This window comes from Cyprinus carpio, chromosome A5 (assembly GCF_018340385.1).
Source record: "Cyprinus carpio isolate SPL01 chromosome A5, ASM1834038v1, whole genome shotgun sequence".
In the NCBI taxonomy this organism is placed as follows: domain Eukaryota; kingdom Metazoa; phylum Chordata; class Actinopteri; order Cypriniformes; family Cyprinidae; genus Cyprinus; species Cyprinus carpio.
In genome coordinates, this window is record NC_056576.1 from 12,023,739 (window position 1) to 12,167,917 (window position 144,179).

Consider the following 144,179-nt stretch of genomic DNA (forward strand, 5'->3'; position numbering starts at 1 on the left):
GGCCCCTGGTCACTGCAGGTCCTGGGTTAAAGGCAGGTCTCCTGCATTGGACACAGGCGTGACATTGCCAGTATCCAGGTCACAGTCAGACGTCGAAGGGGGACTGTTAGTGGAGTGTACCCAATGCCTTCCCAGGTTAAAAGCTGTTGTCATCCTTCATCTCCTCCACGATTTCCTGTAATCAAAAGAGGAGAAATGTGTTAAATAGCAGCCTAAAACAAACCATCCGTGGCTTTCATAATTTTTATATTAGTGGATTATGATATAGTTAATGCTGCCCTTGCCAGGCGAAGAGTCCATACTACTTGCGGTCCAGTGGCGTCCCACCTCTGAATTCACCGTCAGTGTGAAACTGTGTAGAAGTCGCATGTGCTGCTTGGCAGGATGTGAGGTGAGGGAGCTGTTTGTCAGGTCAGGGAACAGTGGTGGAGAGGGGGTGTCTGTCGTGAGCGGGAGCGCCAGGGGAGGCTGGAGCCAAGCGAGACTGATTCTGGAAGCTGCAGTTGAAAGTGCTGATGCATAGGGAGGCACGTTAGGCAAAGCGTGGACCACTGGTTGGGTGGGGGGCTGCCCCTGAGCCGTTATTGGGAGAGAGTCGTTCCCTGGTGGACAGCTGAGGCAGGTTGTCCTGACCAGTATCAATAGACTTTTGTCTGCAGCTCTCTGGTCTGTCTGTAATGAGTTTGTGTAATGCATCGGGGGAAATACAAGTACCAAAAAACAGGACAATATTTAATAGTTTAACTTATTTAACTTAGATTTTCTACATTTACTTTTCTGCTCTCGTTTCTGTACTGCTTCAGCTTACTCTTTGCATAGAGGTACCATGAGCATGTGTTGGTTTCTTGTATCTATCCACATATATATATGCGCTAAGGTCCTCCAGAATGGATTGATTCGGACTAAGGTAAGAATGAAAATGGTCTCTTCTTCACTTCTTTTCACTGTTGTGATCATTTGACTTTTTCCCCTGAAAACACTGAAAAGAATTGTTTTATACAGACCTGTAAACTGTCCAAGTTCTGTGAATATGAGGCACGCGATTGGACTTGTCTGTTGCTAAGTGATATAGCGGTAACATTCTACCACTGCTCTATTTCACACTGTACAAGGTTTGCACCGCAATGCGGGGTTAACACAGCAAAGTGGTGCTAACCCTGTGTGAAATGGTGCCTTTAGACCCGGGTTTAAATTAAAAGCAGGATTAGAATGACAATAACCTGTTTTAGGCGCAGGTGTGACAAGCCCCTATGTGATGGGCAACACGTTAGTCAATTTTAGAAAGCATACGCGTTTTCATTTCCCATGTGTCTTCCCTAGTAACAAGGTACATGGTTGCTGCACGAGTTTGCTTTGTCTCTGAGAAGACTTGTAGCCAGCCTTAAATGTAGAGAAATTTTTACTGTGTGCTGTGATGGCTAGACTGTTGTCAGAACAAAATTCATAAGATGTTCCTCAATCAAAGATAATCGTCAAAGCACTCGGATAATAGCCCCAAAGATTGAAGACCTGGATTCGCATTGTGCTTCGACGGATGGCTAGGGAGATCTTTGCGTGCTTTGCCCATGTTTTTGCATCTCTCCGCGTCCATTTTGTCAAGCTCTTTGCCGGCTACCTTGATGAGATTAACATACACAGAGACAGTCCCTCTCCTGTTTAGTAACGCACTCATCTGTTGTGTACTGCTCACCTTCTCAAAAAGCACTTGTTCAAGGGACAGGTGTGCTGGCGTACAGGAATTTCTTCCCATCCATCAGTTGCTGTCTGGGAGCACAGTAATCAACAATATATATACGACATTTATTTGATTCCATGGGTGTCGGCTAAGCCATCTGTGCACCAGCCTTAATTTTACATAAAATCCTCAACGGAAATAAGGGAAGGCTCTTTCAAGAAAGAGAGAAAGCGTTAAATCTCACTAACAGGAAGGCTGCCTGTTTTGCTGTTCTTCAAAGCCACTGGCAATCAGACAGCTGGAATAGATGATATCCAACATAGTCACAACTTGAGATAAAGAAAATCTTGTTCCCCTTCCAGAGAATTATAATGTTTTAGAGGCTGCCACAGTAATCTTTATTTCACCTGTAGGAGTAGATGGGTTTAGGGAACAGTCTTGGGGCTGCAAGTCCCTGGTTCATGAGCAGTAATACGGTGTTGAGGGGAAACAGACTATGGGCTGTTTGTAGTTTGCCATATGTCCACTGGGAGAACACTAAAAAATATATAGCACAGAAGTGGTAGTTTTCAAAAATATTATATTATATTCCTGTTCTGGACAGTCTTTACAAATCATTTCCAACTACTGAACCAACCTGTTGGTTTGCCTGAGTGAAAGTGAGCACTTGCTGTGGGGCGGTCTGGTACACTGATGGGCGGCACATGAAAAGCCCAGGGGAAAACTGAGGCCTCTACAAGAAACAAACAGCAATAAATCTATAAACACAAGATTCTTTTAGCTCTATACAAATGGTCATTCAAATCTGAATTGGGGATTTTATATGTAATATTAATTTGTTCAAAATCTGAATCATCACTCTCGAATCATCGCCACTCACGCTACTGATGGCCAGAGGGCTGTGCTTGCATTTCCCTCTGGTAGATGAATCACAGATCCTGCTCCTCCTGCGACCGTCATGGCTATTCAGCTGAACTGAAAGTTTTAAAAAGTTTTTTTTTTTTATAAGAAACCAAAAGTTCGAATTGGTTTTTAAATAGGGATTTAGTCCACTACTGTTAAGGCACAGCTTTCTAATAAAGTACTTCTTTGAAACAGAACGTGGTCCAAGAAAAGTTCTAATAGGTTGGTATGTTGGCTCACATGAATTCAGATTTTTTTGTTTAGATATATTTGTATTTCTTTAATTTATTTTTAATCCCATCTATTCTAATTATACTCAGGTCATAAATCTCCTGACCTGTCTGCCGCTCCAGCAGGCTGTTCTGGGCAAGAATCTGGTGGGAAATCGGGCCGTTCCAGATCTGATCTGCTGCAGTTCGGGGGGGACCATCCACTGAGGTAAGCCAGGACAGGAGGACTGGAAGAGCACCAGGCCAGCTCATCCTTTTAGTGATGCAGCGCGTCAGTAGTCAGGATGCTGCAAAAAATTCCTATGTATTTTTTGTGAAAAAAAAGAAAGAATAACTTTAGCCATGAGGGTGAATAATTGCTTATATTACATTTGTATAATTTTTGGCCTACACAAACTAATACTATTCCTTTCCCACAAATCTAATACCTATTCCTTTCGCAGGTTTTCTTTATAACTAGCTAAAAGGGATGAGGAAAAGTCCTTGGGTAAATCTATTGTTTGGGATAGAAACAGAAATACTACTCTGACCCTGTGATCTAAGCCAAGTGCAGGCCGTTAGTTACTCAACCATTTATCTCTGCATGCCTTTGACAATATTTTAATCTTTATCTCTGCATGCCTTTGACAATATTAACGACACAATGGTTCCCCGCCATTGACAAGTTATTCCACTAATCTGTGTTTTCATTGTTATACTGTAGAGGACAATGTTACAGAACTAAACATAGTACACCATCTTTAGATCCAAAGACATGCAAAGAAGACCTGTGTAACCAAAAGGAGTGGATAGAAGTTGTTTACACATAAGTAAGCTCAAAACCCTCTTTTCTGCAAAACTACTTCCTTATCACAGCAGTACCGATATACAGCTGTATTGCACTGCTATGAGTGTGATATTGCATTTTTATACCATGGTCTGTCTGATTCTGATTGACAGGTTATGTATTAAAACCGTTTAATGCACAGGTAGTTCCTAGTCAGTTTAATCACCCTTCTACATTAATGCGCTGCTCTAACTGATGCACACAAATGCGGAATGTCGTTTTAAATATGTGGTTTGTTAATAAAAATAACGTCTATTTAAAAATTTGCTTCAATGTTTTTGGAGATATTGCTCGTGTGTGTGTGTGTGTGTGTGTGTGTGTGTGTGTGTGTGTGTGTGTGTGTGTGTTTTGTTTAAAAACAGGCTCTCTTATTTAGTTTAATATATTTACTGTTTAAATGAATTCATGAAAGATTGTTGAATATAATCAAAAACGCTGCCTCTGGCTGGCAACTAAAAAAAATACTCTGGCAGGAAAACAGCAAGCTCGTAATTTCTTGCTCAGATACCTAAACAACTGGATAAAGTTTCCTTTTAACATAGTTTAATTCCATAATTTCAGTCCGATTTCAGGGCATTTATGATGCTATCACAAAATAAAATTGGTTAAGAATGAATTGATTATATATAGTTTTTAAGGGCAGAGAAAATACTACCAGCAACAATATTATTTAATAATATTAAGCTGTAGACATCAGTAGTAAGATACATTTTCAGGCACAATTCTCTGTCATGAATGCAAATTCACAGTCTAATTTTGAATAACATTGTTCAAGAAGAATCATTGGTAATACTTTATAATAATTTTCATTAATAAATAATTAACAAACATCACATAATGCTTAATGGATCATTAGTTAATATATATTCAAATAGTTAGAAATGTGAGATAATGTGATTGTTAATATTTGCTAATAAACTTATTAAACAATAGATAATGTTCAAACAAATGATTATTTCATGTAAGTTAAAATGCTTACGAATCTCATTAAACTTTCATTTCCATATGATCAGGCACTTATTGAAAATCTACAAATGATTTTAACAGATGTTATAAAATGATTAAAAGCTTGTGTTAATGCACAACACTTTTTATGCTCTTGATGCGATTCGAGTAAGGTTAGGGACAGGTTTGGTGGTTTGGGTAAATTTAAGGGTTGTTAAAGGGTTAAAGGGTTTACACAGGGGTCAATTTGATTGTAAGGGGACACGGTTTAATCAGTTTATACTATATTGTTTTGATAAATTAACAAGTATTTTCTTTTTTAAAAAGGATGGAAACACTTTAGAATAGGGAACACATGTTCACTATTAACTAAGAGTTTTCCTTGAACAAACTCTAAATTTACTGCTTCTTAATGGTTGGTAAGGTAGTTGTTAAGTTTAGGTATGGGGTGGATTAAGGGAGCTAAAATATGGTCATGCAGAATAAGGCATTAATATGTGCTTTATAAATACTAATAAACAGCCAATATGCTAGTAATATGCATGCTAATAAGCAACTAATTAATAGCTCAAATTTGGTCCTTAAAATAAAGTGTTAACAAAATTTTCCTTGTTTATTTATGATTCAAGGAATATCCTGTTTAATGATACAATGAAGAGTAGTAAGCTAATGTTGAGACTTTTTTTTTTTTTTTTTTGCACCACAATTACAATCTGTTATGTCTTTAGCAAGCATTTAGCTAAACTTAACCAGCCACCCTTTACACAAATCTTGTTACATTAGCTAAAATTCCAGTGCCCCATGAAGATACTAAATGATTAATCGTTTATAAACATTTACAAATGATGAATAGTTTCAACTTTGGCTACTGCAAAAACATGAACACATGATTAATAAATGATTAGTAAAGATGTGTGAATAGGGTAAACTTAGGTCTTTCTGGACACTTTTTGCCATCGAGATGACTGCTCATAAAGGTATTAATAATTAGTAAACATTTATAAACATTTGCAAATGATGAATAGTTTCCACTTTAGATTGTGTACTGCAATAACATGTACAAATAATTAATAGATTATCTGTAAATTTAAGCAAATAAATTTACAAAAAAAAAACAAATACCAACAAATAAATAATTTTAAGTAGTATATTAATAATTGCCACAAAAAACTCCTTCATGTTGTGGTGTTACATAATTATTATATATATATTAATATACACAATTAATTGCTAACATATATATTTACTAAATATTGTAGAAAATATTTTTTTATAATGTATGTGAATATTATACGGCGTGTAAAATCACACTTAAATATAACATCCCTTCACACAAAGCCTGAGAACTTTGGATCTCAAACTGGGACTTTGACATGACTATAACCGACAATTACTGTGTTAAGCAAAGAAGAGCACCCACTCTGTCTTTGCAGACAATGGCTGCACGGTAATGTCATAAGCACATTAAATATTTTACTTTTAGAACGCTGTCTTACACAGCAGGTCCTGAGATTGATGCCCAGATATAGATAATGGAACAGCGAATAATGATAGTATTCAAGTATAGTAGACTGACTTTAAAAACTATGCTTCAGTAATTGGGAGGATAGGGGGCTTTATTTCGGAAAGAATTCATAACATGCCACATAAACTCAAATTTAGGATTCGGCACGAAAACATCCTTGTACTTATTAGCATTTCTGAAATTGTTTTTGAAGGTGTTGAATGAATAGTAATTGTAACGCTAAGTGTAAAACCCCAGCCGTGTATTGTACAGTTATGGTCATTAGGGGTGCAGTATATACAAGTGGAAGAAGAAAATTAGTTTATTTGCTCATTGATGCAAACACTTCCGCGTGTCCCACAGAAAGGGGGAGGCGGGCTATATCACAGTCACGTGATTAAGCACAAAGCGCAAGTCAGCCATCGCTTTACATTCCCATTTGGGAGCCACGTCTCCCAGTACCCATGGGGTCCTCCCGCCTAAGGTCCTCAACCTCCTGCGGTAAATCGACAGAGCTGGCGTGTAAACAGAGCTTATGCTTCTTGACAGATCCATTTCAGAGCAAAGATGATGTATTCTTTCGCTCCTTTTCTTTTTCACAAACCCCAATTCCCTGCCTCTCAAAACACACCTTTATTTTACAGAATAGGGAAGGAGGAGATTGTATTAAGATTAGCAGTGGCTCCTTCTTCTTCTTCCGAAATTATCTTTTTTACTCTAATCTGCTCAAGGTTCAAAAGCATTGGGTTCAGCTATCAAAGGAAATCACCCCCTACCTGTAGTCTTAGCAAGTGAGATGTGGTGATTCTTGTACAGGGTTTTCAAGGAATTCCGACATCCTGGTTGTAATTCCACTTTCAATCATCTTCTGGCAGATAAAATGCAAGTAAATGAACAATGCAAAGTAGAGGATAAAGGGAATTTTAGAAAATGTGCAGTTGGTCCTGAGAAAGTGCAACATATTACATAGTAAAAAATAAGTGACTTTTCCCAAAAAAAAATAAAAAATAAAAAAATTAATTAAATTAAAATAAACATCTGACAATGAAAGCAGCATATGGCCACGCGAAAACACATTAATTTGCAAATATTAATAAATTCAGGAAATCACCAATGCAAACTTAAGACATAACTAAGTGAGCTAGAAAATAGGTAAGATAAAAATGTAATTACATTGTAATTACATTTTTACAGTGTCGATGTGGATATTTGCTTTGTTGACAAAACTTCGAGAGATCATCATCAGACGCCATCAGTCACCGTTAGCTGTCAGGCTGCTCGCGCGGTCTCAATAATATTAATATATAGCTACGTCATACTGAATTTAACAGAAAACGTTAAGTATTTCTTAAAAAAAGACGAGAAACTTTTTTCAGTTGTCTTCAAAGCACCAGCTAATAAATAAAGTCATATATTTATGTCACACATCATTGTTCATGCCGTATTAGGGTATATGTCAGCCCGAAACAGGTGCGCATTTAAAAATAACAATAATACAAATATGAAACCTTACCTGTTAATGCTGAAGTTGTTCTGAGGTATAGAAATTCTTGGATTTACGACTGGAGGAAAGCTCTACTCGTTGATCGGGGCACTTGTTGTCCCGCAAGGGCAAAAGAAACCGTTTTAAATTTCCCCGTCCGTGAGGTTCGCTTCTTGACGGTCATGCGCACTATGTGCACACGCAGCGCGAGCCGTGTAGAGGGGAGGGGGGTTCTGCGCTCTGACTGACAGCTGCTGCCTTCCACAATCACGTGAATTATCTGTCAGTGCATATCACCTACCGAGTCCCAATGTTTTTTTAATTAGTAATTAATACTTTTTTCTGCACTTATGCGTTTTTCTTCTCTCCGTGTTTTCTTTGTGCAGTAGCCCACAGGTGCGCTTTCTTTACAGGTCCGGTACAGCTTCTTTCCCACCAAAAAATAGAAAATGAAAAAACTGAGAGTCTCAGACTAAATCCCTCTGGTTCTGCTGGAAGCAAACGCCCATACACAGAGGATTCCTATAAACTCGGGAAAAACCGAAAATAAACTTCTATAAACCCGGAGACGTGTGACAAGTTGAGCAGTGATTTCATGTTCCCCTGTAGCCATAGGCAACACAAAATAACACAAATAACAGATCCTACTGTTGTTCACTTATTTCTGGCATGCAGGTCTAAAGAAAGACGCATCCTCCGCGCGGGTCTGTGAGATATTCTGTCCCAATAAGAGCTGTAGTTCAGTGTACTGCTCTTGATTTAACTGCCTTGAAGCCGCGTCGTCTGGTTACACCGCGTAGTGGGAAAATGCGCTGAGTGGCGCGCTGCTCTTGACAGATATCTCACAGATGTGACAGGCTCGGCTCGGGGTTTGAAATGTAAGAGCACGCAATGACTTAAAGACTCTCCTTTGAAATAAATATGAAAGACTGCAAATAAAGATATTGACATTACACAAAGTGTATTTGTTTTACAAACTGTTAACAGTCATTTATTTGGACACTTGAACTACGTGGACATATCTAACGTTAATTATGCAACTACAGGTACTATAATTAATAATAGTAAGATTGACGTTTAATATTTGGATAGTGAATAGCGGAGAAACGACACCAGAATAAGTGCACAGCAACTACCAGAAAAGGGCACTTCCACAGTTCTTCATAATTTGATGATTTTCTGTTTGTCTTTAAACGAAACTTTTTGAATATTGAAACATAGGTTTCAAATCCTGTGGGAAGTGATCCGCCAGTGACGTTAATTGACTTGAACCACATGGGACACCACAGATGGTAGCTCGCGAAGTCACACAATGGTCACAATCAATGCAAGCGTTGCAACGGACAAAAAGACGCTCCTACAGAAGATGCTGGTCCTAAAGCCCGCGTGCGCTTCCCCAGGCTCAGCCGCTGGACTGCATGCACTATTTGCAAAGTTTGTAACGTTATGGGAAAACATATTGTAAAACATAGACTACTGTCAGAAAAACCTGTCAGTTGGATTGCTACCTTGTCATACAAAATAAATTTAGATTAAAATATATGTTCCTGTAGACGTAGACTATCACACTTTAATTATTTATTTATTTTTCTTATTGTTTTTCGTTATGTATTAGTGTGTTTTTTTTTTTTTTGTTGTTGTTGTTGTTGTTGTTACTAGTCAAGTTGTTTAGTTAATGTTTATAGCATAATGTTTTAGTGTGTATTATTTCACACTTTTTGTCTATTTGTTCATTGGACATGGCTTAAAGAAAGGACATCACTTTGAGAGTCATTATGTGGCATTCATTTTATGTGTGTTTATTTTAAGCAAAGTAGATTTAGTGACTGAAATAGATTATATTATCATTATTAAGCTTAAACAATATTTTTCTACTTTTTAACTAGGCTGATATGTACATGCAACTTGACTTATGATTTGTATATTATATTATAATATATATATTATTTATATTAACTTTCTCAGTTTTTAGGTTTAGAAGATTTTGCTTACATTGTTAATCAAAAACTGTCATCTTGCATTTCCCCCTGAAGCTTATTACCAGTTTTAGGATTGTCTTTAGACCCCTATACCCCCTATACACAGCCAAACAGTCACAACACACTTTTCACACTTCAGATCGAAGTTCATTTTTATATTGTTTTGAACCAAATCATTTGTAGAGTGAGGTCATTCTGTTCTCTGTTGGTTCTTCTGTTTCAACTAATGAGAGACCCTGAGCGGACCTTCTCTGGACCACTGCCCTCAGACTAAACCCAGGACAACTCTGGACCCAGCACAGAAGCTTTGTCTCAAGATCTGTCTTTGATGGGTCAGAGGGTTCATTAGGAAATCTTAAAGAAGGTTTAGTGATCACATGGTCAACAGTGTCCATTGATAAATGACTAGCAACGATGTTGGTTCTCCTGAGACAAATATGGCTTTGTAAGAAGAAAGATTTATCATCTGAAAAATGTTAGCAAAAGGTTTTGCACCCAAAAATATGGCAGCGGCTTATCTCCAGTCTCAGCTGTTCCAGCATCCATTTTTTCCAGCATCCATTTTTCTTTTTTGGAAGGATTGTATACAAAATCTAAATCTAAAATAAAAACGGCATTTGTATTTTTAGGTGAGTATCATATTTGATAAATTATTCTTTTTGATACATTATAGAGCTCATACTCAAGGAGAACATTTTAGATACTCTCAGAATGAAATGCAAATCAACACTGTAAAAAATTTCCTGTAGAAATTACAGTAACTTACTGGCAGCAGTTTGCCAGTAACTTACTGTAAATTAAACTTACAGTAAAAATACTGTATTCATATTTACAGTACCATTTAACTTGCTGTAAATTTATTTACAATATAATATATTTTTTACTGTAAAACACAATGTTGTTCTTTTCTCCATTGATATATTTTAATACAATAAAAATATTACTTTACACTGAAATTTACTGTAATTTGTTGTCCACTTTTACTATTTATTGTAAAACTGGACAAATTATTGTATTACAACAGGTCTCAGTAGTAAAAACTATAAAAAGAATCAAAAGACTGTTTAACTTCTTTTATTGATTTAATTGTACAATTGTAATACTTGAAATAACATTTTAATATTCTTGCAGATTGTACTTTCAGTTTTCCAAAAACTTGAAAACATTTCATTTATACATAAAAGTTTCATATTAAGAGCATTTAAAAATAACAGACATGAACAGATTCAGTCATAAGAACAATCTTAAAAACGTACAAATTCAGAAAACTCCTGTGTAGAATCTATTTGCTCTTAGTAGGCTTAATATTTGCAGCTGAAATAAACCAGAAACTCTAATGAAGGAGGATACATGAGGGTCAAGCCAGAGTTCTTACTTTGCACCATCTTCCATCTTTGCTGACCTGGAACTTGAGGAACATCTTGCTGTGGTCAGGGTAATCCTACAATGAACCTACTAACAGAAACAAATTGTAGTCATTGATGCGTAAAAATGTTAACAACACACCAACTACTCACAAACAAACCAAATAAGAAAGGCGCTGCAAACGGCACCAGAACACAACGGAAATATTCCAGGGGACACAAAAGTGACGACCGGATGGGGCATGCTTAGTTCTCAAGGTTCTAGGTCTTTTTTTGCAAAACATACAGAGATGAACAGTTATGAACATACAACCACTGATCTAATATTGCTGAGATCGTCATCACGTTCTAAACTGACAGCAGGCAGTGAAGCCACCGGAAGTGTGCGCGATCCGCCCTTCTACTAATCCTACTGCAAGAGCCCCATTTGAGTGCACATCAAACCGCAGACCTAAAGATCACCCGATTTCAAGCAAAACTGGGGCTCGTAAACGTGCGGACTAGTTTGTGATGTTAATGTGTATGTATACTTATGTTTACTTCAGATGTTACCTGCAGTTTTTACGGTCTTTTGGGGCAGGTATAAGCGATATATTTAAACCTTTAGGGGGTGGTCTGCTCGCGCACTGATGAGACAAGGTAACAATACCGACACAAAATATAGCCTATTTCTTTATGAACATAAATTATTCCGGAAGGATTTGAATATTATACAAAGATAATACAATATGTTGTCATGGCTCTTAAGAAATGAAAAAGCTTCAACCTACTATTCTGGAAATAAAGGTTTGAGTCTTTAAATCTGTACTGTTATAGTCAGTTATTTTTCTGCATAAATGTCGATTTCAGAATGAGCACTTTGTCGTTGTATTAGTATGTGAGGTCGTGGCCGTCTGATGATTATTCATGTCTAGGATGTTCGCGTCCCTGGTAATTAACGGAGCTTTTGAATACGTAGGGGGGAAATTCCCGGACATTTAAATAATGACCGTTTACACATGCCTAGGGTGTGTTGCATGTAATAATGTACAGAAAAGACTTCAGATTAAACCGGTGTCGTTAGGCATGTTTTTCCATACAATCATACAATTTCCTATTCATTCAATAGACGTTACGCACACTAGGGATTACCAATAGGCGCGCGGCGGTTCACTTCATGACGTATGAGCGTATTCCAAGTGTCTATATGAATAGATCGTGCATACAACTTTGTATAAAATACCAAATGTAAAAAGAACATGAGGGTAAGATATTATCTATAAACAGTAAAACATTGTAAAAAAAAAAAATTGTAATGTTACTTAAACTAAGTTTCATAGGTAAGAACTGTAAGGTAAGGTAGGGTCCAAGGATGAACAGAAATTTTAAAGTTGAGAAACTCACACCAGCTAAAATAAAGCATATTATGAAAACTGTTTTTGTATAAAATGTATTATTGAAAACCCAGTTATGTTAACAGCCATAATAAGATTAGATGACAGGGTTTTTCCTGAGTCAAAACTGGTCTTCGGTGGTGGCTGACCGACATGGTAATCCAAACACAGCAAAGAGTACCCCTCTACCCACTTATCCGCAAGCCAATATGCACAATAAATGTTAATTTAAACTAAATACAAAGAATCCAGTTTGTGATTTTTTTTCGTATTATTTTCATGAAAAAACACGATATCACTGTCAAGGCTAGATGTACAAATTAAAGCGATTAAAAATTATTGTTACATGTAAACATCATCGCTACAAAGTATATTTGAAATGTCAAAGGTATCACAATTTATCTATTTTAAAAATTATGCAATTACAGGACACAGATATTATCCTGTCACTCTTGCATGTCATCCTTTCTTGCAATCTTTGCAAAAAAAACGCTGTGATTTGTCCAAGACTGGCTTTCTAGTTTGAAAGAAAAAACCATTTTTGGACAGACCTGACTAATTATTTAGTATAACATATCCTAAAAAGTAGCATTAAAAAAATGTAGCGTTTAAAAAGGTTAATAGTGTAGATTTTTTACCATATTACAATTTAATACAAATTAGCAGCTAGATAGCAACAGATTGCTTGTGCTGATCTAGTTTCATCTCACTCCAGTCGAACTTTAAATTAAATGATTTTATAGGTAATTACACTACACATTGTCATAGGCCTATCATTACTGTGATATGAAAGGCTACAATTTTACTAACCACTCTGGCTAAATGGGGTAAGCACACTACTTTCTCAGTTCAGATGTGTATGTTTTCTAAGAAGAATAGGATTTGTATATACTGATCTCAGGACATGACCCGGGCAGACCAGCGGACTTTAACCATTCATTATAATGAATCGGCTCAAAGGAGTCATTTGGTCGCGAATCGGACTCTTAGGCGGAAGGTGTTGTGTGGGAATCCTGGTGTGTAGGACCATCGCGAAAATATTTGTACCACACCCACATCCACACACACACACACACACCACAACACTTCATAACTGGGAATATATATTTTTTTGCGCGTTATTGAAAGGTTGTCAGCGCATGTGCGGAATGCTTGTCAAAAGTTGTAAGAGAAGATAAGCGCGACTTTTTTGACTGCAATTCACACCCAGCGGTAATTCAGCAAACAAGATTCTGCGAATGCACCAAGTGAAACATGGATTCGGTATCCGACCTTTAGGATCAGGATTGTGACGCGAGTGAGCGAGCAAAGACAGAACTGAAGACGCGAGAGGGCGCGCAGCGGGGAGGGGCGCTGTGTCGTTCTCTCCGGCACGCCGTCTGTGCTGCTTCACCACAAAAAAAAAGCAATTACAGATCAAATAGGCTTTGGCGGGACAAAAAATCGTTTGGCGGCCGGCAAAAAAAATTTCAAGTAGGAAAAACCCTGAGATCGTCACAACGACTGGCGAATTTGGTCGACACGAATGTACAGCTTGCAACACGCTCTAGAATTCAGATCGCTGCTGTTCTGATCTGTTCGGGTTTTTTTGCGGGCCTGTTCGTGTTTGCGGTAAAATGTGAGATGAAGGGCGGAGAGGCTTTGGAAAGTGGCATGGAGCATTGAGGAACTGCACATCTGAAAACCTGAAGTGTCGCCGTGGTTTTATGCCCTTTGGCATATTTAAGTAAAGGCGTATAAGTCTCCACAGAGACGCCCACACAAAAAAAAAGAAGGACAAAAAAACCGAATGGTTTGCCACCGCACTAGCCACGAAAAGGGAATGCGGGTGTACCGCTAGGGGGGGTTACGTCTAGCACGATATGCATGACGGGGGGGTGTCATTGATATAGGGGGAACGCAGTGTAAACGGCAAGCGATATAAGCGTGAAAAAACAAACCGACTGAATTTAAACTAAAATCCACAAAAGCGCTTTGTTGTTCGAAACACCAAGCGTTACCTGAAAAACACTCACCACACTTCTGACGTGGTCAAAACCAAGCGCAGAGACCAGGGCTTAAATGGTTCCATATGTGTTGACGGGTGACTACCGTTTTCGCAGGAAAAGGGAAAGTTATAATGAAATGAAACTTCTGGAATGCACATTTTGCAGTGTCATCTCATCAACTCTCTCTAGGCTCGCATTCCACAGACATAAATGGGAGGTGACTGCGCGGCCGTTAAGTGGCAGCGGTATTTTTTTAAATTCGTTTTTTTAGTTAAACCAAAGATATAAATATATGTAAAGTACAAAAGTGAGCAATAGTTGTACATGCACGACCGTTTTGCATAGGACTGGTTTCTTCTGGCATCTGTGTGTCTTCCGATTTCTGCTTCTCCAAGCGGGACATAAGAAGCTTTTCTTGTGATTGGTCAGGTTTGACGCGATGCATTGGTGTATTTCTTTTATGTGTTTTGTTTTTACTGTATTTAGAGTTACAGTAATTACAAAAACTGTATTTGAGTGCAACAATGGGGAATTTCCCAAGATGCAACTTTTTAAAATACAGTAAACATGCTGTATAACTGTCCTACGTAACAGACAGTTCATTTACAGTAAAACTGTAAATTTACAGACATTTCTAACAGTGAAGATGATCTTTAAATTGAGGCAGTTGTGGCCTATATGGTTAGAGAGTCGGACTTGTAACCCAAAGGTCATGGGTTTGAGTTTCAGTACTGCAGGAATTGTAGGTGGGGGGAGTGAACGACCAGTGCTCTCTTCCACCCTCAATACAACGACTGAGGTGTGAACCCCTAACTGCTCTCTGGATGCCGCAGCACATGGCTACCAACTGCTCCAGATGTGTGTGTGTGTGTGTGTGTGTGTGTGTGTGTGTGTGTGTGTGTGTTCACAAATGCAGAGAACAAATTCTGAGTATGGGTTGTAAATACGAATACAGGGCTGACCACCTGAATGGGCGGGAGGTGAGGAAAGACCCCAAACCACTTTAGGTACCTTATAACAATGTTGTAAAATTCAATATGTTTGCTTGTGGTAAACATGTGATCAAGCTTTACAACCTAATTAATACAACTTAATCTGTATGGCCAACATCACTGACTAACAAAAATGCATTAGATTCAAGATTTTTATTTGTCACATGGTTATATGGAGAGCATATGACCAGCAGTGAAATCTAAGCTGTAGTCCGCCTCCATGGACAGTGCAATTAAGTGAAATAGAGTGCCTTGGCCTCTCAAATCAATTGACTAAGCGCCCTTGCGTTAGTGGTCACCTCCTATTATTCTGTTTCTTTTCTGACCTTCAAAGTGCCAGTTCAAACACCACGTCTTGGGGGTCACCAATCAGGTCACCTCTTGACACTTGGCCTTGACCTTTGGCCATATCAGGAGGTCATGGCTCTGATCTAAAACTCTGACAAGGGAAGCGAAATGAAAGCTTTCGTCTCTCTGGCTATTCATTCAACCCTTCAAAACAACTTGGTGTTGGTCACCAATGGCTTTGTCAAAATGGTTTGTCCTTTTGGTTGATGTGTTCGAAGATTGCCTTTGTGTAACCTGTGTGAAGTATTTTAGGAACGCTCCCATGGCACGTGGAGAGTATCTATAATTGAAAACTACGAGTAATCTGGAACTTTGATTGTATATTCATTAGTTCCCCAAACGAGCAAATGAAAATCAAACCCAATGAATAAAACCAAGTTATGAAAACTATTGTTTATTGAATCAATTTTTTTGCTACATTTATTGGTTTTTTTCTAGCTCTTACTTGCTCATCAAGAATCCCACAGTAAAGAAGCGATGAAACATAGCTACTACGGAGTAAATAGCACATGAAAATAGAGAGCTAGGTAGGATTTTGGTGGAACGCGGCAAAGCTGGTGTTATATACACCCTTTTCTCAGCTTGGAATCTTCTAATGGGAAAATCAAGTTGCCGTGACTCCGGTATAATATATGATGTGCCGGGTTCTCCGTGCTGCATCAGGGCCAGTGGGCAGCACAAAGCCTGTTAAGGCTGGACAGAGCATTACGAGAAAGGGGGGTGTGAGCAGAACAGGCCCTATGGTGGAAGTGGGTGAAGGGTAGCCTTGACAACAGAGGTTGTGATTGGTACAACTTTCAATTATGACTGTGGATAGATGTGTGTAAGTCCTACCTTTACAGTGCAATGGACTAGCTTGTTTGCAAATAGACACAGGACTATAAGGCCCATTTAATGAGTGCAACCATTATTTTGAACAAGTTTAAAGTAATATTCTGTGTTCCGTACAAGTTTACTTTATAGTTCACACCCTTCTGCGGAAGCACAAAAGGGAAGATACGTTTGAAGAATGATGGGTGACCAAACAGTTTTGGTGACAAATTGATTTCCATTCTTTGGAAAAAAATACTTCAAAATTATCAAATAATCTTCAGAATATGACTCAAAAATATCTTGTTTTTTTATGTTCCACAGAAGAAAAAAAAGTCAGTCCATATAGTTTTGGGAACAAACATGAGGGTGAGTAAATGATAACAGAATTTCCATTTTATATGAAACTATCCTGTTAAATGAGTTGAGTCAAACAGCATTTGTGGGCATAAATGACTGATTACCAAAAAAAAAAAAAAAAAAAAAAATCTCCACTTATACCTTTTTTACTTTAAAAAGGCATAAATCTGGATTATAGTGAGGCACTTACTTTGAAATTGAATGGGTCTGATGCATTTTTGTTAATATACTCACTGTTTCAATAGTAGAGACATAAACAACAGGCATATTAACATGATTTTAGTGTGAAAAAATTCACATGTAATTTTTTTTGTGTAAAGTTATATCCCATTTTACCAATTATGTTGTGCCATGACAACAGAATGCCAAATAAACCCTAAACAATGTTCTAAACAGCTTAATAAATCAAATACTGGCACAACTTTTTGACATAATTATTATTGTAAACATTTATATAAAATTAGAAGCGTCGCATTTCAACCTTTAAATTCTAAACAAATTTGGCCCATTCACTTCCTTCCATTGTAAATGCATCAACTTGTTACTTGTCTTTATTTATTTTTCATCCCTTAATTAATTCATCCCATTTTTCATTAAAAGAGGGATAAGTTGCTAATGATTGAGCTTATCTGTATTGAAAGGTGATATTTATTTAGTAAGGGTTAAATTTCTTAACCTGTTCATAATAGATAGTAAAAGCCTGATAAAAAGTTCAAGTGCACTCCAGTGGAAACCTGGCCTCACATGTCACTTTTAATTTGCAAGAGTGACAATAAACATCACATGCCTGTCAAGCTTGACACAGTATATCTCACACACTTGGATTCAAAGGCAAGTGCTGTAAGAAAACTCAATCTTTTCTGCTGGATTATTGGGGTCATTATTGGAGCGAAAACCTCTTTGAGACACCAGTCAGTCGTCTCAAGCATGAGTTTTTTCCAGATAACAAGACAAAGGGAAAATAAGGCTGGGCTTCGTAGTCATCACGTCTAAAACCTCTTTCCAGTCCTAGGCCCTCCAAGAACCAATGTGTAGTAATCGTTCTAGGCCTGGCTAAATTTCAGGACAAGCTGTGAATTAGAATGGCTAACATTCTGGTTGGTGCCTGAGCAAGCTGGCTTCAAGTGGCCAAGAGCACGGAGGGAGTGGCCGTCTGCTCTGATGACAACTTTATTGTATCTCTCTCTAACTCACTGTTTGAATGCATGAGTGGTTAATTAGCCATTAATCTATTTCCCTAATCAAAATCTCAGAAAAGCAGGAAGCCGCACTGTTGTAATGTTTTGTTTTACCGTAGGCAGAGGTAGGGGGTACTGGGGGAAGGGTTTTGATTTCCACGTTTAGAGGGTCGGATTGTGTTTCTGTAATCTTTGTGTTACACCCAGAGCAGTGGTAGACACCTAGGTAAGCACTGAATAAGATCTCTGGTTCTCTGAACCCCCTCATGACTGGGCCATGAATCCTTAAATACCCAGGCCTTGCCACCCAGAACATGGGTCATTTCTCTGCAAAAGAAAGCACAGCAATAATAGATGGGCATCCTCTCCGCGTTTGAGACACCTTAGTTTGAACTGCTCGCAAGCCCTTGTTAGAAAAAAACTTAATCAAAGATTGTTTTTAGATCCACAGTGATTTTTCGGGGTGTTCCATGGCACATGTCGTGATGGTAGATTTGCTTGGCTCTAGCTGGACGTGAAAGGACTTTTTAGGAGAGTGTTGGTCTGGTTGCGAGTTCTTCTATTTTTGATCGGCAGCTGACGAAAGATGCAGGTATGACCTGTTTGCATGTATCTAGATATATCTGAATGAGTGTATTTTACTGAACATAAGTTATAACTGCAATAATCTTTATAATCATCCGGCAATGTTTTGCAGCAAAGAAAACAATCGCATAGAAATAACACAGCAATGATGAAAAGCAAATATCAAAAGAAAGATCAAAAGAAGCGATACTTTCAGCATTCAAAGTGACCATTAACATGCTCTTTTGTTCTTTTCGGTTTCTGATTCCTGTTTGCTTTTTTTCTGTCACAGTTGGTGGTGAAAGCTTCAGTGTAGCGCAATATCCAATATATCACACAGCTGATTAATCACAAGCTGTAAACCTGTCAAAACTTCAAGTTCCTTACTCTGACAAAGAGAGATGTAACTAGATCTCACCGTTCACTTTAGGAGAGTGCTATTGCCCATTTTGTCTAGTCTTTCCTATTCTTGGCTAGGCCTTCTGAGGAGTAGGATGTCTTCGCCGTATCTTTCTCTCTCTTCCTCCATTCTCTCTTCTCTCCTTCCCTCCCTTTCTGATTTGATCGAGGTCATCTAAACTCAGCCTCAACTGACACTTTAGATCAGGGCTGAATGAACTGTAAGGACTATCTCTTAATTAAAAGACAATAGCTTTATACCAAAGACGGAAGATGATGCACTTGATGTGACAAAAGGGTGACAAGCCTTGTGACTTTAATGATTTGTGTCTCTATGGCTATATTTTACTTTTTTTGAAAGAGAAAGGTTAATCTTCCAACTAAAGAGAAATAGAAACTGATCTCTAACTTTGGGGCCTCATATTGTTTTTTTTCGCATTTCTTACAGGCTACACAATCATGAAAATATGGTTTTGACCTTAATAGTTTTGACTAAGATGTGACTGCTTACTAGGGTGTTACATAGATTAGTCGAGTGTGATCGACTACTTTAACCACTAGTCGGCGCTGTTGGAAACAATCGGACTACTCGATCATGCATTAACCATAATGCATGCACCGTTTGCCTACAACGCAAATGATAGGATTACAATATTGTGTGTAGATGTTACTTTCTATCACTTTCTCTATTACATGTAAAATTAAAATATGTGATATTTAATAATTAGGGGTGCCCCGAAGCCGAAATGGCACGGATAAATGGCTTAAAAAACGAATAACGGATAACGAATAATTCTGTCTGAATATTCGGCTGAGGCTGGAGCACTGTGCTGTTTGCTAGATAACAGTTGAGCCAGGGGATCAGCGCTATATTATACACAGATCTCTAAAGTCACGCAATAGAGTGTGTGAAGTGATTGAATATTAAACTTTATGAACGAAAAGAGCACATTGATGTTTGCCTCTCCGCGCATCTCTCAGAAATCAGAGCTTGCCGATAGTAATATCACTTATAATAATACATCATACACGGTCTATTATTTGTATATATTTAAAAGGCAATGATTTAAACCGTATGCTACGAAATGATACATGGATGAATGGAATAAACAGCGCGCTCACCAATCAAAAACCAAGCCAGTTCTCTCTCATAAAGTAGGCTAATAATCAGCTTAGATGCAGAAAGATTTTCTATATTTGCTTCTTTATCTTTTGCTGGTTTGCGTGGCACACGCACATTTGTTTAGTAAGTTCAAAAAGACTCGCTTAGAGAATTCTGCATAATGAAAATGTGCGCCTTAAATTCATTCAGTCGCGTTCAAATGATCACTAAACGTTTGTCATTACATCTCTGCTTATATGATTTATTTATTTTTTGAAATTAGTAATATTTTACTTTAACGCAGCAGCATATTTGTTCAGTGATAACTACCGGGAAAAAAGATAGTCAATAATGGTCTTATCAAGTAACTGTACGACACCTGTTTTTATCCAAAACAAGATAGCCCTACTAATACTTTTGTGACTGTTACAGATACAAATACTGGCTGGTACATGAAATTAAAATATGTAATGTCATAATTATAAAGTTTTGACAGCTTACGTATGTTATGTAATTGTTGCATTAGGCTATTAATTAATTAGTTTTTATCAATAAACGTTTATTAATTAGCGATTTAATGTCTATTCATTTACAGTAGCATGAACCACGAGTAGTCGAGTAACTCGAGTATTTTTTAAATAAGTAATCGACTAGCAGAAATCAGTAGTCGTGCAACACCTACTGCTTACAGTATTTAATTTGGTTTAGAAATTGGCTGGCAAATATCTATGAAATCTTGAAGTTAATTATGAAAATATTCTCATACTTAATTCTGGATTTCTTTCTTTTTTTTTATTGCATGGGAACTCCAGTAGTGGTTAAAAAGCATCCTAAGATGCACCTCATGAAGTTGACTAATAGAAGCCCATTGTGTAGAGCTGGAATTTAGGCAAAGGGAACCAAAAACACAAGTTTTGATTAGTTTTTGGTTGCTGCATAATTTTCATATCTTTTATTTTGTGTTGCATGTTAATATAATAAGGAATGGGTGGTGTGTGTCCAAACTTTTGACTGTGTATGTGACCAATACAGGTTCTTCAGACCTATGAGAGTAACATGTTGCTTTCATTCTGAGTCTCTCATTTGAGAAAAGGAACAGGCTTTTCCTGTGCTGATGTCCATGCGTCTTATCACACTGAAAGTGTCACACTATAAACATTAGCATCCCCTCTATCCATTGTTCCTCATGTGACATTGAGTTCAGCTTGTTCCCATGTGGGGGACAGAAACTAGCAGAGGGGGAGTCTTCACAATAACACTGAGATTGAGATTGGTTTTGACATCTCAAATGGGGGATCTTCCATGATATTGTTCACCTGCCCCTTTGGCTTAATGCAGGGTGAGAGGGGGAGGGGCATGTTTTGGGGGTTGCGGGTGAGCACATGAAATAGTGGAAAGCGTGAAGTGATGTGAGGTGGTGGGTAGTGATTCACAAACTCGCATACGGTGGGATGAAAATTTTTATTGGCGACAGGTGGACGAAAATCTCTCATCTGAAGAAATACGTCCCCCCACCTTCTGAAGCACCCTTAATTACGGTGTTCATATAACTGTGGCCATTCTGAACAAGCCTCCATTGTGTGCCCCGAGGGCATGCAAAATAAGTGTCTCAGAGAGCAGCGGGACTCAGACCGTTACAGCACAATTTTCAGTCTGTCCTGTTGTCTCAAGAAGGCCTCATTTCAGTAGCTCTCAGATCAGACAAATATAAGCAACCCCCCCTTCCTCCCATCCTCTGTCCCTCCTTCCCTCCATATCTACCTCTTCCTCTCTCTCCCTCTTCTGCTACTTTGTCCCCTCCCCTCTACAACCAACTAGCCCACATCAGCCCAAATAGGCCAAATCTCATCTATTGTCCTGGGACTGCCCAGTGTGAAATTCGGTGTGACATTAAATGTTTTCTAATGAATAAATTTCGAAAGGATATGCAGAGAGAATATGTGTAATGGAATGTAGACTGCATTTTAAAAGCTTCTTCATTGTCCATCGTCTTTGGAATTTACAGGACAAAAAAACTGGTCTCTTTCAGGGCTAATGAGGTTTATGGGGGTGAAAAGGGGGGCAGAGGATTTTGGGGGCTTCTAGTCGTGAGATTAAACTTCGACCCCCCACCCCCTTTCTGTTTCTTCTTTTAATTCACTATATGAAAGTCAAATATCCTGCGTTCTAAAAAATGGGAAGAGGACAAATTACAGCAAATGCCTACTGCTGGTCCACTGGAAATCCTAAAATATCTGCATGTAAAAATGCACGATTTTAAGGAATGGAGTAATGCATGCCTCAAAAGTTTCTTTCTTAAATTGAGAAATATACTTCTCTGGTCTCTTTATTAATATACGATGTCAAACACTGAACTGAGTAATTAACTGAAGCAAATTCTGTTCCTTAGGGTTGAGGATTGTGGTTTTTTTGCAGAAAAGTGCTCAATTTTTAGTTAAACCCCTTCCTGAGTCCCAAGAAAACCAAAGGACTTCTATGTATTAAACATCATAGACTTAAGTTTTTTTTCTTTCTTTCTTTCTATGTTAACAATTCTGTTCATTTAAATGATACACACTGGAGGACTAGATATTGCCATTGATAAAACCCACTTTATTATTGATGCTGGCTTTGTACTAAACCTGTAGGGAATATTTCAGGTATAAATGAAAACTTGCACTCTTGGCTTTCATAAGTATCTCACAGAGCCAAGTTGGAAGATATGGCTGCCTGTATTTAAGGTGTACTGAATGCTATCTGAGACGGTTGGTGGAATAAATCCTATCACAACATGCTATTTAAACAGGTTTCTTAGCGAAAGCAAAGCTGTCAGTCATAGGGACAGGAACATGGTCTACTCATTGCAGATGATATCACATTACAAAAGCCCTCTTCAGTAGAGAACAGCATTATAAAGTACTTAGTTAAACATCAGCAGGGGATTATGCGGTTGGATGATTGTGACTCTATCAGAGACCTTAGACTTTCGGGTTCAATCTTAACATGATAGCAAGTCTAATAATCAAAGGATGAAAAGTCACTAGACAGCTCAGTTTTTGACTGTTGATATTCATTGTTGAAAAAATGCTGTATAATATCCAGTTCCCTGCCTCATCCATAGCCAATATTTTTTTTTTTTCTGATTATTTGACTGAAATGTATATTTAGACCTGTTTTACTTTACTGCTTAAAAAAAACTAAGTTTTTTGATCATTATGGGTTGCAGAATGAGACAGTCCTATAGACTTTGTCAGTATAAACAAATTGCATTGGGTCATGGTCAGTGTGTGTGCTTGTCTGATTGGCAGAAAGGAAGGTTAAACTGGGTCAGTTGGACTTGGAGGGAGCCCTGATTGCCAGAGACCGAGTTGGCATCCAGGACTTTGTGCTTCTTGATGCCCACAACAGTGAGACAGCCTTCCTGGGAAATCTAAAGAAGCGTTTCACAGAGGATTTGATATATGTGAGTGAGATATCAAAAACAAAGGTTCATTTGATTTTTACATTTTTTTTCACTGCATTAGTTCATGTCAAATGTCTCTATACTCTCAGACTTACATAGGTACTTTGCTGATATCTGTAAACTACAGAATTGGACATCTACACCAAGAAACAAATGGACCTGTACATGGGAGTGTGAACTTCTTTGAGCTGCCCCCCTCATATGTAAGTGTTTAACTTACCTTCATTGCCAAACCAGTAAATTAGACATTTGTAAAGAAAATAGAAAAAAAATGTTTTTTTTTTTTTAATGTCCTTCTCAGATATGCATTAGCAGATAATGTCTATCACACCAATGCTATCAGAAGCCAACAACAACTTTATTTTGATATCTGGGGAGAGTGGAGCAGGCAAAACTGAGGCCTCCAAGAAGATCTTGCAGTACTATGCGGTCAGCTGCCCTAGTTTCACCTTACTGGACACTGTGAGAGACCGCATGCTCATGTCCAACCCTGTACTAGAGGTCAGTCCAACAATAATATTCTCAGAATGTGTCTGACCATTCACTACTTATGCTTTACATTCATTACATGTACATTTAGGCCTTTGGAAATGGACATCCAGTTTGATTGTCAGGTAAATGATAACTCCAGCCGTTTTGGGAAGTATATGGACATCCAGTTTGATTGTCAGGTATCGACAAATACCGCTTCTTTTAATGCAAAGATTCACGCTTCTAAAAATCCAGAGTGGTTCACCAAAACCATAAATACATAGGGAGATGCTGTTGGTGGCCACATCCTCAGCTATCTGCTGGAAAAGTCTAGAGTGGTTCACCAAAACCACGGTGAGAGAAACCTTCATATTTTCTACCAGCTCTTGGAGAAAGACACTAAACATTATAGTTATTTAGTGCAGGTATGATTTCTAATTTTAAATCTGATGTGCAAAAAAAGGGCTGTCACCATATCAGATTTTTCACTACACAATTTTTAAGTAGAGTATAGTTGTGAAATCTAAGTAGAATCACACTCTCCAGTGTTTTTGTAAGTCTTTTTTTTGTCTTAATAGGGAGAATGTTCCAATGTGAGCTCCATTAATGACAAGAATGACTGGAAAACTGTTAAAAATGCATTATCCGTCATTGACTTTGATGCTCAAGCACAGTTTTTGTGTAGAGCAACAATTTTTGTGTATAAATGATCTAATGTGCAAGTATGATGAAAGTTGCCACCTTTGAACATAAACAGATACATTTTGTCTTAAATATCCCAGCACCTCTTTGGGATTATAGCTAGTGTGCTCCATCTGGGGAACGTGCACTTTGATGGAGACACCAAAGGTTATGCTACTCTAAACACTAATGCAGCACTGCGCTGGGTATCCAAGGTAAGTTTATTATATATATATATATATTATATTTATTATATATATTTATATATATACAGTGTATATATATCCTTAATCATGTTAAATAGTTTACATTGACATACTCTAAATGATTACATATCTGAGTAACATTGCTTTTTTGTGTACTGTCTTTTTATCCTAGGGATCCATGTACAGGTCCTTCATGAAGCTTTGACATTCAGGAAGATTGAAGCCAAATCAGAGGAGGTCAAATTAGTTTGTAATTTAATGATGTACTGTCTTTTTATCCAAAATCATTCTTGAAGCAGGCAATAACTGTCTTTCTGGCCTCCAGGTTCTGAGTCCATTTACTGTTGATCATGCTATCTATGCTAGAGATGCCCTGGCCAAAGCCATTTATGGCCGTGCCTTCACATGGCTGGTCAACACAACAAAAAAATCTCAAAAAAATAAAATAAGTAAAATTTCAGTTACCATTTGAGGCCATTGATCGGTTTACATTGCAAATCTCCCGGTATAATAAATTTGAAAGCCGCTATTACTAAAAGAAATGGAAATATTGTTGCTTTTTACTAAACTACCAGACAGATTTAAAAGAAACAATCATGGAAACCTAAATGACTTATTGACTTGCTCATTCTTTACATTTTTTTAAGGATTCTGGGAGGAAGACAGTCATCGGATTGTTAGACATCTATGGATTTGAGGTATTCTCTGTTAACAGGTATGTGTTTGGAATTAAATGGGACAGACAGATGACAGATAGATAGATAGATAGATAGATAGATAGATAGATAGATAGATAGATAGATGATAGATAGATAGATAGATAGATAGATAGATAGACAGACAGACAGACAGATAGATAGATAGACAGACAGACAGACAGACAGACAGATAGATAGAGAGACAGATAGATAGATAGATAGATAGAATGACAGACAGACAGACAGACAGACAGATAGATAGATAGATAGATAGATAGATAGATAGATAGATGATAGATAGATAGATAGATAGATAGATAGATAGATAATTTGTGTGCATGATCTTATTGATTTTTTTGTTGATTTTATGTGCTTAGTTTTGAGCAGTTTTGCATCAACTACTGCAATGAGAAGCTACAGCAGCTCTTCATTCAGTTGACACTGAAGGCTGAACAAGAGGAATATGAAGCTGAAGGAATTGGGGTGAGCTAGACAAATCAATCATTCATCATTCAAACATCATAATGGAATGATATGCTGAGCTTGAATAATAGAATAAGGGTCTTTTTCTCTCCCTGTGTTTCAGTGGGAGCCGGTGCAATTCTTCAACAATAAAATCATCTGTGATCTGGTGGAAGAGAAACACAGAGGAATCATCTCTGTGTTGGTATGGAATAATAAGTACACTGTTTTTACACACTGAAGAGACATACTGTAGATAGATATAATTCTCTGGCACTTTTTGAGTCTTTTGGTATTTCAGGATGAGGAGTGTATGAGGCCGGGTGATGCCACGGATCTCACTTTTCTTGATAAACTTGAAGAGAAAATGGGCAATCATCCCCACTTTGTAACGTGAGTTTGTGTTTGATCATTACCTCAATATTAAATGTGGCACTAAACAAGCTGTCTTCTGCTTTAAGTATCTTTTAATGGATTCAGTACTGCTAGAAACTGTCAGCAGTTTGATTCTTCACTACAAGCCTCTGATGGGGAAGAATCAGCCAGACCTTGTTGAATTTGAAACTGAAGCATTCACTTCCTAGTTTGGTCACATTGTCTCTCTTAAGCCTTGTATTGACTGACACCCTGATGAAAGTGCACAGCAGTCTGAGAGAGAGAGATAGTGATGTTGTGTTGCTCACTCTTTATCCAGGTCAAATACAAATTAATTCCTGGATTACTGATCGAGTGCCAAGAACCTCCATGTTATTGTACTTCACTAATAGACCATAGAACTAGCAATGTTAAGGTTGAAGGATTCCCAGAAAACATGCATCCAAAAAACTTGAGAAGAATGAAATTAAATACAAATTGATGTGCTTAATTTGCATTTACCAGTACAGATAATAAATATACAAACACAAATTATTATTCTAATGGATGTGGATTTTAAGCATCATAAGTAAATGTTATACATTGTTTAACATGAGTGCCTGCTATATTTCTCTATGCAAGTGAAAAGACTTCGGCTCATCATTCAGACATTTTTAGTGACTTGTTTTTATTGTAAAATGAGAGCAATTTCCTTTACTATTCTATGAACTGAAGGTATAAACTGGCTGATAAAAAGACCCGCAAGTCTCTGGAGAGAGGAGATTTTCGTCTTCTTCATTATGCAGGGGAGGTGACCTACTGCGTTGTGGGTAAGAGAAGACACAAAAACACATCTCAGATGTCAGTAAACCTCAGAAACATGTTTTCTGGCTTTCAAAACCTCTTATTTTATATGATCTATTCTTTTTCAATAGGTTTCATTGACAAAAACAATGATCTTTTGTACAAGAACATCAAAGACGTAAGTGCACTGGGTGTACAATAAAGGATAATGCTGGTCTGGGGAGATGAAAGGAAACTTGGCTCATAAAAGCCACTTAATCATTTCCTTTCCCTTAGTTTTGGACCTACAAGAGTTAATGGTAGTAAATGTGTTCACGCATGTGTGTTTCTTATATATCTGCATGTCTGTGTGTGTGTAACCAACAGGTGATGCGCCTATCAAAGAACCCGATAATACAGCAGTGCTTTCCAGCCATTGAGGGAGACAGTAGGAGAAGACCTGAGACAGTGAGTCCACTCGCTGTGTTAAAATACTGAAATATATTCAGTTACAGTACAGGAAGTTGGTTTTGTAAGCTAGTAAGCTAGTTTTTTTTTTTTTTTAGTATATGGACAGTGTAATGCACTGTATATACAATGCTCTTGACTTTCCATTGCTATGACAACTGAAACCAGAAGTAATTTTTAATTTAAAGATTTTTTGATTGACTTATAATTTGATTGTACTGGCAAAATCGGATTAAAGACACAATATATATATATATATATATATATATATATATATATAGAGATAGAGAGAGAGAGAGAGAGAGAGAGAGAGAGAGAGGAAGAGAGGAGAGAGGCGAGAGAGAGAGAGAGAGAGAGAGAGAGAGAGAGAGAGAGAGAGAGAGAGAGAGAGAGAGAGAGACAGAGCGTATATATATAGTTATTTCCAGTTGCAGTTATCACATCATAATGTGAAATGTTTACTAAATAACTAATTACTTAATTAATACCTTGATCACAGACTCATACTGATTTTTGGTGATCAAGGAATTCTTTCCACACAGTATTTATACAATTTATTTATATAAATTACTAATGAGTAGCGTAGCCTATTGCTATTTTAAATCAGGACGATAAAGAAAATATCCAATAAAATACAATTATATTAAACAAACTGCTTCTTTGACAATTCACATGCTACCTTATTATACAATCTCCTTTAATCTGAATTGTGAAATTAAATCTGTAGGTGGCCACTCAGTTTAAGAACAGTCTTCTGCGGCTGACGGAGATTCTGACAGCTAAGGAAGCGTGGTATGTGCGCTGCCTCAAGTCCCATGACAATAAGCAACCAGGTGAGAAACTTGTGTATGTGAATACACAGTTATTCAGAGAATAAGCACGTTTGTTTTATTTTTGTGTGCAAATTGACTTTTGATTTCTGGTAAAATAGAAATATGCTTTTTTCCACTCTGTTTATCCTCTCTTTTTCATCACAGGCAAGTTTGATGAAGTTCTGGTTAGGCACCAGGTGAAATATCTGGGGTTAATGGAGCATCTGAGGGTCAGACGAGCTGGATTTGCATATCGACGTAGATATGAGGTTTTTCTCAAGAGGTATAGGCTACTGGCATTTAATTCCATCATATACTCAGATTTGAAAGCTGTTAACTTTTAAATACACTTCATAGACTTAAAATGCTGCTCTAATACAACATTTCTAAGGTATAAAGCTCTTTGTCCTGCCACTTGGCCCCACTGGAAAGGTGTACCTTCAGATGGGGTGGAAACACTTGTGCAACATCTAGGCTACCAGCCTGATGAATATAAAATGGGCAAGTGAGTAGTTTCAGGCTTTCAACTTCACAATTTAATACTGAAAAATTAGCATCTTATTTCTCACCACACAAACCTGAACCACTCTTCATATTCTGTCATATTCAAAGGACAAAGATATTCATACGATATGCAAGGACACTTTTTGCCACAGAAGATGCCTTTGAAATCTGCAAACATGAACTGGGTAAGCAAAAGAGAACTCAAAAGAGACATTTGAATTTTTTTTCTTATATTATAAGCATGTGTTAATGTTGCCTTTACAGCTACAAGAATACAGGCCAAATACAAAGGTTACAGAGCCAAAGGAGAGTTTCGAAAACAGAAAGAGGCTGGTAAATAACAGTATTTATAGATTTAATAGTTTTATAACCGATATTTATGTTATATTACATAATATTATGACACTTCATTGCAACATAAAGTATATTTATTATAGCATACATATATGTGCTATTTGCATTATTATTGTTTTTTTTTTTTGCCAACATTTAGCTACAAAAATTGAGACATGTTGGAGAGGAGTGCAGGCACGCAAAGAGAGAGACCGCAGAGCCTGGGCTGTAAAAATCATTAAACAGTTAGTAATAATAAGTTAATGTAATATTAGTTTGTTTTTTAATATTAATACATTTTATTTACCAGGTGTATACCCTTTCATTTAAAGGGATAGTTCACCCTAAAATGAAAATTCTGTCATCATTTACTTTTATTTTGGGGTGAACTATCCTTTTAAAGGATGAGATGGCATTCCCTTTATGGCATGATTTTTATCCATGCAGGTTTATTAAGGGTTACATCACACGACGTGAGGCAAAAACTACTGACAACTCTGAATACCTGGCCTTCGTTCGACAGAGCTACCTAAACAGACTGAAAGACAACTTACCAAAGACTGTCCTGGACAAGACCACATGGCTGACACCTCCCCCAGTCATGACAGAGGTATTCAGAAATTCTGAGGTATTCAACAGTGGCCCCAAAATACTTGAACACTTATGGTGAGGCAAATTTATTTATATAGCACATTTTATACACAATGGTGTTGTAAGCAGTTTACATAAAAATCATAAAAATTGTAGTCATAAAAAGAATACATAAAAAATAAAAAAGCAATAAAAAAATAAAAAAGTTTATAATTTATAAATTAAAATAAGATCTATATTAAAAGGAAGAGGCATACATAAAAACATAAAAAGTGAGTTTTTGAGGCCACTGTATGCATTGCAACGTTCATTTGCAGTATTATTTTAAATTAAGAATGTCTTTGATGCTGTTGTATTTGTAGACCTCAGAGATTCTGCGGCAGCTGCACACACGTATGATGGTGCGGAAATATGTGCAGGGAATTACGCCACAAAAAAAAAGCACAGGTCACCATCACTGTTGTCACATGCTTTTGTGTCTTAAAATACAGTTTCAGCTAATTTCGCCATGTTTAAATTTTGGCTGATAATGACAGTGAAGACTAAATGCAATGTCTTTTCACAGCTGCAACAAAAAGTAGTAACCAGTGGCATCTTTAAGGGAAAGAAGGACAGCTACCCTTCGAGCATTGCTGTTCCTTTTGTGGACACTAGAATCAGTCAGTACAGTTTACAAAAACAGCAATTAATTTTGCATCCTGTTGTATGTCTTATGCACTTCCTTTCATTCACCAGATGAACAAGACGTCAATATGAGGGTTTCTTCAGACTATACGACATGAATGTATCAAGGTAATAAGAATCCTTATAATGGATGAGGCCCAATTGTCAGTCATGCATAATAGAAAAAGAGCCTGTTTTCAATGTCACCTAAACACACTTTCTCTCTCTGCAGTATAGCGTTCCCTGTGGTGAAGTATGACAGAAATGGATTTAAACCCAGACCAAGGCAACTTATTCTCACTCAGGCTGCTGTATACCTGGTAGAAGAGGCTAAGATCAAGCAGAGAGTAGACTATGTTTCTCTAAAAGGTGGGTCTCGAGGAGTAGATATGTGTAGTCACTCAGTGAAGTAAAGAACATTACAGCACTTTTAAAGATGTCTGCTTTTAATTATTCCCCTGTAGCATTCCTCAAGATTTTCACCGGTGCAGCATCCTCAGAGGTACAACTTTGTATCATATTTACCCCTAAGTGTGCATATTAGGGTCTACAGTTTACTCCTAAATTACCAATATGCACCATTTAGAGGTAGATATGATAGAAAGGTATACTTTTGAGGGCATGCTGTACCCCTAAAAATACAATTGTACACTGCTGACTCGAGAACAACTACAACTTTTCCCTATTGAGAACATTCTGGGGCCAGTAAGGTTTTTTAATGTTTTCGAAAGTAGTCTCTTATCAAGGCTGCACTTATATGATTTAAAAAAACTGAAAAACTGTAATATTACATTTTTAAAATAACTAAATAAATAAGTACAACTATATAAATAACATTTTTTAAATAATTAAATAAAGTAGAATTTTTAGCAGCCATACTATTACTCCAGTCCTTAGTGTCACATGATCCTTTAGAAATCATTAGAATTTGGTGCTCAAGAAACATTTATTATCAATGTTAAAAACACTTGTGCTGAATAATATTTTTGTGATGTTTTTAGGTTTCCTTGATGCATAGAGTTCAAAAGAACAGCATTTCTTTACAACAGAAATCTTTTGTAACATTGTAAATGTATTTACTGACACTTTTGATCATCCTTGCCATATAGAACTATTTATTTCCTATGTACAGACCCCAAACTTTTTAAATGATCGTGTTTATTGTAACATTTATTTGCAAGACAGAGAGAACCGAGTCCACAATGAATTTATCTTGTGTACACAGGTGCTTCTCTTAGTAATCTGGGTGACTCGGGTCATGATCCTCCACATTGCCTTGAATGATCCAAAACAGAAGGTGAGCAAACCAGGCTTCACGCTTACACTGCTTACTATGTCATGGCCGGTGGCCTTTAGGTAAACTCTAAATTATTTCAAGATACAATGTTACACAAATCCATAAATCATTTCCAAGTACTAATGTCTTTTATCTAAGGGGGACATGATACTTCAGTGTGACCACCTGTTTGAAGCTTTGACCAAACTGGCTATGATTGCAAACAAGCAGAATAACATCAAGGTTGTTCAGGGAAGGTAAACAGGCCAACATCACTTATTTTCCAGCCTGTTTCTAACTGTTCAATTGGACACAGCATGTTAAACATTTGATCTTCTCACAGCATAAAGTTTGAGATCCAGGCAGGGAAGGAGGGCGGTGTGGACTTCAGTGTTGGCCAAGAGCCTATGATTTATAAAGGCAAAAATGGACATCTGATGGTGGTAAGTGACTATTTTCATATTTTTGCTTAATTTAACGTTATTGCTCCAGTACTCAAGACTCTTTCGTTATTCAAAGGTGGCTCCGCGGATCAAGTCTCGATGATCCAAAGGAGGTCACCAAGTCTGTGCATATTTCATGAGGGGAAAACCCTTATGGAAGATGATATCTTCCTCCATCCCATCCCAAACTGTGACACACACACACACAGCTCAAAAGACCACTCAGTGCTCACTATATGGAGATTTAAAGAAGCACATTGCGTACAAATGGAAAGTTACAGCTTAATAGTTATTTGAAAAAAAAAAAAAAATTTGTTTTCATAAATGCTGCCCTCTAGGTTATCGTTGTTACTTGATCACATTTCTTGTAAATTGAATATTTTATTTGGTCATGTTCATGCTTTGTTGATGAGCCATATTTATAATATTCTTTTATACCAATGCATACAAACCACAAAAATTAAATAAAGCAAATGCAGTTTGATCTACAAAATTTGTAGAAATCTTTATTTGTGATAATGCATGTATAAATAATTTGTATGTAAAACATTTGTATTCATGTGCACGTCTGTACAAACTTCTCTACAGTATTACAGATATTCATCTTTTTTTTTTTTTTTTTTAAATACACCTTTAATAAAACGAATGATCACAAACCATCTGTGCTGCTCCACTCTGCAGCAGAGGAGAGCCAGTACTCTGGTGCTTCCTGGAGCTTCTAGACGTGGTCCAGTTTCTGATTACACTCTCATACATGGGTGTCCATTTCTCAATTACCGATATACATCCGAACGCTTCTGACTACTCTCAGTTTCTTTACTTGTATGCGATCACTTACAAAACCCAGAAGCGTAATTAACTTGATGGAATTTAATACAGTTCAGTGGAAAGGTATTTAATAGCATAATCTTTTTAAGAGATTGTAACTAAAAGAAGATGTAAAACTTCACAATTACTGGCTTTGATTATCTAAAAGTGCCTCCTTCTGTAAGAGTGAAAACATCATAACACTGTACTGCCCTCTACTGGCCAAACTCATACAGAGCTCTCAAAAAAATCCAGCACATACAATCAAGTGACAGCTTGCATAAATGTTTTGCACAAGCATAATAAAATGAAAACTGACAGATTAATCATTTGTATGACACTCTTCTCTAATGAGTGTAAAAAAATAGGGGAGTTATGGATTGAATGTTTCTCGTTAGGCAATAATAATATCCTCCTTCACTGAATTCACTGATCACTTGACTGTTAAACCACACTGACACTTTCACTTAAATCTCAAATCAAATCTCACTATCAGCACTGTGAAATCCTGTTTCCAACAAGTCAGTTCAAAAAGACAAAGCAAACAAAATAAACAAGAAAAGAAGGATAAACTAAACTCAAAAGCCACATAAATCCAGTATCTATCACACAATACACAACAAAAAATCTCTCAACACAGAATAGTATTAACCTATAAGGCACAAGGAACCCTACAGTCTTCACTCAAACAGAAAAAAAAAATATGGTAAATAATATCAACTACAAAAATACTACAGCTAAATTTGGAAAATATCCATTAGCAGGCTGCAAAACTACAATTAATTGACAGTTTAGCTGATCGACTTAATATATTCATTGGAGTTTGCTTTATGATTAGAAAATAGGGCAACATGCTCAGGGAATGTCATGAATGCAGTAAAACTAACCATCTGTTTGTGCACTTTTGTTCACATTTACACCCTCATAGTATCTTTTTAGTGAGGTCTTCAAAAAGTACACAACTGAGGTTTGAGGTCAATGCTGCATTGCCCTATATGCTATATTCATATAACACATTATCAATACTAGGGATTCTGTGAGTATTGTCGTTTCTCTTTTAGGAAGCAGAGTCGGGATAAACTTAACTGACGTGTCTTAGTGCAAATAGAGGGGTGTAACTGAAGCGCTGGCAGTTGTTAAGGCACTGAAAAAAGGGGGGAAACTGTAGTCACTGGTGGTGGTGAGTGCGGTCATCAGGGCGCTTGATATGGATCCTCCGCACTCTTTCAATGCGCTCCCTCTCTTCATCCTCATCGATGTGGTGGGAACGACCTGCAGCGCCACCTGTGGCCTCCAGCAGTGCATTGTCAGGTCCGCGGCCATCTTGAGACTCATAGAGCAAGATGTTGAGGGTCTCTTCATAGATGCGAGCCTCTGGGAAAAGAACTCCCACCTGTGATGGAGGGAGGAAAAAAAAAAGAAAAGTGGTGAGATTTCAGAAAAGCAATTTAGATTTGAAAACAAGGATAACTCTGTATAGAATGATGCTAGACTATTTCAATTAGGATTTTTGATTGCATGATCCCATGTGTGCACAGGCATGACAGGTCCACCCCACACACACAACGCTTTACCTTTGTCTGCTTCTTATCAAATGAATAGTAGATCGTAGACTACTTTGAGATTTTTAGTTTGACGTGCAGCACACCGCTCTGCAATCTTCCTGCCCTGGCCGTAAAAGGACCAGCAACAAATCGTCATCACCAATCACATCCTTGATTCTGTCTCGAAAGAGCACTCGGCCCATAGTGCATTGAACCTCAGAGACAGCTTGGTCAAATTTATTGGAGGTTATTGCTCTCAACACATGTTTCTTCAACATTTTATAATTGTTGTCATCAGAGTTGCATACAACGAGAACGGGGACAGAGCACATTGATCAGAAAAAAAAGCTCAACAGGAAGCTTCAGCAACAACCCATACCTTTAAGTAAATTAAACATTACCTTGTATATGAATATTTATTGTTGCTCCACCTGTTGTACAGCAGTTTGATGTAGGCTGCAAATAAAACAGAAAGACAAGTCAAGGTTCTGTTCTCAGTGAAAGCAAACTGTATTTCTTTTAAATTGACATGATCAAGCATTTATACCTTATTAGCAGTGGCAATGAGCCTCTGTTTCTTCTGTTGTGAGACCTCCACTTAGATGATGTCACCCAGTTTTTTTCCGAATCTTTACAGAATGGTTCATATGCATCTTTTGTTCTGAAAACAAACATTTGTAAATCAGAAATATAGAATGGAAGTGCAAAGCCAAATTAAAAAATATATAACTGATTAAAAAATATAAAATATTTTACCTAAACATAATATGCTTAATTTAAAGGGATAGCCAAAAAATGAAAAATTGTGTCATAATTCACATTAATCGATCTCACAGAATACAGAACATAAATTATGACAAAACTGATTTCTCTTATTGTAGCCTTACATGCGATATGATATTTGATGATATATCAATATATTGATACTTACGCTATATAAATTTTTTTAGGAAATATATAAGAATCCTATTTTACACAACCATTTACATTTTCATTAAACTCAACAAATGCAACCAAAATACAACACCAAAAATATACTACATGCCTAAATGATGCTTTTTATCTAAAAGTAGCTCACTATGAAAATGGCAAAACCAATCCTGTTGATAAAGAGCACTCCCAGTTGGGACATACACAACAATAAAAATAAAATTTATTTTTTTGTAAATAATAAAGCCATTTCATGCGATACTTTCGAATAGTCATTTTTTAACTGATTGATGTGCTGTTGTGGCAGACTCCTAATAAACCATGGAGCAATAGAAATCTCTCAGGTTTCATAAAAAAACATAAAATTCATTTTTCATTTTAAAGATGAACAAAAAGGGGTTTGGAACAAGAAAGTTAAACGATGATGACAGAAGGAATTTTTCATTTTTTAGGGGGAACTATCCGTTTTCATCACCTCACAAATGAATGCACTCTACCCTGTAATGCTGCCTGAATACTCATCCACCAGGCCCTGCACCAGGTAATACTTTGCCTCTGCCAGTAACTCCTTTTGGTGCCTACCGTTCAGCTCCCTCCGGCTGCCTCTCAGGTAACGGCCTCGACGACCTCCATCTCTCAGGTAGTTCAGGATGGTCCCAAAGTGCTTCCCGCACCTGTCAATCAGAATCCAGCCTGGAGAAAGATCAGAGGTGAAAAGTCTGACTTGGGCACTGCAGAAGCACACATTTGTATCGATATGGTTCATAATATTACATGAATGAATGCTTTTCAATTAGTACATCTACCTTCACATCTGTCTTGGAACCTCCATACGGCCACTGAACATGGCCTTCAGCATGGTGTCCTGCTTGGTCAGGGTCTGCATGGTGGTGTAGTACAGTGCTCCCCCGACATTCAGCTTCACATATTTGGAACTGGGACTGGACCCCTTAAAGGAGGTGGTCCGTGTTGTAGCTGCCGGCACAGCCGAGCTCACCACACTTTCTCCTGACATCTCTTCCTGAAAATCACACATGGTGACATTAGAGGTTTGAAATTGCAGGACACTCAAAATATATCATATATTTAGTTTCTCTCAGTGGATTAACAGTGTATGCATCATCTTTTTTTTTTTGCAAATATACACACACACACACCCACTCTATAATTTTTAGTATTATGAACTGTGTATGAACACAGTGAGAGTAAATGGTACATTTCTTCAGATAATAAATAAAAAAAGTTTGTTCTAAACATCAAAGATTAAAAAAAAGTTATGCACTTTTTCGAGAGTTTTAGGGAGTTGGGGGCGGTGCATTTCACTTCTAACTTTCCCGGAAGTCTCCTAAATTCTCTTAAATGCAACACATTGACAAATCGATAGATTGTAAAACATTAAATAATGATAACTCATCTCTCATTCAATGAGAAACCCCCGTTCATACAGCACAATGACGTCACACCAAAACCCTTCTATGATGTTTTTTTTTTTTTTTTACTTAAAGCCAGTAGATTTGGCTTATTTTATTCCTGTATATATTTATATATGTTTATATGATTCGTAACTGAATACGAAGAAAATAAATAATTTAATTTCAAGTTACTCATAAGAAACGTATAACTGCAGGAGCTAAAAGCGCTAAACTAAACACACCATCTTGTTTCTCTCAATTCCTTTAAGGAAATAAACAAGAACTTACAAAAAAAAAGGTAACTACACGCCGCGATAAATCGTACTTAAAAATACCACAATTAGAAGCGTATAAATTAGGTGAAATAACAGACAAATGTCAAATATTTACCATAGAAATCCCCCCGATTCTTTCGGGCCTCTTGGAACGGGTTATAGAATTAAATCACTTCCGGTCGCAACCCGGACTCGTGCACGAGGCTTCAGGTCACGCGCTTAGAGGCTCTCTATTTTTTTACAGTCTATGGGGGAAAATACATGATCGCGCTTTTGATTCCAGTACTGTAGATGGGAAGTAACTCCACCTGTCTAATGTCCTTCCATTTCATTTCCACACTTCCTGTGATTGTAACTATACACTTTTTTTTTGAGTGCTGGGGGTACTATATTAACAAAACTGATTCACACAACGAACTTTGTTTCTGATTCAGTTTAGCGCAACATTGTGATAGTGTTGACATCAGGCCACAGGCACTTTTCAGATGCCGTAAATGAAATGTTTTTGGATACATATGTTTAGGTTATACTGTACCTCCAAATATACCTAGCACAAAAAAAAAAAAAACATATCACAACAACTAAAAACAACAAAATAATTTAGTACTAATTTTGCAAATCATTAACAAATAATTTACATTTTTTGACATCTTTATTTATTTATTTTTTATTGTTGGTGAATTGCATGTCCAATACATGTTCAAATATTCAATATATGTACATCAACAGAAGAAAAGCTGTATCACAAATAGTTTCCGCTTAAAAACAAATTACCAGCTCTCTGCCGTCCCAAACCTCAAGTTAACCAGTTTAAAACAGCTAGGTGTAATACCTCTTCAAAAATAAAACGATGTCAATGTACTACGACAAATAAAAAGTACGAGTCATATTTCTTGTGTGAATGCGGTTTGTCGTAACAAAAATGTTCCTCCGGAAGGATTAGGAGGTTACACCGTTAATGGATTAGAGCTGCGGCGTCTGGGGTCGCTCTTTTGTTTACATCTGTTTCCATTTAGTCTCAAACGCTCAGGTAAATGAAATCTTTGTGAACACCCTAAAGACTTTTCTTTACTATTCATTTGAAACACAGTTATCAAGGTGGCAACGTTTCTCGCGCGTTGCCAGCTCGCTGAATGCTTCAACTGTGTTAGTGTTTGCTAGCAGGAAAGCTAGTGTGAATGTTATTGTCTCTGTAGGGACAGTGAATTCACAATTCACTGGTCTTATTTTAGTTTAAGTTTTCTTAACAGATGTTTAATGTTAATTTTGTTACCGTATAGTGCTTATCCTGTTGTGTAATCTAAGTGTCACCTCTTTATTTAGAGTAAATGATAAAAACTGTTCTGTTTTGGTCTAATAATGCTGTCAGATACTCATTAGTTTCACTTTGTGCTTTGTGATCTGTTGATGTGTCTAAAACTGTCAATAACTGTGCAAAGTACAATATTCCTTTTATTTATAACATGTCTGCTTTAGTAACTTTAATACAACAACTTTTGACTCATGTGCCTAAATCAATGGATAATTTGTGCTGTCTTAAAGAAGTGCTATTAATTTTCTAACATAAATAACATGTCTTAAAGAATATTACTCTTCTGTCTGTAGAGTCCAATGGACCTCCAGAGCAACAAGTGTGAATATGTGATAGTATTCATGTGACCTGTGGAAGCAGAAGTATTACCAGTCACTACATTAGGGCAAGGTAATTTGTGTGTTTGTGTGTTTATGTAAGATGGATTTGAAATTGTAAATGAGATGCATTCATTTTCTTAATTTATTTACCATGGTTTAAAAATCATTTTGAATCTAATTTCCTGTACTTGCATGCATAGCCTCTGACGTTGTGTTTGCTGTCAGGTGTGATGTAGATTTTTGGTTCCTGGCTATGACACTTTTTGTAATGTTTAACCCACAGTTTGGAGTGAAAACATGTTCACTGCTACCCAAATGTCCAAATCCCAGTTCCTGGATAAAGCCAGGATAGCACGGGAGGAAAGGAAAGGTCATAAGGAGAAAGAGAGAGCTGCCACACAAATCCAGGCTCTAGTCAGAAGATTCCTCTGCCGTTGCAGGCTGCAAAGAGAAATCAGGTTAGGGCTAAAATGAGTCGTTCTCTACAATAGTCAAGCCATTGTAGATTGTATCATAGGTCTTTGCTTACTCTGTCGGCCGGAGAATAAAAAAAAAAAAAAAGTAAAAAAATTAGGAATGAAACAACACAGGAAAATTAGGGGTGAATTCTTTTAATGTTAAAATACTTGCTGTTATTTGCACATATTTTATATAATGTTAACACTATTTCAAAAAACTAGCTGTTTGTTTGACCCCAGTGTTAATTTAGAATGATTAATATACTATTATAGTTTTTATTAATATTTTAAATTGGAATTTTATTTTCATATTTTCAGTTTTAACTTTAGGTTATTTTTTAATAATATAGCTATGTGCTTTTGTCATTTTTATTCGTTTTTTCTTTTTTTTATTTTTTAATACTTTAATATAAAAATATTCTATTTAATATTATTATTTAAAATATATCTAAATAGTTTTTCATTATGCTTATTTTATTCCAGTTTTAGTTTTAATTTATTGGCATTCACAGTAGCTAATATTTGAAAATGCATTCTTAGCGTAGTGTGTACTCTGACACAGATTTATCAATCTTTTATCTTCTGTTTCAGGAAAGAGGTTGATGACTTCTTTGCAGTCAGCGATGCAGGTTCAGCGAAAAGAAATGCATTATCCATCTTCAAGTCGCTAGGAAATTGTATTTATATTGAGCAAAGGATGATAAGTTGGTGAGCATCACATAAAATATTAAGATTTTTGTAGGATTTGTTTTTTAGGTGAACAGTTATACGTTTTGTGAATGTAGTATATTATTATTGATGGCATTGTTTGTTTTTCTCTCTCTCTTACACAGAGGTTTGAGAAGCTGTGTCGAATCATACTAAGTAGCATGGATGTCGAGAATGAACCTAAAGTAAGTTTTTAACCAAGCAATGACTGAAACATACTTTATCATATCTTATGTTATAATAGTTCCGCAAGTGTGCATTATTGTGACAAGCTATTATTTTTCTAGGTATGGTATGTATCCCTGGCCCTTTCAAAAGATCTCACCATCCCCTGGCTGAAACAGATCAAAGATGTGCTATGGGTCTCTTGTGAATTTCTGAAGAAACTGAAGGTGTTTCTTTGTGATAACACTGTAGTCATTCAGTTTATTTGTTCATACAGGTCAGGTCATTCTTGAAGAATGCTTATTTCCTGCTTTCCGTTTCTCTCTGCAGCCTGACATACTGCAGGATAATAAATTGGTGACGCTGTACCTGACAATGCTGATAACCTTCACTGACACATCGACGTGGAAAATCATCCGAGGGAAGGGTTTGTGTCACATATAATCAGATCTGTTGAGATTATTTGCAGGCTAAAATACATAGAACCCTACTAGAATTTCCTCTCTTATATTTTTCTTAAGGAGAGGCCCTCAAGCCTGCTTTAAACAGAATTTGTGAGAACATCATGGGACATCTCAATCAGAAGGGCTTCTACTCTGTTCTTCAGGTACTACTCACCCAAACAGCCAATCAGAATCTTGTCACAGGCTGGTAGTATATAATTTGAATGAATTCTAGTATGTGGCTAACGTGGTGACTTCTTTCAAAAACATTTTTAAAAAGGTTTTTATTATTTGATGTGAAAAGCTCCCAGATGAATTCAAAGACATAAATTGTACTAAAATAAAGTGTTAGTATAACATTTCTTACTATTATCAGTGTTGGAAAAAGATGCTTCTTAATATTTTTGTGTAAACAGTGGTACAGTTTTTTTTTCATGATTGAAATTTCAAAAGAACAGGATTTATATGAAATAAAAATCTTTTGTAACAATGTAAAAGTTTTTTTTTTGTCACTTTTGATGAATTTCCAACATATTAGATAGTATATGCAATTATTTTAAACAACTATTGAGTAAATCATGTTATTAGATTCTAATTTTTAACAGATTGAATGCTCTAGTTTGAACAAATCTAGCATGAACTTAGAGTTTGAGCTTGAAATATTTTTACATAATAAGCACTCTTTGCTGTTTGCAGATTCTACTAACAAATGGATTGGCAAAGATCCAGACCTTCACTTTCCAAGGAACACTCACGGCCATTTTTACGCTGTCACTCAGGTCGGTTGCCATGAGAACTGGCTTTGCTCTGTGAGACATCTCACAGTCCCTGATTACATCCGGAGCTCTATTTTCTGTGAAGTGACCGATAATGTGATTTGTTTCAGGGCCTGTTATCGCTGCACATTTCTCAGACAACCTGCTGAGGTCTTTCCTTCTTCTCCACATCATGTCTGTTCCAGCATTCATCTCGCACCTCAACACACTCACTCCAGATGTAAGAAACAAACACATCTGGAAAGGATAATAACACCTAATTTGCACACATATCTTACAAATTCAAAACAAAAATTGCGATAATATGATTTTTCCCTGTCTGAATTTGTGCTCTTTGCAGTGTATGGTCACCATCCAGACCCATGAACTTTTCCGCAAGTTTGTCTTGTTTTTAAGTCGAGAGGAGCAATGTTTGGATATCTGTGTTTGTCTGGAGGGAAGCCACACTCTGTGCTTACTGGGTAAGCATGTGGTGCTTTATACACACACTTCTTGGCGTGTGTGTTAGACTTGCAGAACATTGATGGTGGACTGGTGAACAGAATCAGTTTCATAGGATGTAACTGCACTGCTGGACTATTTTCATTCTTAGTTTATAATTCCTAGATTATTTATCTCATTGTCTCTCTATGTTTTGTCTCCAGGTAACCTCATTCAGCTGGGATACTTTAATGTAAAAGTTCTAGAGCAGGAAGCAGGTCACTTTGTAAAGGATCTGACAGATATGTTGTCATACTGTCAGAGATATGTGTCTCATAAGAAGAAATCCAATCTCACACATTGGCACCCAGTGTTGGGCTGGTTCTCCCAGACTGTTGACTATGGGTATGTCTGTGTTATATTGACAAAATACAGCAGTTGATTATACTTTTTATCTGTTGTGTCATCCTATTGAGCATTCTTTCTCTTTCACTTTTTCTTGTTTTTGTCTTTCTTTGCGATCTTTCCAGGCTTAATGAGTCTATGCCGTTGGTAACAAAGCAGTTGCAGTGTCTGTGGGGAGTTCCAGTGATCTGCACTCTTTTCAGTGATGTTCTCAGCAAAAAGCTAGAAACTCAAGATCCCACTTCACCTCCCCCTCCTCTGCCAAGCTCATTACAGAATAATCTGCCTGTCAAAAGTGAGAAACACATATCTTTAAACTATAAAGTTCCTAAACATTTTTATTTTTAAAGGTCTTATAGAACAGAAGTTATTTGGTGGCCTCAGCACATTTCCAAGGGGTCACAAAATGGCTTAAAGGGGTGGTTGATAATGATTTCACTATTTGAACTTTAGTTAGTGTTAGGGGTGCACGATATATATCGGGCCGTTGATTAATGTGCATCTCGTCTCTAATCAGCGGTAAATTCCATCAGGTGCGTGATTTCACGTAGAGCAGCTGTTACTACACAGAGCCGTTGTTAACTGACAAGCTGCACAAATCCACGTTCATTATCAGCATGATTTTGCGCAGCTTGTCAGTTAACAACGGCTCTGTGTAGTAACAGCTGCTCTATGTGAAATCACACACCTGATGGAATTTACCACTGATTAGAGAACCGGCTTTACTGACGAGATGCGCATTAATTATTTGCCGATATTTATCGTGCACCCCTAGTTAGTGTGTAATGTTGCTGTTATAACATAATGTCTGCAAAGTTACGACGCTCAAAGTTCAACACAAAGGGAGATATTTTCTTTTAAAGAAATCGCTGTTTAAGGACTACAAAAAACGGCTGGTAGAGACTACAATGAGCTTCTTCCTGGGTTTGTGACGTCACTAACCCGATGTTTACATAAACCCCGCCCCTGGGAACACGCAGCTACCCGTAATGGTAAAGGGGTGTGATGTTTTCAGACAGAAAGCACTCGGCGGTTAGCGAATCACAAACACACTGAGCCCGCTAACCAATCAGAGCCCATTGCGTATTTCTGAGGGAGGGTCTTTCTTAGAACCAGGAACTCAACAGAACGTTTTGACGAGAATGGAAATGCGGTGTAGAATTAAGGTAAAATATGTGAAAATAATGTAGTGTTTTTTTTTAAACGAAGCATAAACACATTACACTGCACCCCATAAACACAATCAAGCTTTTGAAAATAGCTGATCAACCACCACTTTAAAATTTAGTTAAATAAGTTAAAACAAGCTTTAAAATCAATCATATTTCTTAATATTTTTATTATTTCCTAAAAAATAGTTTTATTTTAAATTTTATTTTAGAAATTTAAATGAACAAATTCATGCAAATTCTGTCAAGCTCTATAATATTTTTGTTGGGTAGAAATTGCTTTGTTTGGAAAAAAAAAAAAATCAAAAACCCTGTAATAACAAATTAGACAAGTTGAACGTAAACCATGAAGAACATTCAGTTATTGTGATTATGGAAATAAATTATTTACAATAATTTTATTTATATATTTTAATAAATATAAAAATACTGAGAAAATCGCCTTTAAAGTTGTCCAAATGAAGTTCCTAGCAATGCATATTACAAATCAAAATTTAAGTTTTGATATATTTACGGTAGGAATTTTACAAAATATCTTCATGGAACATGATCTTTACTTAATATCCCAAAGATTTTTGGCATAAAAGAAAAATCAATAATTTTGACCCATACAACGTTTTTTTGCTACAAATATACCCCAGAGACTTAAGACTGGTTTTGTGGTCCAGGGTCACATATTGTCTATCCTGGTTTCTGTAAACGAAAGCAGTAGTATTAGAAATATCTTGAGGGGCATTCAAATATTGTCTTTAAAAATCGGGGCCTTGGAGTCAAAAAGTTTGGCCTAAAGAATGCCACACTGCTGTCTCTGAGTCTGTTTTAAGTGCTCTTTCCCTGGTTACACCAAGGATACAAAGTAAACAGCAGTACTGTCTTTCAAGCCATCAAGTCTATTCATCCTGTTTTTACTGGTGAACTCTTGTTAAACTCTCTGCATGCTTAGATCTGTTCAAGCGAGCGTTCCAGAAGTCTGCATCTGTGCGGAACATCCTGAAACCAGTCGGAGGGAAGCGTGTAGACTCTGCTGAGGTTCAGAAGGTGTGCAGTATTTGTGTGCTGTATCAGACGGCCCTCACCACGCTCACACAGATCCGCCTGCAGATTCTCACAGGTACATGCTTTTTATAAGATACCACTGTTTACATGCCTATGAATGCACATTCACACATGCAAACACTTCAATAATGTTTTATCCTGATCAATGGACAAAAGGTTTATACTTGTATAAGATTCTTTTCCAGAATATTAGTTGTTTGTAGGTTAGCTATCCAGTGAAACAACAACAAAAATAATAATATATTTGTTTAATATTCTTGTTAATCTTGAGTTTATGGCTTCAAATTAAATTCTGGTTCCAGGACTGACATATCTGGATGAGCTGCTGCCAAAGCTGTGGGCATTTATCTGTGAGCTTGGCCCTCAGGGGGGACTCAGACTCTTCCTGGAGTGTCTTAATAATGACACAGAAGAGTCCAAACAGCTTCTGGCCATGCTGATGCTCTTCTGTGACTGCTCCAGACATCTCATCACGTAAGTGTTGTATAGTCCACTGGTGACGATGCTTCTATTTTGCATTTGATTGAAATTACATATATGTTTATTTACTGTATCTATTACATTTCACTACAAATTAATTTATCAGCATAACAGTGCGAGTGAAAAGTTGTTTTTAAAATTAAAGTTATATATTACAAATTACAGTGAGATTACAGTGAATTTGCATGTTTTCTTTTTTTTGTGATTTTTATTACAGGATTCTGGATGACATAGAGGTGTATGAGGAACAGATTTCTTTTAAAATGGAAGAGCTTGTTACCATCTCCTCGTTCCTCAACACATTTGTATACAAGATGATGTGGGATGGTATTTTAGGTGAGCAGGTATTATTTAGCCCTATCGTTTGTTTTTGGAACAAGGAGGTTTTTTATGTGTATGCATTCTTTTCTCCAGCCTTGTTGTCTTCTTGCAGCTCCGTTTAGATAAACCACAGTTGTTTTGAACCATCTGTATATGGAGGCAGTGATAATGTGCTTTTTTTGTGTGCTCATTCATTTGTTTCAGAGAATGCCAAAGGAGAGAAGCTGGACTTATTCCACAGTGTTCACGGCTGGCTGATGGTTCTGTATGAGCGGGACTGTCGCAGGAGATTCACGCCTGAAGATCACTGGCTCCGCAAGTGTGTCAACCTCACATTTATATATTTGAGCCAAATTACTTTCTGGTTTTACATTAGTTGGAGCTAGGTCCATACAAAAGAAAATGACTTATCATTATTCTCATATGGGGAAAGTTAAATGCCCCAGCTTACAAAATATGTCTCATTTGTTTTTTTTTCTCTGTTTGTCTAATACAGGGACCTGAAGCCCAGCCTGTTGTTTCAAGAGCTGGAGAAAGGCAAAAAAAGAGCACAGCTGCTACTTCAGTACATTCCGCATGTCATCCCACACAAAAATGTGAGAATCAGACTCATCACAGGAGATTATTAATGCTATTATTAATGCTCATGGGTCATAAGAGGTCACGAATGCTTCAATAGATTGGATCATCCAAAGATTTCCCTCTCATGAAAGAAAGAATCCAATTTAGATGAAAATCATCTTTTAGTCATTTTATCTTTCAACACAGAATGATTTGTTTTTGTCACAGAGGGTTGTTGCTGTTCCGGAACATTGTGACAAAAGAGAAGGAGACTCTAGGATTGGTGGAAACAAGCTCTGCCTCTCCCCATTTGACTCATATAACCATTCGCCGCTCACGCATGTTGGAGGTAATGGCTGTTTAGTCATTCTCAAATACTGATATACACAATGAACATAAACAATGTGTATTATGCCTATTAGCATTTGTAGCTCAAACAGTAGAGCATGGTGCCAAAGCTATGGGTTTGATTCCCAATGAATGGATGAACTAATAAATGTGTATACGTTGAATGCTTTTGATTAAAATGTCTTCCAAATACATAAATGTAAACTTATAATAATAATAATAATAATAATGATCTCTCTTTTCCCTACTCTCCATAGGATGGTTATGATCAACTGCGGCGTCTTCCTGTCAACTCCATTAAGGGAGTGATCCGAGTGAAGTTTGTGAATGATTTAGGCGTGGATGAGGCTGGAATTGACCAGGACGGTGTGTTTAAAGAGTTCTTAGAAGAGATCATCAAGAAGGTTTTCAACCCAGCGCTCAATCTGTTTAAGGTATACACTGCTCTCTTTAAAGGCTAAAGGCTGCAGTTCACCCAAACAATCATAAGACCTACGTTACTTTGCCAATAACATTCAACAATCTCTTTCAGACCACCAGTGGGAATGAGAGATTATATCCCTCCCCAACCTCCAGCATCCATGAGAACCATCTTCAGTTGTTTGAATTTGTTGGAAAGATGCTTGGAAAGGCCATGTATGAAGGCATAGTGGTGGATGTGCCATTTGCCTCATTTTTCCTCAGTCAGGTTCTAGGTCACCATCACAGCACCTTTCTACAGCTCCATAGATGAGCTGCCCTCTCTTGACTCAGAGTTCTACAAAAACCTCACCTCCATTAAGGTCAGTGCCAGTGTTACTATTACAACATTTGTGGAGAGTTTGAAAGGAGTTGAACTATTATGTTATACCCAAATTCTCTCTGGTTATTTTTTACTTTATCTATCCTAGAAAGTATTTAGGTCTGTCTGATGTTAATAGCGACACACATACAGCAGGGTCACCAAATCCAGCAAGGCAGAATTAGATGTTAATGAAATCTGCTACATTCATTTATTTCATACAGAATAGCTTTAATATTACCTAAATTCACTCTAGTGATGTCTAAGCATTTTTATTTTATATCCTAAAAAGCGTAATGCTCTGATATGAACAGCTGCATAAACCATAAACCAGGGTCACCAAATATGACACCATAGCTTTAGCAGTTACCAAAATCTGTTACCCCTCTCTATTTCACACAGAATGGCTTTAATGTTATTTAAATTCACTTTGGTGATGTCTAATCTCCTTCGTTTTATACCCCCAAACACATTTTGGTCTAATGCGAAAAGTCTAATGCAACAAATCTGACAAAGAAGCATTTGACATTACTAAAATCTGTCTATTTTATTTCACACGCAATGGCTTTAATGTTACAAAAAATGTACTCTGGTGATGTCTAAACTTCTCTGTTTCTACCACAAAAAGCATTTTGATCTGGCATGAACAGTTGCAGATATACAGAATAGTAACCAAATCCAACAAGACAGTATTAGAAGTTACTAAAATGTGTTACCCCTCTCGTAAAATGACTTAAATTTTACTCAAAATCACTTTAGTGATGTCAGTTATCTGGTTTCATACCCCAAAAAGCATTAAGGTAATATATAAATAATAATAAAATATGTGTTTGTTGTATAATTAATGAAATGAAATTAACATAAAGATTTAAGGGTGAAATTTTTTGTATTTTAATATAAAGGAATTGCAGAGCTCCTGAAGGTGCATTCCTGTTGCACTCTCTACTATATGGATGTGAATAATGTTTTCTTAAGCCCGACTTATTCAGATTCATAATTTGTTTCATATTCATTTTGATCTTATAGTAATATCCATGACCACTTATTGATTTAATTTTTCAGCGTTATGATGGGGACGTCAGTGATCTGGGTCTGACTTTGTCCTATGATGAAGATGTGATGGGGCAGGTAAGCAACCTTTGTTTCAGCTGAATCAGTTTTGCTGGTTCTTGTGACACTATATCCGCTTTCCTCATTCTCTGATATGCTCACTCCTTTCCTTTCTTTGTCTCTTCACAGTTAGTCTGCCATGAGCTAATTCCTGGTGGAAAGACCATGCCTGTCACTAATGAAAACAAGTGAGTCCATTTTGTCTCTTCGGTCAAGTGTAAATAAAATTTCCTTGGCAGTGCTGCCTCCTATTCAGATTCATCACAATAAGAAGAAATGACCCGATGAAAAAACTAATTAGTATTGGAAGCAGAGCAGTTCAAAAAGCAATTAGGGATTTGCAACCACAGACAAATACTTGACAATTTAAACCTTTTGTTCTCTCACAATTGAATTCTCTTTTATCAGCAAGCTTAGAATAGAACACAATAGAACAGGGTTTTTCACTTCATGTTTTGTCATAACCTTTAAGAACAAAAAAGTCAAAATGCACTGTTTATTCATTTATTTTTTGGTAACCGTCCTCCAGGATCAGCTACATTCACCTGATGGCCCATTTCCGCATGCACACCCAGATCAAGGAGCAGACTGCCGCATTCATCAGGGGCTTCCGCAGCATCATCAACCCAGAGTGGCTCCACATGTTCTCCACCCCTGAGGTCCAGAGGCTTATCTCTGGAGACAACGCTGAGATAGACCTGGATGATCTCAAGTGAGTCTGCAGATCTTAGCACTGGCTTTGAAAGGTTGCACTGCAACAAACCTACATTGCTCTCTATATAGTCAACAAGGCTGGAAGCATCTTGAATGCATCACACCTTCAGTGAACTGAAACTGATTTGCTATATTGCTGTATATAGGTGGAGATAGAGTTTGTAACAATAACTGTAAAAAACGTCCTGAAGACTACGGTGTCTAACACCGGTTTTATTTATTGATATTTTTTTTTACAGAAACCCATAGTTCCCATAGCTACACAATGCATTGTTCACTTCTTATTTCCATTTTTTGATGGGTGGCAACTAGAGTTAGGGCCATTCACACAGATTGCACTTTTGAATCCCAATGCGCTGCTTTTTTTATTGCTTCTTTATGTACTATACAGATTTGTTTGACCATTGTGCTCGTGTCTCTGAAAATGCAGTTCAACTTTTTAAAAAGATGCCTCTCTAGACCTTGTGTTTTTTTAAATTCCACTATCCTGCATCTCAAATATTTAAACACAAAAACAGCATCTTTGAATTTGCAATACTGCCACCTACTGTATTGGTATGTCAGCCAGATAGGCGCTCAATTACTGTTTTATTTTATTGTTATAATATGCATAGTATTAACATAATGATATCTATGTTTTAATTTCTGTAAATATCATGGTTATTGTCAGTACCAGTATATTGCAACACCCCTGTTCTGAAATAAAATTATCCTTTTCTTTAAATTGTTATATATTTGAACAACCCTCTGACAGTTACATCAAAGCCAGCTATGTATTATTTCTGGTCCCTGGCTTTCAATTTAAATCATCTTTTGTTCATCACAGATTTGTTATAATATCTTAAAATGCTTTCACTATTCTAAAGTAGCCTAAACAAGCACAAAATTCCCCACTTTAATAACCATTGTGCAGATCTTTCCCACAGTCAGCAATGTAATTGTAAAGATGTCCACATGTAGCACTAATAATCACATGCTGTGAAAAACTGCCTTAAAAAGGTTACTCAAAACGATGCATGTGATTTTTCTGTCTCGCAGGAAGCACACTGTGTACTATGGAGGTTTCCATAGCAGCCACAGAGTCATTCTTTGGCTGTGGGACATTCTCTCCAGTGACTTTTCCCCTGAGGAGAGAGCCATGTTCTTGAAGGTAATACTTATCAAATCTCAACGGTTTTATTTGTGTTATTTCAAACTTTATTGCCATCTGTAAAGTGGCTGTATTACTCCTCAGTTTGTCACCAGCTGTTCAAGACCTCCTCTGCTTGGTTTTGCCTACCTCAAACCCCCTTTCTCCATCCGTTGTGTGGAAGTGTCAGATGATCAGGTAAGACATCACCTTATTCCATACATTGTTCTGCAAAGATTGTCTTGCTTCATCTTGCTTTTTAGTGTTTGATTGCATATGCAGGACACAGGCGACACTTTAGGTAGTGTTCTGCGTGGCTTTTTTTCACCATTCGTAAGAAGGAACCAGGTGGTCGCCTCCCTACATCCTCCACTTGTTTCAACCTACTCAAGCTGCCCAACTACAGCAAGAAGAGCATCCTCAGAGACAAACTCCGCTACGCAATCAGCATGAACACTGGCTTTGAGCTTTCATAACCCACAAAGCACATTTGTGTGCTGATTTAATTCTACCGATACAAACTCATACATCTTCAAACATGAACATCAACAAAAATGGCAGTGGCTGAGCTAAAGATAGTGGCCACACAAATGTTGAAGTAGGAGACATACTGATTACTTGCTTTGTTGACATTTTGGCCTTCAGTTAAGGCCCTTTTTTCATCAGTTTGTTCTCTGTCTTGTCCACCAAATGGCAAGTGACTGAAGAAACTTACCAACTTTTTAAAATCGTGGAACTGAGCTTAACATGTCCAGTCAAACGTAGAGACTCTGAGGAGCACAACCACAGAAGTATATAAAAAAGTTTCAAAATTACCTACAGAATTGTTTTTGAACTACTTAAAGATCCATATTTATTGTCGTGTTTTTCATTGTCAGCATTTGAAGCCAAAATAGCTCCAAACGCCTTATACAATCAGTTTTAAACCAGCTCAATTTAATGTTGTCAAGTCAGGATCCTTCTGACCCCTACTTCATCGACACCTGTCATTTAGAGGCTGAGAAACTTGGTTCCATTTGTGCATCCAGAATAACTCCAAAACTAAATCGGGCTTGTTCTTTATTGGCTTCTAAGCACTGTGTCCATTTGTTGACAAACACCGCAAAACCTCCTCTTAAAGTTACAGCAGATACAGTGGTGGATATTCAGATGTAAGATCTGCAGAAACAGTTCAGCGTTGTGTCTCAGGTCTCCGTGTCTCACTCCCACAAGAAGGGAACAGGAAAGCAATACTAATGCAATGCAAGCCATGCAACTCAAGACACAAAGGAGGCTTTTGCCTGTTTGTATGGCAAATGCTTTCAAATCCATAGCGCACAAAACTTCTGCTGGACTTGAGGACCGAGCTTTAAGAGGAAACTAAGCACTGTTGATCAACTTTAGTATGGTAGAGCCAGCAGTATTTTAGATGAGAGATGCCCCTGCAGAGATACACCTCTCCTTTCCTGCTTTCTCTTCACATACACTACAGAGCCCTTTCCAGAACGCATCATCAGCCTATGTCATGGTGACTTATTATTCTGCTCATGCTTTTTCAGCCCTAATGCTGTCTTCATGTCAAACTCATCTATTAATTAAGATCAATTCCTTGTCTTGGGTTTCTTTTTTTAATTGATGAAGGAAGGGTAGACTAACCACTATAAGGTATTTTACTCCATCTTGGAAGTAACCAATCATCACATGACATGCTCTCCCTATCATCTCCCACTAACACTCTGCTCCTCATTGCGATGTATTCTTCTGGAAGTAAGCCATACAGTAAAGATGAGTAGCTATCAAACCAGCTCTCATAGGAACTTTTTTCTTAAAGGGAGAGTGTTGCAGTGACTTTCCTGAAAGGTCAGTGGGCTCAATGGAATCTCATGAAATGTTATTCCAAATGGACAAAAAAGTATATATATATATATATATGTGTGTGTGTCATATATATATATATATATATATATATAATAATAAAAAAATCTCCCTTTGCATGATGTCACTGGATGATTCAAATGATTCCATGTCTGTGTCACAGAGGTCATAGTCTGCTGTTGATACTGTAGTGTTGTTTTTTTTTTTTCTTTTGTTATAAAGAAAGTTAGGGTTAATCTGTTACGAATTTTCTGGGTTGTTTCTCCCCCAAAATGTAAAGGAAAAACATTGAGAAAATATGTTTAGCAAAAAGGAAGTGAAGCCTACTTTTAGGTCAATTAAGATTTAAATTGACCATTAAGAAAACACCATGGTAGTATTTATTCACATATGTTATTTAAACTAAAATTATTAATAGTTTGGTTAATCATGTTATACAGGCAATATGTTGGCATATGCTGCTTTAATGAATTTTTTTTGTTGTTGTTTTTTTGTTCCTAAATCAAGCTTCATTTTATTAATGCAAAATATAATTCCTTCTTTTGCTTTTCTTTTGGCTTTGCTGTGAATTATGACCTGGACATTTCTTCATTTGATTCGCTCTTGGTTTCAGGTCTCCAAAAAGCAGTAATCTGCTGTAGTTACACCAGAATGTTTATTGTATGCAAACCCTCTTTCCCTTAGTATGTTATATATGCAAAAACATTATCTATCAGCCCACCCTCCCCCAGCTCTCTATAAATCAAGGCATGAAAGTAACTTCTAATGAATAGAAGCCTTTGTAGATGTGGAAAACTGGGTTTAAGCTCATGTAACTTTTTTTTTTTTAATGCATTGCTGTTAATGTTAAGTTATAAATGTATTGTCCTAATGCACAAGGGCTTAGGCTGAGTCCAATAGCAGAGTTTTGTATTTAAATTAACTGGCATTAACATTCTATATCCGTTGGAAGATGTCTAAGTACTCTGGTTGGTGTTATGGATGAGGATTTGTTTGGCATAATACTGTGAATGCAAAAATATTCACATTATTGAAGAGTCTTTATGGACTGTGCATGGTGAAGCGACTCGGCTGAATTTCATGATGTCACAGAATTTGCTGTCTCTCTGATAGGGATGCAACAACCTTTAAAGTGTCTGGTCTCTATTCCTTTGCCTGATAATGAAGTGTCTTTTGAATTTGGTTGCACTACATGAACTGCAGGTTGTTATATACACAGTATATTACAAAAGCAATGGCATTGTATAGTTCTTCATGTGTACAGCTAATATTTCCTCTGTAAAATGTAAACTTAATTGTCGAACAAACATATAAACATTTGAATATCCAAATCTAAAATCTTTACTAAACAACATGAATGTGCACTGTCATTTATTATTAGATTATTTAGTGAGACTCTTGTTAGAACGTTGCAACAACAACAGAGCATGATACTGTATGATGCAGAAACAAAATGTGTGAAAATTCTGTCATTTACTCACACTTCACTTGTTCCAAACCTGTTTGAGATTCTTTCTTCTGCAGAACACAAAAGCCAACACAATTGAGCCAACTTGACTTAAAGGGATACTCCATCCCAAAATTTTGTCATTAAAAAGTATTTTATTACTTTTTAATTAACAAAAACAAAACAATGCTTTTACTGGTATGGAACGACATGGAGGTAAGTGAATAATGACAAAATTTTCATTTTAGGATGGAATATCCCTTTAAGTCAAGTTGGCTCAATTGTGTTGGCTTTTGTGTTCAACAGAAGAAAGTATTCTCGATAATTCATAACGTTACGGTTGAATCACTGATGGCAGATGGACTATTCTGATGATGCTTTTCACACTTTTCTGGACCTTGTTACTTACTTGGCAGTCTATGGGACAGTCTCAAGCCTACCGGTTTTCATTTTAGTGCCAAAAGTATATTAGTACCTTTAAAACAGTGACAGTTTTGTACCTATCTGGATACCTAACCCTTAACTGAACCTTAAATTCTAATTGTTTGTTGTTTCAAGGTCACAGATATTTATCCAGATTTGTATCACTTACTGTGTTTTAAAGTGAATTTAATAGTGCAAACACCTTGTGCTGAAAAGTATAATCATCATTCAGGATTTCATTGCCAGGGTTGGTGCACTACTACAGTGAAGACACAATTCAAATGCCTTTTTACCCTCCACGTGGGAAAGGCTCTTTAATATAAAAACAATTTTAAACCTATGTATAAACTTTCATATTGAAACATGGAATGTTCATTGATTCTGTACTGTAAAACTCAATGTTGTATGCATCCTTCTGAACAACTATACAGAATGTAGTGATAACACTACAGTGTCTCACACTCTTCTTCTTGTAAACTGCACATTAATGTTTCCATTTATTCATTTAGAAATCAGTGATTTACAGATGAGAATAACACAGTCGTTCATTCAAAAGAGAAAACAACAACAATGCTATCTGTTTTTTTTTTTTTTTTTTTAAAGAAATAACATTTTTATTTTATAATTTACATTTTATTCAGCAAGGATGCATTAAACTGACAGTGACAGTAAAGACATTTGCAATGTTCCAAAAGATTTATATTTCAAATAGATGCTGTTGTTTTCTTAATGGAACACTCCATTTCTTTTTGAAAATAGGCTCATTTTCCAACTCCCCTAGATTTAAACAGTTGAGTTTTACTGTTTTCGAATCCATTCACCCAATCTCCGGGTTTGGTGGAACCACTTTTAGCTCAGCTTAGCATAGATCATTGAATCTGATTAACTTTCTGTTCACCAAAATGTATCCACAAAAATATTACACAGCACAACATGTATTTATGTATTTATATCGTAAAATCAACAATTTTCAGATGGCAATATTACAATAATTTGACCACAGTAGTTGCTTTAGGTAATAAATCTGAAAAATACAGGATCATGAATATAATACAAAGTTTCATTAAAAACTACTTAGCAACTCAATTAGAATATGACTGCAGCATGATAGAAATTCTCCTGAATAAACATGTTCCCTAATCCCTATACAGTCTTCTGGGAAAAATAAAAATAAAAAAAGTACAGTGTACTCTGGAACAAATTGCCTGAAACAGTGTTTTTGTATTTAGACATATGAAAATGAAAATATGATTTGGAAGCAAGAGTAACATGGTTCAAATTCTAGATGATATACTGATTTACTATTCAGGTCTTTTGTAGATTGTTTCTCCCTTGCCCTCTTTCACTGCAGCATATCTAGCCACCGTGAACAAGTAGTCACTCAATCTGTAAATGGTGTTCATTGATAAAACATATCAATGAATGAATTAAAATTTCCCAAAAATTACTAACTGAATAAAATTCATAGATCCAAAATAAAAATGATATATAGTGACTAATAGTTAGAATAGGTTCTTACCTGTTCAGATATTTGGCAACTTCAGGATCTGTCTCACCCGAACGGACAGCAGGGGCAACACTGTAACAGATAATGTAAGACCTATGACCTTTGATACAGCTGTAAGGTAACACAAGTAGAACTGATCAACTTTACAGAGTATTGTGGATGTCAGACTGACCTGCGTTCAGCCCGTCGACACACTGCTCTGGCCACATGTAAAGCTGCACTGCTTTTCCCTCCTGACTGCAAATTGAGTGTGAGATTAAATGGCTTTCCTTCAGTATTTACTTAAATTGCAGTAATTAATTGTCATAAACATGTTAGTAACAACCCAAATCAAATACAATTCTCTATGTACATTATATCAATATTTCAGGTACTCTGTGGAGATTATGTAACCATATATAATTCTGGAACATACATACAGGAAGTATGAAGTTGGTGAGTGGAGGCAGCTCCTCTGTGAATGAATCAATCCACCTCTCGAGCTCCATCACAGCCTGAGAGCTGAACATTGTCTTCTCTTTTTGAAACGAGAACATCATAACATGGTTCATGTTTTACTGCTTATCTTTATGATTAAATATTTGAATGCATTTAGATATTAAAAACATCCTTCTGCTTACTGATGTGACTGTCTCTAGCTGATGACCGGGGAGTGGCAATATTTGACCCTACATCCTGTAGTATACACTGGATCTGTACAGAACAGAGAAGTAGGCTATATAAGGACTTAAGTCACACAAAATGTAAACCAAGTGCCATTTACGCAAAACCATTTCAAATCTGAGGTCAAATGACTTCATACATCCATTAAAATCAACTTGATACCAGCTGGTTAAAAATAATTGCAAAAATTACTTAAAATTAAAATCTACTGAAAATGTACTCACCCTCAGGCTACATCTCTCAATGTAGATAAGATTGTTTCTTCATCAGAACAGATTTGGAAAGATTTTGCATTACATCACTTGCCCACAAATGGATTTACTGCAGTGAATGGGTGCCGTCAGAATAAGAGTTCAAACAGCTGATAAAAACATCACAATGAATTGATTCAAGTGATGTAATGCTAAATTCTCCAAACTCATCTTAAAGGGATAGTTTACCCACAAATTAAAATTCTGTCATTAATTACTCACTCTCATGTCATTCCAAACCTGTAAGACCTTCGTTCATCTTCGGAACATAAATTTAGATATTTTTAATGAAATCCGAGAGCTTTCTGACCCTGCATAGACAGCAATGCAACTGAAACGTTTTATGGCCCAGAAAGGCAGTGAGGATATTGTTAAAATAGTCCATGTGAAATCATTGGTTCAACTTTAATTTTCTGAAACTACGAGAATACTTTTTGTGTGCAAAGAAAACAAAACTAACAACTTTATTCAACAATTTCTTCTCTCCCGTGTCAGTCTTCGATGTGCATTCACGAGAGCACCAGGACGCATGCGTGTGCATTCCTTTGTTTGCAAACAAGATGCAGTGCTTCTGTGTTCTACGTCAGAACACCGGCTCCGGTGTCAGCAGCACCACACGCATGCGTTGCGGTACTCTCGTGTGAACGTGCACCGAAGACTGACATGGAAGAGAAGAACTTGTTGAATAAAGTTGTTAGTTTTGTTTTCTTTGCGCACAAAAATCAATTCAGTATCATAAAATAATTAAATTTCAACCACTGATGTCACGTGGACTATTTTATCGATGTCCTTACTACATTTCTGAGCCTTGAAAGTGGTAGTTACATTACTGTCTATGCAGGGTCAGAAAGTTCTGGGATTTCATCCAAAATGTGTTCCGAAGATGAACAAAGGTCTTACAGGTTTGGAACGACATGAGAGTGAGTAATTAATGACAGAATTTTCATTTTGGGGTGAACTGTTCCTTTAAAATCATGCATTGTTTCTCATTAAAATGAGAGAGAGACACACACCTTCTCCAGCTGATCTGTGAATGAATGGCCACTGTCAATGCAAAATTCTCTGGCTAACCTGAAAGAGAGAACCAGAGACATTTTTTTTATGGGAATGAACTAAGTTCAGTGTTTTCGAGCCATTTGTCCCACACATTATGCTACATTAAATCTATCCATTACCCAATTGTTGATGATAATTCATCTGTTGTTCCCAAAGCTTCAAATATATGATCCTCCTTTGGTCTCCTCTCACCTGTGAAAGTACTGGAAAAACCTAATGAGGCGAGACATTGAAAACAATGTTTACACAAACCTGACACTTTCACTTTTCACTAGTCAATAATCATGTTTGTATAATAGAATTAAATAACCTTTATCTCCAGTTTTCGTGTATATCTTGGGAATTCTTCTATTTTCTTCAGATGTGCTGGCATACTAGAAAAGTCAAAGTACGTTAGTAACAAGCATTTATCTCAAATAAATCTCACGCCACACTGATACAGTTTAGTTCAATGGCTACGTTAGCCTGAACACATGGTATATGGGATTCATTCACCATTCTTTTTACCTTCTTTCATGCCCAGACGCAGGCTGCATCTGCTTTATGCTTACATATGTCCCTAAGCGAAAGACACGGTGAAGACCCGTGTACTTGGTAACGAAAAACGACATCGTAAATGTTAAAACATTTCCAAACGCTCTTCTGTGTTTACTTAATCGTTTTGACTGCTTGTGCTACCCGTAAACGGGCGTTCCATCCTGTTTTTATACAGTCGATGGTTCTATCACGCAACCGATGGTGTGAAATCCGATTGGTGTTTTGAGAGTCGGTGACGACGAGAGCTTCTTCCTGATAGGCCGGTTTAGAGTCAGCGATGTGAGAGGTTAATCCTGATTGGTTCAGGCTACAGCGACAGTTCACGTGTGTGGCAATGGAATCAGGATTTCTCGATTATTGAGCAAAACTGATATTTTTAAAACCTCCACAAGAGCAGTGCGCTGAATTTAGATCGGTGGTTGAACACAAATATGAGATTTTACCAAGGCTTTATTGCTTTTATCAGCATACACTGACACATTTCCCGGAAATATCTTACAACTTCAGAAGTTCATAGAATATCGAAGATGCAAACAAGAGAGTTCTTCGTTTCAGCACCAGGGAAAGTAATTCTTCACGGTGAGCATTCAGTCGTGCATGGAAAGGTGGGTTTAGTCATCAGAGACCCAAACACTGACGTGTTTAATTGATGAGTCTTCCTTTTCCCTTTTGCTCCTTTAAAATGTTTTAGAAAGTCATTGGTTTAGAAAAATCATCTTAGTGAATCATATTTTGATCAGGATTTTGCAAAAACTTGATGTACACATGTGTACAAGTTTTGTGGTCCTGAAAATAATTTCATATATTTATGTAAATATTTTATATTTATACTACAGTATATAGTTTTAATTAGTTTGTCAGAACTGTTCCTGTGTTACAGTTCAATTCTACTGCTGTTTGCTGTTTTTACCAATATTTATTTAATAGCTGTTGTTATGAATTGCTTAAAATCAAGTGTTCTGAAGTCCCTCTTCTGTTCTTAAACAGGTTGCTTTGGCTGTGAGTTTGAACCTGCGCACACACCTGCGGCTGCAGTCCACATCATCCGGTGACGTGCGCATCAACCTCCCCAATATTGACACTTTTCTGTCCTGGGAAATAACTGCACTGCAGCCTCTTCTGGCTGGGTGTGGAGGTGAGTGGAGATGGATATTTGTTTTTTATTAAAAAGATAGTTCACCCAAAAATGAAAAATCTGTCAGTGTTTGCTCCTATATATTCTGTGTCTCATTATAGTTTGGACTGTTCGCTGAAGTTGTATTAACGCAACTGTCGGAAAGCATTCAACTCCGGCACTTGTTAATTTGACTGTTTGTTGTTTCAGCAGAGCAGGATGGCCTGAAGGAACTTGATGGAGATCTTTTAAAGAGGCTACGTGAATTCACGGGCATTTCAGATGATTCCACAGACACAAGAAGCATGGCAGTGTTGGCCTTCCTCTATATGTACCTGACTGTATTTGCAAAGTAAGAACACCATTAAACTCTCTGTATCATTTTGTAAAACTGCATATATTTGAAGCTGCATATGAACATTGTTGTAATATGCACTTTTGACTTTGGCTGCTGTTTTTTTTTTTCAGGTCTCTGGCCAGTATAACAGTGTCTGTGTGGTCAGAGTTGCCCACAGGAGCTGGTTTAGGCTCCAGTGCCGCCTATAATGTTTGTCTGTCGTCTGCTGCTCTGCTGTCTGCCAGGGGAGCCATATCGTCTCCTCTTACACCACAACAGGAGTCAGCCAGGTAAGACTTTATTGCAATGAAATATAGGGCTTTTGTTTTGATAATGTTGGTAAGGACTGTTTCATTTACGTTTAACTCTTTTTAAAAATGACTCACAGTCAATTATTCTAGGGAGTGTCCTCCTGAAACCACCTGCAGCCTTTTGGGTTATCAGCCCAGATTGTTAGAAATAAGGTGATGCCACTCTTGAAATGGCTACACCCTTCTGATTCAGATGATAGATTAAGTAACCAAGGATCTGAGATAAAGATACCAGATACCAGAGATTAACTCCTTGTCCTTCGTCTGTCCTCTCACAAATCCCTCTAAGGTTTGAAAATGTGTGCCTCAAAATACACTTTCCAGGGGAAATAAGCATAAAAGTTGTAAGATTTAGCTACAGTGATCACCCCTATCATTTTTATGTCCTCTTCCTACATTATTGTTCAATAAAATGGCTAAAATTAAGAAAAAACCCCACAAAGTTTGGAGTTGTTTTTTTTTCACCAAGGATGATTTTATTTGAACAAAAATAAATAGTAAAATAATCTTTTTTTATGTAATTTATTCCTCTGATGGCAAGATTATCTGATGAATAGGTTTTTCAATATTATAAATGTCTTTTTAATGCATCAATTTAATGCATCCTTGCTCTCTTTATATAATACATATAAACAGGTATATTATAGTATATTACAGTTAATTATTATTATTATTTTGAGGCTATATACAGTCTGTCTGTTAACTGTATTAAGGTAATTCAAAATCTTTGTTCTGATTGTGTTGCAGGTGGAGTAAAGAGGAGATGGAGCTGATTAACAGGTGGGCGTTCATGGGCGAGAAGATCATCCACGGTAACCCTTCTGGGGTGGATAACGCTGTGGGCACATGGGGTAAGACTCTTAGTCTCTGACTGCCATCTTATACATCTATTGTGCTGCTTTGTTTGTTGCTTTTTTTCATCAACCTTTTTATAACAGGTGGCTTTTTAAGATACCATGCTGGGAATATAACTCCACTAAGCTGGTAATATTTTACTCTGCAAAAATTATTTTCGCAATGTATTTCATTTTTTCATTATTATAAAGTTACTGTTCCAATTAAGCAGAAAAGTTTAGAAAAAGTTATTTCAGTGAAATTTACAGAACCAGCAGAATTTTGAAGTGTGTTATTGGGTTCATTTTCTCCCTAGGGTCCCGATTCTGAGAATCCTCCTCACTAACACCAAAGTACCACGTAGCACCAAAGTGCTTGTTTCTGGAGTGAAGGACAAAATTAACAAGGTAGTAAATGCCCACCCTTGCATGTTTTTATTCCTGTGCCCTTCAGTTAGCATAATGGCCGGTGTGTGTGTGTGAGGGAGGAACACTCCAGGGGCCCGGTGCTGAGTGCCTTTTATAAGAGCTCCACATGAAACACTCTGGCAATGCTCCTGTGCTCCGTTACCTTGACAACGGCAGCAGGTAGCCTCACTGCTGGCACATACTGATTGGTGAAGTGGAATTCCGGTTTTATTGGGTTGGAAAACAGCAAAGAGGCAGGACAGACTTTAAAAGGGGTAATATTCTACACTTTGTGTCATTACCAGTCAAAAAAGTAAGTCATAAACAATTGAAATTTAGTTTTACCCAACCGTTTTATTTTCCCCCCAAATAAGCTGAGTGCAAACCCCGCCCACAGTTAATTTTCATTGGTCACCTCAGTCACATAGTCATTGATTCAGAGCTGTGAAATATCAATATCATGGATGGATGTATGTGAGAGAATGTCGACATAGTACATTGTTCTCTTGTTGAAAATAGCAAGAGTTTGAGTAGCAGATGTATGGTGATATTTTGCTTGACTAAGGCTGACAATTATAATTATCTTTTAATGTGACAAGCTTAAGGTGATTATTTTTTTGGTGAAAAATTGTGTTCCCTCACCTGTGTTTGTACGGCATTTATCTGTACTTCTATTTCTTTTTGCTGTATTATTTTGCAGTTTCCCTCCATAATGAATCCAATTCTGGAGTCTGTCAGTGCTGTGTCCTGCACCTGTGAACAGACTCTCACAGAGATGGCCGTGCATGGACCATCGGCGGAGCACTACAACATACTGGAGGTACAATCACACACACAAATTTTCCTTCATAAAGAAGGTGGGACCTTTAGCAGTGTGCACTTATCAATAGGTGTATATTATTTATCATTTGTGCCAGATATTTGTTTGAAATTTTTTGCACAAATTTTCGGGATCATAATGTTTTCGGTCATGATAGGGAAAATGTGCAGTTGCTTTTGTGATTTAATACCGTAAAAAAATTTGGGGTTGCTATGATTTTTAAAATTCATTACTCCAGTCTTCAGTGTCACATGATCCTTCAGAAATCATTCTAATACGCTGATTTGGTCCTCAAGAAACATTTTGTTAACAATGTTGAAAACAGTTGATGGAAACCTTTTATTCAGGATTATTTGATGAATGGGACATTGAAAAGAACAGCATTTATTTAAAATAAATATGTTTTTTTGTAACAATGTAAAAGTCTGTATTAATTTTACTGGAAAAGCTTGCTTTTGTCATCATTTAATTTTTACATGCAAATGAGGGTGTCAGAATGGACTTGGGCGGGTGACTTAAAACACCCAGTCAGCACTATCAATTGTGACCAAATCTTAGCTAAGACATTTATCAAACAGTCAGGCATAAATGACAGATAGTGTTGCATATTGTGCCTTTGCTTTAAGCCAAGATGTTACTGGGTCATACTATACAATCTGACTCATATCTATCACATTTTCAACAAACAGAAAATGTTGTGTAGTGAAGTGAACACCTTTTATCAGGATCAGTTAATTATTACAGTTTACTGTATTCCTGCAAATCTTGTTACATTACACAAGAGCAAAGATGCTATTCTGTTGTCAGATACATGGCAGTTTGCATTTACTTGTTGAATTGTGGTGGGCACAAGGGCGATGTAAGTTTGAAATGTCATCCTTCATCTGTCTCTGCTCATAATTTTCTGTCCTTCCTTGACTTTTATTTCAATAAAAAGTGCCAATAGCCAAAGAAACAAATCAATATTTTTATTCCAAGAAAGCCCTGATGAATGGATGGATTGATTATATTGATCTTTTTAAGACATTTCTCTGTGTGTCATTTGTCATCAGGAGCTGATTGATATAAACCAGCACCATCTGAACGTGATGGGTGTGGGTCACTCATCTCTGGACACACTGTGTAGGGTCACTCTGGCCAGAGGGCTGCATAGCAAACTGACAGGGGCAGGAGGAGGAGGCTGTGGAATCACTCTCCTACGACCAGGTACCAGTACACACATCAGAATAACAATAACAGTTTTTTTTTTTTTTTTGCAATATATTTATCGAGAAGATATGAGTGGTACTAAGCCATGCAAAAATCCCTGCTTTGCTGCTAGAGTGTTGTGGATGGTTTCTAGGGCTTTATAATGCATTTGTGGTTTATTATAATTGTACCAATCGTTGTTTTTGCATGAAATGTCTTCATGGAACCCTACAGTGTGTATATTTTGGATATGCTACCTGTGGTTAATCAGTCTGATTCCTTCGTATTATTTGAAAAGTCTCTGTGAGGGTGGCATCCTGCAGACTGTATGACTGTTTGGCATGATTCGTGAGGTGAATCTCGCTTGTCACTCTTGTCTGACAAAGCTAACAACTTGATGCAGCAGCTGTCAGACTGGGCCACACTCTTTGTTTATGCCTGAAGCCACTAACGCATTGAATTTTAATCAGGATCTTAGAACCCTCAAAAACAGCCTCCAATAAAGAGGAGACGCTGGAAGAAGCTGGGCAACATTTATAAAGTTTATGATGGCTAACAAATTATGTTAGTGACATTGTCATTTCTAGGAACACCTTGTTAAGGCTAAATTAAGATTTTTGAGGTAAAGTCCTCTTGCTCATTTGATTTGCAAACAGGATTAGTCTTGCTCAGATGTCTTGTGTCCTGTTGCTCTTGTAAATGAGGAAGTTTTTTTTTTCTTTTTCAAAAAAAGACATTGAATTCTTCCTCCACTCGACACGGCAAGTGGTTTGGTTTGTATGTTGCACGTAAAATTGCACCTAGTTTCATCTTCTTAAACTCTAGAGGAACATTATCAGCCACCTAGTAATGCACACACACACACACACACAAACAAACACACACTGGTTCTTGGGTTTCACGTTTGAGGGTTTGGCTTATGGTCAGTGCTCCTGACACAAACAAATGTGAGCAAGTTGTGTTTCAGCTGGAACAATGTTGCGAAAAAAAGTATGTTAAGACATGAGGTACAAATAAATTATATTGGATTTTTTATATAAACTTAAGTTTGTTCCCAAATGTGTTTCCGCAACAAATTTTCTCATTTTTTTGACAATAAGTTGTGCTGTTTATGCAAGTGACACAGATGTAAATCCAATCCATATAATATAATATAATATAATATAATATAATATAATATAATATAATATAATATAATATAATATAATATAATATAATATAATATAATATAATATAATATAATATTTCACCCAAATTATATAAAAGTTGGGATGTTTGTAAAATGCAATAAAATCAAGAATCTGTGATTGTTTATTCTCTTGAACTTATTTAATTGAAAAAAGTACAAAGAAAAGATTTCCAAAGTTTTCAATGACCAACTTAAATGTATTTTGTAAATATAAACAAATTTGGAATTTTGATGGCTGTAACACACTCCAAAAAATTGGGACAGAGGCAAAATAAAAGTGAAAAGGTTATAGAATATCCAAATTAAACTCTTTTGAAGCAGTTCATAGTAAGCAGGTGAACTGGGAATCGGTGAGGGTATCATGTTTGGGTATAAAAGGAGCTTCTTCATCATTGCAAGCAAAGCTGGATCGTGGCTCACCACTTTGTGCCACATTTCATGAAAGAAGTGTCAAATGAATCAAAAATCACATTTCTTAATGCAAAATCGCAACGAATTTAGGTCTTTCACAAACTATAGTACCATACATAAAATTGTGAAAAGATTCAGGGAATCCAGAGAAATCTGTGACAAAAAACTTAAAAGATTCCATTGCATAAGTATTCATCCCCTTTTCTTGGACACTTGAAATTTAGTTCAGGAGCATTCATATTGCATGTAGATGTTACTACACTTCGAGTGAAGGTAACCTGTGGCAAATTCCCTTGAATGGGCATGATTTGGAAAGGCACACACATCTTAATAAAAGGTCTTACAGCTGATAATGCACATCAGAGCAAAAACCACTGAGAAAAGCACTGAGGTCAAAAGAACCGCACGTTGAGCTCAGAAACAGGTTTTGCGTCAAGCCAGACATCTGGGGAAGAGTTCAGAAAAAAATTCTGGTTCATTGAAGGTTCACAGAAGCATGTAGTCTCTGTTACCCTTAATGGAAGAACTTATAAACAAACACTTTGGTTAGTGTGGAAAACTGAGCAACTGATGGAGAAAGGCTTTGGTTAGTGTGGAGACCAAGTGCCTGATGGTCACTCTAGTTGAGCTCCATGATCATATGTGGAGATAGGAGAAACCTACAGAAGGACAAACATCACTGCAACACACCACCGCTCTGGGCTTTATGGCCATGTGGCAAGACTCCATACTCTCTTCAGTTAAGACACATGAAAACACACTTGGCATTTGCAAAAAAAAAAGAACCTAAAGGATCCTCGAACTGTGAGAAACAAGATTATCTCATCTGATGAACCTCAATTCTAAGCATTATATTTGGAGGAAACCAGCTCTGCTCAGCACCTGCAGAGTACCATCCCAAAAGTAAAGTGTGCTGGTAGCAGCCTCATACTGTGGGGCTGTTTATCAGCGGCAGGGACTGAGGGACTCATCAGAGTAGAAGAAAAGCTCAGTGCACCAAAATATAGAGATAGTCTTAATGAAAACCAAGTTCAGAGCATTCAGAAGCTCAGACTGGGCAGAAGGTTCATTTTCCAACAGGACAGTGACCCTAAGCACACAGCAAGAGTGGCTTATAGACAACTCTGTGAATTTTCTTGAGTGGTCCAGCCAGAGCCTGGGCTTGAACCCAATCAAATATTTCTGGAGAAACCTGAAAATGTGCATCTGCCACCAACCAACCTGACAGAGCTTGAGAGGTGAAGAGGTGAGGAGAAGAATTGCAGATAATTGCCAAATGCTGATGAGCAAAACTTGTTGCATCAAACTAAAAAGACTTCAGCTAAATATGTATGTATACTTATGCAAAGTACTTATTTCAGTGTTTGTTTGTTTTTTTTTAATTTACGAATTTGTGACAATTCTGTTTTTGCTTTGTCAGTATGGTGTATGGAGTGTAGATTGATGTGGAAAAAAAAGTTAAAGCAGTTTAACACAAGGCAGCAACATAAAAAAAAAAAAAAAAAAAAAAATGAAGGGGTATGAATACTTTAGTAAGGCACTGTAGCCACATGGGCTCAGGAGTACTTCGGAAAACCACTGTCACTTAACACATTTTGCCACCTCATTATTTATTTATTTGAATATATTTTAAAATATAATTTAAGCTGCATTTTTAGCAACCAGTTTTCAGTGTTACATGATCCTTCAGAAACATCCAAATATGCTGATTTGGTTGTAAAAAATGATACACATATAAATGTCTTTACTGTCTCCTTGAGTCGATTTCATATGTCCTTGCTAAATAAAAGTATTATTTCTTAAAATGATCCAACACTTTTAGAATATTACATTACAGAATTGACACAATTACATAATTCAGCTTTAACTCCATGGAGTTCCTGTTTCATTGAGAGTTATTTTTCTAGGCCTTGGTGTTGAGGGGACGTTTTTCATCCTTTTTGTTTTCAGAAACAGATACTTCGGTGATTCAGAGCACCATTGATGAACTGAAGGCCTGTGGCTTTGACTGCTGGGAGACCAGTATCGGCGCTCCTGGCGTCCAGCAGCATTCTTCAGCTGCACTTAGTCAGGACATACTGAAGATCCTCAACAGCTATTGAGACACAATGAAAACACTGTACTGTATGCACCATTGTTACCGTTAGCAAAAATGCTCATTGCTGTCATTAGTCTAGATCCTGGTTCAACAAACATTCCAGTAATCATACTGTAATTTTTTGGGGAAAATTATATAAAACATAACCTTATCATTTGCCTAATTAAGATTTTTTTTTTAAAATATCTTTGTGTTATTACATTCAGAGTGCTTATGCATTATAAAGTTTTATGTGCCACTAGATGGCAGCAAAGTGTAAGACAGATTTAATACTGTCAATTTTAGACAGAATGCATGGAATGCAAATAATAGATCATTTAATTAAATATGAATACTAAATTAATTTAAAAATAACATCTAATAAATTTCAGCCTTTTTCATGAAAAGCTGTCATGCACAATATTATTATTTCCTGACTGTCTGTGTATTCAAATGTAGTACAATCATCTCATTTGCCAAAAATGTTTCTCAACACGGATCACATTTCCGACCAGAGCTAGCACAGCTTGGAGCATTTTGGACTGAGTACAGCCGTTGTATTAGTGTCACTAAACCCAAAGTAATTACTTTTCAGTTCTTTGAACTTTTTCAGAATATTTTGCACCGGAATAGTTTTGAAGCCAAAGAGAGGATGCAAGGACACATTTGGCTGTCGACCAGTCGCAGTTGCAAGTTGATCTGTGAAGCGCGGTGATGAAATAATGCTCTGCACTTAGAGTGGAGCACATTTCCCCTCAGTCCCAGGAGAGGGGTGTAATTTTAGTGGTGTTTTGTGAGGAACAGATAAGAGGGCTATCTTCAGCACACACAAGACCTGGAGCTAGAGAATAGGAAATGGATTTGCACTGAGATGAATGTGTTCCTGTAAACTGAAGGCCAGCAGAAGGACAGAGCCTCTTATAATTGAACAAGTCAACATTGAAAAGACCTAGGGAGGTCAGAGACAACTTTAAAAGTGAGTGTCGTTGCTTTTATAAGTTTGAAGCTGTCAGAATGCTTAATCCAGAACATTTATGTTTAAGAGTCTGAACAATTGCAGTACTCTGAGGAACGGACCTCAGACCCCAGGAATGAGCTGTTGTCCTCTTGTCAATCATGGTGTGTGGCATTTACCCACAAACAGCCCATCTACCCATATATACACACTATGAATATTGCTTTTTCTGATGCCATCAGCTCTAAAGGGTAAAAATGAGTCGCATCATCTTCCTTTCCTATTTTCCTCTCTCTGCCACATTCACTTTAGGCCGATCCAATTTGGATCTCATCCTCAGACAGATTGAGGAATCGCTTTTCAATCTCTGATCTGCTATAATGAAAAGAGAGAGGGTACAGCGTGTGAATACGGTAACTGGATTAGTGGAGGGAGGAGAGGGCGGCATCGGCCGTTCGAGGGAGAACAGATGAATGAGTAAAGCTGGCTTTAACCAGAAGAGGGGGGCGCAGGACCGGCCCCCGCCACCGAAATCCCCCTGACCTGCTGCTAGTCATGCGCCTCGTGTTTGTGCTGACAAATAATTTCACAAAAACTGGATCCCCCAAATCGTTATCGACTTTTCCTCCTTCCTGCCATCCCTTTCTCGAACATGAGAGCCCTTGATAGGGCCAGCTAGGAGTTAAACACTATTGGCAGTTTTGAAGCCTGTCCAACAAACAACTGGCAAGAGGATGTTAGAGAGAAAAGGTCAGTTTGTGGAGGGGGAAAAATCTGGAATAATTGATTTTTTTTCTTTCTCTCTGTTGTTTTTATTCATTTCTTTAAATGTCAGAAGGCTTTTGTGTGGCATAGGCAGACAGGTTGTATGAATGAATGGGAACTGGCTGGCCGAGGCTGCCTTTGGTGAACCTTGACCCTCTATGTGGCGTCCTCTCTGCGCATTCTCTGTTATGTCGAATCCGTGTCTTCGGCCCCCACCGTAACCCCCAGCTTGAATTTAATTACCACTGAGCTCTTCAATTTAAATTGCATTGATGAATGTGGAGGGGGCGAGCTGTACCTCTCTGTCTCTCCTCCCTGCAAGGCACAGATGGTATTTTTTATCAATGTCAGTGGCAGCTTCTTCTGCACTGATGAATAGATTCTAAGGATGGCCTGACATTATTTCAGATAACAGAGGCAGCCGAGAAAAGGGGCCAAGGATGGAGGGAAACGGCAGAGCTATTGAAATATAATAAAACGTATTCAGGTCTTCTCCACCCTCCCTCTTTATTCTGTTTGTCTATTACATGTTGTGTTGCATAAAGTAACATCAGCCAGAATGATTTCGCCTCATTACGTGTGTTCGTCTAACCAAAGTTCGAGAGTGACAGTTCAAGTAATGAGGTAAATGTGAGGACATGATGTGTTTTTTTACTCCTCTTTTCTCTGGGCATGTGAGCATTGTGTGGTGCTGTTGTGACTCATTCTCTGCAGGGATGTGACACTGTGCGTGATAGATATGAACTCTGCGTTTGTCTGTGTGACACTCTTGTAAACAGATCATAGCAGAAGAGCATGCTGGCACCATGCCCTTTTTGTGAGAGTCACATGGATAAAAATCAGCGACTGACCAGATCTGTGAGTGTCAGTATTTTTGAATCTTCTCAGCAGGCTTTGCCTTTGATGCCATTTTTACAGGGAAAGTAACATTCATGACATTCATGTCATTTTCTACTTTCCGTCTCCTTTTCTTTCTATTTTGATCCTTGCCTTTTCCTTTTCATGTTTCTTTTTCCTGTCCTGTTAATTCCCTATTTACTTTTCATGTTTTGTCATTTTCATTTTTCTTTCGCTCCCCTTTTTTATTTTCAGTTCCTTTCCATTTTCCCCTTTTCTCGCCTTTTTTTTTCATCTTTCCATTTCCTTTTCCCTTTCCAATTATTTTGCCCTATTCTTTTTCATATTTTGTCTTTTTGCTTTTCCTCTCATCTAATTTCCCCCTTTTTTCTATGTAGATTCTTTCCATGTCCATCATTTTATCGATTCTTTCGTTTTACCTGTCCTGTTTTTTCCCCTTTCCTTTTTATGTTTTGTCATTTTTTCCTTTCCTTTCTCTCTCTTTCCCCATTCCTATTTTTTCTTTAGTTTTTTTAGATCCTGTCCATTTCGTGTTTCATTTCCTTTTCCTCTTCTTTTTCCTGCCCTATTATTTATTCCGCCTTTTTAATCATTTTCATATTTTGTCCTTATTTTTTGATTCTTTCCTTTCCATTTCTCATTTCTTGTCCTATTCTCATTTCTTGTCCTATTCTTGTTCCTTTCCTTTCCTTTCCTTTCCTTTCCTTTCCTTTCCTTTCCTTTCCTTTCCTTTCCTTTCCTTTCCTTTCCTTTCCTTCCTTTTTCCTTTCCTTTCTTTCCTTTCCTTTTTTCCTTTCCTTTCTCTTGTGTTTTGCTTTTCTCTTTCCTGCCATTTTCCTCTTTCCTTTCCCTTTTTCTCCTCTGTTCTCCTCTCTTCTCCATTACACTTATTGATTTTTAACCCTAGCAACTTTAGCAAAATCAAGACTGTGGTGATATTTCACAAGCAAAGCCTGGTGCAATTCCAATTGGCGAGAAGGCTTTCGTCTTGCCCCGTATCAGTGACCTCTCACCTTCCTTCAAGAGCTCGTGGCTCTGCAGCTGAGCAGGGCTCTTTTCTCTGCTCCTCTTGAGAAGACGCTGCAAGGGTCAGGGTCAAGGTGGTGTAAAATGAGAGTATGTGTGGGAGTTTGTGTGTCTTTCAGAGTGGAGAAAGGCATTCCCCTTCTGCCTTGCCCTGGTGAGAAGTGAGAGCAGAGGTCAGCTGACCCCATTAAGGCTGTCGGCTGCAGAAGAATCTGGCACAGACCTGCACATGTCAAGAGGCTGAAGCGTGTGTTGTGTAGGAGAGAGAAAAGAAGTCCTTGTGGAGGGCTTGAATAGGTGGGATGAATCAGTGAGAACAGAAGACCGCAGTGTCTTATAGACACTTCAGGTTGATGATTCACTTAAGGTCATCTCTTGATTAATGATCACATTTGATCCTGTTATTCACAGTCTCAGTTCAATGATAAATGATTATGTCCAGAACACCAATTATGACCCCACCAACACCCATAGCAATCAACTTCTGATGAGTTCGATTTTTCAACAAACAAAGGCATTCCAGTAAGATCAATTTTTTTTTATAATAAGGTCAGTGGTATTGTATTCACCAGGTAAATATCATAGTATGAAATAGTAAACAGTAATCAACACTCTAGCCCGACTAGTTGTATTTATGGGTTGGTTGGTAATCCTGCTCTGCGGAATGACCATTTAATCTTATTTTAACTAGCATTCTGTGGATCAAGAATCTTTAATCAGTTATGAATTTGCTACTTGTATCTGACCCTAATCATAAACCTTATAGGATGACTGGGAGAACGGACTTTTTTCATACAAATTTTAAGTTTTTTCAGTTAAAAAAATTCATGACACTATCATGATAAACATGAATTCAACGTAACCTTAGCCCACTTTTTACTGCGTACGATAGTCACTGTGTAATTCAGAATTATACCATGATACTACCCAAATATTCCAAGTAGCCATGATATAACCATGCTGATACTCCACCGTCACAGTCCTTTCTTTTTTTTTTTTTTTGCTCAGGGTTTATAGCCAAGAATTGCATAACCATTCTTTATCAATGACCAGTGCTACTGTATATAGTCCATATTGTATTTTACAAGATATATATTGGTGAACTGTACTAAGTGGTAGTTTTTTGTTGGCCCAGGTCTCAATCTCTAGAGTGCAGAAGTACTGCTTTTGTTGCACTGTACAGGCGTTTTTTGAAGACGTTTCAGTGCTGGTGGTGTGTGTTCACGCAGTTGTTCATCGCTTCTTGACTAACGCTCAAGCAGGGCTAAGCGCTGTCCAGCCATCCTCCTCAGAACAAAAACATCCTGAGGCAAATCGAAGCAGTTCAGCGTGGAGGGGTGTCGGGGAGGGGGCAAACCTTTACCCTGCGCTTTAACACACACACACACACACATACACACATAGAGTAAAGAATTTTTTCCAGAAAGCTGAAGCTATTTTTGTTGCTGAAGCTCTGTTCCCAAAAACTAGTGAGCTGCCTTCGCTACATAGAGCAGCATCATATCTATTGTGAGACTTAATATGTGACGTGATTTTAAACACACTAGAAAGGAAGCAAACTTTATTTTTGAGTTGAATAGATTTTTGACTTTACTCTAAACCGTCTAAAAATAGAGCTATTTGTGGAAGGGATGTTAATCAGTGGTACAACTTTTGTCTGTTACAAACTGGCAGTCCCATTTATGTGTTACAGGGGTGATGTTTGCTAAATAAAGAACATTATGTTGTTTATTAAAGAAAAATTACATTAGCATAACGTGATACGTACAAATAGCATAGTCAATAAATTACAAAAGGTGCAATAGTCAATACCTTAAAATAAGTTCACAAAAATAATACATTATAATAATACATTTCTAATTACACCAAACTATTTGTATAATTTAGTTTTTTTATTTCTTGAATTAATTTGAAGTTGAAGTTCTGAAGGTGAGTTTCTGATTTTACATTTCTTATGTCGCCGCCTCCTTCGTGAATTTTACATTTTTCCTCTGACTCGTCAGTGCTTGTTCTGGGACTTTGCGTTTTTCTCCTTACATTGACAATTTTGCTCCCAATACAAGTATTTTTAGGAGGCAGCATAATTAAATGGTCATACATTTTGAACCTTTTCCTTTGTTGGCCTCTATATGTCTTTAAAATGCTTTGAACTAGTGGCGGTTTTTATGGAACAAGCTGCTTGAAAGTTCCTGTTTTAACATCCACATTGTGCCTAATACAGCAAAATAACCTGCCCACCCCCCTACAGTGTCAAACCGAACTTATTTCCTGAGCTTCTCATAACTCCACTGTGCAATGACACGTCTGATTGCATGGTGGATTTTCCAGTGTCTAAATGCAGAATTGAAGCTTTTTTTGGGATGGACCGTGACATGCCCCTGCTTGTCAGAAGATTAATTAGTGTTTAGTTAATCCCATGTCAGCATGGACAGTCCACTCTCCATTCTTTCTCGTCTTCAGGTCCGTTTAAAATGCAGATTTGTCATATGGTGATAGACGCAGCCATCTCGTCTGTCTGTCGCCGCTTGAGACATACTAGCTTAATCCGAAGCCATGCATAAGATCAATTGCGTGAAGCACTTAATGAGAGTATAACAGCCCTCTCCTGCATTTGTGCCCCAGGTAAATACAATTTAACAACAAGCGCTCGGCATCCTGTGCGCGAGTTTCAATCCCACCCTACTCATGCAGGTCAGCTGATTTTATCTGGCTTTGAATAATTGAAAATTGAAGCTATACCACTGCCTTGATTTCATTGAAAATCTACCATCTCTGCATTTGTCTTTAATGCGTCTGCTATTGAATCGCACTTTTCGTCGTGTTTATTGCCAGGCTGTAGTCAGTTGCAGGCATCTCATGCTAATGCGGCTCCGGTCGACTCCCATCACACGCTGTTCTCAACTTCCCACTGCATGTGCCAGTGGATTTGATGACTCTACAAGCGTGTCTAGCGTTTTGTTGATTTTGTCCTGCTGGGTTCACCTTGGCGTTAATCTATGTGTGGCAAAGGACCTGCGGTGGGCCCTGACATGGCCGAGTTTTTCGCGCTTCCTGTCTGCCCACTCTGCTGCTGTAATTATAGCCCTCACAGGTAGGAGTGTTCAGATTTCATCTGCTGAATTCCTGATAATATCGGAATAATCTTAAAGTGTTTTAAAATAAAATTGGTCTCTCATATCCTATGCATTATTCATGAGCTGCTGATGGCTTCTTCATAGATTAGCTCTGTTAGGCACAGTCTCGTACGCGTTGTTCGAAGGTGCGAACCTAATATTTTAGATGGGATAATGCCTACATAAGCAGTATGGGTCGATTTTAGGTTTTTGTCATTGGGTGTGCTTTGCATCTCGAGATATGCGGTTACAGGTAATTGTAGGTCCCCATCTCTCACATTCGCTCTCTTGCAGCCTCCGGATTTATGCGTGGGGCCTTTTTCCATGCACATCATCAGTTGTAGGTAACATGTCTCCCTCGATCTCTCGCGAATTTCTTGTCCCCTTTGTCTCTTGGTTACTCACTAGTTTGTTAAACCTTGGTGCACCCAGGCATCGGGAAGTAGCTCTTTGATTCCTGCTCTGTTTCCTCCCAGTAGTTCTGTGCTGGTGGAGCATCCAGCACACAATTAGTCGCCGTGTGCTGCATCCTGTGGCCTCTTGTCGATCGTGCTAACGTGAAGCTTACGGTTCTAGTTCGCCGTGTCTAAATACTTGTGGATGCCCTTCCTGGCTCTCCTCAGGCTCTGTCTGGCCCCTTTGTGTCGTCACAGATCGGTCCCATGAAACATGAAGGTGCGTGTATGGTCGAATCGAGCCGGGAAAACCGCAGCTCGATATACTCGGCCTTTCCCGCGAGCTTTACCGCGCCTTTCGTCCGCCTCGCCAGTGCCGTTGACTTGACCTGCTTGCCGGTGAGTGTGTTCATCTATAGTTAATGCTTGATGTGTATTCAATCTGCCTCCTATTCACCCTTGCGTACTGTCAAATTTGTCTGGCAGGGGAGGAAAGGTGCTGGGACATGACATTGATATTCCCCACCCAGGCAATGCGTTTCAGTTGGTTTTGGTGAGCTTTTCTAAAGTAATGTGGTGCACACTGTAGTTAGGCACCGAGTGTGCCCAGCGGCCTGACCTAGAACCGTAGTTTTTTTTACCTATTTTTGTCGCACTTAAAGAACAAACGCAATCATTGAGATTTTTGACAAAGTTTAAAAACAATGTTGTAATACAGTCAGGTCTCTGAGCAGCTGAAATATACTCATCCTTGAATCCGTCTTGCGTGAGCTCTCCCTCATTAATGGCGAACTTGTGGAATACATTAATAATTATTAATTCACTAATAGAGTTTTTGTATGATACTCGCATGGTAGCTCACATTCGCATACAGAGCGACTGAAATAAGCCGTTGTGTAGTAAGCATCTGTGTTCACATTCTTGCGCTGTTGTATGTTTTGGCCTCAGCTATAATTTCACACACCCTCGTTCTCAACCCCACCGCCTACCCCCAAAATAAAAAACATTTCTGAAAGTTTACTTACCCTTCAAGTCTATAGATAGCGCCAGATGTTAAGTCCCCCCCTCTGTGATTGTGGTTGCCAGTCCAGAAGGACAGTCCAACCAGCTGAAAAAACCATCACAATAATGACTCTAGTGTCTTCAAATAACATCTTGTGGACTTAAAAGTTTCTCTCCAAATCTGTTACTGATCTTTCCCTTTATCTGCACATTTCGTATAAACTGGAAATGTCCCTGAGTGGTTCCTAAAAGCACAATCAGTTGTCCCTCTCCAACAGGAACAATGTGAATCTGACTAACAGTTTTATTAAGTTGGTTGCTCTTTCTGTACATGCAGATAGTGGTGCCATTTATGCTTTTATCACGCTTGAACAATAATGGTACTCGATTCCATTCACAATCGCTATTCCTAAACGTAACCGACTAGTGTGTAAAAAACACTGTGAAAAAAAAAGCGTAATAAAAATAGTTATTACGTATTAGCTTTTGTGACTTGTGTTTTCAGTGGACCCACGACATCAGTGCCCTCATAACCACCTATTTGGTTTGAAACGTGCAATCAAGCGGTTTGCCATCTTAGTGCCATAGTGTTTTTTTTTTCAGCTACAAACTACAGAGGGGGTGACTTTAGGTATGTTTTTGGAGTTTTTGCAAAAATGTCAGTTAGAGGCGGTGTTTTTCCAAAGATCTGGCTTTCTTCCATAAAGTAGTGTCGCTACCATAGAGTCCAGTTCAGCATCCTAGCTGAAAATGCATTATTTACTTACAGCAAACAAAAAAAAAAAAACGAAAAAAAATCGCTGTGGCAGCTCGCCCACCTTTAATCTCATTCTGATCCAAAATCAATCTGTTGTGTGGCACTTATTTTGCCTAAAGGGCTTCTCACATGATGCATGGAAAGAATTATATCCAGGCAGCTGTGAAATAGTTCATTTTCAGTATACTGTGATTTGGAACTCACGACTTCTCATTATTGTAATTTTGCCTTCTGCTTTAGATTAATTGAATTGAGATGCAGGCTTTGTCTCACACAGAAACCCTTTGGAGTAATTCACCACCTGGCACCAATTACCCCTGCTGTCTGGGCACATGATGATCATCAGCACTGCCTCACCTTTACATCCGCAAGCACTGTTCCCTCTCATCCTATGTGCCATCCTTTTTCCCTTCTGTGGACTCGTCAATGGCTGTCTGGGGTGCGACCTTCTTTTCTCGGAATCAACTGACACCTCATCCTGAACAAGTCCATCACTGGCAGCCGGTTGCCTCCAGATCCTGTATTTCTATCCTGCCGGAGACAGAGTTTGGTTGGGAGCAGTTGTGAGAATGGCCCTCGTCACACGTCGATAAATCATCCGCAGGAACGCTCTGAGATTGGGCCATAATGGCATTTTTTACCATGGACAGTCGAGGGTGTGAATTGCACACAGAATATAAAATGGTTTTTTTTTTCCTTATTTTTTTTCCCCCTTGGGTGCAATGTCATGCTTGTCAGGGAAGAGATAGGCGTGCAGTCGGGGCTGCCCGCTATTCATGCGCAGGCGCAAGACCGACTCTCATCCCTTGCCCACTTGACATCTCCTTTCAAGGTCCTGAGTCTCTCCACCTTCACTCTTAGTATCTCCTCTCTCATCTCCTTCTGCTTCTTTCCTGTCTTGTGTGTCTGTGTCTTCGTTCACTCGAGACTTGTCTTTCGGCACCGCTGATCTCTCTGGTTGTCGATATGGTTTGTAATCGGCAACACTCTCCATCTCACAATCCCTTCAGTGGCCCCTGCGAACTCTGCCTTCCTTCTTTCGGTCCTGGTTCCGTTGCTTGCCAATGCTGACTATCAGGTTCGAATTCATTTCATAGCACGTTTATTGTTAGAACAACGATAAGTGGGTTAAATGGCATAAGCATCCATGTTTATTTTGTTGCTGTTTTAAAAAAACCACCGTGGTTATTTTGATAATGAACTTTGTTCCGTTGTTGTCATATTTTAGACCCCAGAATAAAAATTCTTCTAGAAAACGCATATTATATAAACATACTATAAAATACCATGTTTGGTTTGGACTTAACCTACTACTACTACAGAAAATCATAACAAGGTGGCAATTCATTGTATTTACTTTATATTTTAAATATAGGTTTCCCCCAGTAGTGTTATTTTATCCTACTATCATAGTTGTTTAGTTGATTTGTTAAATGTTTTCAGTTAATATATATTTTTAATAAATATTTCATTTGTAGATCTTAACTCTCTGTTGTAATGTCCATTTATACATTTATTACTTTTTTTTTAAATGGGATTCCCATGAGAGTGTATCTTTGTCTATTTTCTGTATTGGTTACTTGTCCTGTTTGGACTGTCTGTATGTTTCACGTTTAGGCTATATTAGTGAGCATACTTTTCAGATTACTTTCAAATACTCAAAAGTTTTTTTGATCTCCTATATAATGTATTTTTATTTTAATTTCAGACTTGTTTAAAATAAACTAAAAATGTTCTTAATCGTTTAAATGGTAACTTGTTAACAGTGCCTTGATGTCTTTCCAGTCCTCGTACAAAGTATGAGTTTTCAAGCAATCATTGACTAAATCCGTTGACCCCAGTTTTATTAATAAAGACATACTGTATAAATAAACCAAAGAATATCTTCTGGCATATGTTTTCAATTAATCGGGCTCTGCTGGCAGTTGTCTGCTCTTCAGTGTCAGTGGGGTCTTGACAGGAGTTCACTCGGCTATGCTTAGCACCAGTTTTTTTTTTCTATCTCCTTGTAAGATGTCACAGAGTATATATGTCAAACCAGTAGTTCCACTGCTCCTTTATCTTTACTCATCTCATTATAGTTGTTACTCGCTCTCCCCCCCGAAGATGCCGTTCATCAGATGTGGTATAAATACATCACAACACAACACATTCCCACACGTCTACTTACCCACCACTACACCACACACACACACACCACACACTCACACACCCACACTGTTGATAATAAAATCATGTAGAAGAATAGCTAAGGTGTCTTCTTTGAGAACAGTACTCACCAGTTCGATTCTGGGAAGCTCCCCATGTTGGTGTTGGACACTAAGTTTAAAGATGCACGACTACCTATCCTCACCTTCGACCTTTCGATCTTTAAGTAACTTGAAATTGCGCTTTGACATGGACAACTCTTGTCCTCTGTATACCATGTGTAGCTTACAAGCTGTATATAAAATGGCAATTACAAGTTTGGAAACATCAATGCATCTGGCGATACTCTCTCACACAACAAAGCAAAGCTACACCATAAGGATTCAGAAGATCTCGGCATAAGTTTATTGATATATGTTACTTTAGTCACTGCTATCACTCTTCTCTCCCTTTTTGAAGCTATAAACATGTCTGGTTATATTCTTTTCGTTATATGAACAAGTAGCATTGTGAACATTCTTTCTAACACTGTCTTTTTGTCCAATTGTTTGGGAATAATGTGCACACATAAGGGTGAATAAATGAGGGCCATCGTGGGGTTGGCGGGGGGTGTCTTGAGGTTCAAGTATTCCTTTGGTGGTGTCTCCGTCTAGGTCGGTGTGGTTGACCTGCTTTAAAAATGGCAACATGTCACTTATGCGGGGAAAGTGCATCAGGGCGCTGTGGGGCCAGTGGAGTGACAGTAACCAAGGTGTGTGCTCATTCATAACTTATAGCCTTCCTCTTATTTCCCTCGCTTTAACGCATACCCCTGTTGTGTGGTGCCACTCGGTCACGACTCGTGGTATTGCTCCACTTGTACTTTTGTGTATCCCGCTGCTTTCCCCGCTCTAGCGCGTTCTCGCTTTCTTGTGCCCCTCCTGTACCGTGCGCCTCTCCGCTCCGTCCGAGGCATCTGACGTAGTGCTGGCCGACTGTGCGCGAGCGCAAGGGTCAGCGTGTCTATAATGGTTTGGCGTTGTTCATGTGCGTGATGCCTGCGTTTATGGCGCCTCTTGTGCCTCGGTGTCTGAGCTGTGCGAAGTGTCACACCTGATCCTGATGACGGTTCCTCAACATTAGCCTATTCTTTGAGGTCAGAGGGGCCGCAAAGCAGACTGATATAATGCGTTAAACAGGCATTAAAGTTGAGAAAGTGATGGGATGGGTGACTTGAGTAATAGCTCGGTTGCAATGACGTTAAGGCTTATGGTCTCAAGGTTGACCGGAGCGCATTAGAGATGTGGGCCTGATAATTTCAGTTGGGCATGGGCCTTGGCCTAGAACGTTGTATGTTCGAATTGTAGTTACTGTATATTGTTTGATTTGACTAGTGTTTTCTTTAATGGAACTGGAGTTCACCTTTTTAGACTAGTTCTTCGTTCTGTAGTTTCTACTAGACCTGGTGTAAAAATCATACTCTTTTGGTGTTTTCCAAAATGGGTATTTTTTTATTATTGAATCACTGCGAGTTGGCATCGAGGTCAGGGTCTGCAAATGTGCTTTTTTCACCAGGCTCAAATGACATTAGTTGCTGCTTGCACATTTTTGTGACACTGCAAAAGTCTTTATAATGCATGGTATAAGCAAATTAAATTGACTCTGTGAACCTTTATTATTGCCAGAGCCATTTTTACCAAAGGTGGTGATCTGCTTCATTTGTTAAACACGTTGCTGTATACCTCAGGTGTGGCTTTATTTTGAATAGTCAATGGCCTGTCGTAATTATTCCAGTCATTGTGACTGTAATCTTGCATACTATTGTTTAGTACTATTTGCGGCATATTGCTTACTGTTTCATATACTATTTAAAAATAAAAATAGCAGGTGGTACATGCTAGTATACACACAGCACAGTAAGCAGTAGTACAAACAGTGCCTCTGTTCTTCTGCTTTGAGAAATGACAAAGAAAAAAAAATCCTGTTCCTTTGAAGTAGAGAAGAACATCCCACAGGTCGGCTGGGGTCCCCAAGTGACAGTGTGTGTCACATAAGTGTAACTCTCCTGCCACCAAAATGTCGAGCACTTTGTAATTTTACCTGACAACAATAGCTTTGCAAAAGAGCATCGGTGCTCGGGTCCCTTGTCAGAAGTAAATGAAGGTTCGCAAGAGAGAAAAAAAAAAAAACTCTGGGTTGTGATTGACAGTCCTACTGCTCCTTAGAACCAGGGCTGGGATTCTTGGAAAACGCATGATCAAAAGCTTTTTCATGACAGCATGCGCCTCACGGATAAGAAGGCGGCTCCGCAATGGCGTAAGCTGTTCTGAATGTACTCACAAAGTCTGTCCTTCACCGAGCACAAGAGCATGAAAGAGTCTGCCTGATATTCCTCTCACTAAGAAAAACGTCTCTTAACTGCGCGTGGCATTCAAGAGACCTGGGAACTGAAAGAATCCTCTTTTATCTGTATTCAGCTGAGCAGTTTAAAAGCCACTAAGACACATTACTGTGCTCAGTCATAATGCTTATATTTCTTCTCGCTGTTTGACATGATATAGATGGATCATATGTGATAGAAATCAACATTTGAGTGAGAAGATTATAAATGGAAAGCAGCGAGATGAGTCTGCCGAAGCACCATTCATGTTTTATGCCTCCTGTGCCCCTATTGCCAGGCCCTCTGGGTGCTGTTCCTTCTGTTTGCCTCGGGGCAATTACAGGAAGGTCCTTCTCAAAAAATTAGCATATTGCGTACAGGTCCTTCTCAAAAAATTAGCATATTGTGAAAAAAGTTCATTATTTTCCATAATGTAATGATAAAAATTAAACTTTCATATATTTTTAGATTCATTGCACACCAACTGAAATATTTCAGGTCTTTTTATTGTTTTAATAATACTGATGATTTTGGCATACAGCTCATGACTAATTCCTATCTCAAAAAATTAGCATATTTCATCCGACCAATAAAGAAAAGTGTTTAATACAAAAAAGTCAACCTTCAAATAATTATGTTTCGGTTATGCACTCAATGCTTGGTCAGGAATCCTTTTGCAGAAATGACTGCTTCAATGCGGCGTGGCATGGAGGCAATCAGCCTGTGGCACTGCTGAGGTGTTATGGAGGCCCAGGATGCTTCGATAGCGGCCTTAAAGCTCATCCAGAGTGTTGGGTCTTGCATCTCTCAACTTTCTCTAATCTTACTGGCCCAAAAAATGTGAACAGTAGAGTTATATCTTACCAAATCCATATTTTTCATCATGTCCCTGTACCATATGTTTGGAAATCAGGTCAGTACGTCTGTTTGCATGTTAGATTTTGCCTGTGGGTGGTGGTGTTTGTACAGTGTGTGTGGAGTAATGTGGCTTATATGCACATCAATGTGCTATAAGAACAGTTTAAATGATTTGTTATCACCGTGGCAGCTGCATGAGACTGTGCTGCAAATTTGATGCAGATAGCGGCACGTAAATTGACACATTGTGCACAGAGCACCTCAAAAAACCCTCCCCCCCTGCTCCGGGCTTCCCACCTCTGTAATTAAAGAGAAACATTTTGTAGTAGTAGATTACGCTGGGGGCTCAGAATGCCTTTGTGCTGGTCTGTCTGATTAATAAAAAGGCCACTAATTTCAGTTGAGGAAGGCTGTATGCTCCAAAACACCACCTAATTACACATTAGGGGTGTGAAAGGCCTTAGCACTTCTTCTGAATGGTGGTGTGCTCACACCCACACTAATTCCTGATCAGCCACTTCCAGCCGGCCCTGGCATCTCAGCAGCTGTCAGAATGTGTGGAAGGATGAGAGAGATGAGTGTTTGAGATGGAGAAGGGGTGATGGAAATATGGTGTAACGTGTTAAACACTGATGCTACTGATATTTTTTTTTCATTTTCCACTAACCAGTGGAGCAAATTAGTCATAAACACACTAATTAATCACTGTTTGAGGTTTTCAAAAGAGGCATTTGCAGAGTGTATGCAAATGTACACGGCTTTATCTGTCCATTTGCAGCCTGCTTTACTTGCATAATGTGACGTTTTTATTTTCATTTAGTATTTTTATTATTATATTACTGTTTTTGAATTATAGATTAATATAAATATAATGCACTAATTAATCTTTACTCTCAGTACTGCATGTCATTAGTAGTTGGCATCTTGTGTCACTGCCAGTGTTATTTTGGTATTATTTCTGTACTATCCCAACTAGCAGGTAATGTTTTTCAGAATTTTTGGTTAATGTCCTGGCAAGGTTCTCTCAAAACAAATGTTCTTACAGTAATGTTAACAGAATGTTTGTGTAAAAGTTGAATAGTCTTTAAAATAATATAATTTATCATTAATTGTTCATGGAACCCTTTTTTTCTGAAACACTTTAGTAGGATGTTTGTCTAATATATTTTTTTTTAAATGTTACTACATTTCGAAACACTCAAATAACATTCAAAAGCAACTTACCCGATAATGCTTGCAAAATGGATAAAATGGAAAGGTTTCTTTGTTTTTTTAATGTTGAAATAACCAAGAAAAAGATGGGATAATACAAAAAGATGTATGTTTTCAATGTTCAGAAAGTTCAGAAATAACATTTTTTCATAATATAGTTGGAACATAGCTAAACATTTTACAACATATTTTTTATAGTATTTATTAATTAATTAGTTGCTTATTTTGCTTATTTTTTATATTTTAATCTTATCAGTTTTAGTCATTTTGTTATTATTTCTATATGGCTTTATTTATTTATTTTTAATTTCAGTTTTAGTTTTGGAGTTATTGTAGAACTTGAAATTAAACTTCTTATTCAGAGTGAGCTGCCAAGGCAACATACCAAATTTTCATTTCATTCATTTTTCATTTTCAATCATCTAATATTTATGTTTTCTACTACTTCAGCTTTATTTAAACTACCAAAATCATTTTAACTTACTTGTGAGCTACAGTTAACTTGTTGTCACTGCTTGTTGTAACTTTTTGTTGTTGCAAAAAAATACTTTCCACTCAGAACATTTGCATCAGAGCATTGTTAAGTGTTTGTAAGGCTGAGGCGATGGCAGCAGATGCAGAGGAGAGCTGGAGTCCACTAAATTACAATGACTGGAAGCAGGAAAAAGCGGGTTTTATGGAAAGCATCCGTCATTAACAGTATCAGTCTGGCTCTTTTTCAGACCTGCAGGATTGTTTTTTTCTACTTATATTGTGCTGACTGTGTCTGTCCTGTTGAAAGCTGCAGCTACATCTTTTTGCTCTTACTCTATACAGTGCCGGGGTGTGTATGTACCGTGTCTCTGTGAATATGGCAGCGTGCTTGGTTCAGGGGTGGAGGGGTAAGATTTAGGAGGGGTTGACTGGCTCTCTCAGTGCTTGGACTCTGCCAAATGTGATGATTGAATCAGACACCCTGTCAAAGCTGATGCCAAGCCTGTGATGTCGTCCGGTCCTCGGGCAGCAGCCAGCTGCAGGTGTATCTCTGTGCACCTGGAGACCTCCTCAGGTCACGTGAAGGGTAGAGAAGGATAGACAGAAGTGCAGAAAGAGGCCTGAATTGGGAAGTACTAAAGAAAAATGAGAAGCTGAGGGGGGTTAGGGGTATCTCAACCATGCTGGATCTGCCTTCTCTCTCTCTTACATTCCATCTCTTTTGCCTTTCATCCATCACAAAGACATGACAGCAGAAAAGTCATTCTCTCAAAGAGAGAGCAGAAAGCGGAAGATAATCCTTTTTTCCTTCACTGCTGATAGACTGTGTTGAGGGCCTCTGGTCGCTGAGAAATTAGGTTAAAACTGTTGGGGGAGAGCAGATAATTGCCCCTGTCTGTCACTGGGACCAGCCCCTCTGCAGTCACCCACACACCCAATGACATTTGTTTCCCTTTTTCTCCACCACAGTTTTGTGGTTTTTGTCAACTGAAGCTTCAGAGTTTTCCCCAGACAATATTATAGATGGCATTACAGCCCTTCTGGCCGACTAAAACAACAGTACTCTGAAAATATTGTAGCTATTCCCATAGTGAATATATTTGCCTTGGTAACACTTTAATGACATTTGGTGCCTACACATCCACTGCAGTGCCCATGTTACACACAGTATATGCATATTTGATTGGTAACACTTTACAGTAAAGTTTTAATGGTTAATCTTAGTCAATGCATTGACATTTAATAACAATAAGCAGCACACTATTTACAGTTTTTATTAATCTTTGTTAAGTTAGTTAATAAAAATACAGTTCATTATAGTTAATGGTTGCTCAGGTAATTTTTTTTATTATTAATTAATGTTAAGCACCAATATTACTGTAGCAACAAAATCTTATTGTACAATTCAATTCAATGAAGTGTTAATGTAATTAGTTTGACAACAGTGACATTGTTTGGCAAAAAGTATGTTTGCTAAAGCACTTATATACTTATATTACTATTAAATATTCAGTGACCATATTGCTCTATATGTAGTTTTTCCGGATCTAGCCATCAAGCAGGAAATATTTTTATAGCGGATATCAGGAAGGACGATTATCTATTTCAATGCATTGTACATTATAATGTTGTGATGCATAAATATGCATACGCATACCCACCCAGCGATGATATATTATATATTTATATTATTATATATATATTATTATACTATATATACTTATATAATACATATATCAGTATAAAATATCCATAGCCAATCAGACAGATATAGTCCGATGTTCATTCTTAACTAAACTGGGGAAGTGCATTTACAAGCTGTCAAGAATAATTCACATTGAAGTACAGACAAAAGATCAGTGTCATTTGTATGAGACGTAGTTGATGGACTCGGGCTCTCCCAGCTCTATATTCCATTGAACTCTGGGGTTGATAGGTCCTGATCATTTGGCAATTTTCCAACTTTTCTTCTGTTTTGGTGTACAGCTGTTGTCTTAAAAGGCTTTTAGTACCGACCGCCCAAGCCTGTGTTTGCATAAAGCGCCTTGGTCAGCAGGAAAGTGCCAGCCCTATCCACGTACAATCAGCAAATAATCTTCATCAAAAAGAGCTTTCATCAACATATTGTCCTTTAATTACATTGATGTGAGTTGAAATCTCATGAGAATTCAAAAGTGAGTTCCTTACGCTGATGAAATCCATTATAAGCAGAACCGCTGCAAACTTCACCATACACAACTTTTCTTTTTCAGCTCCAGCCCTAAAGTCTCCTGTCTCCAAAATTTAGCCCTCATGGCTCTGTCAGCGTTGTAGTGGTCTTGTACATGTGCCAAAAAATGGAAAATACGTGTCATCATTTATCCTTATCTTGTCATGTCCATCATTTACTTCTTGTCATTTACTTCTTGTCATTTACTTCTTAGTTCATGTCCAAAGATTTTCTTTCTCTCTGTGGAACACTGGAAAAAGCATAGTGTTTGCAGCGATATGGTCAGATGTGTCTGCTGTGTTCAAAACAATGTAGTTATGTCTGGTGTCTTCTCTTTTGGTTCCACATAAGAAAAGACATGTGTAGCAGCGTTTGGAATGATATTAAGGGGCGAGTACAATGATGATCAGGAATTTTTCTTGTTTGGGTGAAAACGTCCGCCATAACCTTATAATGGAATCTCATAACAGCCTGATGGGACATGAGCTGCCCAATTTTTTGTTTTCTTATAGCCCTATGTCCGGAGGCACTTAACATCATTGGCTGGGCTCATAATTGGCCGGAAGGTCTAGGGATCCTTGCGTCATTAATAAGATGTAATGCCAGGCAAAATATTCTATTTTGACAAGAAATCTGTTTCTTGCGCGCTGTCAAACAATTGAACATTTGGAGGGGAGGGGAATGTAATTGCATCACGTTCATAATATATTCATATCATGAACGTGACGGGAATGGGTTTATGCATCATTTGTGTAATGAATCCCCATATAGCGTGGGCAGAGAAAATCTCTTATGGAACAGTGAAAGTTGCACTCAATGGCGGATAACAAAACAAAAAATGTATTCAAAATGCATCACATGAATACGGCTTTTTACACCAAGGACAGGACTTGAAGACTAAGAAGTCCAGTTCAGCTGAGTTGAGGTGGGTACGGTAGCATATCTAAACAATGCTCTGTGACTGTTAAATAGCCGAATCAATGAGTAGTCACACAAAATAGTAGATGAAAAAACTCAATTTTGAATTAAAGCTATTTTTATTTTTCTATATATATTTATTAAAAAAATTGGTAACGCTTGGTTAATACAAAATCAGTGCAATGGACCCAAAATTCCTAGCGACACACTGCCTATGAATGATGACTTAAAATGCTTCTCAGCTCACTATGTTTAGTAGAACAGTGCAATATTTCCTCTATATGGAAGTGCAAAACTAATCCCTCCAGCTGAGGTATATTTTAAGCTATTTGTGAGATAGAATCTTTATTCATGTGCGCCTGCGCACTACCTTACCTAGTGGTCAGCATCCTGCAAACATGGCCGAAATTTCCGCTTTTGTACCTGCCAAGGCAGTCAATTCTTCACATGACTTATGTCTTGTTGTGTGCAAACGGGCGGCCCAAGAGAGAAAGGCAAGCAGAGGAAAAGAGAAGAAGGACCTCACTCGTTTCTTCATCTCTACCTACGCAGAATGCGCGCTCGGGCAGCCGCCCTGCTCGCCACAATCCCCCCACCTGGTACATACCAGGCCTTCTGAGCCCGCGCCAGCGCGCGAGGTCCCCTGCACAAGTGACGGCAGCCATTACATGAACCAGCCATTCATTTCCCCCGCCTGTGATTTATGGATTGCTGGGTTGGTGTGGGCGCATGTGTGTATGATGTGTTTGGCGATGCCCACCGAGCTTCTCTCTCCCCCGCTTGAGTTAGTGCATGTCCGGCCATCAGTCCATATGCTTTGCCACACAAGGGGCTGGAGCAGCTAATTTACACAGGCAGACAGTCACAATTTCAGCCTCTCGCCTGACTGGACGAAGAACGGTAGCTTTCATGAGGGATTGTGTATACAAATGATTTTTTCACTGAAGCCTTCAGACCTGGACTAATGCATGATTTTGTCTTTCTTTATATTTTTCTTTAATCCCCGGTAGCGCCCTGCCCCCCCTTTGCTTTCCATTTCTCATTCTCTGTTTGCCTGTATCAGCAGTGGGTTTCGGTGCTTGAACCTCTCTCTCTCCCGATCCATACTCTTGTTATGCGTGGGGTGTATATTGTGAATGGATAATGCGATGTGACTGGGTGAAGGTGGCCCGATACAGTGTTTCTAGCTGTGTGGTAGACTCTGGCCTCTTGCTGGGGGCAGAAGGGAGGAAGGTCCAGGCCAGGGTATGGACTGGCAGCCTGCAGTACTGGGTAGTATTAATGCTTCTCACTGACCCCTGTGCTCAAAGAGAATCGGACAGAAGAGCATGTTTGATTCATGAGGAGCCCTGCAGAGGTGCTTTGGGGCTTTTTGGCTGCACTTTCTTTTAGCGCCAAGCGAAAAGGAACCACCCCCAAGCTCTGAGGAGGAGTCTTTCCAATGTGGAGAAGGTGGGCGCGAAGCGTGCATCTCTGCCCCAGGGTAAGGGGCTCCGTTCTCACTTTACAGTAGCGAAGACAGGAAGTTTAACACCAGTGTAATGCTTCCTGCTACAGAAATCGTTACAGCTGCACTGTAAAATTTGTAGATGGTGTCGCACTGGTTGGTTTTTAAAAGAGTTCTGCAGGGAGGTCATGAAATTTTAGGGGGCACATTAGGACTGTAACCAATGTGCTTTCTTACAGCTTAGCCTGTGTTGCAGTTGTAGGGGTGAATTTTACAAATGTTTGGCAGGCCGTTTCTCCAGTCTGAATACGAACAAGTTTAACAGAAACCTGACTTATTTGAAGTAGAGATTTTTTGGATATGGTTAAAAATTTGGTAAACATCTTTTTAAGGCAATACTTTTTGAACAATCTACTAATTTAATCCACACATATGCAAACAAGAAGAGATATTAACTAAACATTTTAATACATAGAAATGGCATTTTGATGATGATTGCAAAATTAATCCTGCGTTTGGAATAATTTTTGACAGTTGATCTGAGTCATAGGAATGAATCAGACTTTTTGAATCAATACCATTTTTGCTAGTGAAGTTTCTAATGACAAAAAAAACAACTCTCTTAAAGCTAGCGTATTATGCAAGCAATGAGAGGCGAGATCACAAATGGCCACATAATAACCACATTACATGATTTGATGTTTATTATTATTATTATTTGGTGTATAGCTTTCTGTTCATTGTTTCCTTAGCATACTTATTGAAAAAATATCTGATTATTATCCAGCCCTAAACTGTCTTTCAAACACTATTAAGATTGCACACACAAGAAGGCCACGATTCATGGGTCACCCACAGTTTTCGTCACTAGGATGAATCACTCTGGTTTCTTCCTCTCTAGGCACCCAGAGAGGATTAGAGTCCTAATCCTGACCAAATGCTAGTTTTTAAATTCAACAACCTCAGCTAACAGAGGGGCTACAACAGCCCAGCTGCTCTAGGAAAGATGTGTTTGCATATGCCACATTGGTAATTTATGTATGGGATGATATCGTGTGCAGTATTCTTCTTTGTTCTAAAAAAGGCTTAGAGCCAGATGACTTGAGGGAGGCAAGCAAACAGTGCCCATCTTAAATCGCATTTTACATCTATACCTAGGTGTTTGTAACTGAGAAATAAACATGAATATGCCATACTTTGTCATTAGCTGGAAAGAGAGTTCCAAAACCAATACACTGATGTCAGTCTAGTTTAGAACCTGTTCTTTAGGCACTTCATCTCCTACCTTTTAATACAAATCTCAAATAATCTTCTTACCCTGCGTTTCTGCTTCTCTTATCTCTTTTTTTTTCTCCATTGGTTCTTGCCAGAGGCTTCTTTTGTTGGACTGAGGCTGCCTTTTAGTTTCGTATTCCTCAGTATTTTATCGTCATCTTGTGGTTTTTGGCTTTTGTTTCGGCTAAGCATTGTTTCGGAGTGTATAGTTAAAATAATATTCGTTTTTACTCGTGGTTTTAACCTATTGATAAGTGATATTTTGATTTTTTTTTTCTTTTTTTCTTTGTCTTCTTCATTCTCATAGAAAGGTTCAAATCCAAGCTGAGAAGAAAAGGCCGGTGCTGTGTGTTTAAATTTTGTAATTTGTACTGTATCGTAACTGAATTGGGAGTTAAGCTTGTTCTGCTCTTGAGGAATGCTTTGAATAACAGTGCATTTTTGATTTATTAAGTTCGTCAGCGGCTCCTGTCTGCGGGTATGTTAATCAGCTAATAGGATCTCTCCCGACCCCTTCCCTCCCGCTTGCTCTGTCAGAATGGTCTACTAATGCCTGATATTAATGAATTCATTGCTTTAGTCAGAAAATCAATACACACTTCTAAACCATCTGTGAATCTGAGCGTGCCCAGATACTTGACCCAGTTCCCATGTAAAGCAATAGTATAACACATTCCTGAGTTGTTGGTTATCAGTGCACGGGGATAATTATCACCATAACATACACATTATAAGAGTGGGCAGTGTGATACCAATATATATATATATATAATATATATATATTCATTTATATCTGATAATATGCAGTATATATATATATACATATCTCTATATATATATATAAATATATTATTATATATATATATCATCTGTTTTGATGATGATGATGAAACGCAGTACCACACATTTTGTTATTTAAAAAATGTATTTTATTAAGCATGTGTGTTTTAAATACTTTAATATTGTTTTATTTTTTTACATTTTTTTTTTAACTTTTTGCATTATTTCATGTTTCATGTGTTAATAGCATAAAGCACTCCTGCTTGTTGACAGACACACATATTAAGGATGCATAATAATACAGTATACTGTATGTACCATATCAGTTATGGTCGATATTAGTTTTTTTGTTTAATTGTGCACAATATTTTCTGATGTTTTTATATTTAGGTATTATATTCGATATTTTTCTTAAATGAATATTTAAAAGCAGTAAGAATTCTATAAGAATAAACTGAAAAACACTGTTAAATTTAATGAATATCCATGCCTAAATGTACCTAAATTTTTCCTAAATAATACCTAAATCGTGTACTAATAGGTTTAGTGGTTTATGGTGGTGTATTTAGTGGTGTAATTTTCAGTGTTTTTAATTTTTTTTATTTAACATATAATAAACTAGGTATGAGATTTTATAATTGGGCTAGGTATATATTTTTAGATTTTAGGTTGTATTACTTCTAGATTTAGGTTAGGTTATTTTAGGTTTAATTATATAACTTGAATATATCGTACTTTATATATATATAAATATAGATATATATATATATATAAGTATATATATATATAAAATATATAATATATAATTGGCTAATCAGAATCTGAAAGATTTTATGCATCCCTCACAAAATTAGGGAAATTAGTTGTTACATTCTCTACCATTGCACAGTTTATATCAGATCTTCAGCCCTATTAAACACCATTGTAAATGTCAACAACAACAACAACATCTGCTGCCAATATTAAACACATAAAAATTAACTGGTAGGGAAAATCTGGGACATTCATAATGTTTTTGCAAGCCTCTAATTCACTCTAGAATTGTGTTTAGCCATATCCCGAAACAGCACCAATCTGAGAGAGAATGAGAGTTTGTGAGAGAAATTTATTTTGGTAAACTGTCTGTAAGATGTCAGATAAGACTGATCGCCCATTGATGTTGGATTGGTAAGGAAAGCAGACCTTTGTGCATAACTGCTGTGGCGAGCGTGTTAAAGGTCAAGCAGCAGGGATGGAACGAAGGCTGGCCAGAGGTCAAACTCATGGGTTAATTTACATATGGATCAGAGAGATGAGAAAAAACAGAGGAGAAAGACCAAAAGAAGGACAAAAAAGAGTTTCTGTGGTGCAGAGATTACCACACATTCTCTTGATATGTTGAGTTGTGTTGCTATGTAAGAGATGCAGGTTCAAAAGTCACCTTTTTAAGACTTAAATATACATTTAATTAAATATCACTTAAGCTATAAAAATGACCGCATTGTGTAATAGTCATACTGTACTTGAAAGTCTTCAGCCCGGGCGTCCCCACTCAGGACTGCAGAACAGATGTCGTGAGCTCAGAAAATTGTGCCACAATCTGGGCAGCACTCTTCCTCGAGGGAGATCCTAATTGGTTTTCTTCTCCACCCCCTCTATCCCAAACAAAACACTCTAATTCTATATTGTTTCTCTGTGAAATTAGAAAAAGCCACAGAATAACTGATGACCATATCAGAGTGTTATTAAAAGAGTGGTATGGACTGATTGTACCGTGTTCCCCTCAGTCTCTGCAATATTTCTTGGATTATTAATCACTCAAATTGATGGGCTGCTGTGAGGAAACACACGGGATTATGAAAGAACAGCCATTTAGCCTCGCCAGCATGGATATTTTTTAGGATCTTATTTGGGGATGAGTCATTAAATTATTCTTTAATTTAATGCGTGTCATTAATGAAGAGGTTCAAGTGGAGAATAAAGTGCGCTGTGCGAGTTTGTATTGTGCAGTTTTGAAGTAAATGGATGTGATAATAATAAGAATTATTGATTGAACTAAATATTTACATGTTAATTCGAATATTAACATTTTAAATGGAATAGTTCCCCTAAAGGAAAATTTTGCTAATTATTTATTTACCTTCATGTCACATTTTCTTCTTTGTGTAGTGTGTGTGGTTTGTGTGTGTGATGTGTGGTGGTGTGTGTGTGTGTGTGTGTGTGGGTGTAGACGTTCTGGTAAATTTTAATAATTTCGTGTTGTATATTGACCATAAACCAAAAAGGCAGCATCCAGTATTTATACAGAGCCCCATTTGACTTGTGCCAACTTTTTTTCAAGTCTTCTGAAAGCCATAGTTTCAACAGACTCAGTACTAGTGGATTTGGAAGACATTTGTGGTGTTTTATGGATTTTATTTATTTATTTTTTCTTTATGCCTTTAGAGCTTATTGATGTGGTTGCTATGAACTGTTGTTTCATGGGAAAGATATCATGGTGATTATTAAAAAAGCACAGCATGTGGGTGAGTAAATAATGAACAATTTTATTTGGGGGCTTTGCTAACATTTTAATAAGGGTTTGTTTATGTTTCTTGTGTTGCATATGTGGATATTGAATACATAGTTTTTTGCATTAAATCATGATCAGTTTTACAATCCTTCACAACGCTTGCAAAGTAGATTCAAAAATGCATTGCCTTTTTAATGCCTCTTCTTTGTCTCCCATTTCGGCCGGTCTTTTCATTGACTGGGACTTTCTTTTTTTGAAAATTACCTTGGTTAAGTAAATGCTCTTGCCAAAAAAGATGCCACCTTCTTACACAGCATTCAGCTGTGTGGCCATGTATATACCTGGTATTTCTTTCACACCAGTGGAGGGCGTTCCACAGCACTAGAGCCTTTTCACAGGCTGGTGTGACCTCCTGACCCCTGCTGAGCGACGTCTCTTCAGTGTCTGCCACAGCGCTGTCGCCTCCACCCTGACTCTGAGGGTCAGTGTCCTGCTCTCACTAACGAAGGAAATAATGGAGACCCAGATGTTCCTCATCAGACATTCTTTGTTTTTATTCCAAAATATCAGTAAAAAATGACGTGATGTTCTTCTAATAAGAAATCAACAATCATTTGCCTATTTTTTTGTTTTTTCTTAGTTTTTTTCTTAAATTCTTTAGATTCTTTATCTATATTCTTTAGATATCCAAAAGATGGTTGTGCGTGAGTGTGACTAAAATTGTTCCTGGTGTAGACAGCAAATTGCCATGCAATGCCTAAGAATGTCCCTTTACTGTTGTAAAATTACTATTAATTTGTGTTTTTTGATTTTCTTTTTTGTGTTTAGCAATTAATATTGTCCAGATTGTCTGATTTTTTTTTAATGTTTTTGAAGAAGTTTCAAATAATTATTTTTTTAGTTGCATTTATTTGCAAAAATATAGTAAAAAGTAATACTGTGAAATATTATTACAAATAATAATAATAATAATAATAAACTATTTTCTGTTTGAATATCTTTTAAAAATGTATTATGATTTAAAAATGTATACCTTTGGTTTCTGCAAAGCTGACGTTTTGGCAGCCATTACTTTAGTCATCACATGATCCATAAATCATTCTAATATGCTGATGTGGTGCTCAAGAAACATTTATTATTATAATCAATGTTGAATTCAGATGTGCTGCTTAATATTTTTGTAGATATCATGATACATTTGTTGAGGATTCTTTGATGAACAGAAAGTTTAAAAAAAATAACTTTTGAAATAAAATATAATTTCTTCTTGATAATATTATCTAGATGTTCATTTATTTTTTATATAAAAAAGTCAGTGGTTTTATTGCATTTTGGATAGTTGCTAGGGTGTTGCTATTGTTTTTAGAGTGTTTGTTTGTGTGTTGCTAAGTGGTTTGCTAGGGTATTCCCTGTGTGTTGGAATAGTGCTACAATGATTTTCTCATCCATATAAATATGACTTGTGTCCATGATTGGCTTGGTAGGTTTTTGCCCATATCAAAATTAGACAACTTAAAAAACTAAAAAAACAAAAACTCAAACGATTCGAAGTATCATAAATATTCACAGCACATCACGGAGCAGCACAGACCAGTGCGGGACCTTATGCACTGATCTTTTAATATTTAGGATCAGGTGTTGGTCCAAAATCCCCAAATTATAAGCAATAATGATGATTACATTATCAATCGCTTTGGTAATTCCAAGTTGTAATTATGAGCATGTTTGGTTTCCTACAGTGATTGAAATGTGCTTTCTGTGATTGGTCAGATGAACAATCGGTGCTGCGGAGGTCAGGACACAGAACTTAGCTGTGTAAGTGACTGAGAGCCGTTTCCCAATAGGTGAGCGAACCACAGGTCAAGCAGATGCAGCTGATGGAACTAAGTGTGTGGCTGCAATCAGGGTCTTATAAGAAAGGAGCAGCATCCATTCACTGCATGCCAGGACCGCTCCGGGGTGTTGTCTCTTTGGAACCAGTGGAAATTTATGAGCAGGGACTATATAATTCATAACAGAATGGGGTATCAAATAGATTGAATGTGTGAATACTTATATATACGATAAATTGTGTATGTAAAAGGTTGTCATTCAAAAAAAAAAAAAAAAAAAAAAAAAAGTCAGTTTTTCCAAATGTGTGTCTATTGTAATTTGGCCAGGATTTTGACCATTTATACCCTTGGGGGAAAATCAGAAGGAGCAGTGAGGGGTCCATCTTTTCATACATCTGTCACTCCAACCATCATGCCTGCCAGGCTGGGGGGGCATTTGAATCCATCAGTTCTGTTGCTTCATTCAGCCTGTCATAGTGACGGGGGACGATATCACTCATTCATAACATCCTGGTCACCATTCATCCTGTCATCTCATGACCAGTCGTATCCACTGTCCACCGTTTCACGTATCAAGAAGCCCATTCATCCTCTGTCTCTCACCATTTGGACTGCTGGTTGATTCTTTTGTCATTTCTTGTGCAATATATTAGCGTGAAATCATGATTTAGTCTTTGGCTATATTACAATGTGCACCTTTTTTCTGGTTGTTTTTCTTTTCTGTTCTTAAAGGCATGGTTCAGCCAAGAAGTAAAAATTGTATCAATATTTTACGTCAGTGTTGTTGTTGTTGTTTTATCTAAATCTATTTGGTCCTTCATACACCCGCACAAAATCTGTGGCAATGCGGCAAGTGTTTTTGCTAGTTTCAGCCTGACACAGTTTCTCTTTTGCCTGTCGCTGCTCCTGCGTTGTTTAAAAAAATAGCAATATGCATTTGCGCCATGGGCGTAGCTGTCTAAAAAAAGCGGGTGTTCGCGCATTGTGTGTCAACCAAAACCTGGTCTGAAGTATGGCCGCAATATTTTTTCCTTTGTGATTTTAAAGGCGAATAATACACACAAAAATAAAAAAAAAATAAAAACAACAAAACACCAAACAAACAACGAAACTACCAGCAGCACACAAACATTTTTAAAAATGAAAAATTACATTCCGCCATGTAAATAGCGAACCTGCCATGGGACGAGCAGCAAATGCTTTTGTGATTTAGGGGATGGGAGATGAGACCCCTTCTGATTGGTTTATTGCAATTTATGCACCAAAAACACCCATGAAACTCATTAAGGGAACCGGAAACAAAACCGTTTAGGCTCATGCGCCCCCCCGGTGCCCCAACACCGTGTTCCCCCTCCCCCGTCGTTAAACTAGCATAATTTGATCCAGACACACCCTGAGTGCACCTGCGCCGTAAGCTTTAGACCGCGCGCTTAGATCGTTAAAATAGGGCCCTTAATTTTCGTTTATTGAAACAAACATTGAATGTATATGTATATAAAACCGGAACTTATTTTAGGAATACTAAAAAATAGTATGAAGTTATACACTATTCTAAAATAGAAATGATTCCTCACCTTCATGTTGTTTCTAAACCTCTTGACATAATTTCTTGTGTGGATCATCCAAGGAAGATATTTTCGAAGAATATTTAACCATAATTGTGTCTATACCGTGAAATCAAAATAGGTCTTTTGTGTTCCAAGAGTAGAAAAAAATTCATAGGTTAACGACATGGGGATGAGTGAACTTTCCCCTGTGTTGATGAGCATTTTTATTACTTTATTTGTTGTAGCGATGCTAGCGCTATTGGTGACCGATAAAACAGCTCTCATCAGCTTACCATTAAGGTAATTGCCGTGCAATTCTTATTTTCACAATTTGACAAAAAATTATACCATAGCAAGTGGTAGCGGCCCTCACAGTGAGATCGAGCTCGGGGGCATGCGGATGCTCCTTCAAATTGAGCTGGTCTGGCCCCCGAGGGCTGGAAACATAGGAAGAAAAAGTACGCTTTAGCGACAGATCCAGAGACGCTCCCAGTAAAGTAATTAGGTCGTATTTCTCTAGCCACCAATGGAGGCTTTTCTGTACAGCGGGAGGTGGGTAACAATTGCAGCTTGAATCCGGCCTCTTTTTTTTTTCTAGAGATCTACGGTTTCTCTTCGTAGAAGCATCAGTCCAGGAAGTGTGTATTTAGTGTGTATTCAGGGGTCGGTCCAGTGCACAATAAAACTGAAATTAGAGAGGCCGAATGAGAGCCAAGCTTGTGACACAGGTCGCCTGAAAATTCAGACACATGTGTGATAATGGATCGCTTCATTCCATGGCCGTCGCATTTGCACATGAGAAAAAGGGGGGAGAGAGTGTGTGTGAGCGAGGGGAGAACAAATTGGGCATACTGTTAAATTAAGTGTGGAATGAATGCATTATGAGCTATTAGGGCAACGAAAAGGAGTGTCCTAAAAACACAGGCGCATAATTGTGAATTCTGATGCTGGAGTGGTTCAGAGGCCCCACGGGCCTGCCTTTTGGACACAAAATATCCCTTGAGTGCTCCAGGCCCAGATTTGGAACAGAATGGGGGGCTGTTGGGGTGATGGCTTTGTACAGTAAGAGTAGAAGGGTGGCATACAGCTCTATTTTATCTCTCTGTATTCCAGCATTTAGGTCAAACTTTACCTCTAGGTTCTTCACTCCATCTGGCCCTGCTGCTCTAAGTAGAAGGTGCCCATAGCCACAGGGCGGCATTCTGGCATTTTCTAGAATCAGCATACCCCCGTGAGAGCAGAGATGTCAGCCCAGCGTTGAGATTTCGCCTTAGCGTGGGCTTCTTTTAATGCCAGTGTCTCAGCATGCCTGTTTCCCACCTTAATAGGTAAGGCAACCCTCTCTCGATATTGAGTTTTAGGTGTTTTCTCTGTTTAGGGCAGCGTTCTTCTGGGAGTCGCAGCCTGAATGGATTAGGCCACCGTTTAGACGGATGACTGCTGGCGACCAAAGCTTTAAATGTATTTAATCCCTCTCTTATCAAGCAGGAAATGATGAACGCCTTGAGGCCTGCTCCAGCTAACCTCTGCTGTCGTTGAACAGAATCAAAGCTTTAAATCACACACTCACGGCACCTGGTGATGTGTGTACGTGTGTGTGGTGTGTGTGTATGTACTGTGCCCTGTTTTAAAGTGATTTAGTAACGGCTTTGATGGGGTGAGGGAGGTTAGGAAATTAAAATGAAAAGTAAATTAAGAATTCTACATGGGCTTTGATGAATAGAATTGCTGACTAGGGAAACTTGTGCGGCTGTTGTCATGTTCCATCCCAATCCACGATAAATTCCACCATGGCCTGCAAACCAGGAGCAGCAGTCAATCAATGCTTTTACAACCTCTTTTCAGGATGACTGTATGTGCTTTATGGCCCTATCTGGCACCTGTACTCTATTTCTCAATGCCCTTTGCCCTGTACTCTCAGTGTGTACTTTCTCTCTAAAAATAGGGAACATCAGCATTCCAATTGCTCCCTGCAACGCTTTGAAATTCTTGCCGTTCCTCTCGCTTATCATTTCATAGCTTGGGTAGTATCCCCGCCTGTGGCAAGTGCACCAAAAAAGTTTTCCCATCACAAGTGCATGTTAGGCTTTGGTAAACTATATGAAAGGTTTATACATATGAAAATAAAAATCCAATGGCTGTGTTTGATCCTGTAATGTGGATGGCTGCTTCAGTATTTGTTATTTTCTTTCCTGGAAAAATTATGGCCAAAGTTATGATGTGTATGGAGATGTTCTGTGCATCTCCAATGTTATTCCTTCAATCCATTATCTATTTAACATCTGTCTCGTCTGGAACACCACACACAACACACACACACCACACACAAACACACACACACACACACACACCACACAACACATATATAATATATATATATATATATATATATATAAATATATATATAAGAAAAAAAACTGTCTCGAATTGAAACGCAAAAATGTCTCAAAAGCCAATTTTGCATAGAGTTCTCTGATTCTGCTACATAAGAGTGGGTCCTTGGGAAAAACCAATTTTTAAAGTGTGCCCTAGACTGTTTGATATTTAGAGTCTAAAAGGCCCACATATGGGGGATGCATTGGACATTATTTACAAAACATACCAGATGCAATTTTTTATTTTTGAAGATTGCCATTGTATGGTCACTCATGGCTGTTGGCTTAAGCATTATGTAATTAGAACCTTTCCAGGCTCATCTGTTGGAACCGTCTGTTGTGGCATTTAGAAGTGATGGTTTGATGATTTTCTTACACAAAGCATCAACAATCAAATTTAAATTGTCAAGTCTTCATGCAGGAAATTCAATGTCCCTTTATTTCATTTCATAAAGTTGGCAGTTCCTCTGTAATTTGTAAACGCAAACTTTCCTTGTGATGGCTTAATGGATGCATTATTGAATTTGCACATTTAATCATATTTTACACGTCTGGCTCAGCGCCAGCCAACGCGCGAGAGCACATTTGAATTTCCCGTCATGCACTGACCAGTTGATCGTACACTCAGGGACCAGCCTAGACTGATCATACCGGTGTGATCGTACGTGCGAAAGGTTAAATTAATTGCAACAAAAATATATAGGGCCTATATATTTTTTCCACTTTATAGAAATGTCTCGCGACCCCTGCGCGGGGTCCACTGACCCCAGGGGGTCGCGACTACTTTAAGGAACCACTGCCCACAAACTGTTGTTTGATATTTAAGGTCTAAAAGAGATACATATGGGGGATGCATTGGACGGTATTACAAAAACATACCAGATGCAATTTTTTATTTTGAAGGTGCCATTGTATTTCTACATGCCTGTTGGATTAGCATTATGTAATTTAAGCCTTTCCAGGCTCATCTGTTAAACTGTCTGTTGTACATTAGAAGTGATGGTTTTGATGATTTTTCTTCTAAGCATCAATCAAATTTAAATGTCAAGTCTTCATGGTGAAATTCAATGTCCCTTTATTTCATTTCATAAAGAGTTAGCAGTTCCTCTGTAATTTAATAGCGGCAAAACTTTCCTTGTGATGGCTTAATGGATGCATTGTGAATTTGCACATTTAATCATATTCTGGCATTAATCAAATGCCATTTGATTCATTTTCCTTACCCATGCGAAAAAAGTGTATTTGGGACAATCAATATGTTTGAATGACTCATGAAGTAGCTGCTACTTTAGCTGAAAACAGAAAAGTTTGTATGAAGCACAAAGGCTCTAATGTTTCAGTTTTAGTACAGTAAGCAACTATTATTTTGTTTTTAATAATTAGTTCGGTGCTGGAATTTATTGGCTTAATTATTTCAAATTTCAATGTTTGTTGTTGCTCCTCTACTTATAAGTTGTTCCAGACATTTTTCTTCTTCACTATTTTTGTGTGAAATGTAAATTACTTGATATTAACTTCTTCTTTATCAGTCTGTTGTATTTAAACAATATGACACTCACAATCGTATTATTCAAGTACAGCAGCATTCTTGCTTTTTATGACATTGCTTCATTACTAAGGTATTCCTTCATTAATAGTATTTAAAATGCACAATTTAAGATCAAAGGAGCCATTTTTTGCTCAATACTTTAGAAATTTGAAAAAAGATTAGAAGGAAAAAACAACAAAAGCAAGGGGTAAACCAAGCCAAAACCAGACCAAAAAAGAGAAATCAGGGCCTTCTAGCATATCTTATAATAGCAAAGAAGTAGGGACAGTTTCTCTTTCATTCAACATTAAAGGATTAATCATTTCTCCGTGACATTCTCTCTAAGATGAAGGTGAATGTTTGTGTCTGTGTGTTTTTAATATAATCTCTTTATCTGTCTTGTTATTTTTATTTGTCACAGCTCTGCTCTGTGTCACTTAGATTTGAATGATTCTCTGTGGGATTTATGAAACATTGTGCAACATCATTGCTAGATTTTTCTTCTCCAGATCATCAAAGCACCTGTCCAATCTATCAGTCTATAAGCTGGATTGACTTGGCTTCTCCCACAAATCCTAAGCGAATGATTTTCACTGAAAGTGAGGAGCGGCATAAAATATGGAGTGGTATTGACTGCTGGGCTGCAGTGAATTTTTAATATGTCCCCCCACCACATCTGCATGAAGCTCGAGGGGTTTGTGGGTAAACTTCTGCGGACACCAGAGAACAGCACCCGAACCACAAGAACTCCATTTGAATGTGTGGAGGTCACAGGAAACATTGCAAATTAATCTCACTGATGTCTTCTGATCTCCACACAGAGATACTGGAAAAACCCAATCTGGCCTACTGATTGGTATCTTATCTGACTGCTTGCGCTTGGAAAAATGTTCACAGTTTGGTGCAGGGACAAAAAAATTATCACTTTCTGCTCTAAATAACATTGCGGAGGTAGCAAATGAGCAAATGAGCTTTGATTTAATTTTAGCCATAACATTTGGAAGAGTGAGGGAAATACCAAACTGTTTCAAACACTGACATCAGGGGAAGCTATGAGAAAAAAATGAGAAATGTACTATGTTTTGACAACTGTCTTTAAAATAGCATATGAGAGATATAAGGACACTGTATAGCAAGTGCTGGTACGTCAAATAAATTCATGTGGTACAAATAGAAGTGTGGTCTTTCTGTTGTACACTCTGCAGCCTCATATATGTGGTTGTTTCGTCACACTGAAGCTCGCCCTGAACAAACTTGACTTAAATTTCAGCTTGGAGATTAAGTTTTTGCATGCTTTGTTCTTCCAAGTGGGTTGCTGTGCAGACAGACTGTGGGAAGTGTTGACTTTGTTCCTGTTATCCTTTTGATGATGAATGCTGCTGCGGCTGTGGGCATTACCTCCCCTTCGATGCGAGGCCTATTGATCAGGGCCATTGCAATCTAGTACCTGCACAGGATTACTGTCTCCACCGTTAGTCACAATCAATGACTCCAGACAGCCGCAGCTAAAATGTCCTCGCAGGAGACAGAGTGCCTTTAATTTTTGTTTATTGAAGAGTGAGGCACATGTGGAGAACAATAGCAGAAGTCTGATGTTTGGCAGACTTTACTCTGATAAACTGCCTGTGTGAGTTCTTGTCAAAGTTGATATAAATTTCAGAAAACTCTTCTTTGGGAATTTCTCTGTACTGATTCGTCCAGCCTTCTGGCTTGGGACAGACATACTGTAGCTTTGCCAGTTTCGAGGGGCTGAGTTCTGTGAAAGTGGGTTTGGGGTTGAATTGCAAACTATTTCAGAGAAAACACGAATCATGTAGTTAAATTATGATTTTTTTTTAAAATGCCATCGATGAACAGTTTATACAACACTACAAAAAAACCATCTCCTAATTAGTTGCTTTCGAATGCGCTGGTTTATTCAGGGCATGCCAAAATTTAATTGCTGTTGTTACACACACAAATACATACATACATAGAAAAATTAACAACCCATTCCATGTATGTCATGAGTTCGTAACAATAGTTTTACTGGGAATCAAACTGTTTTTACAATTTTACTATTGGAAAGACCAAAGTATAGGGGCGTGGGTGTTTTTATGAATTACGTTCGAGTGTTTGATTAAAAACTAGCTGTGTGACAAACAATAGAAGTTTATGTAAATATCTTTAGCTAGAAGTAACGTTGTGTATATGAAAATACAAAAGAAATGAACTATAATATACATATGTGGGTGTGTAGGTATGGTTTCTAGCGCAAGTAGGGTTTTAGAATTGCCTCAGAATGTAGTTCTTCATTGATTTAATAATTTTGCGTAATTTAGGAAGGAAAGTGCCCATTAGACGGTGTCATAGGTTCTTCATAAAACGTTCAAGGTTGTGTAAACTGTGATGAATAGGAAGAAACAGAACATTAGGTATGTGTCAAATTAATTTGAGAAAATTAAATTTATATAATCAGTACTTACAAGAATATTTAAAGCTTCACGTCATGTCAAGTATATTATTTTCCACAAATATGCGACCGGTTTCTTGGTTCTGAGCATTTAAGAAATGTGGACAAGTAGAGGCGGAATAATCTCTTCAAGCCTTTACAGATTTAATATGAGAATCTAGTAGAATAAAAACATTTTTAACTATTGGAGTGGGTGTAGATTATTATTTTCCGAATCAGAGAAGTTCTCTTCAAATTAACTGTGATTGATTGTCAAAGTTTGAAATATAGCTCAAATAAACAGTGCCTATCTAAGTACAGGTCTAGCATACACTGCCAACTATGTTTCAAACTGATAGATATCCACGTCCCCCAGTAATGATACCTGACAAATCAGAACATAGAAACAATCACATTTGACTTGAATGCCGGTGATTAAATGTGACAGTTTATGATTGTTGTGTCGTTGGATTCTTCTGTCTGATCTCCTGAGCAGAAAGGCAGCCAACGCGGTTCAGTCTGACCCTATTTCAATTGCCAAATACGGAGTGTTTGAGTGGAGCTCACTGTTGCCTCTATATTGTGGCAGTTGAGCTTGTTGACCTAAGGAAAGGGGAAATCTGCCATCAGTCGAAGCCTAGCAAACACCATCTGCCCTCCATCTGCAAAACAGAGGGAGAGATATCCCTTACCACGAGAGAGAAAGAAATGGACCAGAGAGATATATACTGGTTCTCCATCAGACATACTGATATAGGAGACTCACAGAATCAGTATAATTTGGTTAGACCAATAACCCTTCTGATGGCTCTCTAGATGCACCATTAGAGGAAAGTGCAAAAGTATCTTGGCCTGGAGCTTTGAATCCACTGGCCAATCCGAACATATTCTGCACACGCAGAGGAGATTGAGGCGAAAAAACCGATCCATGAAGCAATATTTGAATTCCAGAGCTGCTAGGCGGAAATCAGCTGCTTATGGACTCGCATTGATTACATGTCTCCGTGATAACCATTGTTTGGTGACCCTCCCTGTCCCCACTTCCTGTGATATCAGCTTTGGAATTATTGATCAAATCTTTGACGTTGGTTAATCTAAACCAAACTGGAAGACAAAAAAAGTGTCAGATCCCATTGTGTAAGCTAAGCTTTCCTACAGTCAATGCGGAAGGGGGGGGTGTGAGTCTTTCTAATATTTAGCTTAATGTCGGTGGTGTGCCCCATTTGGTTCCCATTGATTGAGCAGTTCCCCCGGCTAGGATATTTTTGTATTTTTTCACCTTGATGTAAAGGAGTTTCAATCAGGGTCGTGTAGACCCATGAGACACACAAATTGATTGACGGGAAGCTGAAATAAACTCGAGTCACTTGTTTGTGAACGTTCCACTGAGCGCTTCGCAGGCTATAATTGGAATCTGGAGTGAGTGGCACTTAGATATACTAAGAGATACATCTTGCCAGCTGTCAGCATCTGCTGACTCCATCTTCATTAATGTTGCCATTACTAATAAATTAGCCCCAAACATAGAAATTGGAAAAAGCCGAAGCTCAGTCATAAATCCTTTAGCTCTTTTTTCCGCGGCACCATTTTGTACACTGTTTATACTCAACAACACACATCTATTATTATTGTCTTAAATTTAGAATAGATTTCAAACAATGCTCAGAGATAATATTAGTCAGTAGCTTTCGATCAAAATCAGTGTATGATCTGTCTGGTAATGTGTCCATGGTAGAATAGCAAAGAAAATATTATTTGTTGATCTATATTGTATTGATAGTAATATTAAGGAGGTTTGCAGGTTTCAGCATGTCGTTTGTGCTCCCTTGCTCTGCTCCTCTCTGGCAGGAAGTGAAGTTCCCGGCGAAGGGCAGTGGAGGAAGGCATATGCGGTAAACTGAGGCTGGCACAGTGGAGCTTTCCCCCTTTTTTGCCTTCGTTTTTGCAGTCAATTGTGCCCTGCAGCCCGTTACCACGGCCTACCAAATTGACTAACCCATGAAATATGGATTCAGATCAAGCCAGCAGTGTGTCGTAATAGAAAATAAAACCCAAACCTGAGAATAAACAGAACTCGACACAATTAAGAGGGAATTGGTCACAACAATGAAACCATAACCAGTGATTGAGCAGTAAATTATATATTTTTTCCCTAATCCCACCTACTTGACCCCCCTGTTATCTATCAGTATGGTTGCATCACATGCTATCTCGTGTCCACCATATCCTAACTGATGCTTGGCGATTGTCTCGGTGCTTCAGTTCTTCGTATTGGGCTGCTTTATATTCACTGTCACGTTTGCCAGGTGTAAATTAGCCCATGATAAGGCACTGCCTTCACCGCCCGTACTTCTGCTGTTATGACAAAGGTTTTTTTTCCAGTCAAAGCATGCTTCAGATCAAACAAAAAGAAAAACCCTCTGTGTTGTTCTTGTGACACAGGAGAGGTTAAATAATTGTGTGGTGTGTGGAAACGTTTATAGGTCCAATCCTTACCATCCATCCCTATATTTGTCAGGCCCCAGTCGGAGAGCCATATACCACACATGCTGAAGAACTGCTGTTCAAAGCGCGGCCGTAGTATCTTTACCTACTACGCTTCACGTCAACATTGAATTTCCCCTCCCTTTGTGCGTTTTCAGCAATTAGCCATGGAGCCCAGAGCATTTCTTCCCATAATGAAACCCCCCTTGGACTTGCCTTTTATCTTGATTACCAAATTCCTCAACAAGTAATTTCTATTTAGTTATATTATGATCAAATTCAAAGGTGACAGTATCACACTCTGTACAGTCCTTAAGAACTGGAGGTTGTCCTGCAGAGAGCGGTGGAGCCAAGCTCAATGTTTTTATGCTTCATGAACTCACGGAAGTGATGCCTGAAGGACCGTCACAAGCCTGATGCTAAAAAGATGATTGTCCTTCAACTAAACTGAGAATTTTGCGACAACTTGCATAAAATGTCATTGATATTAACAGACATGCTATTAAGAAAAATTGCCTGGAAAATGGCAACCATAAGCAATCGTACTACTTACTGGTTTACTTTGTTTAGTTTACACTATTGGACTTAAAAAAACTTCTTAAAATGGTATACATGTACCACTTTTCTTTCTGAATTTCTGAAGGGGTAATTCTTCTTAAACCCATTATAGAACTGCATCAAATCAGTTTATTTATGTATTTCTGTCCATAGATGAGGGAAATGAGCCATCAAAAAAGTTTGTAATTGGTCGGACTATTTGTGTCTCAGAATATCCTGTGTGATATATAATATTTTCTGCTGTAGCTGTTTTTGCTGTTTGTCAAATATGGATTGGAGAAACCTGTTCAGGTCAGACATGGTGACAGGAGGAAATGGACACGTAGCGCTGGTTGAAAAACTTACCCCCATCTGACTTAATGGCCAAACGAGAATGCGCACGTGCAGCACACACACATAACACAGAGGAATTATGCAGGTTGCAGTCTGCTCGCAGGAAGTGGAGGTCTGCTCGTCATTACTGATTTATGTGGTTTCTATCGACAGAGACCTCTCAGAGTATTTCACAATTTCATAATCAGAGCAGAAGCATAAATCTGCTACTAAACTTTTCAAATGAAAAGTAGGGTACATTTCATTGCGGTCCAGTTTGTACAAAGTTTGTTGAGTAAAATGTGTAAGGAATTTAATTTCCTGGGTGCATTTGTTGTTCAAAACTGTCATTCGCAAAGTGGATAGAAACTTGTTTTGATTGTAGTGCATTAAATCAGGTTTGGGTTGAGTGGTTGTGTAAAGAATGAAGTGCAGCTGCATTTTGTCATGAAATTGATGCATTTTGTGTCACACTAATTATTCAGTGCACAAACCGATTTCGGTGACACAAGGTGCTGTATAGTCAACACAGGTAACCCACTAGGGTCCTCTATGGTATAACCTACTCTTTGAAGAAAGGTAAAAAGGAAAGTCATTTCAGAGGTGGAGCAAGTTATACAATTTTTTGATCAAGAAGTATGGAAGCCAAACATGCTTTCAGTGGCAGATAAAATGCACTGAGGAATCCTGCACTGGACGACCTGGAACGAGCTATAAGAAAGTGTAAATAAGGCCCTTTTTGATTTCATGGTGTGACTTGAAAATCTAATGTCCCAGGTATCCTAATCAGTTTTTGAGTCAGGATGTCCTCTTTTTTGTGGCTTTATAAATCAAAAAGCTATTTTCTAAAACAAAATCTTGGAGTGAAATCCAAGCTGCGGTTCTTGGTGTGCCTTTTTAAAAAATAAAAAAATAAAACAAGATGAAATGTCAAAAACTACTCCCACTCTTCTTCTGGCACAAGGTTGACTCGAAAACGGTGAAACATATGTGTTTCAAGCTGTGAACCACAGCTCCGCATCTGATGCCCTCTGGCTTCTTAACGCCGGCCTCTATTATGTTCTGTGGAGGGCCCTGTAACGTCGAGCCTCAACAAAGACCATCACACCGAAGTATCAAAAGTACAAGGCTTCCCAAAAAACACTGTCACGATGTGACAGTTCGCAGACATTCAGCATGTTTGCGTTTGGATGAATGACTATATATTGTCTAAAAAAATCGTCTATTTATTGCGTGAAGTCTTTGAGAAAAATCTGCTATTCCTTTTGAAATATCATTGTCCCCCTTTTATATCCATAGGATCACATATGCTGAATTTCTATATTCGTCATTTTATAAAGAAAAGGATCCATCAATTGAGTTATATCGTTTATACAAATAAACTGGCAGGCTGGTGCGAAAAAAATCCGGGGCGGGAAGGAAAAGATTGCAAGTTTTGTTGCGTGTCTTTTGAAAAAATAGTTAGCCACTTTCAGTTCATCTTCTGGGCTCTTCTGCTTGTCTGTGTAAATTAGTATGCGTAATAATAAGTGTATAGACAGAATATGAATCACACAGGTGTAACTTTTATTACATTGATCCACAGTTCTGCTAGGACGTAGGTCAGTCCTCAGTTTATTTTCGATTCTTTAAGGGGAAGAGGAGGGAGGGGGGGGGTGTCCTTCCAAACAGATGGCTGATGGTGCGTGTCATATCTGTGGGAGCACTAGCTGTCGCTCAGAAGCCTTGTACATTATATATAGACACTATAATATGCTGTATATATATCTATTTATAGTAATATATATCTAGAATATTATATATATATACTATAGAATAGATAAAACTGACCAAATTAATAAAGGCCCACACTTGTATTGTGCCCACCAGTTTGTCATGGAGCTGAATTCAAGATCTAAGACTATTTCTACTGTAGCACACAAGGCCTATTTCTCGTCACATATTGTTTCACAAATCATGCTCTAAGCTTGTGTTCTTGGATAGCATTATTCTTCTTTTGGCGGAGAGAATAAGTCCAACTCACCAAGGGTGTGGCATATCAAGCCGACTGAGTTAACCAGCATGATTATTGCACAGGGTTGTAATGTCAAGCCTATAGGCTCGTTCAAAATGAAAGTGACCATATAAACTGTGCATTTTACCTTTATTGGGGGGTCCGCGGGGGGGCGGGGGGGGTGGGGTAGTTCGGCAGGTTGTTGTATTGTGGACTGGTGGAGGGTTGGTCCATTCCATCTCCAATATCGACGTTTTCCACTCTCGGGGGTTAAAGCGAGGCAAGCTAGGGCATGCCAGGGCCAGTCGCGTTTCCACTGTCACTTCCTGAGGGATCGATCGTAGCCGCGTCCGGGTGTGTTCCTCGGGGCCAACGGCCCAACTCTTTTTTGGCCCGACGAAAACCTTGGTGCAAAGCGGGCAGCTGTGCTAGACGGAGTGGTTATGAACCCAGGCGGCGTTTCTGCGCATCTGGAGAGCGTCAGCACCGTTTCATTTTCAGAAAGAGAACAGCTTCAACACTAACATTAAAAACTTTTACAACATAACTGAGCACACAGAGACTTTGGCACTCTAACATTAACGTTACCATAACTAACATGGCTAAATGCAACCACTTGGGAGAAATAAGAGACGTCAGCTCTTTGTTCGCTATCACACGTGTGTGATGTAAGGTAGTAAATCAGATTTCCTCTTGTCATACGTCGTCTGTCCGGCGCCTTAGGTTTAGACTTCGTGAATGAATGTCCCTTCAAAACTATAATTACGAACTTATGTTGCTGGTTGTTGGTTAGGGAGCTTTTATAAAAAAATAGGATTATTACACTCGTGAGCTAAATTTCGGCGGCTACCACGAAATCACGAGCACAGACACTCCTCGACTGGAATACGCCAGAGTCCTTTTCATACTATAAGTCGCTTAACATTAAATAAATAAAATAGATCATACAGTGTCTTTCCGTAGTGATTAAATTTTGAGGTCGTCCGTTAATTTGATTCAGCCTATTGCTCAGTGTATCACTAATCATAAACATTCGACGCTTTGGGGTGAATTGAATATTAACAAAGCTGCAAGACTTAATAGAAGGCCACGATGTTATCATTTCATTGTTTTTGTGATCGCAGCTTAGGTTCAAGTGTGACTCTCATTGATCCGTTCTGGCTGGGCTGTGCATGGGTTAACACACGGGGTCTAGTGAGGCTTGATTTGAAATGTACTAGTACGGACTTTCTTGCTTCTCTAATGAACGCTCCAGAGTGGCGGAGTACGGCTTATGGGTAGCATGGAGAAAGAAGAAATGAGCATTCAATTCACGGGCACAGCTCTAGAGGGACATTCCTTCAGTCAGCTGGCCAATTGCACACGCCCTCAAAACTGCGAGACATCTGTGGCATTGTCCTTGTTGTGATTAAACAGGCAACATTTTAGAGTGCCCTTTTATTGATGGCCGAACATAAGGCACAACCGTGCATATCATGCTGCCTAAGCAGCATCTTTAGATGCCACTCCTGTGAGGTAATTGGATTATCTTCGGTTAAAGGAGAAGTGCTCACTAACACCGATGTTAAGACAGCTTTGTGAACAATAGTTGAGAGCTATAGGCCTTGTTGGTCAATAGAAAAAAGTTGTAGAGCCTTGAATTCGCTCATGAAAATGCGGGTACAAACACCAAGTGTTGGGCATTGATAATTTGTTTCAGTGTATTTCATGTGTGACATTAAGTTCTGGATTAATCTGTTGCTTTTTGAATGACGTGTGTGTGGTCAGCACAATATCAGATAGGTGGTGTGTGTGTGCTGTGTTGTGTGTGAGTTGGAGTGTGTGCTTGATCGGAAACAGAGCCTGAGTCTTTTCCCTCACCTCTTTACTCTCCATAGGTCCATGGACTGGGCACTGTCTGTTGCCCCTCATCTGCCACATCCAACAGAACCTCCATACCTGCTTGTCAGATCTTAGGTCTTCTCTCGCCGCGCGTTCGCTTTCCCTCTTTCCTCGGGCGCGTTTCTCTTGCTCTTGTCTCTCTTGTCGGGCTGCATGGCCCCAGCCGGTCGCCGGGCGTTTACATTAAAACAACAGAGCTATTATGTATTATAATAACTGATGGCATTTCTATGTGGAGCCGTTGGATGAGTGTGGGTGGGGCATGTTTGTCGCCACAGCGTCGCTTACCACACTCCAACAGCCGACCACAGACGCCCCTCTAGAAATATCCCTTTTATTTATAGCTTGTTGCTTTTTATTAGGTTGGCGGCAACCAGAACCCAGCCATGCCCATGCCGCGTTTGATGTGTGCTGCACTCTTGTCACTGATTACAATTCACTTGCACAGAAGACAGAAAGGGCTACGGACGGGGCGGTTGCAAGAAACAAGCAGCAGGTTGCCAACGGTTTTTCAGGAGGGGATCACATTTATTTGCCGTCCTCCATCTCTTTTTTTCTCCATGGCTATGTGATCCAATCCACTCCCTAGTTCAGTAAAGTAAGTATACTTCCGCAGGGAGGTGTGTCAGACATTCTATGGTCAAATGAAGTGTACATTCACTTTATATTTCAGTAAACGCTCCCAGCAATGCACAATAAGAGTAAATAAAGGAGGTGTACCTGTTCTTTCTGTCTGTGTTTCTCTATATCCTGTAATCTTTCTTTCTGGGCATTCCATTTATCGTGTCTACCCATTGTTCTGTCCGTTCTGTTACCTATGTTATTCATCTCTCTGTCGGTCTGTCTGTTGCTTATCTATCATTTTATCTGTCATTCTGGGTCTTTATCGACCATTCCTGACCTATTTACCTCATCTAATAATTGTAGACTTAGATATTTTTCTATCTAACTCTAGATGCCCTCTTAATTGGCAGTACTTTTTTTAACACGATGCACAATACATGACATCATAAATGATATAGAATGCTATTGGTTATAATGTGTTTATACAGCCGTCAAAGGTTAAGTAGACCTAACTAGCACTCAGAGAAGGAAGTAGCGGAAGGGAATGAAAACACACCCAGGTACCCTCTGCCCGGATTATTTATACACAGCCCCGGTCCAGAATTACTACCACGTTTTCTGCCTCAGTATGACCCGACTTTTCTCAGCAAGGCGCACTAGCCTGTTCTGGGTATTTACAACTGCTTTATTGCCTTTTCTCTTATGAGCCATCTAATCTGTAAAAGGGCTTTAGGACTGAGGGAGGAGAGATTGCTTTTGTATTGGTCTCAGCTTTCATCCTCCTCATCTCTCTCCTCTGTCTCAGATCCTCTCACGCTCTCCTCATCTCCCTTCCTGCTTGGCAAGGCCCACCTTGGAGTCATTAATATCAGCAGTTCCACCTGTTAGCTCCAGGGTTGTGTGGCTGCAGCAGGGGCTGTCAGTAGCCGACAGAGTGAGGTTGTGGCTCCCAGCCTTCGACCTGCACTCGTTTGGAGCCTGCCTAATTTATTTAACTGCAATCATGTGGAGAGCATCGGGACTTTTCTCCAGGGTCTTCCCGAGAGCTCTATTTCTTTGTCCTCCTCTCTCTTTCTCTTTAAAATAGTTAGGTGCCAACCTTTATGTGGAATGGACTCTCTTAACCAGGGCAGGGTTGAGCGGAGGCAATGATTGGTCAACAGTTTAAGTGGGACTAGTGACTTACCGGCTTGTGCTTTAAGAAAAACTATTAAAGCTACCAGGCTTCGGTCCGTTTTGTGCTTCACAGCATGCACACGCACAATTGCATCGTAGCATCTGGCTTTCTTACAGCCGATAACAAACTTGCTCTAGGCAGAGAGGGGTTTTCATTTGCGTGTAGGTTACTGGGTTTCTTAAAGGGATAGTTTCACCCCACACATGATCCACGCAAGTCTGAACTGTTACGAACTCTCCTAGAGTCATCCTTCTATGTCCTATTTTTCCTCAGCAGCGGCACTTGAGTCGTCTTCTTCTTCCTGCTTTATAGCGAGCGAGCAGACTTATTAGTGCATTACCGCCACCTACATTCTCAAATGACCATTAACCCTCTATCTACGCTCTCCATTAGGATGTCCAGTTTCGATTTGTGAGATAGGTGGCGGTACTCGAACGGTATATAAGTCTGCGATTCCCCATAAGCCAAGCCGCAGAGAGCAGGGACACTTATATAGCGCCTGCTACTGACGACAGCAGCCATAGGATCACGTGCTCAGCGAGGCGTTCTAACAGTTCGTCCAGTTGTGTGACTAACAGGTAAAAAACTACTATATAACATACTTGTTCAGTTTTCTTCTCCTTGGGTCAACCAGTTGTTTTTGTGTCTGTTACACCTCAATGATCGCCACGAGTAGAACGATCCGCAGTGTAATTTTTGGTTTTGTCGTGAGTATGTTTTTTTATTTAATTTTTGATTGGTATGTTAAGGCCTGGGTCTGTTCCCATCCACTTAGATGATAAAGTGGAGGGACTGCCAGGTGTCCTAAACAATTCTTCTGGATGCCCTGGCGGTAAGCAGATAACAGCAATGTTGGTCATTTTTAATGTGAGAGTATCATTTTAAAGTCAACCGGAAATCAAAAATTTGCCGCTGTTTACTTTGTAAATACATTGGATTGGGGGTTTCCTGGGCCGGTCAGGCAAAAATGGACTTTTCAAGGATGGTTCAGCAATGCAAGTAGTAATGTGCGAAGATCTGATTTTTTTTTCTGTTCAGATAGTAGACACTTTTGCTAGCATGCTCACATTCAGTTGTCATGTACCATACCAAATTTACTTGAGACTTCTAGCAAAATGTGTGTTTCAACATTATTAGTAGTGATTTATTTAGGCATTGTTTTGTAAGAGTATTCTTCTAATGCGGATCAAAGTACCACACACACTGTAAACTTGCTGTTTTTAAAATGAAGCCTTGGTTGTTGCAATACCGGAGCTCACACCACACACAAGAGAGTGATGAAGAAAAACACATTAAATGCTTTTAAACAGTAAAAATACGATGAAGTTCATAGAAATAAGACTTCACGTATACTTTCAAACTACTTAGAATGATTGGATCCGGACAAATAAAAATGGTGAAGGTGCTAGTATAGGGTCTGTGTTAAGGATTTTTTTAACTGGCATTTGGAGTCTCCACCAAGGTTGCATTATTTGATCAAAAGAGCAATAAAAAAGTAATTTTCACAAAATATTTATTACAATATAAAAGCAGTTTTTCTATTTAATATATTTAAAATGCAATTTATTCCTGTCTGAGACAAAGCAGCCAGTCTTTCATGATCCCCTTCAGAAATCATTCTACTATGATTATTTGGTAATGGTTGTGAGCTGCTATATTATTTTAGTTTGTATTTGTTTCTTGGGGGGTGTTTTGGAAAAACTGTGATACTTTTTTTCAGAATTTCTTTAAATAGAATAGATGAGTTAACGCAAAACAACCACAAAAAAGTCTTGATTTGAAATATGATTTTTTGCCAATGGTTATTTTTCTTCTGTCGCTTTTTGTTTGAGTCAATTAAATGCATTTTATCGGCAATTAACGTACATAGGTGTTTACAATTTTTTTTGAATTAATTCTTAACCAAATATTCAACCATATTGTTTTTCGCGTGGTTGATTATATAGCAATGTGTCGAGTTATTGTACCAACACATCGTCAGTACCAACCCATCACACACAAACTACAGAAAAGAAAGTACCATTATCAATAAACTGTTGGAGATATTGATTGCTTTTGCATTAAAAACAGATTCAATTCAGTGAATGTCTGTTGTCCAAAAATCAATCCTTTTCAATTGAAAATTTCCAGAATTTTCACATGATAGGAACAGATTTCCTCCCACATGATTTCGCAAACGGTTTCATATTAGGCCCACAAATTATAAGGCACTGACAACAAATAAAAAAAAAAAACAACCCTGTTTGTTTGAAGTGACTTCTGTGTGAATTCTACTTCCATATATCACTACACTATTGCAATTGACTATTTTGGTCATGTGACAACTAATGTGATCACATCTGTAACATGTAGTTTCTGTCCTTTCGCTCTCTCTCTTCATCCTCCCTGAGACAAACACTCGAGCTGGGCCGGCGCACTCGTGAATAGTGCTTTGAAAGAGCTAAGAAGTGGTGATTAATGCCCTCGTAAAGGAGGTGAAGCTGATTTGATGGAGGGGTTTACGTAGAATCCTGCTGTCCTCGGAGGGTGGGTGGCAGGGTGGAGGGGGTTTCTTATCCCTGTTATGCAGCTGTCTGCAAGAAAACAGGAAGATGATCAAACTCTATTTGACAAACAAATGTCCAGCTGCGTGTACCCCCGAGGTCCACAGAGAGCTCGAACGTGTCACATTGAGACCTCTCCTCCCGGGTCTAAAGTAAGCCACATTATGTAACGGGTTAATGTCTATCACAAGCAGACAAAAGTGAGACGTCAAGTGTGGGACACCTACGGGTGGTGTAATGGCAAACATGCACAGACACAATACCACGGCAACAACATCCTCATCCATGAATCTCTGATCAAAAGCAGCCTGTTTGGCATATGGCGCTATCAAGAGCAAATCAAGCCAGGAACGCCTGGCCTCTAACAAAACAATAGAAAATCAATAGTTACTATGGCGATGAAATCTCCGGGGGAAAAACAGCAGGGGCCTTTTGATATGCAGGCAGGTAATGAAATGATAATACCTTGCAGATTGGACACGGCTTGGTCAAGGAGATCACTGAAGGCTTGAGCGGCCTGTGTCACTTTCATCCAGGGAAAGAGGGAGAGAGTTCTCAGCGGGGATACCGAGGGACCTCAGGGGAAGCATTTAGTGCACCGGCTGCACTGATGAGAAATTATTGTACATGTGTGAAAAGAGAGAGAGAGAGAGAGAGAGAGGAGAAGCTAGAGAGAGAGAGAAAGCATTTAGGTAAATAAATTTTGTTGTTTGTTTCATTGCTCCATTGTAAAACAGTTTAAGTGTCTTTTAGGTAAAGCGCCATTGTTATCACTCTTTAATAACATTTCTTCAAGCAAAGCTTCCTGGATGTCTCTAGAGACCCTCTGTCTTTTTTGTATTCATTCATGGTGCAAGTGATCAATCCCCATAAATAAATAAAAACATACTAAAAAACAATAACAACTTAGAATACATGTCCACCATGTTGTGTCCTCATTTCATGTGTAAGGCGGCGTGGTGCAAACAAACTGTCTTTTCTGTGATATTAAACTTCATCAAACAGCAGTTTTCTTATTTTCTGAGGGTGAAAAACGCCTCTGGTCGCATGTCTGCCTTCTCTCAGTGTGGGCCGGCAGTCTGCAGGGGTGCAGGGTGAAAGGTCGCGCTCTAGGAAGCGGCTTCAGGAGAGGAAGTTCAAACGAGCAATTGCATTGTGGAAACACAGTGGAGTGACCCCAGTGAGTGTAAGTGGTCTGCGAGAGCGGCAGAAGGGGATGGGAGACACTAAAGACCAACACGAGTGATGGAGAGAATTACACTCAGAGCTTATGGTGTTGAACCGAGTGCATTTAAAGATTAGAGAATCAGTTTGCGTTTGGTATGGTGTGGTACAAAGTGGTATCCGGAAGTGTGTTGGGCTGGAGGGATTTTATTAGTAGTTTATCACACTGATAGTTAACGATATATAGATAGTAGACTCCAGGCACATTTGAAGTGTTTGTTGCAACTTTGGATGCTCTCAAATTTATGAAGTATGCAAATATACAAATCGCTTCGAGACACCCTGGTAGGACATACTATTACATTTTACGGGCCTAACACTTAATGCAATCCAACCAAGTGAGAAAAGAAAGACCTAAAAACTAGCATTTTTGCTTGTCTGATGAAATTTGACACAACAGTAGTAGAGCCTGCTCCTAGGTTGAGCTGAAATAGATGGCAAGATGGAGCAATCTGAAAATTGCACTTTAGCGGAGACTTCCTATACGTACAGAGAATAGAGAGACAAAAAAGAGGACAGAGAGAGAGGGCTCCCTGTCGCGCCTCGGCAGCTCATCAGCCTATTTATATGTTGATTTCTGTCCACTCCTTCAATATTGGAATGTGCGCGGTCCTTGCCAATGATGATGACCAAACGGGCCACCACCATGGAGGACGCTTCGGAACCACAAAAGCAGCAGGCATCTAATTGAAGAGACGTTGATGGAGTACAGCGAGGATTCAAAGGTTGCGCACACTCTATGACTATTACAGGTTTCCTCTGGCCGGAGATAGAGAGACGGACTGCGTGGAAAGGAAAGCATCAATCGTGCAGGGATATGCTAAAAACAGGTGCACTACTCTAATTCAGACCGTACCCTCCCTAATGTTCCAGGTCATCTCTCAAAATATGATTATTTTTTCAGGGAGAGATCTCATGGAAAAGGTTTTTTTTCAGTATTACATCACTACTCTCGCATACAAAAAACCTTCAACTCTGTACATTTTTATCCACAATAGATTTAGTTGCATTTTGGGTTGTTTTGCACAATTTTAAAAAAACTGATGTTGCCATACACCTAGAAAATGTCTTTTTCCCCCATTATATGTGTGTGTACACACACACCACACACACACAGACATGATTGTGTTAATATCTCTGGTTACAACCTACTGTTGTTGCATTCACGAACATGCAGACAACACCGCCAATCTATTTATTTTGATCACTCATAGACTATCTAGGCATGTGAACTTGTGAAATAAAGTAAAGAACAAAGTGACGTTGTCCTTTGAGTGTTTTTTTTCTTTTGTTTTTTTTTTTTTTTTGGGGGTTGTTGTTCCTTAGTTATTATAATGTCAAGAAATTAGTATGTGCTTATTTAGTATCACTGCTTCTTGTTAAAGGAAGAAGTTATCATTATTTTGTGTATTTGGTGTAATGAAATGTGTTTAATGCAGTTTAAGGTTAAAAAACAAATTATTTCCACACAACTGTACATTATTGTTTCTCATCTATCCTGCTCCGCCTTCTGAACATGTCTACTTTTTAAAAGGCTCATCTCGCTGAAAAGCAGGTGTGCTGTGAGTTGGCCAGCTATCCAGCGCAGTGTGATTGGCCAAATGCCTCAAGCGTGTGACGTTAATGTTATGCCTCTTAAAACGATTGTTAAACAAAAAACATAAAACCCTTATACACAGTCGTGTTTTCTTTTGGGAAGGCAAAACACAAATTATTTTCGCTTTCTCACAATAAAGACAGCCTTTGATGTGAGCAGAGGCCGGAGGCCTAGAGTGGGGCTTTAGAGGAACAGACGGCAGGCGGCGTTCTAACGAATCGGATCGTACCTTGGTCTTGGCAAGCAACCACATGTGACGATCCACGGGGATGGACGTCGCTTCAGCCTCGTTGAAAGCCGATTTGGTGCACACACAGTGCAAAGTTGATGTATTTTCCGCAGCGACCAGCCAACCAGAATCCAGACTCGCAAGGCCTGACGAAGCAGAATATCGGCCTCTTTTGGAAGGCCATACAAAGTAGTTTCGCTTTCACGAATGAACACACCGCGTCTGAATGGCGGCATGGTCGGCGGCTACCAACCGGCGGCAACACCATCAATTACTCACACGAGAATAAAAGGTAAGCCTTTCTTTCTTTGAGCATGCAATATCTTGGGGCAGCGTTAGGCAAATCCTTCCTACAACTGAAGTAAGTATGTAGGAAGCGTGTTATACCGAGTCGTTTCGGGGAGGCGTGGACGAGTGTTAACGTTTTATAAATATATCTCTTGGATTGGAGACTTAGGTCCTGTTGCAACTTCACAAATTCTTTATTCACCAAGAGCTTGTACACCAAATTGGAAATCGTATCATATGACACCTTCTTCAAAATTTCAGCATTTAAGTAAGTTCATACAAGGCAGCATTTTTTTTGAAAATATGGACCATACTCCGTCCATTTACTTTCACGGCTCGGTCACGCACAATGGATACCCTGGTGCGTTACAATACAACATCTTCCGAACAGCACACGAAAACAAGGGGAGAAGAAAAGCTCTGTGCCGCTATATCTTGCTGAAGTAGGAGAGCGCAACAGGCTTGGTCGTAAAAGGCGCATTCGGAGGCCCGAGGGCAAACTCCTCCGCCCCATGGGAAGCTGCTTTCTCTCTCGCTCTCCTACCCACCAGGCCTGCTGTCGCCAAGAGGGCCTTGCAGCGGACAACGAGGAAAAGCCAAAAAAAAGACTTGTCTTTCAGCTTTTCTGACAGAGTGCGGACAATGATATTTCTGGGAGAATGCGCACTTTTTCACTCCAGGTGTTTCTCCCCGCCGTCATGATGGAATAAGGACATTGCGGACGAACCACGGTTGTTTTCTTTTCTTTGGAAAAAGCCCACATGTGGTTTTTTCCTGAAGACAGGCGCATCGATCCTGGTGTAGTGTTTAATTTGAGGTTTACTGGGATAGCCGTGGACGTTTGGCAGAAGCGGGACCCGCAGACCTCTGGGAGTATGGAAGACTTGTGTTTTGTGTCGCGTTCTGCTGGTGGTGGTTTCTATTTAGTTAATTTATATATTGTTTATTATTGTGTGTTCGAGCGTGATCTTTCTGTGTGTTTTCTATTGCCTGTCCTATTATGTTGAAACTGTAAATCACTGTGTTTGATTTTTTTGTATGTGTCTGTCTGTACTGTTTAATCTATCTGTCGTGGCTGTTCTGTCTGACTTTTAGTTGACTGTCTGTCGTTTCGTTCTATAATTCTAGCTATAATTTCCGATCGATAGAGTGCTGCATAGTCAATCATGCCGTTCTGTCTATTTCTTTCTGTATGGCCTGTTACGTTTAACGCCCACTTTGCAAGGCTTGTTGCTCTTGATAACTTTAGTTTCTTTGTTAGAAGGTTTTGGAACTTTCATTCACTTTATTCAACCCTCCTTCTAATATGTCCAATGCAAATTGCAATATCACCTCATAAATCAAGGCATGTTCAGGAATGATATTGGAATCAAAGGTATTCTTAATTCAATTCTGAATGCCACACACCCCTGGTGGTTTTGGGCTTGTTGGGGTGTTGTTTTGTGTTGCCCTGTGCAGTGTGTTTCCATGCCCCAGTTGTGGATGGCCCTAAGCCCGGATCGTCACGCTCTGCTTGGTCGTCTATTTGCACAGGCTGCTGTATGTTCCTGAAACCCCAGATGCTGTGCTTAGTCCAATGGAGCCGCTCAAAGGTTCCCCTTGCAAAGACGGGGCCATCCGCAACGTTTTGTCAAACAAATTAAAAACGGCCGTTGTCCTGGGCGGATCAGCGTCCTGTGAGAGGTGTGTGCTAGCCTTTGTGAGCGTAAATGAGAGACGAGAGAAAGACAGAATAAAGCGTGTGGACACATTCCAGCTGAGAGTCTATTGATGTGGACACGCCGTTCTCCTCTCCAATGACCCGTGGAGTACTCCCCGTCTGTCCTGCGGCGTGTCATCTCCTCCCCTGCTGGATAACAGAGAGAAAACGAGAGAAGTCTTTCTCCCCACCACCACTTGATTTGAGAGCCTTGCGATTTCTGTTTTTTTTTTTTCTTTCTGAGATTAAATCTCAACCCTTGTCTTCTCCATTGGCTGCGAAAAAATCCCCCACCATCCATTATTAAGCCAGTCCTGATCCATTCCCAATAGCTAAAGTACTGCCAGCCAGTACTCCTGTGGAAATAGGTTCAGCAACTATCTAATTCACTTAATTACTATAACTGCAACGCCATCTCAGAGCTGCCGTCCATGCTGACTATGTCAACCGGTGGGTGAGCCTGCACACTTGAACATAGCACACGCAGGGCTGCAGGTCATTGTATGAAACTCAGGATGGGGTGAACTGGATCCAATGTTGTGTAAATTACTGAGGTTTTTTTAATCTACTCTCTTTCTCTTTATATAGCTCCTCTTTTGACTTTACCCTACCCTCAGGGGTAATTCTGAAATCTCTCACCAATCCCACACTCTCTCCCCCCCTCTCTGTCTCCTGTGGCGAACAGCGGTATCTGTGTGCTTACCAGCTGTTTGTACTTGAATATAAAATCTCTTTTAGTTAGAGTGGGCATATTTAATTTTGAAATGGCCCATTTCTCTTATTAAATGATTAGAATACAATGTGAAACAACCAGTGCTGGGGAGTACTAGTACCTAACCAAAGTAGTGGCAACTTTAGCATTTGACAGTTATTCAACTTGCCTTCAAATCAGTGTAGCTTTTTAAGTAACACATACTGTATTGCAGTACCAAGTGATGTAGCGGATAAACTAAAGTAATGACAACACATTGCTGTTAAGTCACAATGCAGGCATGTTTGCAGTCTATGTGACACTGGAGCAGGACAATCAAACACCACCTCGCCTCCTTAATTCTTGTCACACACTAACGTTCAAAAGTTGGTCTGGTCCAATTTTTTTAAGGTTTGAATCTTTGGCGGTACCAAGGCTCATTCCGTTGATCATGAATATATATTATTTATAAGAGTTGGTAGATCACCTATAGCATAACTTTTTTTAAATGTCTTTCATTTGTATAAATAATGAGATGTATTTTAGGTTTTTGTTGTATTTTGTGCATTTGTTACCTTTATTATTAAGATTCATTCATTCAAAAACTCGAAAAATGTTTCTGAAAAATATGTCTCTGGATAAATTATAATTTATGTTATTAGATAGTTATATATTTAAAAAGATATCACTCTCTTCCTTCAATGTAGTTTAAATTTTAATTACCTTGTAGTTTGCCAAAGTAACTTCCCCATCACTGGGAGCAACACACACTTGAACTTCTTGTTATTATCATTTCAGAATCTTTCATTCTCTCACTTTAGGCCTTGACTTCTTGTAAGTTCTGAATGTTTCACCCCTGCTCAGAGGGCAGTTTCTCTCAAACAGCTTTTGTGAAGTGTTATATTGAGATTTATATTGACATCACTCAAATATGCCTGGACCTGCACGGGCAGTGAAGTGGTTTTTGTGAGTAAACACAAACTAGCTAGGAGGTCGTCGGTTATGTCTGTGGGCTGACATTCTTGTACTGGTGTACTCTCTGACTCATTGTCAATAACTACTGGCTGCATTCTGCTTTAAACCGAAGAGACTGGATGTTGTTTTGGCAGAAAAATTGATCTTTCATATCGAGTCAATCTTACCACAAGAATACAGCCTTATGTTTTTAAGGTGTTTTTTTGGGTGGTATGGCACATATGTTCAGCCACAGATGGTACCACAACCATTGACCACGCCAGTAAAACCAAACCTCTAATGCATATTGCACAAGTAAGGCAGTGGTGATTCTAGCTTGTTCTAGCTTGTATGGTGTCCCCTAAATAAAAGTTATATATAGCTAGATTCTAGTATATATATATTATATATATTATATACTAGCTTATCATATCATAATATATAGTTGGTTGGTCAGCACTCGCTCGCTGACGTAGAATTCTGCACTCGTTGCGACTTCTCTCATCAGAACAACGAAAGTGCAGATGTATGTTAGATGCAGTGAAGAGATTCATTTCACGGATGTAACAGCTTCACCGTAGATTATAACGGGCGGTTTGTTTGAGAATGCTTAAACCTCAACACTCAGACCTTAATCAAGCGATAAGTTCTATATGATAGGTAAAGGTTCTTTGAATTTTCTGTAATAATTTATTCCTTGTTTAGAATAACTGGAAATTAAAACATAACTTACAATGGTTTCTTTAAATTGGTGATTAGCTTAAATACAAATTTAGCAGTAATAAAAATATTGTTATGACACACCAACCTGATATCTGCTACTTGCCGACTGTGGTTTTGTGATGGTGCGGTATGTATTTAGGCTAAACATAAGGCTCCATTTAGCCCTTGACCTAAGGTGGCTCACCCGCCTCTTATGTGTCTGAGATAAAGTATTCTTCGCTGGGCGCACACACTGAGTCCCGACCAAGTTTAATTGACCCACACCGATACATGATATTAACATGCCGTGCAAATGAGCAGTAAAAAACCGATCGGTGTATTCGATTTTTTTTTTCTTGTGCGGTGTCCGCCTGGTCCGTCGCCGCAAAATCTTTCATCTTATGGATAATGGGAACAATCTAGATGGATCAGCTTTCTCAAATAAATTTATTTGTGCTGTTTGAGACTTTGAAATGCATAAAACGTGTCCTTTTTTCTTGTTGCTCTGCTAGCTTTTCATTTTGTAATGGATAATATCTAATGGATAGCAATTTTAATTGATTGATTGATGATTGATTGATTGCATATTTTTTTGGCGGGGAATTTTGGCCATGTCAGTGCTGCCTTTCATGTTATGGATGATGGATACATAGCTAGCCCCCTCGCGGTATTAGTAGTCTGTTTTTGTTTGAGAAACACTTTAAAGTCATGAAAACGCTCATAGATATTCAATAGACCAGTTAAGGTAGTCTTATTGTTTTGGGGATTGTTGTTTTATTACAAAGGCATGGTTTTTTCTCTCACATAACAATCTTTTTTGTTGTGCGGCTCAGGACTCTCACCTTCCTAAATAGCATTATTATAAACCTGAATAATCTGCATAAGTGGGCCAAATCTGAAGAGCGCACAATAAAAGAAAAGCGTAGCTCCAATGCTTCAGAACTGCTGAAGTTATTGTGACTCCAATAAACATGTGCATAACTGGAATTTTGGAACTGGGGTCATCATATTAAATTCTCTTTTTTGTCAGAGTATGTGACTTGTCCTTTGCAAATTTAGTTGCAGCTCTGAGAACTTGACATCATTTAAAGCCTGCTATCGGGTACCGGACGGCATGTGTGGGCTCTTGGTTTTTACATGTAATGATTTTGGTCTCACCACCCAACAGCTCACTTAACTGTTCCTAATGAGAAAACTCTATTTTTATCTCGATTTGTTAAAAAAAAAAAAAAACAATTAGCGGCAGTCTTTGGTCTTTGGGTTGGTGATGGTGGGTGGACATAAACCACTGACCAGCATCTCAGTTACTGTTTCCAAACACTCAGTTGTTTTCCATTCTATGGCATCTTTCTTAATGCTGCAAAATTAAAAAGTAATAAAAACACAGGCACGGAACAACCATCCTGACACAAAGCATAAAAAAGAGATTAATGACAGTATCTACGTCCATTTTCATGGACCAGTGCTCTAACCATCCAGCACCTCTCAGCATCACCCGGACCCTCTCTGCTTTGAGAGTACATGACCAGGAGCGTTCGAATTTAATGAAAACACTTAAATATGGAGTGCCGAAATGGGATGTCCATTATATGTCAATATAAAACCCGACCAGTCGGCAGCATAGGGATGTAATTCCATTTGTGTGGATGAAAGGCCCAATTGGTCCTGTTACATGGGTATTGTGAGTTATTTAGTATACATCTGCACACAGAACGGCTGCTGTACAGATTGAAACAGACAACAGGCGACTAATATAGTTCCTGGAATGCTAGAACGTCGTAAAGAAACCAGCTCATAGTTGTCACTGCGCCCCAACACACAGAGACAAACCATAACGTTTATGAGCGGTTCTTTTCAATGAATCAGAACACACAGTGCAACAAGGTTCGTGTAACTTGCCAAAGCAAATTACTCGTGTTTAGACAGCGCTCGTTTTAGGGAATCAACACACAACGCAGACAGTGGGCAGTCCGATTCCCAAGGGAATGACTCTTATGAACTGGTGCTTGTTAAGGAAGCAAAAATCACAACACTCGACAGTGCATCCCGGTTCCGAAACAAATTAGTTGTGGCTTTTTTATAAGCCAACACATAAGCGGAAATCTAACTGTGAGACTTAAAGTCCTTACGGCATTGTATCAGATGACAGCATGTTATAGACACGATGTGTTCCTTTGTGGGGCCAGAGTAAAATGAAATTCATTTTGAAATGTTAAAAGATTGGGCGTGTTAGCATTGTTTGTTTACTATGGATTCTAAGACGAATTGTTGTACTTGCAATCCTAATTGAGATCGAAAAGTTTTTTTTGCAAGTGTTTGCTGAAATGTATGTAGGTTATGGAGTTATCATTTTGACTGGAAAGTAGGTCCTCAGGTGGGAAAGAGAAGTGCAGTTTTCGGTGTGGTTTGTGAGGTGGGTTTTTCTTTTTTTTTTTTTTTTCCCCCCCCAAATAATGTGCCATTAAAAGTTTTCAAGATAGAATTAGAACAGAAAGTTATATTCTTCTATTATTCCCAACCTGAAGTGGTAATGATTAGGGATTTAGGTGATAGAGCTAAATAGAGCTAATAGATAGACAGCTAAGATATCGATGGTAACATCCTGGAACTTGCAAAGAATATTTCCTTAATCCTTACCATTATGGATAGAAATAGTGTACCGTGGTACGTTATATTTTAAAGTGTCACACCTGCACTTCTCTTCTCTATTGCATTGCAGTTGTGATTATGGTTTCACATGAAATGTCAACATCTGTGCTAAATAAACCAGATTCGGTAATCTTGCGGTGTGTTTTTTACTATAGGTTGTGGTTTCTACCGGGCACTGCGGTGATGTTGCAACACTAATTGCACCACAATCACCGCAATGAACAGATATCCATCTGAAAACCGTTCGGCACTATGGTGTATGGTGCACACAGATGATAGTTACTTAACCAGCGCTGCCTACATGGTGTATCAAAAGCTCCTCAGCAGAAATGTAGCAACGTGGTGATTTTATCTTAACCCTAACCACCCCACAGAGTGGCAGCACAATCCCACCAACCATCTACATGCTTGGTTTAGCTAATAGTGTGTTGAATCACAGCAATTCCCGATAGCCAGCCATAGTATACAGCACAAAAAAAGACACACAAAGGTGTAAGCACGCAAATTTTATACCTCTGAAGCCGCGTATTAACTCAAGACAGACATAATAAGAAAATGCGTGTGAACCATATGCCAATCATTCTGCAAAAGATTCCTCCTAAAGCTAAAAGGAGGCTTTGTCATAGTTGTGACCACGTTGGTTGTTTAGTAACGTTCGACTAACCACTCTAGAGTGTTGCTGCTGTTGGAGCTTTTTCCCTCAATGTGTTTCTGTGTGACAGTCCCGTTGGCAGCAGAGACTGTCGGCTTTCCATCCATGTCACCAGACCGTTTTTCCTCAGTAAAACAGGCTGAATGTGTCACGAAAGGCTGAGAAACAACGCACTAACTTCTGAGTGGTTGTTTACAGGCAGTTTTAAGGTGCGCTTACTCCAACACAGTCAGTCCAGAAACCTGGTAGGATTAGCAGTTTGACACAGACTGAGAAAGCATGAACTGGCGGTGCTATTGCCACGACTCGGCGCGCATCGTCCCCATCCAATCGTCATTTTATCATTTTCCTCTTTTTCTACTACACTCTATCCCCATCATATATACCATCTTTTCGTTCCAAATTTTGTTTCAGTCTCCCTGTTAGCAGAGAGAGAGAGAGAGATAGAGAGAGCATTTATGATCCTTTTTAACAAACCGCGCCGATTTTCACTCTGCGGCTCTCTCTCTATGAAATAATAGTTTCCAACCCCCAAAACATCACTGAACCCTGTTGGCTTGCATTTTAGTACGCTCCCCTCACCTGCCTGGTGAATGGAACACCAGAAAGGCACAGAAAACACAGGACTCGTTTCTTGGCTTCGGTCCGGCGCGCCCGGCGGGCTGACTGGAGTTTCATAAACGGTGCACATCGGGGCTTCGGTGGCAGTTACTTACATTGGGGTGGGTTTTGGTTGGTGTAGGGTGGGTGTTACATTTATTCAGTGACCGTAAGCAGAGTGCTGGATTGCTCATCAGGGTCTGGCAGATAATTAAAATGGACCTTTTTGACTAAACGACCAGGGACGGGGTGGGGGGAGCCCCCTCCCTTTCGTGTGTTAAAAAGGGGGGCTCGACGGTCTCGGTGGCGCACACGCCTGGGGTCAAGTGTTCTTCACTTTGACAAGTGGGCCATTTAAAAACCGTTGTTGTTAGTGCAACCACAGACATCATTACCAGTTTAATTCACTAATTGCTAACTGGAGCTCTGATTGTTCAAATTACCTCAGGGACGTGGTTACGCCTTCACTTGGTATGGCAGATCAGGCGGCCTGTTTTCCGAATACTGCTCATAAAGGCGCTCTAATTTAGCACAATGCTCTTTAAATTCGCTTCCTCCCCCTTTGTTTTTCTTTTCCCCCCCTCCCGCTCTCCCTCCGCTGGTCCCCTTGCATCCCATAAGCCACCCTATCAATACAAGCATTTGGTAAAATCAAGAGGTCATGTTTGCCATGGTGATTAATCGTTCGCCTTTTCTGTCAGCAGTTTTTAGAGAGATGGTTTGTGATGTTTGTTTGTTAATGGGCCAGTAAAGCAATGGACTGGAGTCTTTTTTTTAATCGCCTTCATGGATTTTCCCTCAAAAAAACCCAATGCTGAGTCAAATCCTTGTTTGTATTCTGAACAAAAAAGGGTGATGGACAAATTTGTATTACAGGAAAAAATAAATGGTGACCTAGCCATGTGGAGACTACTTGGTATTTCCAGTAATTTTGGATAAACATCTACATTGGGAAAAACCTTAATTGTAGTGCATTTACAAGAAAATGCTTTCAGTCTTCTTGAAAATTGTTTCAATCTCATACACCATTTTGTTTTCAGTGTACATGTCATCTACATTTTCTTACTCAAAGTATTTCATTTTGAATTATGATATTGTATACAGGAACTCAAGATGACTAGATGAGAGGAGAGGAGAATGGTAATAATTACATTTTAAATTATTTAATTTATTAGTTCAGGCACGTGAAATTAATGCTTTGTGCTGAATGATATGATTATTTGGCAGTTTGGATTAATGACATGTTAAAATAATAAGTAATAAACAAATGCTAAAGTTGAATACCTTTAAACTATTTTTATCCCCTGAAAACTAAAAAAAACTTTCTGTGTTTATAAGTTTTTTAACCTTAGTGTTGGATCGAACAGGATATGAGAGTGGTATCGACCCATCACTATCACAAACATCTGCCTTCATGTACTTTATAGAGGGGTCTAAGTGCATCTACAAAAACAAACATTGGACATAGAAAACTGATGTTTCAATCTAGTTTGCCACACTCCCCTTTTTCCACATTTCGAGACGACACTGACGGTGACCTGCCAACCCGACGCTTCGGTTCTTCAGGTGGTATGGTTTCGTGACACCCACAAACACTTATTATGTCCGATGACATGCGCCTATCATGTGTTCGCGCGGGGCGTGTGTGTGTGTTTGTGACACTCGTGTGTGTTGTGTGTTGGTGTGTGTTTGTGTGCTGTGCGCGAAGAGACCGCTTTGAAGCACACACAGCTTCAAAGGCCAAGAATGCAACTCCTGAGAGCTTCACCAAGGCCACACAGGAGTCAAATATGGCTTGAACCCAGAGGTGCATCGAAGAGCAATTTGTGTTCCATAAGCTGTTCGGGTAACTACCTATTTAAGGACATGGCTACTCCATGCCTGAGAGAGAGGAGAGAGAGAAGAGAGACTCCAAATCCATTATTTTAGTATAGTGTACCAACACTTTTCCTTTTGAGAGAGAGTAACATCTATAATTTGTGTTTTTGATGTTGTTGTTTTTCTTTCTTAAAGACCAAGCCTCTGTCATGCCTCTAGACAGGAAATCCTCTGACACTTCGGTATTGTGGTGCACAGGCTATAAGTATAGGTCCAGCTTTGTCTGTGTTTGCAAAACATAGTAACTGGAAGAAGAGAGAAGGATAAGGATAAAGAGAGAGAACAGACTAGTGAGCTGTCTACCTAGACAGCATTTTAGGCATCATATGCACATTCCTTGATGTCCTGCATATTATGCAACCTTCTAATAGACCAAATTCCTAAGGCAGCATCATGTGCAATGACAAATGCGTTATGATAGAAACTTAATTCAATGGAAGATGGAACAGGTTTAGAGAAATGTTTCATTGCAAAAATTATTTTATATATAATTAAGTTTTTTTGTTCTCGTTAAAGTAAAATAATCTAAATTCCTATAACCAATGACAAATTAATAAATATCAAACCAAGGCTGCATGTTGAACGAACATTGCATAAAAATAATAAATCATTATCATTTACACCCCTCATGCCATCCCAGATGTAAATGAAACTTTTCTTTCTCAGTGTTCTTTAAATGACCACAAATTATGATTTTTAGAAAAGTATTTTTGGAACATCCCCAACGTTGACGCTATTTCAAAAACCATAAAAACAATATGAACATTAACCAAGTAATCCATGCATAATTGACCCCAGCATATTTTTTTTGAAATTCTTTTTTATTCTAACTATGCCTTTACAAACTTGTTTTTATCTTAATATAAGTGTAGCCTAAGTTTTGTCTTAACTGCATAGGCAGATGTTTTGCCACTTATTTATAATTGGAAACAAAGTTTGTACGATCGGAAAGAAGGTGCGGGAACAGGCAAACTTTTAAAGATAATACTTGAATGAACTCAAATAAACAACCCCTCAAGGACGACTGCCACATAAAACATAATAAACCAACATAAATAGTCCAGCCCTGGCTCCCTCTCCCCTTGTCCATCACACATCATTATTCCTCCATTTTAATCCTTCCGAGCTCCTCCGTGGAACGTCGTGGAACCAGTGAGTTTTGGGGGCGCAGGTTCGCTCATTATCCCTTTTACTCCATCGGCCCCGCCTCACTCGTTACAATACTAAACTTTATAAAATACTGCGAGTGAAGTAAGATGAACTACACTCATATTAAGAATAAAACCTCTCTATATCTGCATGTTCTTGTTTCTCAAGTAAATTCGAATCACATTTCAAGGAGTTTTAGAAAAAAAAAATATTCAGTGTGATGAATATAAAATTAATATTACAATGTATGATGAATAATTACAATAAAAAAATAAATGGTTTACACCCCTATTTGAGTAGTGTTTAATATAGTGTTTCCCAGTGTTTTAGTCCTTCTTTAGGCTAAGCCACATGGAAAACACTACTGAAAAGTCAACATTTTCCATGGAAGTACGACATACAGAGTAGGAAGTGCCAGATCGGGTCACTTCTATGGTTAGATTTCATGTCAGAATGCGCCTGGAAGCAATAAGATCCCTGCTTTTTTTGTGGAAACAGAGCTTTTTGTGTGTCATAGTAACGATTTTTCCCCTCCAGAGCATGAGTGTTTGTGAAGGATGTGGTTCTCCTTAACTTTCGTTCACCCTCTGCTGAAATTAACATAACACTAGCCAATGAGGAAAGTGTGTTGCCTGGGCAAACGAGATTGCCACCATTTGCAGTGGGATCAGAGTTTGCAAACTGCGAAGGGTAAACCCACCTTTAGCATCGGGTAAAAGACAGCCCAGACGGTCTTATGCCTGTCAATAGCCTCGTAGAAAGAAGGTGAAATAGAGTTGGTGGAAAAAAATTGCTTTTGGCAGTTGATTACATGGCCCTTAAAAAAGGAGAGATTAAACGCTGCATAAAGTCACCCAAAGGTAATCTCATTTTTTATCTGTGTGACTGCAGAGTTCTGGCTCTTTTCCTCAGTAGGAAGTCCTCAAAGGATTCATGATGGAAACAGAAAATGTCCTGTGAGTCTTATATTCCCCCCTTGTCATCAGAGCAAGTCTCTATATTCGCCGCTAATCGGCCGTGCCCTGTTCTCCGGCAGGGACAGTCACTGGATGAGAGCCACTGTCAGAGTTAAAATGACGCAAAACATCTGATTCGTTGTTTTTTGAAGGTTTTTTTAAATGGAAGGGGGGGGGGGCTAGATTGCGAGAATTTTAAAGTGTCCTGACATTAGAGCTCGGCTTGCACGACGATTCCCCACACCCAGCAGTTTTAGAGTAAGCAACAGGAAGTCCTGTTTTGGCTGCAGCTCCGTCAATTGCAGTCACATGAATGAAAATGACATTCCTCACCTTTCGTTTTTTTTAGAAGGTGTGTGTGGTGTGTTGTGTGTGGTGTGGGTCTCAGCAAAACCCAATAAGCATGTTGGAGGAAGGATATCCTTGACCCAGCCCAGCTTATGAGTGACAATAGCCGCTTGTAGAGACACGTCTCCTGACAAACTGATTTTAAGGTGCAAAGCAGCCTGCAACACCTAAATGCCTCCTCGAGAGAAAAGAAGGAGGAGGTTAAGAGAGAGATAGGAGTCTAACCCATGGTCTGAGATATTAAGAGGCAGAGGGGAAGTGCAGGGATGTGGGTGGACGGACGATTAGCAGCAGGGGTGCTTTTAGAGGAGGGGAGCTGGCCGCTAGTCATGCCAGCTGTGAAACAAATGGTGTTTAAATGCAGCAATACAGTAAGACTGGAGGCAAAAGATGAGGGATTTGCACCAAGGCTGAGCTGACAGATGGAGAGGGAGGATAGGCGCCACCTTTAAGAACGCAGAGGTTGAAAAATGAGTTAGATGAATTAGATAGACAGAGCTAGGTTCAGGCACAGAGGACTTTCAGGAGGCATATACGAGGAGATGGTCAGGGGTCAGAAATGAGCAGGTGCTGCATCGGGGAGATTTGGAAATGTGGACATGAGTCAGGGACATGGGTGAGAGTGGGCCAATTTTTAAAATAATTTAATTTATTTTTTTCAATTTAGAATATTTTTCTCTAACTATGAAGTTTTTGTGTGTAGAAGACGTGATGGGAAACTTTTTTAATTCAAACGATCACAATTCCATGCAGTTGTTTTAATTTGCATCTTTGTTAAACCAAATCTAAATTTTTAATCCTAATGTAACCCTTAGTATTTTTTGTTATTTTATATTTTTTTTTTTATTTATTTTATCCTTTTAATTCGGTTGAATTATTATGTGTGCTAATACTGGATAGTTTTTTTAATGTTATTTCAGTTTTTTTTTATTTGGCAAGGAGTCAAATTGTAACAAACCGGACTGGCTGACAGGGTTAGTGGAATACTGGATTTTGTGAAACCGGTAAAGTGGAGACAGAGGGGTGAGTTGCAGGTGGTTGGAGGATGAGAGAGCTTGAGATATGGATGTATTCTTGCCGGACGGGGTGACCTGAGTGGAGGATAGTGAGCACACATCGGGCGATGGTGAGTAGTAGGAGTGCTTGATCAAAGCAACACAGGGAGAGTAACTGGAGCCACGGGGAAGAGAAGGCAGATCGCTTGGAGAGAAGGTAAATACAAGAGGTAAGTATTAGTATTCAATTCAAGTACCTTAGCAGGGAAATGTTCAGCTGATCAGTCATGAATGGGACCACTAATGATCCGAGGTGCGTGCTTATATAGTGCTGGGGGAAGATTGGTGATTGGAATGGTGTACAGGTGCAGGAGATGAGTGCTTGAGTGAGGGAGTGGCTGAGGGGTGATGAGCCTGATGTGTGACGAGTACTCCCCCCCTCCCTGACTCGTCCCAAGCAGTAACACTGGGGAGGCTGAGGGTGAAGCCCTGGAGGGGTTGCAGGATGATGGGAACAGGGTGGAGCAGAACTTGGGAGGACCGTAAGCGGATCTGGCTCAGGGCAGCGGCCCCACCCGTAGCCTAAGCGCCTCTATGGCTCAGGTCTCTGCCCCCCCCAAAAAAATACTTGGAACAATTTACGGGACTGGACTCGGGGCCTGGAGCCGATACTGGGCTTAACTGGGGCTCAAGAGCCATCCCTGGGCTTAATGGGGAATCAGGAGCCACTTCTGGGCTTAACTGGAGTTCGGGAGCCTCCCCTGAGGCTGCGTCGAGGGAGTTAGGGAGCCTGCTTCTGGGCTGGACGGAGATCGGGGAGCCTCTTCTGGGCTGGGCCGAGAGGGAGATGGGGAACTCTTCACAGGCTGGGCGGAATGGGTGTGCTCAGGGATGGACGGGACCAGCGGAGATACAGGGGATTCCAGGCTGGGCGGAACCAACGGAGACACAGGGGATTCCAGGCTGGGCGGAATCAGCGGAGACACAGGGCTTACGGTCAGGGAGGAGATCTGGAGATCTTGAGGAAGGGCTGAAGTAGCGGAGGGAGTGGGCTCTTTGGAGTGGTATGTGGATGGAGCTGGCCTATGGTGAGCTGGAGCACCCACATGCTTCCGGATGGGAGGAGAAAGATCCTCCACATTGACGAAGAACTTGGAACCATTTAGATTGAGTACATAATTAATAAATTCTGCTACAGGTCTGTGACAATCGTCAGCAGTCAAGAAGAGAAACAGATTGTCATCTTTGAGTCCCAGCCAGAAGTATGTATTTATCATGGAATCGCTCCAACTCTCACCAAGTATCAATGAGCTCAAAGCTTCCTCACATACTCACTCAAAGAGACCTTTCCTCACAGGAGTTTTCCGACATATAATCCTCAGCCAGCTCATTCTGGTGTTTGTTCTGTTTTGGGTCGATCTTCTGTAACAAGCGGACTGGGCCTAGGGTTAGTGGAATACTGGATTTTGGCCAGGAGGAAACTGGTAGGAGGTGGAGACAGGGGTGAGTTACCTTGGGCGGTTGCTTGGAGGATGAGAGAGCTGAGATATGTGGATGTATTCTTTGCAGGACGGGGTGTTGACAGTGGAGGATAGTGAAGAGGCACACCTGTGATGGTGATAGTAGAGGTACTTGATGAGAAAGCAACACAGGAGAGTAACTGGAGCCACGGGGAAGACAGATCACTTGGAGAGAGAAGGAACCTGTCAGGTAAGTATTAGTATGAGTCAATTCAAAGTAAACTTGCAGGGAAATGTTCCGCTGAATCCGTCAGAGATCGGACCACTAATGATCCGAGGTGCGTTGCTTATATAGGGCGGGGAAGGATTGGTGATTTGAATGGTGTACAGGTGCAGGAGATGATTGCTTGAGTGAGGGAAGTACGCTGAAGGGTGATTGAACCTAGACAGATCTTAGTGACACAAATCATCCTTTATTTTGATTGCACTACAATAAATATTTTATAAAATAAAAAAATAATTTATGTTGATTGATATACAAATAAATATTGTTTCCAATGCAGCTTCACATGTATTAAACAGAAAAAGTAACAGAATCAATGTACGCAAACTTCAAAAATGAAGCAAATCTAAATGCTGCTATAAAGCAACTATAGAAAGACAATAGAGTAAATATATCTTGAGCTCCAGTCAGTTAAGTGTTGGTTCTGTTCAGTTCATAAACGGTTTTTTTAAAGTTACATTCATTACAAACAACAAAATCAATTCAGCAATAAGCAGAGCTCAACTAAACGACAGTAGTGTTCATTAGTTAGCGAGTGTCAGTTCAGTATTGAATTTAATTCAGTTGAATAACAGGGTCAATGTTTGCAGAATTATTCAATTATGAACAAATTTGATTTCAGCTATAAAGCATTAAACAAAAGTGTCCTTATTCAGCTTAAATCAGTTCAAGTTTTGTTTCTTAATCCGATGTCATTGCCGTCAAAATCGCTGATATTACTGAAATTAAGTGTCTTTTAGACGCCCAACTAAGCGAACCAAAGGCGACAACTGGCAAGGGTCCAAAAACTCCATTCGTGCACAGAAATTTTTAAAAAAAAGAGAAAGAAACCTTGGGAGAAACCGCCTCAGTATGGGAACAAAATTTTTTCCTACTGGCCTAAAAAAAATGGTTGCAGTATTATTAAAACAATTCTATTCAAAAGAAATCTTGCTTCTGATTAACAAGTAATGATTTAATTTAATCCTCACTGTTTTTTCAAAAACAAATTGAGGTTATATAAGTGAAAACTTATTTTTGCATTATGTCATATAATGGCCAAATCCCAGTCCTGGCAATTTTTGATTTATTTTCAACGTACTTATGCAAATGGCCCAGGTTGGGATTCCTAGGGTAATACTTTAGAAATAGGGAACACATATTCAATATTAATTAAGAGTTTTTCCTTGAACAAAACTTCATAATTTACCTGCTTATATAGTTAGTAAGGTAGTTGTTTTAGTTTTATGTATGGAGTAGAATTAAGGGATCTTAAAATATGGTCATGCAGAAAAAGATATTAATATGTCGATTTAGAAGTACTCATAAACAGCCAATATACTCGTAATATGGATGCTAATACGCAATAGTTATTAGTTAGAATTTTGTCCTTAAAATAAAGTGGTTAACCCATTCTAGTTTATTCCAATGAGTGTGAATATGAATGCATAACTTGCCTTCGCAGCTGAACCAGAAAGAAAGAAGAGTGGTACAATGGGTTAAAACGTGTTCACTTGGAGGAAAAAAGAAAGTGGGAAGTATGATGGGCAACTGGTAGTGGCAGACATCAAAATTGCATTGAGAAGAATGGAAAGCATCGCATACTGGGAGCCAAAAGAGAGAAGCAGACATATTAACGGCATAAGCGGTATGCAGAGAACACCCCTCCAACAGCCAAGTGGGACACAGTGAAACTGCAGGAAAAGGGGTGGGATCGGAAGAGCAAGCATGGAAATCTGAGCACCTGGAGCTTATTTATCTAAAAGCTTCTTGTCAGCTTGCACTTTTTTATGGCATAGCAGGAGACTGAACTAGCAATAAAAAGCACTTTGTTGATCAGAGTTATGTCCTGGAATGGTATATGGACTATTTTAATTGTGCAGCTCTTCCATCCTGTAAAATTAACTAATTTGCACAGCACTTCCTTCAGCTGGGCATCCCCCCTCGAGTGCTGATTGCATGTTACTTCTTTTCTCTCTTTCCTGTTGCATTTCTAGTCATCTAATCCTGTTTTTCTCCATAACCAACATTCTCAGAGGCAATATGGTGCAGTAGTTAATAATTGCAACATATTTCAGACCAAGTGGTTTTCATGCTGAAAGCGGACGAGACTGTGACATTTCTTTTTTTATTCAGTGTACAAACCTCTTCTGAGAGAAAAACCATACTAATAAAGCTTCATTTTTGAGGCCATGAGACCCAGGTTCCTTTGAACCACTGTTCTGCCTTTTTGATGAAGCTCTGCTCAAAAGATGTTTTCATGACGGGAGTTAATAAAAGAGCTCATTTGATCATAATCAGGAAACACCATTGGTGACTTTTAAAAAGCAATGCAATGGCCATATGAATATCTTCATTTTAGTCTACAAAGGCAAGCTTTGATTAACTGCCCTTTAAACAAGCACAAATGTCCAGAAATTCCTGCAGAGGATGCAAGGGGGGGGTCTTTGGATTATGGGATCCCAAACATAATTTCTTCTTGAATGTGTCAGATGCCCGTTGCAAAATGGGAGCAAAGTGGATACTAAAGGCACAGCAAGAACATTCCTCATTCGGACTTGGCACACCTTTGCTATTGTTTTTCCGTCTCAGTCTGCGCCTACATCTTTTTAAAGAATGGGAGATGGAAAGAGAATGATGATGCTGCTGAGATAGAGTGGAGATGTAAGAGAGCGTGGGGGCACTTAAAATGCAAGGAAATGCAAAGAGGACCTGTCATAATTAATGTTTGCTTTAGCAGGTGAGAAAGGAGGTGTGAAATTGGTCAGAGCAGACTGGTGTCTCCAAAAAATCACACATGATCAGTCCTGCCTTTATCTGACCTTAGCGACGGACTGTAATGATGAACCGCACTTCTAAAAACACCCGATCATGGATCATAATGGCGCAGTGCGATTAAAAAAATCTTGATATTGCTCAAAATAGTCCGTAGTGTACCCATTATACCAGTTGCCCCCAAAAACTATTGGCACACTTAAGCCATGAAAATGTAGGTATTTGTGTTGCATTTATATAATAAAATATCAATGAAGGTGGTAAATCTACCAACTAACAAGTTCAGAAAGATGCCCTAACAAAGTAACCACTGTATTAGTTCAACAGTTTAACTATGAAGAATGTTTACCAACATTTTTGGGTCCCATTTAAAAAAAACAAACTCCATTGTATGAGGAAGTAAACATGGCAAACGAAACAAACGGGACGACAAAACTGTAGGCGGGATTTAATTTTTTTCTGTGGAACACAAAAGAGATATTCTGACGAAAGTGGTAACCAAACATGTTTCAGATCCCACTGACTTCCAATTGTATTTTTAATCCATTTACAATGACAAGTTAGCAGGTACCAAAACATTCTTCAAAATATCTTACAGAATACAGAAAAAAAATAAAGTCCTACAGAATGACATGAGTCTTTACATTCTGTAAATGATGACAGAGTTTTCATTTATGGCTGTACTGTCCCTTTAAGTGTGGCTTAAGTATCCAAAAACCTTTAAGGGACAGTGACTGTGTACAGCATCTGTCATAAATTGCATGTACAAAACAACGGCATGTAGACATCATCATTCTCATTAATATGAACCATTCCACCCTAACTACCCAACGACTGCTGTCAGTCACAGAGGAGCTCGTCATGTTGTCAGGCCACACTAATGCTCCGTCCTCTCTTAATAGTGCCTTTTAAAAAAGCAAAGCGTGAATGCTGACAACAGGATTGCAGTAAAAAAAGCCTAAAAAGGCCTGTTCCTGGCAGCTCTGTCCAAATCAGCTGTTGATTACAGAGAAAACTGACAATTCACTGGTGGCTTCTGTCAAAATGCAGACACTTGGTGTCTGCAAGAGTCTTTTCTGTTGGGAGGAACACAGCACGCAGTGTCATGATCTTTTGTCAGTTCTCTCGGTCTGCAGTGCCTGTGACTTGGAGTTGTTTTGCATTTTAAAAAGGAGAAACATTTTAACTGCTTTATCTTCAGCCCAGGTGGCAGAATATCCCTTTACATTCACAGGTCATCCAGCTGAATTCACCTTTCCTACACAGGATGGTCTTATATCTCATCAATAACCCGGTTATCTTACTTGGATCACACTGTCCCTTTGTTCTGCAATGGAAAAGCCAGGGGAGTAATTTGCCTTCTAACAAATTCTTCAAGTAAGCAGACCTGCCAGAGCCAAATGTGGGGCCTTCACACCCAAGGTTTAACACTCACACAAAGCCAAAAATCCTCCACGGTTCAGCTCTTCGGTTTAGACTATCCGGGAACACATTGTCATTGTCCCAATAAAATGTCCTAGTCTCCATTTTCTATCCTCAAATGCAAACTTTACCTATTGTAAAATTTAACTCATACTTAACAGGAGCTCTGTATAACACAATCTCCCTTGTCTGGGGAAAGGTTGTATTAAGATAAAAAAAATACGTTAGATTATAACACTGGCATCATTTAAATAGTGAGAGATTAGAGTACAATGGTGCCATCACACTGTGTCCTGTCCAGGTGCAAAAGTTTGGCAGTGACACCTTAATTTGTCTGTCCACACTGAAAGCAAAAAAAAATGCTACGTGGCACAGTAACAGCCCATTAGAACACATTTGATATTTAATCTACAGTTCGTATCTGGTTAAGGTCCTGAATCAGACTGATGGGGGGGGGGGGGGGGGGGGGGGGGGGTAGGGCCATAGGGCATCTATCTATCTTGTCTCGTCTGTCTGTCTGTCTGTCTGTCTGTCTGTCTGTCTGTCGGTCAGGCAATGCTATAAACCTTCAAGCTTCAAGACTTTTTTAAACTTTCATTGTTGTTAAATTTCAGTTCATGTAAATTAATTGAATGTAACTTAATTTTTTTATATGTCCATGCATTGAAATTCTATTCTGCATCAATGTTTGGTAGTTGTACATCACGACATGAACGAAAATGAAAAGTGATTAGTTTTCTACTGACAACAACCTGTATATACCATCAATTCTAGTCACATTTCGGTCAAAATAAATACTGCTCACAAAAGCCACAATTAGTGCACTTGTGCTGCTGAACTTCTATGGAAAAACATACATCTCTCTTTGACCGTTAATGCCGGTGCCTGAGGCAACACCAGCATCATCAGCCATATGCAGTGTATGTGTGTGTGTGATACCTATGACCCTAAACAAGACTCCCTAATGTCTCAATCTCATCAGATTCGCATCAGGAGCTCTTTTTTTCAGCTTATATCTATTTGCCCTTGCCCTCCTCCATGCTCTCCATCATCACATTGCCCTCGTGCATCTCAATCTCTCTCTCTCTCTTTTCCTCTCTCCCTCTCTCATTTTGTTTTCTGTGCCCTCTGACCAACTGACACCTTTTTCAGATCCTGTTTGGCAGACAGCACACGTTTTACCTGGCAGCGGAATTCAGTGATTCAGCCCTATCGATGGCAGGATAAATCAATGTTATCTCTTTTTTCCCATGCCTCTGTTTCCATCGATTTCTCTCTGTTACCTTGCAGTTTGTGAAGACTCAAACCTCGCTCAATAAAACGGCTTTTACTTCGCCAAAACAACAAACTGAAACATAAGGCTGAGGAGAGAAGATGATGAGAAAAAGATCAAGGAAGAGGGCAAAAGAGAGTTAAATCAGTTTAGATTCAATTCCTCAATGTAGCAGAAATGTCAAGTGACAATTTTGTCAGAATGAACAGTTTATCCAAAGCACAGATGGGACATATTGCCATTGTGCATCTCGGGAGCTTGTGAGTCATATAAATGCTATTTACTGAAACAGCCTTCCTTTATAGTAAAATCTCATCAATCAGAGAACAGAGAGTTGTAAGTTTATTTCACCCTTATGCATGCACTGATTTTGCCCTTAACCCTTAACCGCAAATAATATAGAAGAGACCAGGGTTAATTGTCACAACTTTTTAATCTGCACTGAATATGAGTTTATTTCTGTACTGTTAAATCTGGAAAGTTAAAAGACTGAACACATATTGAAAATTAGTGAGGCCTATTGTCTCAGTGGAAACTGACAGGAAAATTCACCAAAAATTGAAATTTGCTAATATTCACTCAACCTCAGGCCATTCTTTCTTTATTAGAACAGATTTGGATAAATTTTGCATTACATCACTTGCTCATCAATTGATCCTCTTGAGTGAATGGGTGCCGTTAGAATGACAGTTCAAAAAGCTTATACACCCAAATGTCCAAATGTAATCCAAACAACACCAGTCCATCAACTGAAATCTTTTTACATGAAAAAAACTGTCTGTTTGTAAAAAACAAAAAACAAAAAGCAAATTCCATCATTAAGGCATTTTTAACATTAAAACTTCCCTGTATTCGCGCTCACATCAAAATCCATCACATTTATTTAGTACTGTTTTTGATCTGTTTTCGCTTTGTTCCCACTTGTCAATCTGTGCATTCTCCTCCTGACTCAGACCAGATTACTTTTTGTGTTATCTTATGGAGAAAGCAATATTCTGGATAGAGAGAAACTCATATTTTAAAGAAAGTTATTTGAAGTTAAAAAAACATCTTAATGATAGATTTGTTTGAGTACAAACACACAGCTTTACACCTCATAAGACATTACTGATGGTCATGCTGTAGATTATTGTGCTGTTTGTTAAATAAACTTCCAAACACAAGGTTGGGGAGAAAGCCTAATTATTCAGTCCTGTCAATCATCATTACGAGCCTATATAAGCAGCACTCATTGCACCGTCCCAGCATCAGTTCTTCCGGCGTCCCTCCACCTCTCATCTCATCCTCTGTTTCTGTTATTACCCCTCTATGTAGTATCGCAATTTGGGAGGGGGGGCAATTTGTTGTTTACCATTAATCATCAGCATTGGATGGGCAGGTGAAAATCATGAATCAGCTGTTTAACATCCTCATTCTGACGACACCCATTCACTGCAGAGGATCTATCACTGAGCAGGTGTTTGTAATGCTACATTTCTCCATATCTGTTCTGATTAAGAAACAAACTCCCCTACATTTTGGATGGCCTGAGTGTGAGTAAATTTTCAGAAAATTTTCATTTTGGGGGTGAATTATTCCTTTAAACAGGCTTTTTAAGCAAAACTGAAACAGCAAAACAATAATTAAAATGCAAAACAAACTCTGTGAAAACAACAAAGAAAGAGCATTGTGTACAGTACAAAAATAGCAAAATCGTTTTTGCCAAACAAAAAGTGTAACAGTAAACTGTATTAAATTACAACATATGAAACAACTTTCCCCATTTAGGAACCTTCTGACAACTAGCCTAAATCTCCCTCCAATACTGCAAATCATGTGATTTGTCTAAAACAATGAGCATTGAGAGTGTATTCAGTGTATTCAAGCATTTAAACTGACAGAACAATCAGTTTTTATTAAAGACTAGTAAATATGAACAGTTTTGAAGTATTTTGGTTGTTTTCGAGAGTGAAGTTTCACTAAAAAAACTAACCCTTTTTCTTTTAAGTTCTCGATAAGTTTAATTAAAATTAAATAAATGAATGTATTAATTGGTTAAATTAATTAAAAACTAAAAGATTTTTACACTGACCTGACATGGATGTCTGCTGGGCTGATTTGAGATGTGAAAGGCATGGAAAGGCATTAGTCAGAGCTGCAGTCTGCTGTCAGATTTCTTCCTTAGGCTGTCAGCTTTTTACCCTATAAAATCATCCTATAGGATCTAGCCGTCTCTGATGTTTTCAATGTCAAACAGTCAGATTTAATAAAGCTTAAGGAAGAGGTTAAATTCTTTTTTCTTTAAAAGAGATAGAGGGCCTACTATTTTATAGAATAGAATAGAATAGAATAGAATAGAATAGAATAGAATAGATTAGATTAGATTAGATTAGATTAAAATAGAATGGAATAGAATAGTTTAATTGAGTTTTATAGTGTCTTATTAAAACAAAACCAGTGTGGTCTAGAGTGGTCTTTCAGGCCCACTCTCTCCTACCTGGTAAAGCATGCAATCTCATCTTTCTGAGAACAATCCAATCGGTTAATCAATTGAGCTCCAGCTATGACATGCGTGTGAGAGAGGCATTTTATCTGTTGATTTCATAAGCAGATGACTCGACTAACATTCGCACGTGTTTGCTCGAGTTTGATTAGAGTGGACGCAATTTGCAATAAAGATTGAACGCGAGCAGTCTGGCGACGTGAGCGCGCTCATAAAAAAACTAATGAATTATGTATGCGCGAGACCAAAACAAATGTGTCAAATGTCATATTACACTGGATAATTTCCCACTGGCTGAAAAGCAGCATTTTTAAACCGAGAAAAGGACGTAAGCGTGTAAAGTCACAGTTGCAGAAAAATGCATAAAAATCATATTCAAGTCTGCTAATGACCAAACTTGCAACCAATCACCACATTATTATGTGATTAGATTTACTTTTTAAATAATTAATAGTCGCTTCACAATATCAAAGGGTAAAGATAAAATAATACAACCATTATAGAGTGAAAGTATAGGCTACGAGTATGAGAGTATTTACAGGATATTGACCTGCTGTGTATGCCAATAAATAGTTCAGTTTTATTTTGTGAGTTACGTGTTGCTGCGGGTGCCTGTGGTACCCTCAGTCTCACAAGATCAACGTCCAGTCCCTGAGCGTTTATGATTTCGCAAAATAATAAACGTGCTTTCTAACGTGACGTTTAGACGCTAACAGCGTCACCGTGGTAACAACCCCTCAATTACCCCATGATTGGCCGACCCGTGGGATATTTAAATTCCCCCTGTGCGCTGATTGGCTGGTGGGCGGTCGGTGGAGCCGTGAGAGTCCGCACCGTTCCGGGTTATTGTCAGTCTCGGCAGCCCGGCGCAGGGGTGAGGCGCCCAGTGCTGTGTGAGCGTGTCACAGAGACGCGGAATACAAACAAATTATTGATTTAAGTTGATTAATTCTTCCTCGATATTAACATGAACAAAAGCTGCGGCAACCTTTGGAGTCCTTCAGAGGAATAATTAAACGGACGTCGGAGTTGAAATCGCGACGGAAGGTTTCCGTGCAAGAGGATGAAGAGAACCGCTGGAATTGAACGGTGATTTCTCTTCTCCAGGATTAAACGGCGTATATTCATTCCTGCACCTGCTCTCCTGTTAAAGGAATATCGCCTTAAACACAACCAGGGCTTTCTAGTATATGCCGAGGATAAAACCTTCCTCTTGATTGTATACGCCAAAGTCTGTTCGCTGTTTGGATTTAAGGACATTTGCGAATCGCAGTTTATTTAATTGGCAAATCACTTATTTATTTATCGGGTTCGCGTCAGCAGAATAAGCTGTCATTTTTACTGGAGTTTGCAATTTCCTACTAAGCCTTACTCGGAGATTATTCCAGTAAGTAAACGGGTAAAAATCCTGACCGACGGAATCATTGACGGTAGTTTAAAACGCAGTTAACGGAGCGCAATTGACACACGGCATTTCTTGGGAACAGCTCCTCACTTTGATCCGCTGTCTCCTATGCTATTTAACGAAAAGCACAGATCGGATTCATAAAAAAAAGAAGAAGAAGAAATCTTAAAAGAAAGGCAAGGAAAAATTGCCCAACGATCTGCAGAACAAGCTGTTTTTTGGATGACTTTTTTTTTTTTTTTTTTTTTACGCGCTGCGCGCGATCAACGCAGAAAAAAAGGAAATAAACTTATAATAAATCAACTGAATATACCAGGGATTATACATTTTTCCATTTCATCTAAAGACAGAGTGAGATATTATTGATTCCCCCCCTCATCTATTTCCCCCTCGTCGTTCTTTTCGGCCGCTTCACGTTCCCACAATCCTGCATGGAAAAATCTAGTCAGCACCACAGAGCGATTATTTATGGTAAATATACTCTCCCCTATCCATTGTTTCAGCTTTAAATTGATCTTTTAATGAAAATATGCATGCTTGTTTTTTCGCATAATTAAGCAGGGTGTTAAGTATGCATCGTAATTTAACGCTCCTCGAGACGCACACTTCAATCAGTAGTCGCAGTAGGCTACAATACAGTAGAATAATGTAGTGCCCTTACAATATGTAGGCTAATATATATATATATATATATATATATATATATATATATATATATATATATATATATATATATATATATATATATATATGACCGCTATGATTCATAGCAGGTTACCACAGTTTATCATGGTAATAATAACTTCAGTTACTGTGGTTATCATAGTGAATATTTGTCAAAATAATGTACGTTGTTGGCGCTCACTTTGAGCTTAAAATAATCAAAGAAGTGTGCTAGTAAAATCCCAATTATGCAAAATGTGTGATAGCAACTTTGACTGAAAGGTAACAGAATCGCCTTTGACTGCATGGTGATTTTCAGCAATGATTAGCTTCATTTGAATAACGCTTCGCTTCTGTCGCCATAAAATCGTGTGATGTGGTATCGGTTGGCGTCTTTTGGGTCCCTGACAGAACATACAACCTTTGTTTCACGGTTTTTACCTGTAATAAATAAAGGAAGTGCAGTAAAAATGGAGGTGTCGGGCGCTGAATGGCCCCAGGACGCGCTTTGATGTGCACTCTGGGTCTTTAAAGAGTGCGCTGACAGGATGAACGCTCTCAAAGCATAAAATCTGTTTACGACACGATGGCAGGCGAGAAAATCTGAAAAAAAAGAAAAAAAAAAAAAAAGTGTGAAAATCTTTGCCAGTACCTCCTCCTCTTGGTTTCAGCATGGAGTGTGTGTCAATGATTTCCTTTATGACTAAATCTCTTAACTAACAAAAGTTGAGGCTGTTTTGCATCAGATATTGATTGTTCAAGAACTATACAGCAACATATCTCAAGGATAAAAGCAGCTTGGTTCCAGATCTTATGATTTAAGGTGTGCCATGGGACTCTACGGGTGGGCCAAGCTCATGATTAGGGTGGTCAAACCCACCCAGGGGCCTACTCTGGAGTCGGCCCTGGAGAAAAAAAGGTTGTTACACTCTTAAAATTAAAGGTTCTTATTAAAATTTATGGTGCAATGAAGAACATTTGAAAAATTATCCATGGAAGCTTTATATTGCACAAAAGTTTTTATAGTGGAAAAAAGTTCTTTAGATTATTCAAATATTCTTCACACTAAGGAAAAAAACAATGCAAACAAACAAAAAAAACAACAACACTGTATTTGTTTAGGCCAACTGACCTGGCTTAACGTCCACATAAAACCAGACTGCACTTTAGCCAGTTTCCAGGCATTCACTGATTAGATTTCATAGAGATAGGATATGCAAAACATCAGTTCTTGGAAACTGCAAGTGATGCATGGAGAAGGAACAGCTGACATCCGAGTGCAGGGACAATAGCTTTACATGAAAAGCCTGCTGACGACCAAGCCCACCATCCAAACGGGCCCTGAACACACAAAGCATTTAATCAATCAAACCTTTTACATCTTGCCATGAGTCACTAAAACTGTTTCGTCACTCTGCTGAAGCTTTTACCCAAAACATCTTGCTCTTCAGAGGGTCAGTCCTCCTGAGGCAACCTGAGGTTAAAGGGTTAGTTCCCCCAAAAATGAAAATTAGGCTGTGTTTTACTCACTCACCCCAGAGGCATATAGGTGTATATGACTTTCTTCTTTCAGACGAATCCAGTCGGAGATATATAAAAAATTGTCTTTGATCTTTCAAGCTGTTTGATGCCACTCAGCAGGTGTTTCATGCATCAATCCAAAAGAAGTTAAATAAAAAGTGCCATCCATAAAAAATGGCTCCGGGGGGTGAACAAAGGCCTCCTGTGGCGAATCAATGTGTTTTTGTAAGAAAAATATCCATATTCAAAATTCAATCACTTTAATGTAGCTTGCACCAACAGTTGTACACTGAAGCAGCTCCGGGCTGATGACGTATGAGGTCAGTGTTGCGCATGTGCTGGTGAGTCTTGTGAAAACCAACGTTTGTTTACAGGATCAAAGGAAGCAAAGTTTTCTTACTTTAGCAAAGGAAAACCAGTCTCCTCTTCGCTTATATCGAAATCCTCTGACTTTCTTCTTTACAAATCCTTGTTTTGTTCTTCTTATTAGTGACCCTTGTTTTGTTTTGATCTCTCCCATGCGCTTCCGGGTTCGTCACTTCTGAGCAGCACATGCGCAAAACAAAACTCATATGTCATTCTCCCAGAACTGCTTCCATTTACAACAGTGAGCACAAGCTTGATTGAAGTGATTAAGTTTTGAATATGGATATTTTTCTTACAAAAACGCATCGATTCGCCACAGGAGGCCTTTGTTCACCCCCCGGAGCCTTGTGAGACACTTTTTTTAATGGATTGGCACTTTTTATTTAACTTCTTTTGGACTGATGAATGCAACACGCGCTGAGTGGCATTAAGCAGCTTGAAAGATCAAAGACAATTTCTTATATAATTCTGACTGGATTCGTCTGAAAGAAGAAAGTCATATACACCTAGTAGGCCATTTTTGGGTGAACTAACCCTTTAATTGCCCCTCTCATGGGCACAACTGTGATAACTTGAACCTACAACCCATAACTTACAGGCCTAGCAGAACTCCAGAGTGAAGTGACCTGGGGGCAGTCGTGGCCTAATGGGTGGAGAGTCGGACTTGTAACCCAAAGGTCGTGGGTTTGAGTCTCAGGTCCGGCAGGATTTGTTCATGGTGTGTTTTTGATCACTACTGTGTGTGTGCGCACTTGGATGGGTTAAATTCAGATCAAAAACCCTATGTAAATGACACCATACTTGGCCACACTTCACTTCACTTTGTTAATTTATTCTTAAAAGTAGTACAGGTAGTTTAACATTGCAAAATAAGTAGCTGATTAAAAAAATGTTATATTTGGACAAGCTTGAGCATGCATATTGATCGTCTGTCAGGAAAGAGAGTTTTATCCTCCCCCCATACATCACAATTTGAGTCTCACGAGGCCCCCCATCATTTCTTCGCTGCTCTGACTAATGCGATTGGCCCCTGCTCCACGGTGGACGTTCCACTCTGCAAGTCATCACTCTGGAGGCTTAGGGCTCTGGCTCTTAGCTCGGCTCCAGCATGTGGCCTTCCTCAGGGCCCTGGCAGCCTCATTACCCCAGCAGAGTCCCTCACTCTGAGGGCTGTGACTCCCTCCACCCGTGGAGACAGCACCTGTCAAGGAGTATGCTCACCACTCTATTGAATAAAACATTCAGTGATGTACGAGTGGAAAGGTTCACCTCCGGGGGCCAGAGTTGCCTCATTTCCTACTCCTGCTGCACATCCGTGACCCGCTGAGCAAATTGGCCCGGTATTAGCTCTGTGGCTCGATCTCACCTAAACAAATAGAGCTTCCAGCATAA

The 144,179-nt window shown here is 38.7% G+C and overlaps 2 protein-coding genes and 4 pseudogenes across 3 annotated transcripts; 3 read left to right on the forward strand and 3 right to left on the reverse strand.

The window, feature by feature from the left end:
- Positions 1-1,908: 1,908 nt before the first annotated feature.
- LOC122145140 lies at positions 1,909-3,060 on the reverse strand (annotated as a pseudogene).
- A 20,169-nt stretch (positions 3,061-23,229) lies between these two features.
- On the forward strand, positions 23,230-32,313 carry LOC122141864 (annotated as a pseudogene).
- A 1,756-nt stretch (positions 32,314-34,069) lies between these two features.
- LOC122134123 lies at positions 34,070-37,384 on the reverse strand (annotated as a pseudogene).
- Positions 37,385-38,114: 730 nt separating this feature from the next.
- Positions 38,115-51,348, forward strand: LOC122142671 (annotated as a pseudogene).
- Positions 51,349-54,497: 3,149 nt separating this feature from the next.
- On the reverse strand, positions 54,498-57,754 carry LOC122142700 (corrinoid adenosyltransferase-like). The gene is made up of 9 exons (XM_042753819.1): positions 57,563-57,754; positions 57,366-57,421; positions 57,175-57,268; positions 57,013-57,070; positions 55,706-55,778; positions 55,505-55,602; positions 55,258-55,322; positions 55,098-55,157; positions 54,498-54,964 (listed from the first exon to the last, which is right to left on the reverse strand). The coding sequence occupies exons 1-9, from the start codon at positions 57,664-57,666 to the stop codon at positions 54,880-54,882; spliced, it is 693 nt and encodes a 230-aa protein (XP_042609753.1). The 5' UTR covers positions 57,667-57,754; the 3' UTR covers positions 54,498-54,879.
- A 128-nt stretch (positions 57,755-57,882) lies between these two features.
- LOC109083008 (mevalonate kinase-like) lies at positions 57,883-66,687 on the forward strand. Of its 2 annotated transcripts, none has more exons than XM_042753808.1 (10): positions 57,883-58,197; positions 58,580-58,727; positions 58,917-59,058; positions 59,175-59,333; positions 60,102-60,205; positions 60,293-60,338; positions 60,505-60,595; positions 61,296-61,415; positions 62,468-62,621; positions 66,154-66,687. In XM_042753808.1, the coding sequence occupies exons 1-10, from the start codon at positions 58,120-58,122 to the stop codon at positions 66,303-66,305; spliced, it is 1,194 nt and encodes a 397-aa protein (XP_042609742.1). In that variant the 5' UTR covers positions 57,883-58,119; the 3' UTR covers positions 66,306-66,687. The 2 variants fall into 2 exon arrangements, with proteins under 2 accessions (XP_042609742.1, XP_042609745.1); XM_042753811.1 differs by having other exon boundaries at positions 58,920-59,058.
- Positions 66,688-144,179: the final 77,492 nt, after the last annotated feature.

Bases quoted from the DNA above. Each gene is read 5' to 3' on its own strand.
- LOC122142700 (XM_042753819.1), bottom strand. From the start codon at position 57,666: ATGTCGTTTTTCGTTACCAAGTACACGGGTCTTCACCGTGTCTTTCGC. The intron at 55,323-55,504 runs GTATGTATGTTC...CTCAATTTGCAG, and splicing joins TCACCAACTTCATACTTCCT to TCAGGAGGGAAAAGCAGTGC. The intron at 55,158-55,257 runs GTCAGTCTGACA...TATCTGTTACAG, and splicing joins TGTCGACGGGCTGAACGCAG to TGTTGCCCCTGCTGTCCGTT.
- LOC109083008 (XM_042753808.1), top strand. From the start codon at position 58,120: ATGCAAACAAGAGAGTTCTTCGTTTCAGCACCAGGGAAAGTAATTCTT. The intron at 59,334-60,101 runs GTAAGACTTTAT...ATTGTGTTGCAG, and splicing joins CCACAACAGGAGTCAGCCAG to GTGGAGTAAAGAGGAGATGG. The intron at 60,596-61,295 runs GTAGTAAATGCC...ATTATTTTGCAG, and splicing joins TGAAGGACAAAATTAACAAG to TTTCCCTCCATAATGAATCC.